This window comes from Sorex araneus, chromosome 2 (genome assembly GCF_027595985.1).
Source record: "Sorex araneus isolate mSorAra2 chromosome 2, mSorAra2.pri, whole genome shotgun sequence".
Taxonomy (NCBI): Eukaryota; Metazoa; Chordata; class Mammalia; order Eulipotyphla; family Soricidae; genus Sorex; species Sorex araneus.
Window position 1 is genome coordinate 122,301,168 of NC_073303.1, and position 121,896 is coordinate 122,423,063.

A 121,896-nucleotide genomic window follows, 5' to 3' on the forward strand; every position below is an offset into this window, starting at 1 on the left:
TGTTATGTATAGAGTTTCCAGTACAAAACAACAGCAAAATCTGCTCAAGGTTATTCACTACCAATGTTTACTCTGTTAGGTGCCTTGAGGCATTCTCAGCATAAAGGGTATTACATAAAATATTGTTTTCCATTCATATTGCTAATCTAATAGCTAGAATGCCTTCTGGTCTGGTTTAAGGAAAAAATAAATCACTCACCAGCATCATTCATGGGTTACAACAATGAGGAGGCAAACAGAAAATTAACCAAATATTAAGATTTTTCTATCGTAGATCAAAATCATTTGTATTGAATAATGTGTTGTAATGTTCCAATTATGCATGGTTGGTGCGTTTGTGAATTTTGTCTTCTGTGAAATATGGCAAATTGTTATATGCACAGAATAAGCAATGTAGAGTGAAGTATTTCAAAAGGAAGATCTCTGGGGAAACAGCCTGGGTTAATAAAGGTTGTCCGAATAAATAGACAGTAGTCCCAGGGGTTATCTGTCCCCAAAGTCTCTCACCTGTCCACTTCTGAGTGCTAAGTCTCTTCCTCTCCAGAGAGTACTAGTATCCTGACCTACATAGTGATCATCCTGCTGCCTGCCTTAAGATTTTCCATCTGTGCATGCCCCCCACAAATCCAAGAATTTTGCTTTGCTGCCCATAGAAAGGAATGCTATACCATTTATTCTTTTGTGTCTGGCCTCTCTCACTGAATGCAGGGCACGTGAGCTCATCCATGATGCCTATGGAGACATATTTGACTTTTCCCATTCATTTTCATAGTTGAAAAGGATTCTGGGTTTAGAGCCACATCATTTGTTGTGGACGGACATTCAGGTTTTCAGTGCCAACCTGTTTTCAGTCTGAGATATGAACTGTGAATCACTGTAGGTGTTTGGAGTGATAAATTTTTCAGTAAGTCAATAACAGTGAGAAATGTTTGTGCTGCGCATCCCAACTTCATACTTGTGGCAACGAGCACTGAAAAGCTCCTACAATAGGATAATCAGTTATTTGGGGTGAGGGGTGGTGGAGTGTTCTGGAGGCACACCTGGCAGTGCTCAGGGTTTACTCCTGGCTCTTTGCTCAGGAATCAGTCCTGATGATGCCTGAGTATCATTTGGGATGCCAGGGATTAAACCCAGGTCAGTCATGTGCAAAGCAAGTGCCCTACCTGCTGTACTATCTCTCCAGTCCCAGAGCATAATTTCTAATAATAGAGTAGACCAAAATCCTTCACAGTTCTTGGTCCAAGAAAGCTGGCAGTTCTGGTTATTCTGGGGCAAGGTATTTGCACACCACAGGGATACATGTCTTCAGCTTTTCATAGATTGTAGCAAAGTGGTATATTAATATAAACTTTTAGTAGTAATCAATAGCACTCATTGCTCTTTATTCAGGTCTCAGCTCTAATTTTATCTCCATGGTGCACTTTTTATCCTGAACATTCTACTTAAAGTAGCTATCCTAGTTAAAGACCTCCATCCCATCTGTCCCCTTACTATTTAGTCTAACACCCAAATGTTCTTTGAGGATTCCCTCTATATGAAATCATTTTATTTGTGCTCATATGGAATAAAACTTTTTTCATGGGGGGGCATCACACCCAACGATGTTCAGAGATTACTCCTGGCTCTGCACTCATAAATTACTCCTGGTGGTGCTCAGTGACCATATGGGATGCCAGAGATCCACCGTGGGTTGGCCACATGCAAGGCAAATGCCCAACCCATTGTACTATCTCTCTAGCCCCAGGAAAGGGAACTTTCTGTTGTCCAAGACTGGCATATTGCATCTGAAACACAACAGACTCGATAAATATTTATTGAGTAAGGAGTTAGGTATTTCCTACATGTAGAATAAACTCACAGTAATTCAGTATAAAAGGTTTATGAAATATAAACTTTGAATCTCCTCTTTGTCAGGAACAATATTTTTTGAATAGGAGGGCTTTCTAGATTCATGTCGAACGTTTAACATCTAGTGTTCAGCAATGCAATTATCCTTTTAAATTTTTCTGTAATAAGGCCATCACGACACTTGTTGAATAATTTTCCTGTCTCCCACATAGAGTAGGCACCATTTCATTTCCACTGTGAGAAAATAGGTGGCTATAAATAAAGACCTCTTGCTTTTTTTTTTTTAAGTATGATCCATGATAATCAATTGACATGCTTGCTGTAAATAATAATGCATGGTATCTCAGGGAAACTGGCATGTAATTGACTCTCTAATCTGAAGATATTATAGGTCTGTGATTGTTTTCATATTTATAGCAACCCTCAACCAACTTTATTATCTAGTTTTTAGCTGGCACTTGAAATAAAGGTGCATGAATCTTGATTATGCATCCAGTTTCTCTGTACTCAGGATGCAGTCATGTGTGACTCTTGGAATAAGCCCAGCTCTATCTCTACATTTCTAAGGGAAGATCATGGTGACAAACACTCAGGGATACAGCAAACTGTGAGAGTCTCATCATGTGTCCAGAGCCAACCACAAATGTTAGTTGAGGCAGCCTGTGATGTGTTTGGCAATTTTCAAATAGATTTCAAAAAAAAAAAAAGAAAAAGAAACCAAGACACACAGTAAGCTATCACCAAACATACTGGAAAAGTGGAAAAATCTGGTTGATGTTCTGAGTTCCTGACAGGTCATAGTACCACTTTTTATGGAGAACTGGTCACATACTCAGGCTATATTAACTGGAACCAGAAATGGGCACCTGATGGAAGGCTGGCAGTGGCCTGTGGAAAGACATGGAAACTCTGAAATGTGGCTCCTGGGCTTAGGGAAGTGTACCGTTCAAACCAGTTTCACTCTCTTAGCAAGTTTAAATGCAGAGCATGTATAGCACTAGAGGGAGATAGGAAACATATGATGGAAATAATGATAAAATGTACCATCCAAACAGTATAACTTGGGAGATATATGTCATGGTTTCATTTCTTCAGAGGCCCTACAGATATTTAAATTACTTACTAAGATAGAAACTAAAAACAATAAACTATGGACAGCACCTGATACAGAGATCTTCTAATCTAAGATTTAAAACCTTGTGTACCAATTTCTTCCTAGACAATGATAAATTCATCAATTTCCCCAAAGAGGTAGAGGAGATGGAAATCCAGAGGAAAATGTTAGGACGTATAAGCCAGGAGTCAGTGAAGATAGTCAGGTGGTTGCAGAATGAATAATCACAAATCAGGAGTTAGCAAGTAGGGAAGAAGAGAATGAAAGTTGTAAGTTGTACACTAAAGAAATTGTGACATCATCTATGGTATATAGAATAACAGAGTGGGAGACTAACACCCAAGAATTGTAGAAATAAGTACCAGGAGGTTGACTCCATGGCTTGGAGGCTGGCCTCACATTCTGGGGAAAGGGCAACTCAGGGAAGGGATCACCAACTTTAATGTAGTCGAAGGCCATGTGGGGGAAGGGAATTGCGGGCTGAATGAGGGTTAGAGACTGAGCACAGTGGCCACTCAACACCTTTATTGCAAAACACAACAGCTAATTAGAGAGAGAGAACAGAAGGGAATGACCTGCCACAGTGGCAGGGTGGGGTGGGGGGAGATGGGATTGGGGAGGGTGGGAGGGATGCTGGGTTTACTGGTGGTGGAGAATGGGCACTGGTGAAGGGATGGGTTCCCGAACTTTGTATGAAGGAAGCATAAGCACAAAAGTGTATACATCTGTAACTGTACCCTCACGGTGATTCACTAATTAAAAATAAATAAATTTAAATTAAAAAAAAAGAAATTGTGACCGAATCACACTGAATCACAACATTTCTTACAGTTTTTTCTAAGGCTGAGTGTGCACCTGTGGAGTTAATTAGCTTTCCTTTCATTGTACATTGGATGTCAATGACAACCACCAAGACATGATTTTAAAATCTATTGGCCTGTACTCCAAAGACTTTCTGATTTAATATATTGGGGACATTACCCAGGATTTTTCATTTTAAAAAGTTATCTGAGGCTTTACAAGTGAATCAGCCTTTAAGACACACAAAGGCAGATCAGAGAGATGCTACAGGGGGTAGGGGGCTTGCCTTGCAAAGTGCCAACCCTAGTTTGATACCTGGCATTGTGTGCAGTCCCCTAAATACTGTCAGTGGTCATTTTTGTGTACAGAGCCAGAAATCGTTTCTGAGCAATACAGTGTATGGTCAACCCTTCATCCCAATGACGCCTCCCCATACACATATGCATTCCAAAAAATAAATCATACTAAGAAACACTGAGGTTGTATAAATTCCTGAAACTGGGAAGAAAAATCTACCTAATCTACCTAATATTGGTATCTTGTAACTTTAGTTTTGCAAACATAGTCCAGAGTTAGATAATCCCAAATCCATTGCTATATACTATTTATGATTATTTTTGTTATCAAAATATTATCAATAGAAAATCTACATTTCAAGTACTTCAAGAATAAAGACCCTGCCCACCTTGACCTCTATGAATTGTGTGCCAAGTTTGTCTTCTGCTTGTCCTTCATAAAACTCTGCTCTGATCAAAATCATTGCTTCTCAAGAACAGATTAAATTCTTATTGTCTGAGCTCTCTGCCTTTATCCCTATTTAGGGAAATAGTGTGGGAGGAACCTATTGTTAGCTTAAAGTGCATAATGTTGGATAAACATAGTGTCAGATTCCACAAGACTGAGCTTGGGGTTGGAGGGGAAACTACAACTTCCTGCTAGAGATAGTCCAACAGACCTAGAACCAAGAACTAACCAACTTACTGTTCTCTTGTGAATACCAAATGCTTCTCCACCCTTAAAAGACTCAAAAGAGGGCAGGGAGAGCGTACAGCAATAAGGTCAAGCACTTTTCTTGCATGTGGCAGACCCAAGGTCAGTTCCAACACTCCATATGTTCCCTCGAGCCCACCAGAAGTGATCCTTAAGCACAGAGCCAGAAGTAAATCCTTAGTAATATTAGGTGTGACCCAGAAACAAACAAATAAACAAACAAAAAGGACTGGAAAGATAAAATTGGTGATCAATACAGAAGCTGAAGATAACAATCAAAATAATAGTCTCAGAACTAGAAGGATGGAACAGACAAACATAGAATATGGGTAAAAACAAAGCAATTTCGGTACAAATGGCAACAGAGATATGAGGAATTTGTTTATACTTATGGGCTGGACTGTTTATGGTGAATGGGAGTTTCTGTTCAACTTAAAGACACTTGTCCTAACAATTTGACAAATTCTCCAAGTTTCGTAGGACTGGCAGCTTGCCAACACTTTTTGTCCGGTTACTGCAACTATTTGTGGACAGAATATCTTTATGCCATCTAACTGGTAGGTCTCATCTACTTCTGGACTGATACCTCAGTCTCCCCTTCTGTCATAGGGGTATTATGATAGAGACTAATCTAGAAATAAGTTAGGTTAAGAAGAACCAATGCATGAAGTAAGGTACTCTTAGCTAACACTGAAAATTGCTACTAACCATCGCTGCCTTGTGGTTACTTATCATTGTTGCTATAATTAACTCTATCTTCATACAACTGATTATCTTGACGTATTTCCCCTTTGTGTGTGATCTTCTCCAGTTTCAGATGAGCCCTCCTGGCCAGCAATTTCCCTGTCTGATTCTGCTGTTTGACCCAAATACTAGACTGTTTGTGTCCCCCCAAGCCCCAAATTCATATGCCAAAGAGTAAATGACCAATGAGATACTATCAGTAGGTGATTGGGTCAAGAAGATGGAGCCCTAATGAATGAGCTAAGTTTCCTTACAATGGAGCCAGGAGTTGGCCCAGTATTCATAGAATGACTTCCTTACAGGCAGGAGGCTAAGAGTTCTAAAGTTCAGTCCCTGGCCCCATCTCACAGGCTGCGTGCGATCTGCAGGGTTATTACAAAGGCTTCATTCTCTGGTGCCTCAACAACTGTGTGTGTGTGTGTGTGTGTGTGTGTGTGTGTGCGCGCGCACACACACACACTACAAATAAACCAAATACATGCAACCCCCAGCCATCACAATAACAGGGGAAGGGAAGGGAGGAATTAAGAAATGAAATTAGATTTTTTAATGTGAGACTTTTAAATAAATAAAGACGTGAGAAAATTCTTTTCTTCTTCCACCAAATAACGATTTAACAAGATGCCTTTGAACCATAGGGGTTCCTGCCATAGCAATACAGGTACCATGAGGTAATGTTTCCAGCCTCCAGAGCTCTAGGAAATAAATTTTTATTATTTATAAGCTACCCAGTCCATGGCATTTTGGAAGGGCAATCTGAATAGTGTAGGAGAACCTACTGTCCATTACGTTCTAAGAGTATTACATTTAACCCCATGTAAGACCTTTATCCCCTGTTCCAAAAATACAAATTCATCTTCACATTTCATACATTCATGAAGACATACCTTAAGCCTTCTCTCTTCTATAAGGATTCTCTTTAATATCTGAAATACTATTATGCTGTTCTGAATAATTAATAAACCAATTCAACTCTGTTGCCTTATAAAATCTCTCTACAAATCTCTCAAATTGTTCTTTAGGTCATGCATTATTATTTATTTTACCATACATCTGTCTTGGGTACTCCATAAGCTAATACCCTTTTTGATTAAAACACCTCTGTCTTACTCATCTTTGTATACCTTGCAGCCAAGAACCAAGCTTTGCACAGTGCTCGATAAATACATATGACTTGATTTGAAGTGCTTAAGTTAGAATATCATGAAAGACTATGCAGTCCACACGCTGGGAAAGTCATTAAGATTTAAAAGAGGCCATTAAGGACTGATCCTATAACTGAGAGGACAGTAAAATTGCTTACTTTTAGGCAGATGTGCTAACTTTCTAGGCCACTAAGTTTTTATTTAAGCCATTCACTAAAAGTAAATTACTAAATGAAGCCAGGTCGCTCAAAAAGGTTAATACCTGTTATTTCCTCGTAAGAGCTATGTGATGCCTCCCTTCCCTGCACTGAGCAACCACAGTGAGCGTGTCTAAGGAGAGCTCTATTCACACAGAGTACCCATTTGGACTGAACTTTCATTGCCCAACAAGGCAGAGCTGTCGATCATCAGATCACAGGACATTGCCTTCCTAGCTACTGATATGCCTTGAAATTAACATCGCTTTTCCTTCTTCCAATTCCTGATTCTAAAGGGTTTTCTAGAAATGGGGGAGAGGGAGGAAATCCATCTTATTCACTGTTAGGTGAGGCTAGAACTACACACAGGAATAAGGAAAATGAATTCCAAAGTATGAAAACATCATACCTCTTTGTGGAGCTGCCGAGCTAATTGAGGAAGGGATGACGAGAGGAGTGTCATAGGAAACTCTTAAATGGTTATGATGTTGGAACAATGAGGATGCTTTGCAGTCCACAGGACAGCTCTGCTTGCTGGCATTTCAAGAAGATAAATGAGCAGGAAAGGGTGCTGCCAGCTTTGGAGGAGAAATGAGGGTAGCAGACATTTGAGTTATACCTAAGAAGTGACTGGGAGTTCTCCAGGGGAGACAAACAGAAAAGGCATTCCATAAACACATGAATTCACCAAGAAATATTCTGCCTGGGGAGGGGCAAAAATCTTAAAAGTGCAGGACAGAAAGGAAAGGGCCCTTAAAGATACATTATTCCCAACTCTGAAATTTATGACACACCAAAAAAAAAAAAAAGACAAAAGAACAATAAGGTGACATTTAGTCACAAAATGAACAACTGAGAATCATGTCTTGAACCCTTCTCTCTTTGATCTATGTTAAATCTAGAGCAGAGCCTGCCTTGATAGGTGGCATATCAAACTGTTTGATGCAAAAAGGAGTGAGAAGTGGATGTGTTTACCACTTGGGTCTTTTACCACTTGGGCTCATTCACTCATTATTTCACTTCACATATCAACTTTGGTGCCAGCTCATCCACTAATACATGTTCACTAGGCCTGCACTCAGAACCTAGACTGGCATAGATCAGGATCTCTCAGAAGTAACACATGCATACAAGTAAACATGCTGTTCGAATCCAGGGTAAGTGTTGTGGCAGGGGAATCAGTGCTATGGAAGCGCAAAGCACTTGGGAGAAAGTTCACTGCCAAGAGTAACATCCCTCTCTGCAGGTTACCCTGAAAGCTGAGAAAGTGCTATCAGGTGTTTCACAAGGAGTAAGCAAGGTCTTCCAGCGTGTGTAAAGGTCCAGAAGTGAAATACGTGAATAAATATCCAAAAGTATGTGTGCAATTATATGGGGAAGAATCAAAATGAATTTTGGTGGCATAATTCAGTATATTTGACCTATGAAGATGTTGACATTGATTTATAATGCTATACACCTAAAAGCTATATAATGTTATAAATCAGTGTTGCTTCAATAAATAAGAGTGTTGTGAGCATAAGACTAGAATAGTTTACAGCATTTTACAGTCCGTATGAAGTATGGAAATGTGGTTGGCTTCCTTCCTCCTCCTCACCATGCCTGAGTTGACTCCCTTTTGAGTTGCAAAGAGCACACCAGCTTCTTCCCCCTCTGGCACCACAAAAACCAGGAGCCCTTGGTGCAGTGAGTATTTTCTGTTGCAGACTGCATCTGCTCACCAATGAGGGACCCTATCACAGGTGGCCCTGTCACCAAAGTCAAAGAACTCCAGAGGAGGAATGTTCAGACTCACTGTGGCATCCCTTACACCTCATAAATATCTTTTAGACCTGTGTGGGGACACTATGATAAACTGGAAAATGTCTCCCAGGGATACCCAAGTTCTCATCCGTAAAACCAGTAACTGTTACTTTATGGCAGAAAGAGTTTTCCCACGTGAATCCATTAAGGATTTTGAGGTGCAGAGACCGTTCTCCAGATGAGCCCGAAGTGTAATCCCAATTGTCTGTGCAGGAGAGATGCAGAAGATTTAGACACAGACAAAAGAGAAGAAAGTCATGGAATCACAGAGGTGAAGACATGAACCAGGGGCCAGACAGGATGGAGTAATAGAAAACTTGGATGACCGCCCCGCTCGCCGCCGAGATGTGATCCTGGGGGCCGCACGTGTGCGGCCTCTCCGCAACTGCACGAGCATGACTCCAGAGGCCAGCTAAACTACTTTTGGTATGGGCAGCTCCTTGCAGAATGTCTCCAGACTGAGAACTAAGCCACGGCCCCATGCCTGCCCAGGAGGGGAAAGGATTTTCTCTCTCGCGCCTTTTCCTTGTCAGGAGTGAAGGGCGTGGCGACCGCCATATTATGAGGACCACAGATGAGAGTTACTAGCTTGCCATGATCCAATATCTGGAAGAAATCTCCTTGGACTTAGTTGCTAAAATACAGAAATCCAAAACCGATCTCATATCTCTTCACAACAGGTCTGACTCTAGTGGGGAACTCCTAACAATAATAGTGAGGTTTTTGTTGAAATATTGAATGTAACCAAGGTAAAGAGAAAGTAAAGTGAAATTTATCAGTTGGAGGGGCAGGATGGGAGGTATACTGGGTTTTTGGTTTTTTGTTGGTTTTTTTTTTGATGGTGGCATATGGGCACTGATGAAGGGATGGTTGTTTCAGAATTGTATAACTGAGACTTAAACCTGAAAGCATTGTAGTTTTCCACATGGTGATTCAATAAAATAAAAAAATTAAAAAAAAAATAAAACTTGGATGAGGGGGGCTGGAGCGATAGTACAGAGGGCAGGGTGTTTGCCTTGCATGTGGCCGACCTAGGTTCGATTCCCAGTGTCTCATATGGTCCTCTGAGCACCACCAGGAGTAATTCCTGAGTGTAAAGCCAGGAATAACCCCTGTGCATCACCGAGTATGACCCAAAACACCAAAAACAAAAATGAAAAAAAGAAAAGAAAAAGAAAACTTTGATGAAGAAGAACTGGCTTTCCCAGAGAGCTTCTACAGATTCTCTAGAGAATCCAGAGATTCCCCAAAGGTGTTTAGAGAATCTAGAGATTCTAGTCTTGCTCTCACCTTGATTTTTGACCCAGTGATAATGATTTTGAATGTTCAGCTTTCCAAACTATGAGAGAATGATTTTTTGTTATCACAAAGTTGCCAAGTTTGTAAGGAAATATTACAACAATCACATATAGTAATATAAGCACTAATAAACTCTTTTCCCACAAGGATTGTTGGGGGTGTTTTTTCTTTCAGCATTAATTTCCTGATAGAAATTAGGTATGAAATTGTGACTTAAAATAATGACTTATATTTTTAGATTTGATAAAGATTACAAAATTGATTTCTAAAAATAATGTATATAAATACCAATAATATAAATAGCTATCTATGTACCTATCCCTAAACACTTTCACTCATTTAAAGAGAAACTATTTGTGGGGCTCAGAGATAGCTCAGCAGGAAGGGCATCTGCCTTGCACTCAGGTTCAATCCTGACCCAGGTTTGATCTCTGGAACCACATATGGTCCCTCAGCCTTACAGGAGTGATCCCTGTGCACAGAGCAGGTATAAGTTCTCAGTACCATCATGGGTGGCCAAAACCAAAAATAAATATACAAAGAGAAACTATTTTGTATGCAAATATAGTCTTATAATCTTGTTTTGATTTACATTTCTTTTGTTGGTAATGAAGACAAAGATGTTGCTATATTTGTTCATCAGTTTTATTTCTTTTGTAAGTGCATGAATTTATTTTTTAGAGGGAGCTTTGTATATATCCTTCTCTTGATAAAGGTATTAAACTTTTGTTTCTCACATTTATTAAAAATACTTTATCTTATTCCATTGCTTGCCTATTTATTTAGGTTGGATTTAGGTTTTGCTTCTTTTTTGTTTTGAGAAAGTTGTTGATCTTTTCTGTAATGCTTTTTTAAATTTTGCCTCTAAACTTAGAAAGTCCTCCACCATCTAGAAGCCTTATAAAAAAATGTAATTCTATTTATTTTTTAGATTATCTGTGGATTGGCTTTATGTTTAATTCTCCTATCTTTCTGAAATGTATATGTGTATATGGAGCAGAATTTAAAACTAACTCTACCGCTTTTACACACCGCAAAACCACTAATGTTGCACTATTTAGAAATAATTAGTTTGTTTTCCACTGATATAGATTCTTCTGTATTCAGTTCTCATATATTTCTCATCCATAAAGTGTTTTGTTCTAATCTAGCTAGCCTATAGTTCATCAGTATCATATTCAAATCTATACTTCTTATTCCTATGATGATGGATAAGGAGTTGGGCGTGGGGGAGTCACACCCAAAGTGCTCTGTGCTGGGAAATAGGACAACATGTCGGGGTGGTGGGGCCAGAGGTGCACAGTGCTGGGGTTAGCACATGCAAGACATATGTTTTATCATTGAGTCACATTCCATGGTTCCCAAATACTGCATTTTGAAATTTGTTTTCAAACACAACAGGTCTCAACTTCATTCATATCACTTTTTTTTATAGTACCTCTTTACATTTTAAATTTTTAATGGTTTAAAAAAATTGTGTGTGTGTGTGTGTAGTGCTCAAAGGTTGCTCCCAATTGTGTGTTTGGTAATATCTCTTGGTGATGCTCATACTATCATATGGTTCTGATCATTGACCTGGGGCTGACTACATGCAAACAGGCACCTTAGCCCTTATACTATATGTAGGGCCTGGTATCTGTTTTTTACAAAACTGTACATATGACTAAGAGGGTGTTTCTCCCATGGTGATCTCAACGAACCAAATGTCTTGTAAAACTTGTTACGTTTTCAAAACTGCTGAGCTGCATTTGACTCATGAACCCAAAACCACAAATGTCATTCAACGAGGTCAATGGTGAATTTTAACTTGTGTGATAAAACCATTCATCATGTGTATTACTAATCACTGTGCTCCAACTTTCAACTTACGAGATTTCACTGATCTACCTGATTCCTTTCTCTTAGCTCTTGCCATAAAAGATTAAAGCCAATTCTCAGGGAATCACTTATTTAGGAGTGCAAGGTTATTCATTCTAAACACATTTGCATCTTCTGGAGCCATGTGCTGGGGATACAAAATTAATAAGACACAGATCCTGTCATTAAGAAGATTAGACATAGCATGAGAAGCAAAGGAATAAACAGTACTATGGAACCCAAGATAACTGCCGTTTTTCTTCAAGTGGAGTCAGCGAAAGTTTCTATCTTGAGAACAAGGCAGGGTAGAAACCACAGGAATCCCTCCTCCTAACCCAGTTTTATTCTCTTTGAAATAACTGGTACCTCTTATAACGAAAACACAATAGAATGAACATTACCATAGACAATGGGAGTGCAGCAAAGCTGCTATTTAAATGTAGCCCTAGAGAATATGGAAGGTATATTTTTTAATGCAGGGTGAAAAAATGGAAGGAATTTTAGGAAAATGGGACATGAGGATATTAAAGAATGCACAAGATTCTGGGGAACATAACTACTCCAACAGAGCAAAAGTATAGAACTTCAGTTAAATGCATATGTCAAAAAGATAAGACGTAATGTAGGAGGTTAGGTTTTGTGAAATAAGTCACAGAGAGATTCCAAAAGCTTTTAAATACCTTTGGTTGTTTTGCTATTGCCAAGGAGAGTCTTACTAGAGCTCTCAAGTAGGAGAAAAGGATGATTCATCTGCATGACATTGTTGGTTTTCACAATCACTACCTCTACCTCTACTAAAACTGCTCTTGACAAGGCCACAGACAGCTTCCATGTTGCAGACAGGGGATTTTAAAAGTGTTTTTTTTTAAAGGATGCATATTATCAGAGAAATGTTAATTAAAACAATATTGAGATACTACCTCTATTCTATGAGAATGGTCTATATCAGTAAGGCAGGAAACAAATTTTGACAGAGGAAGTGGTAAAAGGAACCCTCATTCTCTGCTGGTAAGGATGTAAACTGGTTAATCTATGGGAAACAGTGGGGAAAGTTCTCAAAAAATTAAGGGGCCAGAAAGATAGTCGCTTGCCTTGAATGTGGCAACCCCAGGTTTGGTTCCTAACACCATACATGGTCCCCAAGCCACTCCAGGAGTAATCTCTGAGCACAGAGCCAGGAGTAAACCCTGATACAGATTGGTGTAACAAAAACAAATTAAAAATAGAGCAACCCTATAATGTAACAGTTCTTAACGTAGGTATCTGTCCAAAGAACACAAAAACACGAATTCAAAAAGTTATAGGCACACAACTATGTTCATTGCAGCACTTTTAAAATAGCTGAGATCTTGGAATAGCCCAAGTGCCCTACAACAGATGAATGGCTAAAGAAGCTGTGTTCTCTATGCACAATGGAATCCTACTTGGCTATAAATAATATGAAATCTTGCTGTTTGCTACATCATGGAAACTCCAGGGGGTCATGCTGAGTGAACTAAGTCAGAAGGGGAAGGCAATGACTGGGTCTCACTCTTGTGTGGGATGTAAAAAAATGAAATCAAGGGAAGAGACAACATCCAATGAAAACAAAACTCTAGATTCTAACTATGAAGCCGGGGCAACAAAGGGAAGGAAACTAGGCCAAAGGGTCCTACATAATAGATGGAGGGATATTTATGATGCACACAAGATGCTGGCATTTTACCCCTAAAACATACAAGCATTTACATCCTTAGAAAACTAATGTTATCACAATAAAATAATTAGAATTAAGCCCCCCAAAACTTGTTTTTTTAGGATCAGGGATTTAAATCAGTGATAGAATACATATTTTGTGTGTTTTAGATCCTAGGTCCAGTGTTTGGAACCCCAAAATGAAAGAATGAGCTTCATTTAAATTTGAAGAGTCTCTTCTTTGAATAATGCTGTGGGTAGGAGGAAGGTTAATTGGAAAGCATTCAACCTTCGAACAGCAGTTGCTCTTAGAAGATAGCTGCACAATTAAAGTAAGACACTGTATGGGTTAGAAGGAAGGAATTGACCGTGAAAATGGATCCTAGAGTTATTTACAAGAACCAGAGAGCTAGCTCAGCGGGTTACCTTGCAAGCATCTGATTGTGAGTACAATTCCAAGGGCCAAAACATGCAGTCAGCCAGCCTGGCAGTTCGGCTGTCTGACATCCCCAGCACTGCAACTGATTTCCAGCCACACTGAAGCTGGGTGGTAGGATTACCACAACAAATGGGTGTGTCAAACTCTGCTACTAAAAAAATATGTGTGAGAAGCATGGCCTCATGAGTGCGTGTGTGAGTACTGCAACAACCCCTGGCAAGCACGACAACCAGAATGTGCATGTACACCATGATTAGAGTGTGACACCCTCTGCCACTCTGCAACCAAGTGTGCGAGCACCACAACTGAAGGAGCACAAGCAAGTATGTAAGTAACCTGTGTTCGAGCCCTGGTGAGCATCACAACTAAAATATGCAAGTACTACATCCAGGTGTGTGTGTGTGCGACCCCTAGTCATCACAACAAGGCTGGGAAGGGAAGCATAAAGCTATGTGACTGAAAATGAATTGGTTGATTAAATGACAGTGTAGTACAAAGAATTGCAACTTAAAAGAGGGAGAAGTCTTGATTTGGGAAAGGGGAAGAGTTTTAGGGAATCTAGTGTGGTGGACTTCAAAGTTTGGTCTATTAGATGAGGACAGTGACCAATGACAGGAATAAGTTACCAATTCCCAGTGTGGGCTACATTGAATCAGTTGATCCTGAGGTTCTAGGGAGGAATATGTGTCTATGTTTTAAGAATAAAGTAAGGGCTGCTGAGAAGAATACAGGTCTCTTCTAAATTCATCCAGACTGATTTTTCACTTTCTGTTTGTTTTCATGGAAATTAATGTACTAGCCTAGACGTTCAAAGGGGTGATCACATCCTTTGATTTCTTCCCATGGGTCAAGATTCCAAGCCAATTAATTCACTTGACAGTCAGATACACAAGTAAAATTCATGAAAAGATTGTGAATTTTGCGAGACTCCAGGTTGCAGTCAGAGAGGAAGAAGCTCAGTATTCTACCACCGTGGCATAGACTCCTGGGCATGTACCACCCGCCAAACCATGTAGCTACATACAGGGATAGCTCTGGGTGTACTCCTTGAGGAAACCAAGAAATTCTCAATGAAAATATGGATAGAGTTCACATAACTACCTGCCCCAGAGATCTCCCATTGTCACTACTCTATAGTATTTTTTTTTTAACTAACAAGATCAGCAATAGTCTTAGTGTTGCAAACCCAATTTTTTTTTTTAAAAAGATTTTTGTTAGGTTTTTTATTTGGGGTGGGGGTGGAGGGGATCATTCTTATCTTAAGCTTCCCCTTTCACCTTTCCATGGAGAAAAAAGAACTTCTCTTTTTTTTTTTCTTTTTGAGTCCCACTCAGCAATTACTCCTGGTGGGGCTGGAGCGATAGCACAGCGGGTAGGGCATTTGCCTTGCACGCGGCCGACCCGGGTTCGATTCCCAGCATCCCATATGGTCCCCTGAGCACCGCCAGGAGTAATTCCTGGGTGCAGAGCCAGTAATAACCCCTGTGCATCGCCGGGTATGACCCAAAAAGGAAAAAAAAAAAAAGGAATTACCCCTGGCAGTGCTCAAGGAACCATATGGGATGCCGAGGATCAAACCCGGGGTGGCTGTATGCAGGCAAACACCCTACCCACTGTACTTCGCTCCGGTCCAGAACTTAGATTCTTAATACATTCAATTTGCACTACTTTTGGCTGGTGTTTCTTTGTCCACTGTTGTTACTGTTGTTATTATTTTCTGTCACTATTGGCTTTCCCTCAATACTCAGTGTTTAAAAATTTCTTCAAAGCTAAATCTCAAAGCTTCTCTTTTATTCTTTGTCCACTTTGCCTCAAGTTATTCCTGTGACTTTAAATATTTTTTAATGACTCCCAAATGAAATCTAAAAGATTTAGACGACAGACATGTTAATTCAACTGCTTACTGAGTCTCCGTTTGGATGTCTTCTAGGCATCTCAGATTGAACAAACCCAAAACAGATTTTTTTTCCCCTCCCATCCCTTATTCCCAAAATTGTTCTCTTCCCAGTGTTCCTGATCATAGTAATAATACTCATTTACATGGCCATAAATGTCCAAAAGGATCAATACCAATCTTGAACCTTGTCTTATCCTTATCCACTTTCCTCCTGCAGGCGGTTCATCAGTTAGTTGTTTCAAATAGTTACTGTTTCTCCTTATCTCCACTGCCACTACCTTAGCCTAAGCCATTGTTGTCTCTCACTTGGATTAATCTAAGCTTCATCCAAGTAAGTATGTGTGTGAGCATGTGTGTGTGTGTATGTGTGTGTGTGTGTGCAAGACTTATAGCATCCAAACTCAGCAAGGCTTATAGCCACATTGCCTTTTAGTCATTCTATATTAGATTCTCTTGTTTAGAAACACTCTTTTCTTAGATTTTACTGTTGTTTCCTTAATTCTCCACATCTACATGAATAATAAGTGTTACCTGGGAGAGGCATTTCCAACCACATTATCTAAAGAAGCTGATCCACTCATTCACATCTCATCACTGATCAAGCTTTATTTATTTTATAGAACTTTATAACACAAATTAAAAATATTTTGTTTCTATTTTTTGATAATTATTCTCCCATCTACTGCTTGAAAATGTAAACTATGTCTAGAGAGAGAGTACAGAGGGAAGGTGTTTGCCTTTCACATGGCCAATCTTGGTTCTATTCCTTGTGCCATGTATGGTTCTCTGAGTACCACCAGGACTGGCTCTCTGAGCACAGAGCCAAGAGTAAACCCTGAAAACCACCAAACCACTACTGTTGGGGGGGTGGGAGGGAGAAACAACAACAACCACAAAAAACCCTGCTATGTAAATGTAAATCCCACAAGTTATATCTCATTGTTCAGTGCTATGTTCTAATGCTATGAGCACCAATCAGAAAGGTGGAGGAAGGAAGGAAGGAAGGAAGGAAGGAAGGAAGGAAGGAAGGAAGGAAGGAAGGAAGGAAGGAAGGAAGGAAGGAAGGAAGGAAGGAAAGAAAAAGTTACAGATAACCAGAAACTAAAGATTTCATTTCTAGAAATTTTCAGAGCAAATTACATAAAGAGTAGCTTCAGTTTTTGTAGCTCTTAAAGGCATAACAGAAGAACTTCTGTAAGCAGACATTTGGGATTTGCCTTATGACACCAACACTCACACAACTGAGAGAATTAAATCTGCTAATTAAGGCTGGCAATCAGGGTTTTTCAGCTCTTGTGGATTTAATAACCCTTAATTTGCAAATGCATGTGCCAGAAAGACTGCATCTTCAAAAAAAATCAAAAACATGAAAACATAACTAATAAACAAGCACCAGTGTTTGATTAAATATCAGAGGAAGAATAAAAACGGGAAGAAAATATGCCAACAATTCAGTTAGTCCTAGCAAAACAACCAGGAAAACGTGTATCTGAATGTTCTTCAGGATGCTTCAGAAGATGCCTGGGAGAACTGTAGTTGTACCAATCTCACCTTTCTCTCATGGCTCAAGTGAGGAAGAGCTTTTCTTGTTCTGCTGTGACCTCTCTTGCTGGATTTCTGATTCAATTTCTTGAATCAGTTCCCGTCTTCTCTTGGGAACTTCATGCCAAGGATACTTCCTCTTTCTCCCATATTTCAACATCTTGCTCTGTCCATGGACTTTTTTCAGAAGCCTAAACTATCTCAAGTTCCTCTCAAAGCAGACTCTCTGGTGTTTAACCCCCTCCAACTCTCTCCATGCCATCTTGCAAGGACCTCCAAAGAGCATGAGTCTTGATTCTCTTCTTGACTTCCATGAACTATAATCCCACTGTTGCTCTGTTTCCACCCTTGACACTGCTCTGACCAAACTCACTGGACTCCTTTGACTTAAAACTCTGTTCTCTGACCTCCCTGCATCACTCTTTCTGCTTGGAACAGCCCCTGTTTTAGTTAACAAGAAACCACTCTCAGAATGTCCTCCTGCTAATCTTGCCTCCTGTTTCTTGATTTACTTTTCAGATCTTCTTCCTTCCTGGTCCTCTGATGTTGGTTACTGTCAGGGAAGACTTCCCTATGTTCACATTCCCCTCTATGATACATGAATTAGGATTCATTCCTGGAGCTTCAGTGGACACTTGCCCAGTAATACTCAGATCCTGCAGTCCACAAGTATCTATATTTCTCCCTAGTTTGCTTTAAAACATCTTAAAATCATCTCTAACCTGTTCTCTATATTTCCTCCCCTTCTGAACTTTCCTTATCTTAGTAAATGACCCACCAGCCATCCTATCCTCGAAGCCAGAAATCCTAAAATAATTCTAGACTCCTCCTTGTTTTTTTGTTCTAATCCACAACTGAGTCCTCTTGAGTCTGTCTTTTCAGAATCACTTTTCCAAGCTGTCATTTTCTTTCCATTCTTATGGCCAATACCTTATCCATCATACATAATTTATTTTCTAAAACTTTCTCTGCCTATAAACTAACATTCTATGCTATGGTCAGATGGTTTTATTTTCAAATTGATACTTCCTTTTTCCTCTCTATGCCATAATTCTTTTTTTTTCTTTTTGGGTCACACCCAGCGATGCATAGGGGTCACTCCTGGCTGTCCTCAGGGGACCATATGGGATACTGGGAATCAAAGCCAGGTCAGCCGCATGCAAGGTAAATGCCCTACTCGCTGTGCTATCACTCCAGCTCGTCTATGCCATACTTCTTTATACTTTTTCTTTCTATGTTTATTTTTGTTTGGTTGGTTTTTTTGTTAACACCTGGTAGTGCTCAGGACTTGCTCCTCCCTCTGTGCTCAGGGACTCCCAAAGGGGCTTTGGAACCATGTGCAGTGCCAGAAATCAAATCAGGTCAATCCCATAGAAAGCAAATGCCTTACTCACTATCTTAACTCTCCTCTTTTTAATTCTTTAAATATAGTTAGAGTGATATGGTTATAATAGAGCTAAACTCTATGGTATGATTTATAAAATTTGCATATTTGATATGCCAAAAACAGTAACAACAAGTCTCACAATGGAGACATTACTAGTGCCCGCTTGAGCAAACCGATGAACAGCGGGATTACAGTGACACAGTGCTACAGTGCTACAATTCCACAATCCCACCATCTGCCACTGTCCCTATGCCATCTCTAGCCTAATCTTCATTCCCTCACCTCTTCACTCTGTTGCTTACTAATCAGTTTCATAACCCAAGGACAAGAACTTGTCATCATTTGATGCTGTCTATTTCCTCTCTATTCTACAGATGGGTGAGACCATCCAGTATGTTGCTCTCCCTCTAACTTAAACTTCACTTATCACGACACCTTCCAGTTTTATCCATTTTGCCACAAACTGCCAGATTTGATCTTTTCTTAAAACTGCATGTGCTTCAGTGGGTATATAGATCACAGTCTCTTTATTCCATCATCTGTTGTTGGAAATTTGGGTTTGTGCCTACTCACCCACATTGTCCAGCCTGGGGTATCTTAGTCCTTATTTGCTCACAGAGCATTTGCTTACTTTGCTGGCACATCCTTCTCCAAAAAGATTTCCTATGCCTCCCAACTCCATAAAGTTGATGACTCATCTTCAAATCCTATTGCATTCTATGCTGACATCTGTCATGCCACCCTAAACACATCATTGCTCCTAAAAATAATTCGACTTTATTCTAAGGTTCCCTAACTCTATTTTAGGTTTCTTGATGTGGGAACTGGAACTTACTCATCTTTCTGATTCCAGCACAAACACAGGCTGCAGCAGAGTTGTCAGCCTCATAAGCTTGCTGCAGGAGTGAAGAGCCTTTATGTTGTCAGAAGAATGAAAGCACGATCACAAAAGACCGTCCCTCTTGTCTAAAAATGGCTAGAATAGAGCACCTTCAGCAATTAACTATGTTCACACTTCTAACTATCAATTTTTTTGCATTAAAATGTATTTTATTTATTAATTTTAGCTTTCTTATATTCATTCACCGTGAATTACAAAGTTACAAAGATATTTAAGAATGAGTTTCAGGTGTGTATTGTTCTAACACCAATCCCTTCACCAGTGCCCTCTACCCTCCATCAATGTTCCCAGGTTCCCTCTCATCCACCAGCTTGCCTCTGTGTCATACACTTTTTCCCTCCCCAATTGTCCTAGTGTTCACTTCCCTAACTTATCTCCCACCACTGCCCTAGTGCCAAGCTTCCTACTGAAAACTAGTTTACCTATTCTTTGATTCTATCGCCATTGGGCATTAGAAATTCCCCTAAGAGTTTTCTTTATATTCCACATAAGAGCAAGATCATTCTGAGTCTTTTAATCTCCCTCTGGCTAATTTCACTCAACATAATACTCTCCAGATCCAACCACGTTGCAGAAAATTGCACCATTTTATCTTTTCTTAAGACTGTATAGTATTCCATTATGTATACATACCATAACTTCTTTATCCAGTCATCTTTTCATGGGTAGTTATTAGGTGCTTGTTTTGTATGCATTTGCTCCAGATTTGATTCCCCCCCAACCCCGACACCCACATCCAGCACCACTAGAAGTGATCTCTGAGTTCAGAGCTAGTAGTAAACCCTAAGCACTTCTGGGAGTTGGCCAAAAATGAAAGAAAAAGAGGAAGGGAGACAGAAGAAGGAAGGAAGGAAGGAAGGAAGGAAGGAAGGAAGGAAGGAAGGAAGGAAGGAAGGAAGGAAGGAAGGAAGGAAGGAAGGAAGGAAGGAAGGAAGGAAGGAAGGAAGGGAGGGAGGAAGGGAGGAAGGGAGGGAGGAAGGGAGGAAGAGAGGGAGGGAGGGAGGGTGGAAGGAAGGAAGGGAGGGAGGGAGGAAGGGAGGGAGGGAGGGAGGGAGGAAGGGAAGTTTAAAACAACAATCCTTACCAGCACACTATAGAAATGATAATGCTTGTTGAATAATATTTTTTGAGGCATATGGGAATGTGGTTTTTCATGATTGCCTGGAGAGAGTACATAAAATCTAGTAAGACCTTTCCATTAACTGGAGCCCCTCAGTGACCGGCCCAAATACTAGCAGTGCACCCTAACTGATCTTTGAGTGTTCTTCGGGCTACAGTTATAAACTCAGGGGGTTCTGAGCCCTCTTTAAGCATTGCAGACATGTGCAGAGAGCAAAGAGCAGAGCAGAGGGCTATTTCACATCATGCCTGTGATCTGAAGACATCCTTGGTCTGGAACCAAGCTCACAGTAGGTTCCATGGACAATATTATCCAACACCCCTGACCTTGCCTTACTTAACCATTATTTTCCTTCCAGAATCCAGTTTGAGTCCCTGAATCTGATGCATTTCTTGCTCCGAACTTTCATCTGCCCTGGCTTTAATTCCTGGAGGACTTGCAATACATCTTGTTTAACAGCAAAGACAGTAGCTGAGTGCAGAATTCACTGGTACTTGGGAGGAAGTCTAAGAATGGGCTATAAATGGGTCCCTGGTGACAAGGTAGGATATCAAGAGTCACCAGGCCCTCCTTGCAGATTTAGATGACCTGATCGTAAGAGCAATTTGCTGAGTAGGCATATAAAGGGTAGGAGGGGAAGTGAGCTGAAACCTACCCGATTCAGGGACGGGATATTTCAGAAACTAATCAAACCCACAAAACCAGAGTCATAACTGGTCCTCCACTATGAAATACCCTCAAAGCCTCTGTTTATTGGAGTAGATACCCCAAACCTTCAAAGGTGCTTGTTAGCAAAGGCAAGGTGTGCAAACTGGCATATAGGATGTTGTAACTGTTCACACTATTATTCTCTCACACTTAATTCCACACTCTTCCCTACCCCCATCCCTCACAACCCCCTGATTTCAACATTTTCCCAGATGAGGAAGTTAGGCCTCCTCTTCATTATGATCATCTTTCTGACTGGAATACTTCTGTCATAGTTGCCAGGAATGGAACCAGGATCTAACGCTTTGAGGCTCCATAGAACTGCATTCCTAGCTGCTGGCGGTTGTCTTAGAGAGGTTGATGACTTATTGTTGTGACTTTTTTCTGGGGAACTCCACCATACATCTTTCTCTGTGCAGAGAATAGAATTTGCTGCTATTTTCTTTCTTTTCTTAAGGTTAAATTTTATTATTTTTATTTTATTTAGCAAAGGAGGTGAGGACACATCTGGAGGTGCTCAGGGACTACTCCCGGCTCTGTGCTCTCAACAATGCTCAAAGAACCCAATGGCACCAGAGATGGAACCGGGGTTGGCCACAGGCAAGGCAAATTCCTTAATTCCTAGACTATTTATCTAGCCCCTTGCTGATTCTTAAACTTTCTCGAATATGTTCCAGTAGTATCACTGTGGTTTTAAAATTCAGTTCTTCTCTACTGACCATTTCTTTGGATGTCAAGCTTCTCTCCTCTCTTTGGATAAACCTTCTCACTGTCCTCAAAGGACCTCTTTTCCTCAATGGAGTTTCAATTCTTAGAATTCCAGTATTGACTCTCTACACTCTAAAAAGTTGGGATGTGATAACTTGCCAAAGCTTAATGACATTCAAAAATACTCTTTTTTCACCCCCTTAAACTGCCACATATGCATAATGGATCAATTCCAACACTTTTTCGACTAACATGTTGATGCTGTAGTAACTATCATTTATTATTTCTTATAAACAAAAACCCAGATCACATAAGAAATATTTTTAGCATATTCAAAATAATGAGATACACTTACTTATAGGAGAAATAATCTTACAAAAACTAAACAACCTATCAGAAGAGGCAAATAGGAAACAAAAGAGCCTTTAAAATTGAATATATTTAGACAAAAGATAGACATATCTTTCAAAGAAGTGTCAAAAAGCACAATAAGAAGAATCTTTGTTCAATTTTTTGGTCATACTTGTCACTTGTATTTCAAATAATTCCACATAGGGACTGAGATTTTGATTTTGATTCCTCTGTCCCTCTCGGAGGGCCTGGAAATCTACCGAGAGTATCCCACCTGCATGGCAGAATCTGGCAAGCTACCTTTGGTGTATACAAATGCCAAAAAAAGTAACAAGTCTCACGATGGAGACATTACTGGTGCCCACTCAAGCAAATTGATGAGCAATGGGATGACAGTGATACAGTGATACAGTGATATTTTATATACGTAATCACTCACTAAAATTCAATGTAAATTTAGTCAAATGGAATCTGTCAGAAGTATAACTGCAGCAATACTATTCAGACTAATATTTTGTTTTATAGTGTTTTTAGAATAGAGTTTTAAATTTGAAATCTGAACCCCACAGAGAATTAATTTATTGTTCTTTTTCCCTTCTCTCTCTCTCTCAAATTTTGTTGTTGTCAATTCCTATGATATAGGACTGAATGCATTCAGCCCCAGCCATGGCTCCTAGAATTAATATCCTTACACAGATAATGAGAAATGAGATCACAGTATGTCTTTACAATAATTCTTTTACTGTTAAAACGTATTGTTAGTAGTAAACAGACTTACCCCTAAAATGAAAAGAACTTGACAGACAGTAGGGTTCAGAAACACACTCTTCTAAGTCCTTAAATTTGGAGTTACAAACTTCTCAGAAAAATATTTCTGATCATTATATAATTTTGCATTTAAAATATAAAAGTAAAATCAAGAACCATCCAAACTGATTTGGCTTTTAACATGGTGAAAAGAAGGGGGGGGAGGGAAAAAAGATGTTGGCTTAAAAGGTTATACTTATTTCATAGATTAAAAAATATCTTTGCAGTTGCTAGTGACATTTATTTCCAAAGAGCAATCCAATTTCTGATTTCTGCATGCTTGGTTGGACTGTCTTTTATTACTGCTTCTCGATGCTCCACAGTTAGTCTTCATGGTGTGAAATGGTTCTGGTGTTCTTAATGTGTTTCCTCTGCAGTCCTAACTTATGCTCATCATTGAGTTGTACATAAAGTAAAAGCTTAGTGGTCTCCTGACATGTCCTTCAAGAGCCATTAAGAATTACATTGTTTAGAAAGTAATTTTTATACAGCTCTTGTTAAAGCCAAGATATTCGGGCCTGGAAGACCCAATATTGCCACTTACCAGTTTTGGTTTTTATTGTTATCAGTTTGTTTACTCAATTACATACAGTACTCTTAATGATAGCTTTCTGATTTATTCAACTTCCACCAATCAAATAAATGAGTTGATTTTAACACATTAGTTCATCTTCTCATTCTTCAAACCCACTCTCTCTTCCTCCTTCTATTCCTATCTTCCTATTCACACAATGACTCATTTATAACTCACACACACACACACACACACTCACTCACTCACTCACTCACTCACTCACTCACTCACTCACTCACTCACTCACTCACACATACTGTTTATATATACTCGGGCAACCATCAGCTTGAAGCGCACATTCAATCTTGTTTGGAACCAATCAGTTCAGATCCCTGCTCCCATTTATTTCAAAAAAGCATTTCTTCACTCAGTAGAAAGTTTCTTTCTCCCACTCACAGTCGCCATTCAGGAATCCCAACCGGCTAGAACATTGTGTCTTCCTGCTCTGATCTGCGCTTCCCCATCCTCTATCCCACTTCCTATTCTGTTGAAAAAAAAATAGGAGAAACTAGAAGAGAACCAAAATCCTCAAAGACCTAAGGCCGCATCGCCCTGCTCATCTGCTGTTGGCCCATGTTCTCTGCCCTCCTCCCAGTGAACGTCTGTCTGAGATCATCGACTCGCCACCCACACAACCACTGCACAGTTCTTCGCCAGTATCTTCTGCTCATTCCTCCTTCGCTCCAAAACAAGATAGACCCAAGCCAAGGAACCTCTTCCTCCTCATCTGTCCTCATTTTTCTTGGTGGTTTCCTTCAGCCTCTTGATTCACAACCGTAATGACAGGCCACTTCTTCCCACTGGTCGTTCCAGTCTGGTTTAAATGTCGCCTTCCCAATGGCGCGTACAGCCCTTCAAGGGAACCCTTCCTTCCCCTCCATCCAACTCTGAAAATGGTCTCTCTTCCTCCTTTATCCTTCTTTGTATCATGATATCATAAACCACATTTTCTTGTTTGTTTTATTGCGTTTCTTTTTCTGCTAAAATATTTTCCCTAGGAACAGGGATGAAAATGCTTTCTGTCTGCTGATTAAGTCCTGAGCCTTAATCATTTGACACATTTTAGGGGCTCAGCATGCCTGCTGGATAATGGTCTTCCCCCTCTCCCTGTTAACTGAGATTGTTGACTCTGTTTTCTTCCAAATTGGGTTTTCCAAAACCTGCTGCTAGACTTCAGCAGAAGTTGTAGCTTGTCCAGCCTGGAGGGAATTTAGTTTTGTTTTGTTTCTCACCCCCACAAAGTGTACTGGGAAGTTCTTGGGCTTATTTTAGTAAATACAACGTGATCCAACATGTCTTTATGAATTCACTCTGACAGAGTTTGAAATCACTATTCAAAGTCATTTCACTTTTCCAAACGTCGCTAGGAAACCAGTAAGTTACATTAAAAGAACCTTTCAGAAGAACCTTTCAGGTTGTACCAACTTTTAAGAAAAACTATCAGTATGAGTGGAGTAAGATTTTTTTTTAATTTCTGGTTTAATTAAATGCTTTGTGTGGCAGATAAACAATAAGTCTATCTGGATTTGATGCTATTTTTTATTTATCTATTTTTTATCCACACCCAGTCCATACACACACACACACACACACACAAATCACTTCCCTTCCCTCTATTGATGATGTTGCAATGACTGAGTGTCCCACACTACCACTTAATTGTGGTGCTTACTAGAGATCTCACTCCTTTTGTTGCCCTGCTTATACAGATGCTCTATAGGGGTGACCCTCCTAGTCACTGTGCTCATACATATTTTTAATTATGTTACTTGTAGGAGGTTGAACCCTTTAATTGCCATATTTACTCACGCCTGGCTTCAGTGTGGTCAGAAGCTGCCTGTGGCAACAGATATCACAGAAAACAGAACTGCTGTGTACAAAGGGTCCAGCTGCCAGACCCCTGATTGGTGGCCCAGGAATGGAAGTCATCATCTTATGCTTGCAGGGCAGGTGCTTTAGCCACTCAGTCATCTCCTAGCCTGCAGATGCTATTTTTAAAAAATAAATACTTGACAACAGTTAATCTATGGTGGCTGATGATGCTCATAAGGTGTCCTTCAGATTCACAAATTCACCTGACAATATTTACATAGATCCACTGGAATCAGGTTTGAAGAACTCCTAAAAGGAGATGTGGCAGAGATCCTGCAGATTCAAGAGGTACCATGATTCTAACCAGACAAGACTCATCAAGTTTTAGTATGGAAACCTGATGGACAATCCACTGAAAAATCTGTTGTTTGCTTGATAACACTTTTTTAAAAATTTTTTATTAGAGAATCACTGTGATGTACAGTTACAAACTTATGAACTTTTGTGTTTGTATTTCACTCATACAGTGATCGTTTACCCATCCCTCCACCAGTGCCCATTCACCTCCACCAATGATCCCAGTATCTCTCTTTGATAACACTTTTAAAAATGCAAATGCTACTGACCTAACCAGAGCAAGCTACCTGAGATTCTGAACATCTTTCAGCATTTGATTGATTCCTAGTATGAGAATAGCCCAGTTGTAGAACATGCCTGCAGGCAGAAAGTTCAGGAATGCTTTGGCATTGCAGTCCAAACTCTATTAGGTTACAGGACAAATACTCAGGCAGGATTATGTTGTATCTTGAGAAAAATTCCTTCTTCAAGGAAGCTTTAGTTTTTGCATTTAAGGTCTTAAACAGATTGGACAAGGTCCATTCAAAATATGAGAGAGTAAATATGTTATTCAAAGTCTGTAATCACTGTAACCCCATTGATCATCGATTTGCTCGAGCGGGCACCAGTAACATCTCCATTCATCCTAGCCTGAGATTTTAGAAGCCTCTCTTTACTCGTCCTTCCCAGCAGTGCCACAATGAAGGCTCTTTAAGGATCAGGGGAATAAGACCTATCATTGTTACTGTATTTGGCATATTGAATATACCACGGAAAGCTTGCCAGGCTCTGCTGTGTGGGCAGTATGCTCTCGGTACTTTGCCAGGTTCTCTGAGAGGGAGAACTAGGCTGTAAGAGGTCTAGTTCTAGTCTAGGAAGCTATAAGAGGCTTCCAGGAGTGTTGTTTCATAGTCTCTGGATCTTGGCCGTTGATAGGATTACACGGCGCCTGGGGCAGTTTGTGGGTGTGGCTGCCAAGCAACTGGAAAATGGGGGGTCTGGGTGGAGGAAGCCCAGTCCTGATCAGAGCAGGCTTGGAGATCTCAGGCCCGGGTCCCGCACTCCTGGGTTCCTCTGCTGATTACTTCATGTGTGAGGCTCATCCAAACATGTGGAGAAGGGCCTTGAGCCTGGCTGTGGCTGGGTTCTGGAGGTCTCGGACTGCTGGGGCTCTGCTCGGGGCAGGGAGGGAAACTCAACCCGCTCCCTCCAAGGGGCCCCCATGAAGACAGCCAGGCACAGCCAGGCAGAGTCTCTTGCATTTGTATTATAGGTTTTGAAAGATTGACTTTTCACCTAAGGTGACAGAAATATTCTATTATTTTGGCAATACTAGGGGTCTCCTAAGCAGTGCTCAGGAAGTGGTGGGGTGGTGTGAGGAAGAAGTAGTAGGCAGAGGGGAGTTGAAGAGGTGACACTGGAGATTCTTGGGCCAACCAGATCTGCAGTTCAATTCAAGGGCCAAGGATGTGGAGTTCCTCCTGGCTGGTGATAACTAAGAAATCCAGGCAGTGCTGGGGGCCACCACACCACCCCAGTGATATGGGGGATGGAGCCTAGCTAGGTGAGGGCAAGTTACACTTAATCCCAAATCACTGTACTCTCTCCAGTTGCCTGTTTTGCTGCTGCTGCTGCTGCTGCTGCTGCTGTTGGCCTTCCCTGTATAGAGACTGACGGTCTTCGGTTGAGGGTATACAAGTAGCTGTGCTCCCCTGCTAGAACCTCCAAATATAATATATGTATAATATATTCTATTGTTGTTCTTGCATTTTGTTTTTCTTTGCTTTTTGGTGGGGGGACTCACCAGCATTGCTAAGACCCCCCAGATTAAAATGTTCATCAAAGTATTTAGATTGTGTTGGACAAAAGGATTTGTCACTGTGACCTAATCAACTTGTTAACCTAAAAAAGTTGATCTACGATACTATGTTAACCTTTAGCTCAAAACTCCTTCACAAAGTAGGGCCTGTTAATGCTGAACTAAATATTAGTCCTCTATCAAAATAAATTGTTTCACTCATCAGAAATTTTGCTTGATATTCCAACTCCATTATTCCTCATTTTTCTCTTTCGGCTGGAAACAAGGGCAGTTCCAACTCAAACTTCTCTTATTAAATTCATGCACGAAAACAACTGGTATTTGTTAATGAGGAAGGAAAATTTTTTTCCTTCTCTTTCTCCATCCTTATGTTGTTAACATAAGTCATATTCAAGGATTACGAGGGTACAATGCCTAGACTAGGTTCATCAATTAAGTGTGGAAAAATAGCCTGGTAATGCATAAAGGTGTTCTAAATTATGTTGAGTCTGCAAAACCTGAGTGACTGCTTAGATTTTCCTGCAACTTCACATCCTCTTTTACTTGTAGTTAAAACTCCGCATTTCTAGATACCAAAGTTTCTCAGGAAAGAGAAAAAACCCTCTCCTTAAGAGGAATCTAGAGAGTATTCTATTTCAGTATTTTGAAGCATATATGTCCACTTTGTGTCATTAATTTTCTCCCTGGGCCTTCCTATACAAGATCTGTCTTGCTCTAGAGCTATAAGCACTATCTTGAACATCCAGTTGAAGTTCATTCTGATAGATGTTTAGCCTTGCTGGTGTCCCAAAGAGGTACATATTTCTGGAATGACAACCCTGTCTTGCCCTTGTTAGACTTCCCTTCTTTCCAGGAATGGGACACCTGCCTCTAGTCAAAGATGAATGGTCAACTATCAAGCTACCTTCTCAGGATGCATTCCCCTCTGGAACTTCCTAGTCCAGTGCAGGTCTCTGCATAACAGCTACTTGTCTTCTGTCTCTCTAGAAAACCCAGAAGCCTCAGCCTGTGCCTCTTAGGACATTTTGTTTCAGGATATGACTTTTCCTCTCTTGTTCCCTTTGTAACTCAAGCTGCTCCTGGGACATGGGACCGCCAGCCTGGAAGCCGGTCTTCACTCCCGCCCCCATCTCCAGCCCATTCTCGACCCCTATTTCACACAGAACCCACAGGATATTATCACTCTGATATAAATGGGCCTGGATGTTCTCACCTGTAAAATTAGGAGATTGGATTCCAGATGACCCTTTCAGCTCTGACAGTCTTATGATTCTATAAATGCTGCTTCTACTTAATGATCCTTGACCGCACCACCAAGAAAATAAAATCCCACCCACTGTTCCCAGCTCTACATTTCCATGCCTGGGCAATCTCTTTGAAGATCAATTTCCTACCATTGTTTGGGAGCGATGCCTCTGTTTCTTAGAAAGTACTTTTCCTTAACTACTACAGGTATTATCAGAGCTTCCAATTTATTCTTTTTTTTTTTGCTCCCAATTTATTCTAATCAGACCACTAAAGGATGTATTAAAGACAACCTCTCCTTCCCTTCCTCCTCCCCCCGCCCCCCATGTTTCTTACACAGCACACATGGGACTGGAACAAGAATTATTGCTAGCCGCCAGCTTCCAGCCCCTCACCTACTTATCTCTGAGCTTTTTCACCCAACAGGACCTTACTCGCCTCATAGACTGAGCCTTAGGCACTGAGGATATTTTGGACTTTGCCCACTTTCCTCTCCTTTATTTTTGGGAAAAGAGTACTTTTATAGTACGTGCATTATGAGGATACTTTGTTCATTGAGGCTTAGACAAAGTTGGAAGGTTATTTTATACCTAATTTGTAGGCAGTATCACCACATCTAGAAGGTCTGGAGAGATTAGATAGTACAGGGGTAAGGCAGTTGACCTGACCCAATCCCCAGCAGTACCTATGGTTCCCAATCCCCACCAGGGGTGATCCCTGAACAAAGAGCCAGGAGTAAGCTCTGAGCACAGCTGGGTATGGCCCAACCCCCCATCATGAGAACAAAACACTTTTTAAATGTTATACTGATCTCATGTTATTTTCCTTTGTGTGTTTGAATCTGTATGTCCCCTAGTCATTTGCCTTTAGAAACAACATTCATAACAATAAGACTTTTCACCCACTGAGCTATTATTTTTTCCAATCAAAGAATGTCCAAAGAGGCTGCTTAAGGAAATAAGGTGCCTCGAACCACATGCCTAAATGAATCTTAAAAAGTGATTAATGAGATGGTTTCTCTGTCCTAAACAATGAAATTAAATTAAAAGCATGCTCAAGGCCCTTGGCTATACAGAAGTCAGTCATGGATCCTGCTTTACAACATTCAACAGGAAACAGCTGATTTGGTGGACATGGCTCTTTGCCTCTGTAGAGCTGAATTTGTCTGTCCCAAACCACATTTGAAGTTATGCCAATAGCTCCAAGCAAAATCGTGACAGAGTAATTGGCATTAAACATGATAAAGGATATTTGTTCCTTGGCTATTGTGTTAGCAACTAAGCACAGTGAAAAACTATCAGCCAAAAATATAATTTCCAAGAAGAGCTTTGCCAGTCAACTCAATGTTGGTAACCCTTAACTCTGCTCCGGATTCAGCCTAGTTCTGAGAGGATTTCTAGGCTTTACTTCTCTGCTCTATCTGCTAGTTCAGGCAAGAAGTCTCTTAGGCCCAAGGATGTCTTAGTGATGGGGCTGGAGAGATAGTACAGTGGACGGGGCACTGGCCTTGCACACTGCCAACTGGGTTTGATCCTATATGGTCTCCTGAGCCTCACCAGGAGTGATCCTAGAGCACAGAGCCGGAGTAAGTCCTGAGCACCACTGAGTGTGGCCCAAAATTGAAAATGAGAAAACAAGTATGAGGCCATGAGTTTAATTCCAACACTACTCATCACACAGAGTACAATCTCAAAGGTTCCTGGTACTACGACAAAGTGGGCAGTCTCAGTCACACTCCACACAAGTCTGTGAACACTGGGTGCCAATATGCACGCCTCCATGAGTTGAGATTAAGTGTGACATCCCTGGCAAGCAATACAACCAAAAGCATGTGCGAGCACCACAGTTAAATGTGCATCCTCTGGTGAGCATCAAAGCTAAAATGCGTATAATGTTCCCCACTCCCTTCTCACTCCATCATCAGAACAACAGCAAACAACTAAGAGAAAGAAGGGGAGATTAAAAAAAACAGACAGGGTGAGATGCCAGCTTAAAGAGTCTGCATTGGATATGGCTCTACATCTCTCTCCTTAGCCACTGACATCTCTCCCTGAAACAAAAGGTTTCTCACTGTCGGCCTGAGAGAATCCCTGTTTGCCTTCCAGATGGATTGTCTTGTGTAGTTATCTGCTGAGAATCACTTCTGGTGGGAAAAAAGGGGGTGGGGGTGGGAAAGCATAAATATGTTAGGAGTCTGAAGTCAAAGGAAAAGGAAGAAAATGCAAGTAAGGCTTGGCAGGGAAAAGGGAAATGATGAGAGAGAGAGAAAGAGAGACAGAGAGAGAGAGGTGGGGGGGTAAGGTGGCAAAGATAAGCATATGTTCTTGACAGCGTGTTCAAAGTCCAAGCTAAACTGAGAAATTCTTCACTTCAAAATCAAAACACAGATAATGCTGTAACCTCACAGGCTGGTGGGGAGCGCAGTCAACGTTTGATAAAATAAGAATATAGAGATCACCACCGACGCATTGGCTTTGATCTAACTTAAAGGTCAAGCAGACATTGCAAAAGTGCTCACATAAATCCATTACGCTGTCTTGTAGCCAATTCTATTAGTTCCTCTTTGCCTTTTGGCCTTGGATTCTTTGGACTCGCTTTGGCACTGGTACCTTTGACCTCCTGTCTCTTCTTCAGATTCTCTCACTTGGTTTCTGCAGTTCTAGGCTTCTCTGCTTTTCCTCCTCCATGATGGCCATTTCTGTTCATTCTCTTACTGTAGATTCCTCTGCCCCAGCTATTCCCTGAAATATGGCTGCTTGGAAAATTCATCCTCTGCACAGGTAGTCTCAGCCGTGCTGACAGTAGTCTATCAAGAACCATTTTCCTCCTCCAGGATAAATGGGGTATTCAACTGCTTGCTGGGCTTCTACCATAAAAGTAGCTCAAAGTTGTAGTCTTCATTTCTCTGCCCCCTTTCCCCTGTTCCTTCCCACTGACACAGCCCCTATCTCTACCATCTAATTGTTCAAACTAGAAATCTGGGGGTCATAGATTCTCACCTTCTGAACAACAGTGGATTGTGTAAATAGTTTCGTTCCTACCACTACAAGCACTGTCACCCACCTCATTCCTCTCTCCTGTCATATTCACCTACCTGGTCTCCCCATTTCCTCCCTCTGATGTTTCAGGCTCACCCTGACAGCCCTGAGAGAACAGGCTCCCCAGTATCCCCAAGTTCCCTTAAGGGAACACTTCCTGTGTCTTAGGGAATAAAAACTATGCCCTTTGCATGTTGCTTATTAAAAATTGCATTGTTTATAATGTAATTTAGAATCATATGTTTATTTCTCTTCTACCTCTAATACACCACACACACATACACATAAACACACACATACACACATACTTTCAAATTCTCCTATTATGTGATGCCCTTTTACCTGGAATGTGTTTTCATCACCCCTTGCCTGCATCACTTTTCATCCACCTCCTACTTAAGCTTAATTTCCTAAGTCTTCTTCCTTTGCTACTTATCTCATTCTACCCTCAGGTTCTGGCATATCTTATGTGTAAATACTTCTAAGAACAGTTGCTGTGTTTGTTCAGTGAACAGTCCTACACCAGGGGAAAACACCACCTAGTAGGTTCTCAATAACTATTTGTGGAATGGGGGCCAAGGAAATAGTACTTTGGAGTAAGGTGCTTGCTTTGCATGTGTCTGACCCTGGTTTGGTTCCCTGAGCATCACCAAGATTGATCCCTGAGCACAGAGCCAGTAGTAAGTCCTAAGTACCACTGTCTGTTCTACCCACAAAACAAAACCAATAATATAAATGAAAAAAACACCTAAAGACCAGATACAATGAAAGATTCTTAAATTCACCACAGTGAATTATTATTAAAATAAATTCTTATCAAAGTGAACTATTATTGAAACCCCAAGATTATTTTACATAACTTTTAAAAAATAGATATTACCTTGCTGAGCAATCCAGATCATCTTAATAGCAGGTAATAAACTGAGAATTTACATTGGAATTTTGAATATTGAAAAATGCTTTCTATACCTACATCTTAATATGGGAGTGACCAGTGACCCAGCAATTTATAATAATTGAATGGCTCTCCAGTTCCTTCTCCAGAAATCAGCCCATTCAAATTCTCATCTCTGCTCTCTGACCCCGACTTTGCTCCAGGCATTGCATTCACCACCTTTCAGAATGATATTGAGAAGCCACTTAACTGCAGAGATGAAAAAAACAGAGTCTCTTTGCCTACCTGAAGCAAGATCTTGGTGCACAATATTCTGATGAAGAATTTTCAGGAAAGCCTTCTTTACTGTGGGTTTCTGCTGAGTTAGAAAATTAAGGGTTTCACCTCCTATAGTCATTGCCATGTCAACTTATTTGTCCTGACCACAGATCCTGAAGTCAGCTTGACAAACTCTTTCTTTTTAAATGTAGGAGCTCTGCTATTTATTCAGCCATTGATTAAGCTGATTGAATTGGGCATGAACTCCACATTACTTTTAAAAATTTTTTTAAATTTTATAAGTTAGTTCACAATGTTTGATTACATTCAATATTCAAACATCAATCCCACCACCATTAGACCTTCCCACCACCAAATTCTGCATGTTTCCATCCCAAGCCTCAATTCCTGTCCCCAAACACAACCGAAATAGTATATTTCATATTGTCTGTTATGAAGAACTGCTGAACATGCTTACAAAAAAGTGTTCATATAGGAAACAGTGTAAAAATTGTTCTATTTTGGCAGGAGCCATTAAGACATCCTATAGGATAACACTAACATGTTGTAAAAGTTTGGGTGATGTGAGCTTTGGTATATAATCTGAAAATATGTACATATGAATATATATACATATATATATTTCCCTCTATGATTTGTTGCCTACCATCTGAACCCCATCAAATGTGGTGGGTGTGGTAATTATGGAGAATAGGTAGGGAGTGTTTTATGATGTGTCATGTGGCTGCAAAAGCAGCCATGTGGTCCAGGAAAATGTTTATTCATATGTGAGGCTCAGCCCAAGCGCATGGGGAGCGGCCTTGAGCATGGCGGTGGTTGGGTTGTGGGGGTTTTGGCTGCCAGGGCTGGGTCCCTTGTGGCGGGGAGGGCTCTCACCTGGCCCTCTCTAGGGTGCCCTGTGTGAAACCGCCTGGCACGGAGGCCGGTGGCATGGTTATGGGGGCCTCATGTTATGCTCGCTTTCGGGAGAAGCAGCCATGTGATCTGGATGGTGGCCGATGACGAGATTATCTGGCGCCAGCGGAGGTGGCTTTTGGGCATGACCCCTGGGTGACAGGAGATTGGGGAAAGCGGGCAGAGGATCTCCGTTCCTGGTCCCGTTGAGCCCAGAGTCCAAGGTCACAACGTTCCGCATTACCTGGATTCCATAGGACTTCACTCGTGTGAAACTTGGCCTGAGCATGTGGGGACCGTCCTTGAGCATGACATCAGTTGAGTTGTGGAGATTTTTGGCTGCTGGAGCTGGGTCCCTTGGGGCAGGGAGGGCTCTCACCTGTCCCCCTCTGGGGCACCCCGTGTGAAACAGCCTGGCATGGAATCCAGTGGCATGATTATGTGGCTTCATGTTGTGCTCCCTTTCAGGAGAAACAGCCTTGTGATCTGGATGGAGGCCGATCTCCACATTACCTTTTTTTTTTAATTCTATTCTGAATGTTAATTTTATTTTATTATTTTGTTATTTTCCCTTTTTTTTGATTCATTGTGAGATACAGTTACAAAGCTTTCATGTTTGAGCTTCAGTCATACAATCATCAAACACCCATCCCTTTACCGATGCACATTTTTCACCACCAAAATCCCCAGTATTGCCGCGCCCCCTCCCCCCCCGCCCCCTTCCAACCCTTCCCCTGCCTGTGTTAAGCTTATATAGATGAGCCAGAGGTGGTTTGTGGGTAGGGCTCCCACATACCTAATTTTTGGCCGGTTAATTTCTTGGTAAACTTGGTGCCAAGTTGTTGGGTTCTGGTCAAAGGCACAGTGGCAGTTTGGGGGTATCAGGAAGCCTGAAGGCACCATCAGGCTGCTGATGCACTCCCCCCACAGGTACAGGTTGGCCTGATGGTGGCACCATATCCCCCGTTGATATACTCTTAAACAAGGACTTAAACAATTTTCAAATAAGTTGATTTTCTTTATCTATTTATTTTAATATTGTAGCTTCGTTAACTAGGGATAATTCTAGAACTATGTCTACAGTTATAGCTTTCTTCTATGTTGAATAAAAAGTTTTTTAAAGAAAGAAAATTAAGGGCTTGGCCCTTCAACAGACAATAAAGTAAGCACTGCCCAACTTAGAGATCACATATGGTCAGTTGAGGCCAGACAAAGTCCAATCAGCCTATAGTATAGTGGAACCATGAAACAGGGGTGATAAAATCATAGATGGCTTCCACATAAAAATCATTGTGTTTTTTTTTTAAATCTCATTATCAAATCTGGAATATCAGCATGCAGAGTAATATGGGCCTCTTCCTGCAGTGAGGTTTTGTCAACATTTTCTAGAAGACCACACATTCAAGGTCTGCTCCATTTATGCCTGGATATCTTTGTGGACAGAGCATACGGCTCTTCTCCCTTCGTTTACCCACCTGCTTATGTAAGACAGAAGAATTTGAACAGGCTGGTCCTATCCTTCAGGCTAGCAAAGGCATAGGGTCACAGAGGAGATTGCTGAATTCAAAAGACTGCTTCTATCTTGTGAAATGAGTCCAAGTCTCAATTCCTGACACACTTTATTTGGATTCCGAGAAGGTCCACTACAAGAAGAACTCTTCTGATGGGCTAGATGAACTACCTGAAAAGGAGGGGGAACCCCCCCCCAGACTTGTTTGGGATCATCTGCTGAGGAGGAAGAGAGAGAGGGTGACAGAGTCGGTGATTATGGCCTTTTATCTGCTCTGTCTGTAGACAGTGATGAAACAGGGCCAAGCATCATGGGGATCCTTATGCTCACATATTCTGGTCCCTGAAGCATCCAAGGTTCACACTGTTGGGATCTGACCCAGAGAGCACAGCTGCTCTCTGGGGCACTGCCCTTTGCCTTGGTCAGCATCCTCTTGCAAGGACTTACCTGCCATGTGCCTGGGCTCATGCAGATTAAGGCACAATATTTATTAGGGCTCTTAAGGCTACTGAAAATATGGGAAACAACAGCGAACAGGAGCGAAGAATGCTGGTACCTAGAATCAACCAACAGAGTGTTCTCAAGGGCACAACTTCTTTTTCAGAGACTTCATTCATTTGATTGAGTAGAAGAATAAAATTTTTACATTGAAATGCATTCCCACACTGTTTCTTTCATGTCCCCTGCTGGGCCAGAGAGGCACCGGACAGCAGGAACTGAAAGGATTAGACTGTTCTTTTCCATCACAGCTGGTACATACTCAAAATGCAAACCCGCCTGGGTATTTCCAAGGAGAATATTCTTTTCATGATGAGGCTGGAGTAATCTATTCTTCGGTGGAAATGACCTCTGTTTTCATGGCCTGATGGCTGAGTCGTTTCATTGGACTTGATGTATTCTCTGGATCAGAAAAATCTGTCATAGATCTTTTCTAAAGATTAGGGCAATAAGCAACCTAAGGTTCTCTGATCTTCAAAGGAAGCGATAAATAATGACTACAAGGTCACTGGGAGAAAATGTCGCACAAGCAGCAAAAAGTCAGACTTATGCTTCATCTGAGACTTGATGTTTTCCAGAATTCAAGGAAAGAAAATCTTCAAATATGACTTAAAATAAATCCACAAGAAGCTTAAGTCTAACTTTAACAGAGCTCAGGGTAGTATAGGCTACTTTGAAGAAACAAAAGGAAGACAAAAAATAATTATATATATTTTTCCTCTAATCATATGTTGTATTAAAGTATTTGGGGGGGGCAGTGATATAGTACAGTGGGTAAGGCGCTTGCCTAGCATGTGCCTGACCCAGGTTCAATCCCTGGTATCTCAAATGGACTGCTGACTCCACCAGGAGTGATCCCTGAACCTGAGTCAGGAGTAATCCCTAGCACCACTGGGTATGGCCCCCCAAACAAAAAGAACCAAAAAGAACTGGGTCATTTGAGTTGGGTCATTTATGGATTTAGTAGCAGGATATTATTTCTAGAGAATGTATTAAATGCCTGGCATTGACTTAAGTACTTTACATAAAATATGGGAGAATGATGACAAGAAGAATTCTCTGGAATCAGATTCTCTGAATTTAAATGCTAATCTTTGATTATGCATGTGATCCTGAGAAAATTACTGAATCTCTCTATTCCATTGAAAAATTAGAAAAGTATTGATACATAGGCTTATTTGAGAACTGAATGTGTATCATACTCTACATGCTTTGTATTATACTGACAATTATTATCTCAGGGTGTGCAGAGTCCAATAAGTTTCCTCAATTGCTCCCCACTTTTTAAGTAGGAAGATGAGGCACCAGAATCTAGGCTACTTGACTAAAGTTAACCATCTTGGTTAAACTCAACTCAGCTTAAGAACTGGTCTTAAGATCAATTCTTTTAACTACAATACACCATATTACCAAAAGCACTAGGAAAACCTGAAATTCTTTTTGTATTTGAGGAAGAAGGGAAGCAAGTAAGTACTTTACACCTGGACTTAGCAGTGTATCCCTATAAATAGTCATGGGGTTACCACCCATTGCCAAATTGTATTTTTTATAAGCATGTCCAGTCCAGTTTTCATCCTAGGAGGAATTCAAAAGTTACATGGGCAGGAGAGATAAGACAGTTCAAAAGTCTAGAGGGCATGCCTTTTTTCCCTTTGTTATTGTATCCAAATAAGTATTTCAATACATATTTATTGAGTACTGCTATAAAGTAGGTTTCCTCTCCCCAACTTTAATTTAGGTGCTGTTAATAACAGCACTAGTATGACAGCATCCCCCACTGAGTCTCATGGTCTCCTACCACCACTCACCCCAAACCCTGGACAAACTCTGTTTTTCTCTATTCAATTGTTATTAGTTTGCGTCATCTATTTATGATATCAACACTCATGGTTTGGATGTATAGTTACCACACCTCAACACCATCAAAGTGCCCAAGACCCACCACCAAAGACTTTATATTACATCCAGTTTGCCTCGTCATTCCCTTCCATTCTCTCCCATACACCCAATCTCTTTCTTGGAATTCTCAATTCTGTAATTCAGGGCCAAGGGTTTGCCATCATTTGATTGCTTCCATTCCCTTGTCTTATTTCTCTATATGGCACAGATGTGTGAGACCATCTCGTGGTTCTCCTTCTCTCTGACTTACTTTGCTTAATATTATGCTCTCCAGTTCCATCCAAGTTTCAGGAACTGCAGGAGTTTCACCTTTTCTTCTGTATAGCTATATACTATTCCATTGTGTGCTTCTTTAGTCACTTTTCTGTTGTTAGACATTTGGGTTGATTCCACCCCATGGATAATATACTAAGTGGAGTGCATGGTTTACATACATTACCCTGCATTTCATTCCCTGAACCACAGCCCTCCTGTAAATTGTTGAGATAAACCCCCACCTTTAACTCCTACCACTAGCAATGAACTGAGAGTTGCCTCTGAGCACTGTTGAATGTGGGCCCCAAACCCAAATCAAATCAAATCAAGCCAAAATCAGTGATGTTCATTTTGAAAGCTAGTGGCTAAACCACAAAAAAAATGCTTAAATGATCTCTTCCCCCATTTTTATTTTATTAAAACACGAGTTACAAAGTTATTCTTAGTTGGGTTTTTGACATTCAATTTTCCATCAATGATCCTGCCAGCAGTGTAAACTTTCCTCCACCAGTGTTCCTGGGCTCCCTCTCCTAGCCCCTCCACCCTAGCCCCAGGCTGCCATCCTGGCAGGCATCTTTTAAGTTTGGTTATTAAAGTTTGTGTCTCATAATTTTAATGTTGTTGAACCTGGTTTGGATATTTAGCTCTACCATTTCTTAACCCATCCATGTACCCTTGACCCCTGCCCCGTTGCTTCTCATCTCTCTTTTCCCCTTCACCTTCTATTTCTTTCCTTCTCCCTCTATACTGGGAACAATGCTGATGTAGGCATCCCCCTTTAAATCAATGCATTTCCTCATTCAGTTACTCTAAATACCACATATAAGTGATATCATGCTGTGTTTGTCCTGACTTACTCCATCTAACATGCTATCCTCAGTTTTATCCATATTGCAGCAAATTGCATGATTTCATCATTCCTTACAGTTGCATGTCTCTTTATGAATACCAATGTATTTGGCCTTATTATATAGTTCCCATTCCTCCTTCATTTCCCGATAACAACTATTTCATTTACCTACAAGAATAGATATTATTGGCACTATATTGGCAGAGCCTGGCAAGCTACCTGTGACGTATTTGATATGCCAAAAACAGTAACAATAAGGTGCTCTTCATGTTCCTGGAGCAAGCAGATGCAATTGGGCTACACTGGCACGTGACATGGACAAATGACGACATTACTGGTGCCCACTAGAGCAAATCAAGAAACAACAGGATGACAGTGATACAGTGATAAGTTTATACCTGTTTTACTGGGGTTTTTTTTGTCATCAAGATGCTAAGTTTGTGAGGATTAAAAAGAATCTATGTGGTTTGGACTACTTGATTTAGAGCAAGGCTTATGCCTTTGACTGGTTGGTACAATGCTGAGTGTGCTGTCAAAACAAAGAACATAATAAATAAAGACCATGTTAAATGCACTGGGAACTGCTATAGAAGCTGCTTTGATGGATGGATCTCATTTGCTACCCTATATTATTCAACTCCAACAGAAATTACGATTTACTTGTAAAGATTTCTCATTTATTTAACTTCGGTCTTTAAAAAATTTTTCTTTCCTTATAATTTATTTGTATGTGTTTATCAAATTTGTTTTTCTTCTTTAAACATAATATTCCTTTGAGGGGGAGTTAAAAGATTTAGCTTTGCCTGGCAGCAGGCCAAGGAGAAAAAAAAATCATCAATTTCCTTTCCAATAAAAGATGATGCTTAGAGTGCTAGACTGAAATTCCCAGTCTAAATTCGCAGTGTTGATGAGATTCTCAAATGCTACTGAGTGAAGCAGTGTCTGGGAGGGAAAGAATTTACACAAGTGACAAGAGTAAAAATTCAACTGTTATATGTGGCAATAACCAAATAAGGAGCAAAGAGAAGCTTCAAGTCAAAACAAAAGAATTAAGGACCTGTCACCATCAAATGGAAGGATGTGACCCTTTTAAGAACACGTCAAGGGGAAAAATCGAGTCTAGATATTTCTTCACTCCTGCATATGAGGAGTTTGAGAACCATTTGGAAAAAGTAGTAACTCAAAGAGTTGCTTCATTCCATTAAAAAAAAAAATTTTTTTTTTTAAAGGTTAGCTCAGCCCTTCAGGAATCTGCTGAGGATAACGGAACTTCTACCTATAAAAAGTACAATGAGCAAAAAATATTTATACAATCTCAGGGGCCTTGAAAGATTTCTTGAAGTTCATGTATGGGTCTAGGGAGGTGCCTGGAGAATCCTAGGAGCTTCTGGGACATCTTTAAAGCAGTGTTTCTTATTTTTTCTTTTTTTTTAATTTATATATAGGAGCATTTCTTAACCAGGATATTTCAAGGGGAGCACAGGGGGAAATCATGCAAATGGAGGGGTGTGAGATGGTGTTGGACACTAAATGCTTGAAACAATCTTTTAATGAATAACTTTGTAAATCATGGTGTTTTTTTTTAAATAAAAACCATCCTTGATTTTTTATTAAAATATAAACAAATGCTAAAAATTACACACAAAAAAATAAATCCTAAAAAATTACTTATGCCAACAAAACACCTGATAATCATTGCTTTATAAGATATGGGTCAGAACAGGGGCAAAGTCTCAAATCCAAGATAGAAATCTCAGGAGAAGTAGTAGCTTTTAGAAAAGGTAGAAAAGCCATTTTCTATGGCTTTTGTAGACTTTGAAGCACTTCCTTTTACGAGTCGGCTAGCAGGGTGGCTAGACTGGGTAAGAAAAAGGCCGCCATTGAATCTCTCTGCGGTTAGATTTTGTAGAATTAAAAACGTTTCCTTGTGAAACATAAATATTCTCAGTTGATTTATCCTTGTTTAGCTCAGCTGCGGATCCTTAGAATTAATACTGATTAGAGTCTTCCCAAGGAGAAACAAATGACTTAGTTTTAAAGGTGTTTAGCTATGGGCTGGGGGTGATAGCACAGCGGGTAGGGCGTTTACCTTGCATGCGGCTGACCTGGGTTTAATTCCCAGCATCCCATATGGTCCCCTGAGCACCACCGGGGGTGATTCCTGAGTGCAGAGCCAGGAATAACCCCTGTGCATAGCCAGGGTGACCCAAAAAGAAAAATAAATAAATAAAAATAAAGGTATTCAGCTAGATGTCTGGGATCAGCAGCCCTCCGGGTTTTCTCTGAGGCTTTGTGGAGGCCCACAAGGCCTTCCGTTTGCTAATGATATGTCTGTGGGGTCTGAATTTCCTCCAGATACTTCCACCAAAACAACATGGTGCAACAGATTAGGTGCAGCATAGATAAGAGAAAACAGCTGTCTTCGATGAAGTTAGCGTTAAGAGTATTTTGCAAAAATGGAAACAAAGCCAGGCTTCCTTCTGAAAAAATTTTTGAGGTTCATTTGTAATCTATTTCCTAAACATTTTAGGGAATATATAGATATGTATACATATGTATATACACACATACATATATAAAATTCTAGCTTTATTTTAGAATGCAAATATCAGTGCATATGATGCATATTACACTGCTAGGTCATTCCTGGTGCTGTTTAGGGGGACCAAGAAGTGTCAGGGAGGAGTGGGTACCTGCAATGTGGCAGTGACCTCCTGGTATACACAAGTGGATGGGAGCAGGGCAGGGCACCTGGGTTGAAACCCATATGAGGGTGCCAAGGTGGCTTTCGGGGTCACTTGACACTTATTTGGAGAGGGCCACACCCCACCCAACAGTGCTCAGGGTTAACTCTCTGTGCACGCAGGAGGTCACTCCTCCTGGTGGGGTTCAGTGGGACCATATGGGGTGTCAAGGATGGAACTAGGGTCAGCCTTGACTTGTCTACTAATTCTTCCACTACCTATGTCCCTGCCCTCTCTTCCCTCCTGAACTGTCTTTTTAAAGTGGCCACAAGGCCAAACAGTTTGAAAACCTGATAATTTCGAGAAGGCAGCAGAGAGAGGTGTGAATGCATCAGTTAAGAAGCTAAACGTGGATGGATGGTCAGTCAGGTGGGGGCAGGGGAGGTGGAGAGAGGAATGGAAAAGGTCTGGTTTCTCCATTTTCCTGGTCCAAACATAAGCACTCTAGGTGAGACTTGTCGAAAGGGATCTCATGAAAAATGCCGTTCCTGAAAATTAGGAACGGCATTTGCGCTTTCTTTAAAAAAGTGAAAAACACTGAAGCTGCACCTTTTCCTTGGACGAAAGTAGAAAATATTTGTGAAACCCCAGTTTTGTTTGGTTTGATCATAGGTTACAAGATGTGTTAATAGGTTTTTTTTTTAACGATCCATTATATTTTAACAAAGTATTTTTAAAATCATTTCCTGGTGAAGAAAAAAAAATGCTAAAGGGGACAAACCTGTAGGCACTTAAAAAAAAAAAACCTACACAAACATTCAAAAAAAGTCCTGGGGAGGTAGCCCAAAGGTGTGGGCGCAGACCCCCCACCTCCCACCTGCCAGGGAAGGAAGGGTCTCCAGCATTATGAGTGGTGTTCTCCCTCCCCCTCCCCCGCCCTCAAATATCTTAAAGTTACACGTTTACCTGTGTGAAGCACTGAGTTTTGATACAGAGAATGGTGTGGTACAGAAGACAGTATTGAATTTAGAATAAGAAAAAAAGAAAAAGGAAACAATCCTTTTACTTGCTTTCAGACATCTTCCCTTTTTGAGCTTCATTTTCTTATCCATCAGTTCAGGATTCGGACTCTTTTACCCATAAAACGTGGGTAAAAATATTTATCCCGGGGGCCTGTTGCGAGATTACTGAGAGATAAGCCCCCAGCGTCCGGATTGCAGAGCGCAAGGGGGTTTTCACAGGAGCGTCTGGAGCGTGGTGGGAAGGCCCAGGGCAAAGTGGAGAGACGGGACGTGTAGACGACCCTTTGGCACACTCGCCGAGGGTCTGCAGTGTCAGCTTCACTTCAAACGGTAATTGAGGTAATTCAAAAGTAATACTTTAGATCAGGGGGCGGGGGGTGAGGTACCGGGAAGGGGGGCGTCACACGGGTTCGGGGACGCGGTTTAGGGGATCTAAAGTGTCAAGCGGGGCTGAACAGCTAAGGCAGCGGGTAGGGTGCTTGCCTTGCACACGGCCGACCCGGATTCCACCCCCGGCACCCCTGAACCCCGCCAGCAGTGATCTCCTGAGCGCACAGCGAGGCGTAAGCCCGGAGCACCACCGGGTGGAGTGTGGCCCTCCCCAGATAAGTGCCGAGGGACCCGCAGCCCACCTTGGCACCCCCACGTTGGTGCCAGTCCAGCCGCCCTGCCTTGCTCCCATCCCACCCGTGCCAGGCGGTCACGTCGCCTTGAGTCGCTGCCACGCCGCAGGAGAGCTCCGCAGGAGAGCTCGGCTCGGGCCCCACTCCTCCAGGTCTCCCGAACGGGGTCAGCGTCCCCGCTTCCCATCCCCGCTAGACGGGCACAACGCCGCTAGACCCGGGACGCGTACCCGGCCCCCGAGGCCCCGAGGGGCAGCAGGAGGGATCCCAAAGTTCGCCGCTGACGCCCCCCTTACTTAAACCCACTGGGTCGGCAGCACCCCGCCGAAACTCAGCTTGGCGTCAGACCTCGCCACCCCATCCCGGACTTTCCCCGGCTCCCCGCGGGGGTCCGCCGGGAGGACCCGGCGTCGCCGCGGTTCCAGCTCCGCAAGCTCGGGGGAAAGCCGGCGACCGGCGCCGCTCGCGCACTCGCGCATCGATTGGCCAGGCCTTGCTGCCCGGGCGCCCGGCGCGCGCCAGCGGCCCCGGCTGCCCAGGGCCCGGCGGAGCGCGGGGCGGGAACCCTGGCAGGCGGGCCAGGGGATTGCCGAGCGCACGGATGGGCGCGGGGGCTGGCGCGCGCCGGGGCTCGCAGGCTTCGGGGGGCGGCGCCGGCCAGCCAGTGCGGCGCGAGGCGGGAGTTGCGCCTCCTGCGTCGCCCCCGGGGCTAGCGCCGACCCGGCCCCTGCGCCCCGCGGCGGGGCTACCCGGCCCCGCGCCCCGCGCCCCTCCCGGGTGGTAGCGGGCGCGCGGCGGAGGGAGCGCGCGCTGGCGGCGGCGGCCCGTCCCCTCCCCCTCCCGCCGCCGCGCACAGCTCGGGGAGCAGCCGGGGGCTCGGTGGCGGCGGCGGCGGCGTCTGGCCCCGGCTCCTCCTCCTCCTCGTCCTCCTCCTCCTCCTCGTCCTCCTCCTCCTCGCCCTCCACCTCCACCATCTCCTCCTCCATCGCCTCCTCGCTCCCTCCGTCCGCGATGGTTATGGCCCGTCGCTGGAGCACAAAAGCGTCTCGGCCGTGGAGGTCTGCGTGGGTCTTGCTGTTCCTCGCCGGAGTGTACGGTAAGTGGCCGTGTGGTCCCCGCGCCCGGTGATCCAACAAAGCTGCTTTCCCCCCGACCCCTCTTCCCCTGGCCCCTCTCGCCCCCCCTAGACCCGGGGTTCCCGGGGAGAACCGAGGAGAGACCTCTCGGCCGCTGGCGGGACAAAGACCCGGCGAGGGGTGGCTGCAGCGGAGTGAGGTGGGGGGGTGCCCCCTGGCGAAGATGCCGGCATCCCCCGACAGAGCCTCCGGGCTTGCAGAGGGGGCTGGGCCCAGCCTGGGGGGCGTCTGGTGTAGGGAGAAGACCAGGGGGTGGTCCGCAGACTTCCCTCCCCGCTCCGGGATGCTCCCCTCCCCAGCCATCGGCCTCTTGGGGACTCGGAGCCCCTTGCACGAGCCGCACACACAAAGACAGGAGCCTGAGAAAGACGGGGTTCAGCCTCCTCACCCAAACCCCGGGTCCCCAACTCCCCCGGGGGTCAGGAAGTTCTCTCCCCCCAGGGATGGCCGCGGCACCGGGACCCCCAGGGTCCCCCTAACCCGGAGCAAGCAGCCCGCCGTCTCCTCCCACCCCGGCCGCCGGGGGGCCGAGCTCGGCGGATCCCGGGCGTGCAGGGTCCTGCCCTTCGCGGGAGCAGCGGGAGGGAGAAGGCCAGAACTGAGTTTCCAGCCCCACCTCCGTCTCCCGGACTCCCTCGCGGGGCGCACAGGTCCGCCAGACTCGCAGCGCATTTGTCATTTCACCCGTCCTTGTGCCCGTCCCTGTTGCTAGATCGCCACCACCCTTCCCAAGCCCACCCCTGGTCGGGGCGCGTGGTCCACCGAGATTCGGTCCGGTTCGCAGAAGGCTGCAGAAGGTTTGGCGGGGGCGGCGGGAATTCTTCTGCACAGCACGTTCTTCTCCCAACCCCGCCGTTCACGGGTCCAATGAAACGCCGGGGAGAGGGGGGTCTGTCTATGCACACAGTGGCCCTGCGCTTTGGAGGGGGCGGTGACCATCGGAAGTTGCCCTTCTTCTTCTGTACCTTTGCCGGCCACACTCACTGCATTCGTCGTGGTGGCGGACAGGAGTTGGGTCACCGTGTAATTAATTCTCCAGCATGTGGCTGTGGAATTGAATGTGACTGTAACTTTGAAAGCGGGAGATAAAGGACACTCGGGGAAGAATTCAGGTGCCCAGTGGACATTTCCCTGATAGCCGAGGAATAGCCCCTGCCCGGTGGGATTTCCAGCGCGTTGCCCTCTGACCTGGTTGGTGACTAGGGGAGAGGTTTGTGCAACTGTCCTCATACTGTTTGGCAGTGGCGGCTGGTGTGTCCCCAGAAACCCCTGTGTGTGGCTTCTTGAGTGTTAGTTGCTTCAAGTGGCGTGGTCCCTGCTCCCACGGTGACTCATGAGAGAGGGTGAGCCCCCCAGATCAGATTATGTTGTTTCTTCTTCCTTGATGATGGATACAGACTTTCCAGGGGGACTGTAGGACTCAGGTGGCTTCAGTCCTGAGTCATCAGGAGTTTCCAGTAACTCTGCAGTAACCAGACTTGAATTTTAGGGCCATCTGGTCAGACTGGTGATACAGATGGAGTCTTTTTCTCTTTCATGAGGGCTTCTGTCATTGCCCTTTGAATGGAAAGTCTCTTCACCTTTAGGGATGACAGGCTGTGAACCCTGTCATTTGCTGTCTTTGACCCTTGTACACAAAACAACTTCTCCTTCCGGTAGCTATTTTGAAAGAGTTGTATGGGGGTGGGGGGAATTTGTGTTGATCTAGGAATTGTTGGGAGGCAAACAACGACACCTGCAGAGTAAAACCAGGTGATAGGTGCAGGGAGTGATGGAGGCCAGGGGTGATGCCCGGAGCCCCAGGAAAGTGTGAAGAACAAGGAGACAGTGAGCCCCAGGGAACCTGAACCGGGAGGTGCAGAGATGAAAGGAACCTTCCCCTGTCACTGCGGAAATATCTCTTGTGCTCTGCCCTTCCCCTTCTCTTCTGTCTTGCCACCACAAATGATTTTACGTGGAGAAAAAAGCCCTAACTAGGGTGAGGTCTGCTAAACTTGACTGTGCATTAGTTGTGGTGAGCTGTGCTGGTGTCCTGAGTAAGACCCAATCTCCTGTGCCTCTCAGAACAGCTGCTGGCTGTAATTTATGAAATTGTCCCTTCTGCCTCAGAAAGCTTTTTTTTTTTTTTTAAGTGACTTTAAACATAATTGGAAAGCTCTGTTAAACAACTGAGTGTCCAGAGTAAGTCACATAAACCATATGGAGAAAGCCAGGCTGATCGGCTAATGTTTAGGTAATTCCAAGCCAACTTTTCCTTCTTGTCTATTAACTGTACCATGAGTGCCAGCTCCTAAACCTCATCTATGCAGGTGTCTTTTGTTTTTTTAACCTGCATTTATTTTGGCTTGTCCTCTTGATGTGGCCATTTTCATGCACTGAGTGGCTAGTGAATGTGGCCAGCTCGGTGGCAGAGCATGGCTGTCTCAGTGCCAAGTTACCTTTCTGAATGAGAACACGGCATTGTGATACAGAATAAGTCTGTTTTCTGAAAGGAGTTGCTCAAAGACCAATACTCTGTCTGAAACGGCAGCATCTAAACTGCATCAGATGTTCCAGAGAGTTCAGAGAAAGTTAAAGGTTCAGCCGCCTCTGCCTTTGGGGATTGGACGGGATAAGAACATGAGTGGGGGCACTTGCGCGCTTGACTGGCACGTCTGGGTTTTACAAATGCAAAGGTTTCTCAAACTACCTCCTCACCAGCAGATGTTATTAGTCATGCACTCTGAAGCCACAGTTGACTCATTGGAGTAGTCGCATTGCTTTATTCTTTTCCACATCTGGTTGTCCTCCAGATGAGTGTTTTTTCTGTTTACTCAGATCCACCCTCAGAAATACATTATATGTTGCTCCCCTTGTACACAGCAAAGCTTGTGAAATAATACTTGCCCTTATGCTGTTGTCTTCCTGTTCTATTTGTCTTCGCTCCCTTCACCTTTCCTCTCTTGCTGGTCTGGACTCATTCATTTGAAACCCACTAATAGATTGCAGTCCTAAGTTTAAAAACTCTTGCTCTAGATGCAGCCTTAAAATATAATGTAGAACGATTGTATTTGTGTCTCGTTTTACAGTAGCCTTGAAGAGTGGCAGATAGGTTTTTGATTACTTGTTTGCCGAGCCCTTGGTAGCTGTAGGACCTCTTCCTGGCTTAAACTGGTGATAAGATTCAGCTTTAAACTCCTTTCCAGTTCTAAGTCAGAAGTCAGCTGTGTCGGGTGCTGTTGTAGGAGTCATAGCAGTGAGAAAAACTCTTTTTGTTCTTGCATCTCATATTTGATGGGTGACTCTTTCCCTGTGAATCTTAAGGAACATTCAGCAGCATTTCATGTAAATTTCCAGTTTAAGGAGAGAGTAGAAATAACAATTTTAGAAAGCTAGTAAATGGAACTAAATTAGATGGAACTTAGGGATGGGGGAATCTAAACTAGATTTTAATTTTAAAATAGTCAAGCTTGATTACATAAACTATGTCGAATAAAACTGAATTAATTGCTTAACATAGATCCTTTCATGGGTTTAGAATCTAAATTATAGCTATATCCCATAGAGATTCCATCAAATTCTAGATTTTTTGTTTGTCTGTCTGTTTTCAATCAGGCAGAAAGAATTAAATTTCCAAGGGGTAGCTAGCTGTGTTCCAGGAAGAGCATGAGGAGATTTGAATGGTGTATGGTAAATGATTAGGAAGATTCCTAGAAAGTAAAATCTCTGAAGAAAGCATAAAAGTGATGTCAGACTGAACACTGAGCAGCAGTTAGAGAAAATGTTTGGAAAGAAAAGACTCTTAGTGGTTAGAAAATTTAAAGCTTATCAAGAAAGCAAGGCAACTGGGAGATTTTCGGTCTTCCTGCTCTGTGGGATGTGTTTTACCTCTCCATGCATTTTATCAATACTTTTCAGTAGCAAGAATCAAAGGTTCAACAGAAGCAAGTATTTTAATCTAGGTGAGGTTTATGTAGATGTACGCAAACATAACCTTACTATATTTCAGAATTTTAATTATCCTGTTCTTATTGAGAATCTTTATAAGTGGCATCTGTTCCACACTCAGGAGTTGAGTCAATGAGCTTTGATTGCTAAAGTTAACTTTCTCTCTAATTTCTGCTTTTTCTTCATAGCCTCTCCTCGTTTTAGAAGGAAAGTAATAGATGTGCGTAAATGATATACTCTCGTTTTCTACGATACAGGATTAGAGCTCGCAAATGCAAACTTCTAGGCTGTTTGGATATATGCCATCAATATATATGCCAACTATTTATGTATACATATTTAGTTGCAGTACTTAATTAGCTTAGGAAATTCTCACTATCTGAGCTATAGGAAGAGATGAAGGAAGCTAATGTTAAATTCAGTTCAGATATGGTACTTGATCTTTGTTCTTTGCCAGTTAATCTTCATTAGGTCTTGTTTAGCCATCCTACAAGTCATTCCTTTCTTATGGAAGAGAAAATTAAAGCTCAGTTGTGACTTATCTGAGATCAAACTGCTAGCAAGTAGTGGGATAAGGATTGCGGCCTTATCCTGTCTGCTCACTCGTTCATTCCTTTAACAAGTATTGATCAAGCGCGGGCGTCTGGCATTGTGTGAGCCTCAGATGATTCATATCATCTCTGCCCTTGTGGAGCTTACAGTCCAGTGAAGAAGCTGCCGTGCGTGCTCTAACAAACGAAGGCAATGTGTGTGTGTGTGGGGGGGGGAGGGCAGGAGGACAGTGGGCCAGGCCCCTCCTGGCATGGGGCTGAGCCGGCTTCAGCTCCCACCACCCAGCACCCCATCTGGTCTCCCGTACTCCTCTGGGAATGATCCCGGAGCTCACTCAGAGCCAGGCTTGTGTGTTCCCCCTCCTGCCCCCCTGGAAAAAAAAAGAATCAAAGAGCTGAGAGTAAATAAATAAAGATAATTGGCTGCTTATTGGGAGGTTTCTTTGTCTAGGATGGCTCAGCTTCTGCACTTGAGAGCCTGGGGGGAGGGGGAGTTGGCAACAACCCAGGGAGACTCCCAGGCAGGGCCAGAACCACACGTAGCCCAGAGGGCTGGAGCGCGTGCTCTGCCTGCAGTAGGCCCAGGTTCAGTCCCCGGAACCGCTACCTCCAGGCTCAAAGTCTCCCCCACACTTTCTTGGGGATGTGGCCTCAGATACCTAAGTAAGGAAAGAGTCCATGCGGAATGCTGCCGGGAAGGGAAGGGAAGGGAAGGGAAGCCGCAGGCTCCTGGAGCTAAGGACAAGGGGCGCTTCCTGCAAGGCTTTGGGACCAGGACCAAGAGTTGAGGCTGTAGTTTCACATGGCCACGGGGAGCATTTGAAGTGGCATGGTGTGGTCCCGTTGCAGAAGTATGCCAGCTTAGAGACGGAGGGCAAGTTAAGAGGCTCTGGTGGTAGCCCAGATAAGAAACTCTGGGGCTCGAACAGTGACATTAGAGGAACTGGAAGCAGATGGATGCTGTCGGGAAAGGGGGCTGGGGGGAGGGGGGAGCATCCTCTCTCCAAACAGGACCAAGGTGAAGGATGTTGGTGCACACGTACTGAGGTGTGTAGGCTTTAGGGAGAGAGAGGGAAATCTCTTGACTGGAGATCAGCAGGTGAGCGTGAGGAAGAGGGATTAGCAGCGATTTCTCTGCCTCGTTCAGCAGGACAGATTGGACCAGAGATCTTGAACCGAGAGTCATGGCTGCCAGTCTGTGCCTTGGTGCTCGCTCTCCTGAGTGGGGCCCGGGTGCTCGGCCCCACGTGTGGAAAGGCTGACAGACTCGGGCATAGATGAGCTTCTGAAGCTTTTCCACTTGCAGCCTCTTTTTGCCTGAGAAGTTTTTATGCAACCACAGGTATATAGGTATATAAAATAGGCGTACAGATAAAACATGAACTGATAATAAACAATGAAAAATGTTATTTTAAAGTAGGATTTTTATTTTTAAAAGTTATAAGACTCCATGTGAGATCACAACCACAGTTAATGACCTTTGGGAAGTCCCAGTTGAGCCCTTAGGAAGTTCTGTTACTTAATCTGGACAAGAAAAAGCTAAGACAGTCAATGCAGCGAAACAGGGTGCCGTGGGGACTGGTTCCACAGCACATCAAAGAGGGGGTGAGGATTGAATTATAAGGGAAGAGGATTAGGAGGGGTTCTAAGGAGAAATCCGCTCTAAGGCCTCACTCTTTTGTTCATTAAAGTACAGAAATATGGGGCTGGAGCCAGAGTTCTGTGTGTAGGGTGCTTGCCTTGCATGTGACCGACTTAGGTTAGATTTCCCAGTACCTTCATGAGCACAGAGCCAGGAGTCAGTCCTGAGCACTGCTGGGTGTGGCCCCCAAACCAAAATGAATTTTAAAAGTACAGAAGTAACTTTCAGTTAAGAGGCTTTCAGTTAAGAAGCAAAGGGTGGGACAAAAGTTAGATTTTTGTGTTTGGGCTGTACCTGGCAGTGCTCAAGGAGTTTCTCTTGGTTGTATGCTCAGGAAGTACTCCTAGCAGTACTTGGGGACCATCTGGGATGCTGGGGTTGAATCCAGGTTGGCTGTGTGCAAGGCAAATGACCTACCTGCTGTGAGATGGGTCCAGCCCCAAATCAATTAAAGTTCACTTTATGTCATAGAAGAGTCAGAACTATATTTGTAGGGAATTCCAGGACATTTTATTATTATTATTTTTATTATTATTTTGCTTTTGTGGTCACATCCGGCGATGCACAGGGGTCACTCCTGGCTCTGCACTCAGGAATTACCCCTGGCGGTCCTCAGGGGACCATATGAGATGCTGGGAATCGAACCTGGGTCAGTCATGTGCAAGGCAAACGCCCTATCACTCCAGCCCCAATTTCAGGACATTGTAGAAAAACAAAGTGATTGTTTTTACCCTTTGCGCCCCTAGATAGAGCAGGGGGATATAACTTTAGATGAAACTTGAAAATTAGTGAAGCTTTTTGAGTGTTTGGTGACTCAGCACCCCTCCGCAGTCAGTTTGGTGAGGGGATGAAATTTGTTTCACACTCACGTACTTGCCATCAAATGAGAGGAACTTGATTCCCGACCTTTAATTCACTCACATTTCAGTTTTCAGAGAAATGGGAAGTGGTGCTAATCTTTTAATAGTGAGATTAAATGGAGCACTGTAGAATGTTTAGTAGTTGGAATTTACCTTTCATCTATGAAAAGGGGAATGTGCCTTTTATCATCTGACTGTTAAGACAATAAAACCAGCCTTTGGATTTTAAGTTAGTTACATGGAAAAAAAACATGAATTTTTGCCTCTGGTAAATGTTGAAATAGAATTCAGTGTCTTGAATTTATTGTTACCTGTTCTAGTGCCACTGAAACGTGTGAAAGTTAACGTGTTGCAGACCCCTTCATCACCCAGGGCTCAGCTCCTAAAGAAAGCACAATGAGGTCCTTGATGTGGGTAGGAGACTCAGCTGCAGTTGGGGTTCCACTGCGGAGTTGGGGTTCCACTGCAGAAGTGGGGTTCCACTGCTCAGGTTTTCACTATAGAATTGGAGTTCCATTGTAGAGTTGGGGTTCCACTGCGAAACTAGGATTTCACTGCTGAGTCGGGGTGGGATTCTTTTGCAGAGTTGGGGTTCCACTGTGGAGTTGGGGCTCCACTGCATAGTTAGGTTTCTGCTCAGGCTTCAGGGCTGTCTGCTGCTCTTTTTATGCACAGGCTGATTGTATTTTGTCTCTGTTGCTGTCCCCGTCCCCAGCGCATAGCTCTTGTCCAGCCTCAGTAATCCTCTCCCCCATCACAGCGGCTCTCTGGAAGTTCAGGAGTGACTGCATCACTTTCTCCCGAAGCCCATCAGCAGTCCCCTGTCAGAATGCAGGCTCACTCAGGCCCGTCAGGATACAGCTGGGAATGTTTGTGTTTTTATCTTTCTTAGCAGGGTTGTCTCATTCATCACCAACACCTCACTTGCCACACCCCGTCTTCCTGCCATAGGGATCACTCTCTCCACCACTTTCTTGTTGAGATTGATTTCTGCCTCCTCCTGCTTTTCTTTACATCAGAAGCCCCCAGATGAATTTATTCTATAGATCCTTTTTCAGAAGAAAACTTAGTTTCTCATTGTCCCACCCCCAGCAGTCTACCCCTCTTTAAACAGAGCACCCACAATCATACCTCAATCTTGGCCTCCCCCTCCCCACCTTCTCTAGTACCCCTCTCCCCAGGGGGCACCATCACCCACTTTGGGAAGTGCCAGTGTTGCTGCCTCCCAATTCTTCCCTGGCTCCACTCAGCTGCTCCCCCCGCCCCTGCCACCAGTAGTGACACCCACTCAATGCAGAACGTGAGCCTGTGAGCCTGGATTTTCAGTTCTCTAGTAGCCACATTAAAAAGGAAGAAGAAACTGTTGAGAGATTGGCGTTATCTCCGATCATTTTGACCTGCCCTCACCTTGGGTCTTCTGGGGTGCAGCGGCAGCACAGAGGGAGAGTCGGTCTGCACTTGGCCCGTCCCGCTAAGACTGACCACGTCTCCGAGGCTCACCAGCTGTGCGGGTTGACACAGGAGAGGGCCTCTGCATGCTGAGTGTAAACTCACTCCGTGATCTGGCGGCTCCACTCCGGTTGGACACACTCACCCGACTGTGCAGGGGAAGATGAGTGAAAGACCATTGCAGACACCCTCACTTGTTCAACCCATATTGTCCATCAGCAGCTGACTAGACAGCAAACTGAGGCCCGGGAGCAGGGCTGTAGAAGAGCAGGCGGTGGGCAGGGGTGGGCTCTGGACACTGAGGGGACCCCTGTGGGAGGGTGGTGCCCTGTGTTCTTAAAGTAATGCTAGAAGCTACATTGAGACATTGTTAAAACGATTCACTTGTACTGATCGAAGCCCCCAAAGTGAGGAGGCCGGGAAGCCCCCAAAGTGAGGAGACCAGCTTTGCCTGACAGTTTTGCAGGGGCCGTTGCGTTTAACCCCCAGACAGCTGGTTTCTCGCCTCTGCCTTGGCAGTCGCTCTGTCTGGGCATGTTCTGGCTGAAGCATAGGAGAAAACCGTCTCCGTGTAATAAGTAACTGTAAAGGGAGAATATTGGGGCAGGGGACACACCCAGCAGGCTCAGGGGCTACTCCTGGCTCTGTGCTTGGGAGTAGTCCCAGGTGGTGCTCCGGGAATCATACGGGGTAATGGGGATTGAATAAGCGACTATGGCATGAGCACTTAGGCAAGAGCACCTCACCTCCTTGACTGTTTATTTCTCTGGCCCAAGGGAGAAGTTCTTCAGTAACCCTTTCAGAAAAATGGGAATTTTTTTCTTTGGCCCCAGCAGAACTTTCCAACTTGCTTGCAGCCTCTGTAAGAACCCCGCGTGTTCTGTTCGACTCTGAAAGGGTTTCGGGATTCTTGGCGGGACTTTAACTTACTGACCACGTTTTGAGGATCGCTTATTCATGGCAGTGAAAAAGAATGAACGGCACCCAAATCAGAACAAACTTAATTGCTCCAGATAGCATGGGTGACTCTCACTGCTCGTCAAAAGAAGTCAAACACTAGATTACAGGTACTAGCTGGTGGCAATCTAAGGACTCTGGAGGCAGGAGAATGGCTCCTGTTTGGGGTAGGTGACTAAGATGTAGCTGCTGGTGGCTGGTGTCTTGCCCTAAGTGATGGTTTATACAGGGTTTTGTGTGTGTGTGTGTGTGTGTGTGTGTGTGTGTGTGTGTGTGTGTGTGTGTGTGTGTGTGTGAGCGTTTGGAACGATAAACTCTCAGCTTGCTTGTCTTTCGAATGTCTAGTTTAATGAATAATTATTAAGTAATGCATTTATTTAAAAGATTGAACAGGGTATGCGAGATAGTTCGGCAGGGAAGGTGCCTTTATGGCCACCAGAGTTTGGTCCCCAGCATATCCCTGAGCACGGGGCCAGGAGCAAGCCCTCAGCTTAGCTGGGCGAGGCCCCTCCAGAATGCAAACAGAAAGTCCTGACTATCTCCATAAAAGGTTTCTGACCATGTAGCTTCCTCTAGTGTTTTATTTTGTGATTTTGTTTTGTTGTGTGTGTTATTTTTTATTTGTGTGTGTGTCTTATCCTGTAGCACAACTTTAAAACTTGGACTTTTTTGTTACTGTTGTGTTTGAGTCACACCAGCAATACTCAGGGGTTACTCCTAGCTTTGCACTCAGGAATCACTCCTAGCAGGCTCGGAGGATCAAATGGGATGCTGGGGATCGATCCCAGGTTGGCTTCGTGCAAGGCAAGCACCCCACACACACACTTGTACTTTGAAATGCTTCAAACCCCTGGAAAAGTAGAGACTTGGTGCAAATTAAGTGCCTATAACCAACGTCCAGTGGCAGCAAATGCTCATGATTGTAACCCAACTTGTTTTATCTAGATTTTCATCCATTTCCTAAGTGCAAAAGGTTTGAACATAGTGGACCAAAGAGATCGTACAGAGGATAGGGCGCTTGCCTTGCAGGGGGGCTGTCCCTGATTTACTCCCAGGCTCCCCATGTGCTCCCCTAAGCCCCACCAAGAGTGATGCCTGAGCTGGGTGTGGTCCAGAAACAAACAACCAACAAGGCCTAAAGCCTGGCCCAGCCATTAAATATGCTAATATTCAGAATTTATCTCTGTGATGTGAGGACTAAAAGTGGGTCCAGAAGGTGAGCTCAGAGCTGTGTGTTTGCACCCACCCTCCCACCCCCGCCTTGACCACATTGCCCCTGCATGCCAGGGCACTCCTGACAGTGCCACTGCCTGATCTTCCCAGCCATGGAGAAAATATGACAATTAAAAATATACTTGATCCCAAGTGTGATAATATAAAAGTACACTATCACTTTAATTTTTTAAAAAATTATTATTTTTGGTTTGTGCTCATGGTGCTCAATGATTACTCCTGGTGCTGCACTCAGGGATCACTTCTGCAGGGGCTAAGGGACCAAGGGGATGCCAGGGATAGAACCTGGACTTGCTAGCTGCAAGGCAGGCACCCTGCCCCCTGTACTATTGCTCCAACCTCCCATCACCCCTCTAAATTGAGCAGTTATAGGGCTGGGTAGTGGCTTAGAGGGCCAGAGTGCATCCAGTGCACACTGGAGGCCCCATTCAAGCTCTAGCACTGCTTGGTGGGGCCTCCGAAGAAATAATATCACTGTATCACACTGTATCACTGTCATCCCATTGATTATCGATTTGCTCAGGCGGGCGCCAGTTACGTCTCCATTCGTCCTAGCCCTGAGATTTTAGCAGCCTCTTTTTACACGTTCTCCCCAGCGGTGCTGTATTGGAGGCTCTTTCAGAGTAAGGGGAATGGGACCCATCATTGTTACTGTATTTGGCATATCAAATACACCATGGAGAGCTTGCCAGGCTCTGCGTTGCAGGCAGGATGCTCATGGTACCTTGTCAGATTCTCCAAGAGGGAGATTGGGATAGGATACACGGTGCCGGAGGCAGTTTGTGGGTGTGGCTGTCAATTTACTGGAAAATTGGAGGATCTGGGTGGAGGAGGTCCAGTTCTGATCCGAGCAAGCTTGTAGATCTCAGCCCTGGGTCCCTCACACCTGGGTTCCTCTGCTGGTTCCTTCATGCGTGACGCTCATCTGAACATGTGGACACAGACCTTGAGCATGACTGACCGGGTTCCTGAGGTCTTCAGCTGTCAGGGCTCTGCTTGAGGAGGAGAGGGAAACTCAGCCTGCCCCCCTCCAACGGGCCCCCGTGAAGGCAAAAAATTAATTAAAAACTAATAAATAAAATATCAGTAATTTCTAGTTATCATGCAGTGTAATATCATGTAATCGAATGTAATTCTAATTATCACTCATATACATACTGTCTTGAAACTGAATCAGAATCCAAATAAGGTTCAGACTCTTGCGATTGTTGGTATGCTGTCTTTATTGGTTCCCCGTCACCTTTTACTTTTTGTTTTTTAAAGTGATGTGTGCTGTAGATTTTTTTGTTTATTCTTAGGCTAATTGGAGCAATTCTTTAAAATTTTATGTTAAGTTTTTGAGACTAGTTAATTTTGTCACTTAAAAAAAAAATATTTGAGGGCTAGAGTGATAGTACAGCAGGTAGGGTGCTGGCCTTGCATGTGGCCGGCCCAGGTTCCATCCTCAACATCCTAAATGGTCCCCCAAGCGCCTCCAGGAGTGATCCCTGAGCACAATCAGGATTGAGCCCTGAGCATTGTCTGGGTGGGCCACCAAACCAAACTAAACCAGACAAGAAAACCAAAAAATTCTGAGATGGCCATAAGGTATTTTCAAAAAGCCAGAAATCTTTTTCCCCTTTGGTTTTGGTGCTCAGGGCTTACTCCTGGCTCTCCTGGCTCTGTGACATACAGACACTAGATGTATAAATAGGATAGTGTGCTTGTTTTGCAGTACGAGGGGCTGAATCCAGGACCTCGTGGGAGATACGTGCTCCGTTGTCGAACCCCATCCATCCCAGGACTCCCTCTGTTTAATTATCTTGTCAGTGTTAATGGCAAAGCAAACATTTCTTTTAATGAGTTTTTTAAATTGATGAAATTTAGTTCATTCTTTATTTTTTTTAATTTATGAATTGTTTTGATATTAATTTTGGTAGCGTCAACTAACCCCAGATCTCAAAGGCTTTCTCCTGTTTTCCATACATATTAGAATTTCATGTTACATATTTAGATCAAAGATTCATTTTGAGTTTCCTTCCCCCCCTGTTCTCGGGCCCCCCCCCTTGTTTTCGGTCTCATTTGGCTGTGCTCCTGGCTCTGCACGTAGGGATCACTCCTGGCAGATCCCCATATGGAGTGTAGGTGATCAAACCTTGGTCAGCCACATGCAAAGCAGGCGCCCTACCCACTGTACTGTCTCTCTGGTCCTGCAGTTCCTCTTTCAATAAGAGGTAAATTGTGAAGGACTCCAGTTCTAATGCCGCTATCTGCTGCTGACTATAAGCACTTTCTCCGTTGAGCTGTTCCTGGACTGGGTGGGGGTCTCCCACTAGGTGTTTCAGTTCTCAGAGCCACTCCTGGCAGTACTCAGCCTACCAGGACAAGGTGTTCAGTGCTTGGGCCCAGTGCTAGCAGGAACACCCCCAGTGATGCTGAGGGTGCCTGACATGCCAGGGTTTCAACTCAGGGGCAAGGCATGCACCACTGACCCCTGGTCTGTCTCTCTGACCCCCTTGTTGGACCTTTGTCAAAGATTAAATGGCCATATTTGCATGGGTCTGTTTCTGGACTTTGATCAGTTGCATTGATCTGTGTATCTTAATCTTGCCATTCACCACGCTGTCTTGATTATTGTAGGTTTTATAGTAAATTATAGAATCAGATAGTATGAGTCATTCAGCTTTATTCTTCTCAAAAATAGTCTCAATGATTCTAATTTCTTTATACTTCCATTGTTAGTCAGCATAATTTTAATCTGTAAAATATCCTGTTGTGGTTTTGATGGTTGGTATTTTGTTAAACTTATTAATCACTGTGGGAGGACACAACGTCTTCACTATTGCGATTTCTAACCCATGAATGTGGGATCTCTCTGTATTATAGGTTGTGGATTTCTTACTTTAGAGACTTATGCTTTCTGGGGCCAGAGTGACAGTACAGTGGGGAGGGTGTGTGCCTCGCATGCGGCCAACCTGCATTCAATACCCAGCATCCCATATGGTCCCCCAAGCACCACCAGGACTCCTAAGTATAGAGCCAGGAGTAACCCCTGAGCATCACTGGGTATAACCCAAAAAGCCAAAAAAGAAAAACATTTGTTTGCTGTATACTTTATTAGATAGAATGTTTTTTGCTCATCTCTATGATGTGTGATTAACATTTGTGTCTTGAGTTTGTATTCTATAAATTCATTTGTTCTTGAAGTATATAGTAAGTACCTCTGTGATTTTCTTTTAATGTTGTTATCCAAAAATATAGAGAATTTTTATTTTGGTTTTCTGAACTAATTAATGCCTTTCTCTCTTCCTTACCTAATTACATTGGCAGACTGACTGTAGATGTGGTAGGTGTGGTAATAGCTCTTCCTTTATTTCTTTCACAGTGGAAAGTACTCCATTTCCACCTTTAAATGCATCAACTTATGGGAGTTTTATAGATTTCTCTTTGCAAGTTGAGAGAATTCCTCTCTTTTCCTATTACAATATGACTTGTATCAGAAGTAGATATTGTGTTTTGAAAATTTTTTTCCCAGAATTTTGTTGGTGTTTGTGTTTTTAGAATGTTAGTATAGTGAGCTACTTTATATGTGTGTGTATTTAGCCATTTTTTCCCTCAAGATAAACCACTTTGTTCAGTGTCTTATGACTAAACTAATGCTAAACTTTTATGTGTCAACCTTTTTATGTGCATAATTCAGTTTGTTTCCTTTCTTTGGGGCCACACCCAGCAGTGTTCTAGTGTTCCTCCTAGCTCTGCACTCAGGGATAACTCACTGGCAGTGCTTGGGGGAGCACATGGCGTGCCAGGAATTGAACCTGAGTTGGCCATGTTCAAGGCAAGCACCTTCCTGACTGTACTATTACTCTGGCCCCATAATTCAGTTGTTTTTAATATATCCACAGTGTTAGCCGTCACTACTCTTCAATGTTTTATTCTACCCACTTTTCTTTACCCCCGACTTTGGCAGCCAGTGATTAAGTTGCTATCACTGTGAGTATGCCTCTTGTGTGCACTTCTGTATAGACAGATTCACACAATAGACAAATTTAGGTGTCTTATTTCTTTTACCCACAGTCAATGTTTGAGTGGGGCATTCATCATTCTTTTTCGTGGCCAACTTGTACTTCATTGTGTTTGTTCTTTTACCAGCCAACACACAGTAGGGTTTCTAGTTTTTGTGACTGATGCTGTGGCAGGTATATGCATCGTAGTAGCTCTGTGTTTTCCATTCTCAGGTTTTTGCATCGTAGTAGCTCTATGTTTTCCATTCCCTTGAATGGAAGCTTAGAGTTGCTGGGTCATACTGTAACTGTTTACCTTTCTGGGGGAAAAAAAAGATTTGGCCTAAACTAAACTCTTGGCCTCCTGACTGCCTGGTGTGACACGTGCCACCAGCTGCGTGAGAGGGCTGCAGCTTTTCCACACCCTCGCTGTACTTGGTTGTCATCTCTGCAATCTTCCCCATGGCCCCAGGTGTCTGGGAAGTGGTATCTCCGTGTAGATTTTGGATTACGTTCCCTTCACGGGGAAGGATGTTAAAGTTCTCCTGTGTAATTGCCTCGTGTGTTCTTTGGGGACTTGTTCTTTTAGAGTCCTTCACCATTTCCTCATTTATAGGATTTGCCTTGTTGAGTTGGCCAAGTCCTGTGTAAGACTCGTAGATTTTTAACTGTGGGTCAGACACTTCTCAGACGTTTCTCCCATTGCCCATTTTGACTTTTCCTTTTCTTGCTAGTTTCTTTTGAGGGGCAGCTGCTTTATTTAGAGGCAGTATCTTGGAAATCATTTCCTGATTCAAGGACACAGATTTACTCCTACTTCCCTCCCAGAGAGTTTTCTGGTTTCAGCTCCAGAGTTTGTGCTTCTGATCCACTTGAGTTAGTTGCCAGGTTGTGAAGTAGGGGGTCAGGTTTCACGCTTGGCTTATGGAAACCAGGGGTCTCCCCACAGTTTGATCTGAAGATTGTTCTTTCCTCCTTGAGCTGTCTTGACACTCTTCTGGAATCCAAGAAAGTCTGCAGACCCAGACAGGTAACCAGAAGGGCTTATTTTGGTCCCCTTACCAGCATCGCTGCCTTCATCGCGAACGCTTTATAGTAGTTTGGAACCAGGAAAAATGAATCTTCATTTGTCATTCTGTATCAAGACTGTTTTTCTATTTTATTCCTCAGATTTCCATATGAATTGTAGGAGTAGTTTGTCAGTTGCTGTGGGGAAAGAGGCAACTACAAATTTCATGGAGCTTGCATTGAGTCAGTAGATCCATTTGGAGAGTATTTCTTATCAATTTCAGTTCTGACACAGGAGCTGGTTTCCTGATTATATAAGCCTTTAAATTTGTTCAACAGTGTTTTTGTAGTTGTATAGTACAGCTTTTGTTAAATTTATGTGTGTATATTTTGTGCTATTGCAAAGGTACTTGTTTCCTTAATTTGATTTTTAGATTGTTCCTTGCTACAGCACTGGAATACAATATTTCTTTCATCTCGCATGCTTGCCGAGCTTGTTTATTAGCTCTAAGTGTTCTTTCAGTGTGTTTATGTGTGGGTTTCTTAAAATTCTTGAAAATCCTAAGGTCAGCTCTGAACAGAATATTTCAACTGTTCATTGAAGATACAGATGTTCTTTATTGATTTCTTTCTTCTCGGTGGCGCAGGCTGCCAAATGGTTGTGGGCCCCTACCAGCAAGCCCACTGGACTGGTGCCTGGGGCTCACCTAGGTTTCCTTGAGATGCTTGCAGCCGGCACAACAAATACTATACCCTTTGCTGGGCTAGGCGAGGCTCTTGGGACTGTGTAGGGTTGAGCCCAGGTTAGGTGCCTGCTAGGCTTGAACCCTTATCACTGTTTTCTCCCACCCACCCCACTGTAAATTTTTTTCTTGCCCTCATTTCCCTAGATTGTTTGTTGTTGTTGTCTGTTTTGTTTGTTTTTTGCTCCTACCTGGCTAGGTTCAGGACTTCCTCCTAGCTCTGTGCTCAGGGATCACTCCTGACAGGGCTTGAGAGAACCTATGTGGTGCCGGGGATTGAACCTGGGTTGGCTGCATGCAAGGCAAGTGCTCTACCCACCGCACTATCTCTCTGGCCCTCATTGCCCTAAGTTGAACCATTGGTACAGCATTGACCAGAAGAGGTAAGAGTGAACATCTCTATTTTTATTTATAACCACCTTTAAAGCCAGCGTATTACTTGTGCTCTGAGGGTTGAAACCGAAGTGGGAAAGATGCTGCAAGAGAATTTATTACATATAGATTGTGTCTATTTTGTGTATATTTGAAGTTTTACCTCATAGAGTTAAAGTGTTCAGGGACTTAAGAGATAGTATCGTGTGTGGGTAAGACGCTTGCTTTACAAATGGCTGACCGGGGTTTGATCCCCAGCAATATAATTTTTCTCCCAACCCTTCCAGGAGTGATCCCCATCACAGAGCCAAAAGTAAGCCTGAGCACCACCAGGTGTGGCCCCAGTTTTTGTTTTTTTTTTTAGAAATATTTTTGTTTAAGACATAAATTAAGTGCTCAGATGCTTCCCCAAAATATTACATTAAAATTTGTGATGGGAGAGAGAGTGCAGGGTGGAGGAGCTCTGCTGAGGAGAACCTACACCTCTGGGTGTGAGAGCCACATTGATTGTCCCCTCCTCTGAAAGTCTGTCCAGTAGAAACCAGGGCCAGGAGCACTAGCCCCTGGTGGGAAGCTTGCCACAAGAGAGAGAGAGAGAGGGAGGGAGAGAGAGAGAGAGAGAGAGAGAGAGGAAGGGAGAGAGAGAGAGAGAGAGAGAGAGAGAGAGAGAGAGAGAGAGAGAGAGAGAGAGAGAGAGTGAGTGAGTAGATAGGGGTTCGGTTAGGACAGAGAAGGACCCTAGCCCATGGTGGAAAACTTGCAGAGAGAGAGTGTGTGTGTGTGTGTGTGTGTGTGTGTGTGTGTGTGTGTGTGTGTGTGTGTAGATAGGGGGTGCGGTTAGGACAGAGAAGGACCTCCATGACAATGATAGTTGGAAATGATCACTCTGGATCAGAACTGGGTGCCAAAAGGAGGTAAAGTGATATGCATGATACCCTTTCAGTAAGGAAAAATGGGGGGGAGGAGAAAAGGGCCTGCCATAGAGGCAGGGGGGTGGGGAGAGGGAAACTGGGGATATTGGCAGCATGAAACGTGCACTTGTGCAGGGATGGATGTTGGAACATTGTATGACTGAAGCCTAGTCATGAACAACTTTGTAACTGGGTATCTCCTGGTGATTCAAAAAATATACTAATAAAAAATAAAGATAGTGTGTCATCAGGAGCACCTTTTAAAAATCTAGCTACTGTGCATAGCTTATTCAGGAGCAACATACTTCTAAATAGTAGTGATAGAGCACAGTGTTTGACTGGCAAGCTAGTTAAAAGGTGTTGGGAAACCAGAGGGATTGGTTGTAAAATCCATCACTGTGTGTCAGGCAAGGTTCTCATCTCCATGTGGGGTGTAAATGTGCTCTTGTGTACTCACTCCTGTGCACACACACACAGACACACACAAACACACTCATTTTGTCTACAGTCTAAATGTCCTCACTATTTTCATTTTATAGTAAGGAACCCAGAGGGTATAAAGTGAAGTATCTTGGCCAAATTCTGCAGCATCCTTGCTCCTCTCTGTTGCACTCAAGGACTTCCTGGCTTTACTTGAGAGACCTTCCTAAACTGAGTGTCGTTTATATGCATGCTGATTAATTTCTGATACATTTGCTCTTTTTAATTCATTGCTGGGACTCATCTGCTCGTGGCAGTGATAGATGAGCCACAGATACCAGATCATTCGTGATTCTGAATTCATTTTGGTTTGCAATTAATTGGGAATTCTAAATGGCAAGATGCTGGGTTATTGGATTTTATGCTACCTACCCTCAGGATTGGTTGTGAGGCTATTAAATAACTTATGCAAATACTTTCTACATAAGAAGTTAATTTTCTTTCTTTCCGAGTGGATGAACAAAAGATAATTTATAGGAAGAGTAACTGGACAGCTAATAAAATTAAAAACAAAAATTGACTTCACAAAGAAGTAGAAATAAATACCATACAATTACTTAGTAAATATATATATTTTTCAAAAAATCAAACCTTTGGAATTTTTAATAAATACAAGAAAATCAAAATATGTTTAGCAGTGCCGTGAAATGAGCATTTGTAGCAACTAGTAGAAATAGTAGTAACCAGTACCAGAGTGATAGTACAGTGGGGAGGGTACTTCCTTGCATACGACCTGGGCCTTATCCCTGGCATCTCACATAATCCCTGAGCATCCGCAGGAATGATCCCGGAGTGCAGAGCCAGGAGTAAGTTCTGAGCACCACTGGGTGTGGCCCCCAAACAAAGCAAAACAGATAGTGGTAACCTTCGGCCAATGGGCTTGTGAATATTCCTGGTTATGTTACCTGTCTTGGACATTTTTACTTATAGCTTTCTTCATAAACTATTTCCCTACTGTGAAAAATTAGATTATTATGATTTTGTTAACATTTTTCAGTACTGTGACTGATACTGCTTTATTATTTAACCTTGATTTTAAGTCGGTTTCCTTCTGGTTAAATGGTGACCCACTGAAAAAAAATGAAAAAAAAATTTTAAAAAGAAAAAATAACATGGCCTACTGAATCCAAAGGTTGGATTCTTTCCAAAACTCAAGAAAAAGAATATCTATTTTTTTTGGTTGTGCCGAATATCAAACCTAGGCCTCTCACATACAAGACATACGTGCTACTACCCAGTTATAACCCCAGTACTTGATATAGCTGATTTTTATGGAGTGCTCACCATATGCCAGTTATTATTTTAAATCATACATATGCAAATGTGTAAATGCATTTACTTTTTATATCTATGAGATAAGCCCTATTTTACTTCCATTTAAGGGAAACTAAGCCTAGGGGAAATAAGTTCATTAGGCCACACAGAGGCATGGCTTGTTTTACAGGAAGAAAACCCTACTTTCAGTTTCTGCCTGTGGGTTTTTAGGTTATAGATCTTTCTCTGTATTGGTAGAGTGCAGCCAAGAGCAGAAGTAGCGCCCTCATCGGAGGGAACGGTGTTAGAACTGTGTTAAGGTGCCGTTCTTCACTGAAAGGATTTAACGGATGAACGATAGCGTGATCCTAGTCTGGAACGGAAAATAACTGCACTCATTGTGGGACATAGAAAAAAAAATAAAAGTATGAGACTAATATCCAAGGCCAGAAAAAACAGGAACCAGGAGAGCTGGTCAGTGGTTGGATGCTTGCCACAAGTGTGCGGGTGACAAAAGGCAGTTAGAATAGAGAAGGAACCAGTATGACGATAATAGTTGGAAACGGTCACTCTGGACAGGAACTGAGTGCTCAGAGAAGGTAAAGGGATACACACGAAAACTTTCCAGTATCTGTATTGTAAACCATAATGCCCAAAAGAGCGAGCAAGTGAGTGAGAGAGGACAGAGAGGTGCAGGAGGAAACCAGGGACATTGGTGGTGGGAAAGAACGGGTGTTGGAACATTATATAACTGAAACCCAGTCATGAGCAATCTTGTAATTGTATATCTTATTGTGATTCAATTAAAAAAAATTAAAAAAGAAAAGGAATAAGCTATGGACCCAGGTCTTTCCATTGTATCATAAAGCAAGCAAACTCTGTGACTAGTGATCTATACTGAAGTTCTTCTTAACTTTATAACAGGGGCCCAAGAGATAACTCAGGTAGCTGGAGCACCTGCTCTGCAGGCAGGACACCTGGGCTCAGCCCCAGCACCGCATGACCCCCTGGCAGAACTCCAGTACCCCCAAGCGGGGAGTCGCCGTAGCTCCTGAGTACTGTGATTCCCCTCACCACACCCTCCTAAAAAGAAAACAAGCTTCAATATGGAGGGGATCCCACTGACTACACGTGAGTTAAGTATTGCACAGGAAGCCTGGGGGCAGTGGAAGCCAGCACATATAGAAGTCCGCCTTGGTTTCTATGACAGATGTGGGGGAGGCAGCAGAAACGCCGCCACCACCTCGAGCTACCAAGCAGAGGGACCGAACAGGGCTCCAACCTCATCCTCCTGGGAAAAGACATTCACCCTCCCCTTTGCTGAAGTGCAAGGGTAAGCAGAGAGCATTTGGGGGGCACCGGGGAGTGTCTTGGAAAATTTCTGTTATCAGGCAGCCAGAGAACATCCAGTGAACTTTTGCCTCACGCCACAATGAAATCATTTATTCACACCATCATCAGGGGTGGAGGAAGGCAGCCCTGGGCGGTCGTGACAGTGTAGGGGGCTCAGGGTGCCTCTGCCTGGACCTGTTGGCGAAAGCCGGGCGCACTGATAGGGTGTGCCCTGCCCTGAGCATGCTGGAGCCCGTGGTGCCCACACTGGCACACTCCAGCCCAGAGGCCTGCGTCCAAAGGAGCTCGCCTGGCAGCGCTGGGCAAACAGTCCTTTGAGTCAGATCCAGCCGCCTGCGTGTTCTTTGTTTGGTTCCCATGTTTTATTGCAACCCCCGTGGCTTTGGTGCATAAAGTTTTGTTGCTTATTTATTTATTTATATTGTATCACTGTGAAATACAGTTACAAAGCTTTCGTGGTCAGGCTTCAGTCCAGTCATACAATGTTCCAATACCCATCCCTCCACCCCTGTGCATTTCCCACTACCAATATCCCCTGTATCCCTCCCGCCACCACTCCACCTCCGGCTGCCTGCTCTCCCTCTCCCTCTCTTCCCACCCCCTCCTTTGGGGCATTATGGTTTGCAATACAGATACTGAGAGGCCATTATGTTTAGTCCTTTACTCACTCTGAGCACACATCTCCCATCCAGAGCGATCTCTTCCAACCATCATTGCCATTAATGGTCCCTTCTCTCTCCCAACTTAGCCCACCAAACTGGAAATTTTCTCCAGATGCCCCGCTGCCCCGCCCCCGAGAGAGAGAGAGAGAGAGAGAGAGAGAGAGAGAGAGAGAGAGAGAGAGAGAGAACGCTTGTGGGGCCCTTCCAGAGCAACAGACCTGGCTTCTGTGACTAGTCCCTAGCATGGACCGTGAGAAAGTGACCCTCTGGGTTAAAGAAGACTCCAGCACATGACCCAGAGGCAATCCCCAGGAGTTTGTCTAGTTGTGCTCCCCACTAGAGGAAAGCATTTGCTTATGAGGCCCACCAGGAAAATCTTGATTTGTGCCTGCCTCTGTTCAGTGATAGCAAGCATTCATTTTATTAAGATGAATAACTAATATGGCTAGGTCAGATGGTCTGTCTGTATTTTTAGGAGCTGCTTACTGTTCGATAAAAGTCATGTGATAAAGTATATATGCACATGTACATATATCCATAATTCACACTGGGCAAACAGGTTTTTCAGCTGTTAACCCAGACATGCCATACAGTGTGTGGTTCCATCAAAATGGTTTGTTCAAATCTCTTTGCTTCGTTATTGTCAAGTGTCTGAAATTGTCAAGTCACAGATTCCAGATCCTTGGTTCCAATGACAGGACACATGTGACAGTTCTTTAATAGAAACTATAATGTACATCTCTAGATTTGGATGTAGAGATGAAGGACATTTACAAAAATAATAAGTTGAAAATTAAGCTGTGAGCAGCATTAAAAATATATAGTGCTTATATGCATACATATATGTAGACCCACCTGTATACACGTGTGCGCGCACACACACACATACACACACACACTTTACCATATACAGCTTTTACTGGGTGGTGGGTTTGGGTCACAGCCAGCAGTGCTCAGGAGTGACCTGGCTGTGCTTGGGGACCGTATGTGGTGCTGGGGAGATTTTAACGAGATGGGCCACAGGTGAGGCAAACAATTTAGCTCCTGTACTGTGTCTCCAGTCCTGTGGCTTAGGTGAGAAATGGCAAAGGCAGGACTCCCATACTTCCTATTGTATTTCTACCGTCAGGCCCTGGTTACTACCTAGTATTGTCATCTGTATTGCTCTGAACAAACTCTGACCTGTTTTGTTGGTTTCTGTATGTGCAAATGGGGTTGGGGTGGACGGGGTGGGAGGCTTGGGGCCACACCTGGTGGTGGAGCCCGTGGTGCCCACACTGGCACACTCCAGCCCAGAGGCCTCCCAGCAGGTGAGGACCCTTAGTGGGGGACCTTACCCTCTGTCCTGTCTCACCAGCCCTGACCTGTCTTTTTGAGGTCCCTCATCTCTTGATGGAGCCCTTGGTTTTCCCCTTGTTCACCCTGTCTGGACTCACAGGAAGCATCACTTACAGACAAATCCTTGTCTTCAGTCTTGGTCTCAGAAGAACATGATGTTCCCTGTATAATCCTACCCCTTAGCTTATGTGGGATTTAATCCTATGGACTTAAAGGTGGAGCCTCAATTTCCTGGGCCTTACAGTGGGATTATCAATTGCTCCTGGGATTGTTTAAGGATTAAAGGTATATTATATATTACTGCAAAGTGTTTCATAAGTGATGAGATTATTGTTCAATATATGTGACTCATTTAGAGGCAAGATATTTACAGGGATTAAGGCATTTGCCCTGCAAAAGTTTGACCTGGGGTTTGATCCCTGGCACTGCATATGGTACCTGAGCACTGCCAGAAGTGACCCCTGAGTACAGAGCCAGGAGCAAGCCCTAGCACCACTAGATATGGCCCAGACCTCCCCACACCACCCTAGCTCACAATATGAACCATTTACACTTAGTGAGGCTCAGTGAAGGAAGGAGGTGAGGCCTTTGTAATAGGCCAGAACTATTAACATTTACATCCGAATTTTCAGGCATGTCATCTTGAACAAGTTCTTCCTATTTCTAAATTTTAGTCTTTTTATTTGTAAAGGAAATAGTACAGACCTGAAATACTTTTTCCTCATGAGTCTGTAAACTAAAATTTGTGAAAGTACAGAGCGTAGCCACAAATGCATACTTGAGACTCAGTTTCTTTTTCTCTTTTTTTAAAATTTCACTTGGGTAAACATACCTAGATAAGAGGGATAGATATGTTTACATTGGATAATTTTTTTAAGTTTTGTGAACGGGATAATCCTAAATTTTATATACTTCTCACTTCTTGAAAATAATGCCAAGTTTGGTAGATGCTAGCAGTAGCATATAGTTTTAAGATTCCGTGAAAGATGGGATGGCAGAACTAGTATAAGTGCAGGGCATTTGCCTTGCAAACAGCAGACCTGGGTTTGATTGCTGTCACCCCGTTTTGCCCCCCAAACTTACCAGGAATGAATCCCTGAGCACAGAGTCAGGAGGACGCCCTGAGCACTACCAGGTGTGGTCCCCAAACCAACCAAGAGAGATGCTGTGAGAGAACTGGTCATTTACGGTTTGAGCGTCAGTGGAAAGCTAGCCACTCTGTTGGTTAAAAAAGAGTTTTCAGGTGCAAGAGCTGTACCTGTCACCAACCCAAGAGCTGTTTAAGAGCAAAAATGGTAAAACCTTCTGCCCCACATCCTCTCCTTGCCCTCAAGAATTTGTGAAAGTAAATGCAGAGCAGAATCCCGAACAGTGAAGACTAAAGCTATTCTGAAGCTTGGAATAGACGTTCGCCAAGTGTTTTCCATCTTGGAGTACACTGATAAGAAATAGCTCTCCAAAGCCCTGTAATCCCGGGGAGCAGTTAGATCTAAAATGTCTTTCCCCTGGTGACTTTCCATTTCCATTCACTAAGGAAGAGTGCCTCTTGCTCTCTTCATTCTCGTCTGTCCTAGTTCTTCCTTCCTCCTGTCCGCCGAGCAAACTGACGTGAAACCAAATTGCTGATGATGCAGAGGGTGTTTCGAGTTCAGTTTCAAAATGAACCATTTCGGCTCACGAAATCAGCCAACAGTTAATGAAATTCCACTCTGGATCAGGAAGGGGGGATAGTTTGGGGGGGATAGGAAGGCAGGGCAAGAGAGAGTGAAAGAGAAAGAAAAAGGAGAGAGAGGAAAGGGAGGGAGGCCAGGAAGGTATAGAAATCAGAGGGCTGGTGGCTGTGCTTTCCACGCCAGAGGTCCATGCCTGGCACCACGTGCTCCACCACACAGAGTTCTTGTAGAAAAAGAGAAGGGGAGACTCTCTTTCCACTAAAAATACTCAGCGTTCGGGGCCGGACTGTTAGTACATGGGGTAGGGCGCTTGCCTTGCACACAACCGACCCAGGTTCCATCCCCACATCCCATAGGGACCCTGAAGCCCACCTGGAATAAGTCCTGAGCACAGCCAGGGTATGCCCACCGCACCTGCCCCTCCAAAACAAGCACTCAAGTTTTGGTATGGAAAATGGCCAGTTAAGTTAATAACCCAAGCTAGGGTGATAAAGACTGAGGTAGTGATATGTTCCTTACTCAGTACTAATCCAGTGCACTCAGTACTGATCTTGTGTACCTGGTACTGATCTATTGTACTCAATACAGATTCAGTGCACTCAGTATTGATCTGATAAACTTGGTACTGATCCGGTGCACTCAGTACTGATCCTGTGCATTCAGTACTGATCCAGTGAATTCAGTACTGAGCAGATGCACTCGGTATTGATCCGATGTACTTGGTACTAATCTGATGCACTGAGGACACCCAGGAGTCTCCTGACTCACCTGAGGTGAGTGGTCTGTTTCCTGCGTGCAGTTTAGGGGCTCAGGTGCGGGACTGGTGGGAGGCCTGTTCTGTCATGTTCAGATATTGCCGTTCCCCACCCCCCCTACACCATTGCTGAAACCAGAACACACATGTATGAGGCTTAGCCAATAGCAGGGAGTAAAAGGGAAAGTCACGAACTGAAGAAGCGCTGATGATGGTGAGCCTTCTTTGTATGTAGCCTGTAAAGTTGAGCTGAAAATTTGTATCAGATGTGCTTTGAGGTCTTCCTGCTGGGAAGATACATAAAGTGCTGGCGTGCATGCTTGGCAGGGGGGAGGCTTATGTCGGATCCCTGGCACCCACATGGTCCCCCGAACAGTGTCCCAGGCCCCTCAGCCTCCCACCCTCACCCCCACCCACCCATGTGTTCCCCAAACAACAAAATGGAAATGTCCCCTAGCACGTGGAGCAGAGGACTCCAGCAGACCACAGACAGGAACCCCCCCCCCCCCCCCGGACCGTTTGTACATGTAAGAGCTGTTTCTCAAACATCAACCGCATTTATCAGCTGGGCTGTGCACAGCTGCTTCTGTCCTCATGGGGCTTATGTTTAGTTTAAGGCAGTAAGAGTGGAGGGAAGTGTTGGCGACATGAAGTCAGGAAAGGCAGCAAGCTTAGGAAGAGTTGGGTACACACGTGGCAGAGAGAGGACGAAATGGGGAGAAGAGCTTCTACACGTCAAGGTAGGAAACCAGGGGACTTTGGGGCCTCACAAGCTAACAGGTCCACAGGAGGAGCAGGCCGGTGGCACAGGTAAAGGGCATCTTGCTGGCCAGTGAATTTAAAGTACTGCATAATGGTAGAGTAAGACTTGAGTTTCTGTTCCACAGGAAGTCAGAGAGCATCTCCTAGGGCGGGAGAGTTAGTCCAGGGGTAGAGGCGCTTGCCCCGCATGCCGCCAACCCTGATTTGAATTGCCATGGAGGATTCAAGCACCACCACTCCTGAGCACAGAGCCGGAAGTAGTTGCTGAACACCCCTGAGTGTGGCCACAACTTCACCCTAACCCCAAAGTTAATTAATTAAAAATCTGCAAGCAGCACTTCATGGGATGAATAGCACTGTAACACTGTTGTCCCGTTGTTCATCGATTTGCTCGAGCGGGCACCAGTAATGTCTCCGTTGTGAGACTTGTTACTATTTTTGCCATATCGAATATGCCATGGGGAGCTTGCCAGGCTCTGCCGTGCAGGCGGGATACTCTCGATAGCTTGCCGGGCTCTCCAAGAGGGACAGAGGAATTGAACTTGGGTCGGCCACATGCAAGGCAATCCAGGTTAGTTATAGAGAAGCATTGGGAATGCCTTAGACTAGTCTCTCTCAACTGTTTCCAACTGTGACCCCTCCTTCCAATCTTCTTTCCTTCCCATGACCCCCTGTTTTATCAGTTGAGCCCCCATGATATTTCAGTGCCCCTCCCCCCCATATATGTGATTTCTCACCAGCCACCCCCTTGGACGGTCTGGAAGCCCATAGGGGGCACATACTGCCCCCTATTGAGAAACTCTGGCTTAGCTCAGCCCCAGCTAAGCTTCCGTGGGCTCTGAACACATGTCTGCCCACATCCAGGTTGCACACTGACCACTGTGCAGCCTTGGTGGGTTTCCAAGTCTGTGAGTCCCCATGTGTCTGCATGTCAAGCGAGCTTAAGTTTGTATGCTCCTGGAGGGCGGCAAAGATTAGGGATGGGCGTAAAAGGTGCAGGGTGAATGCTGGAGACAGAGAAAGGGTCAAGTGAACATTTGCTCCCAGGAACTGGGTTCTGATTAAGGTTAGAGGTGTGGAAGGTTATCAGCACAGAGGACCTGGACCTGTCAACACACACCTGGAAAAAGGGAAGTGTTGATGGGCAGGGCGAGGCGCATGTGCTGGAAGACCCCATTGCTTTGGCACGGAGACTATGAACTGAGCGTGTTGGCTGCGGAAGTTGTTGGGGGCTCATGAAGGACAATGGAGGTTTGAGGGATTGAAACAGAACTAAGTCTTTGCTGAAGGAAGTCTCCAGGGTGGGAGATGAGTGGATACCATGAAAACACAGGGTTAGCATGAGGAAAACGTGAAATCTACAAGTGCTGGTGACTAAGGAAATTGGGGCTCTCTTAAAAAGTTGTTAAAAGTATTATACTTTAAAATTTTTAGAAGGGAGTGGCTAGAGAGATAGTAGATGGTTAAGTAAGTTGCTTGCCTTGCAGACCTGGGTTCGATCCCTGGCACTATGTATGGTTCCCCTGTCCTCCTAGCACTACCAGGAGTGATCCCCGAGCACAGAGCCTAGAGTAAGCCCCGAGCATCGCTGGATGTTACCCTTTCCCACTGGACCTGACCCTTCCCCACTTAAAAAAAAATGTTTAGAGGTATATTGATTTGGGGAGGGGGGACCCAGCGGTGCCCGAGTGCGATTCCTCACAGGGTGCCAGAGGGCCAGGGACCCATGCGGTGCCAGGGCTCAAGCCCTGGGCATGCCCACATGTAATCCCGGTTTCTGATTTTTAAATTCCATTTCCTTTGTATTTCTACCTTGAAATGTGTAGCATTGTAGCACTGTGGTCCCGTTGTTAATTGATTTGCTTGAGCGGGCACCAGTAACGTCTCCATTGTGAGGCTTGTTGTTACTGTTTTTGGCATATCGAATACGCCACGGGCAGCTTGCCATGCTCTGCCATAGGGCAGAATACTCTGAGTAGCTTGCCTGGCTCTCCGAGAGAAGCGGAGGAATCAAACCCAGGTCGGCCGAGTGCAAGGCAAATGCCCTACCTGCTGTGCTATGCTAATTTGTATTATTCAAAAATCATTTCTCTTTGATGTTGCCACAAAAGCCAGTGCTGTTGGTGGTTTGTGGAAACCTCAGGATGCTGTGTGTGATTCGGCAGGAGCGGGAAAGTGGCAGTCACACATACGGCTGTGAATGTTTCTCCTAAATAGAGAAGCAGAGGCACGTCCCCAGGGTCCCTCTGATCCCTCAGCCCACCCGCTGGGTAGGCATAGAACAAATGTATTTCATATTGCTTGCTCGAACAAAACTCAAAGAAATGGCAGATGGAATTATCAGAAGATAAATCAACAAATGTCATATAAATGCTGGTGTGTGTATGTATGCTTATGTAAAAGCATGCATATTAACTGTAAACATGATCTTATAACTAAATTTAGATCTTGATGTTATTGTGAAACGTTGAACTTAATGTACATATATTTCCAAAAAAAACATGCAATCAGCTTAATTCCATGTATTGAGTAATTATAAGCCTATGTTAGTTTTATTAGCATGCTGATGGAGAATTAGGTCTCATTCTCCCCCCCCCCCCCCCCCGCCATTATGAGCTGTGAATGGAAGAGATAGGGTGTAGGATATCGATTTGGGGCCAGAGAGAGAGCAGTGGGTAGGGCACTTGTTGTGCATGCAGCTCACCTGGGCTGGATGTCTGACACCCTATATAGCCCCCCTACCCCCTACCAGGAATGATCCCTGAGCACTGCTGGCTGTGGCCCCCAAACAAGCAAAAAAGCAAAATTATTTCCTTTGTTTTAGAGATGAAGTTTAAGACACGGAAATTAGGTAACCTGACCAGAGCAGGGGAGGTGGTAGGTCATGGCGTTAGATCTTGGCGGTCTAATGCAGTATCTGTTACTGCGTTGGGGGTGGGGAGATTTGTATGTCACACTTACCTCATACTACAGGTCTGACAGGGTCGGAGAGAGTTCACCGGGTTTGATCACCAATGCCCCATGTTGTCCCCTGAGCACAGACCCAGGAGTAAGCCTAGAGCACAGCCAGGCGTGGCCAGATAGCAATAATAATGCCAGTAGTCTCCTGAGGGTCATTTCATGTGCTTCCAAAAGCTGTGATTTGTGTGTTGCATCTAATGTAGGAGAGATAAGTCATGTCTTATGCAGAGGAATTGCTGACTGAGGCCTAGATGACCTTGTTCACATGTTGATTCTGAGTCTGTGACCTGGGGCAGCTGGAGCCGGAACTTCGGTGGTTTGCTGACGGCACCTCCTCTGCTGGGCTGCTTGTGCTTAGCTGCCATGTAGACTGTTACCCGAACCAGGGCAAAGGCTTGGTTATCCGAACTGGGGCAAAGACTTGGTTATCCGAACCGGGTCAAAGGCTTGCTTATGCTAATCGGGTCAAAGGCTTGGCTGTTGGAACCAGGTCAAAGGCTTGCTTATGCGAACTGGGGCAGAAGATTAGATGGTTGTACAAACTGGGGCAAAGCTGATGAGTTGTGCTACTGAATTCAATTTTTTTTTTGGGGGGGGGGCGGGGATGGGGCTGGAGGCCACATCCAGTGGCACTCAGGGCTTAGTCCTGGAAGGGCTCAGGGAACCATTGCCATGCTCTCCTCCTCTTCCTCCTCCTCCCCCTCCTCCTCCCCTCCTCCTCCTTCACCTCACATCCTCCTCGTCCTCCTCACCCTCCTCCTCCTCTTCTTCCCTTCTTTCTTTTCTTTCTTTATTCTCCTCTCCCCCCCTCCCCTCCATCTCCCTTCTCCCCTCTCTCACCTCCCCTTCCCCTCCTTCTTGCCCTCCACTGGCATCAAAGTTTGATAGGCAGGCATTGTTAGAAATATTGCTGACATGCATTTCTCTTTTTAGTCGTCTTATTTTTAATTTATTGACTCACAGCTGAATCCACTCCTTACAGTTTGTTCGTGCCACCACCATCAGGTGGGTTCCTGAAAGAGATTCAGGAAGTTTCACTGCAATGTCTGCAGAGTGGGACGTTTCTGGGGAAATGAATTAGGGCTATGGGCAAGAATGCCGAGTCCTTACATTGATACTTGTCACCGAGTCACTCATGCGCTCTGTGGTGTCTCCACACAGTCCTTCTCAATGGAGGTAGCTAAGGACACTTCATTTTGCCGGCCCAGAAGCGCTCCCCTAAGCTTGGACAGTTCAGAAGCTCACCAAGTGGAGTGTGTCCTGCAGGGCTTCGAGTGTGTGGTGTGGAGGTGGTGTTGGGGCTGGGGGTGCCCGGGAGTGCTGTGGTCCTGGACAAGCGGTGGGTGCAGATGAGACACTGGAATAAGCGCCGTTTTTTTTTTTTCTCCCCTCTTTCTATCAACCATCCCGAAAACTGCCTTTCCCTAGAGCTGCTTCAGCCTGGCCTCCTGCCTGCCCACTTCTGCCCCCAGAAACTGCTTCCTCTGTTAGCTGCCTTTCCGAGCTAGGGGTAAAGGCAGACAGAGCTTTGGAGATAAAGACGTACAGTTCACAGGGGACTGGAGTGATAGCACAGCAGGTAGGGCATTTGCCTTGCACGCAGCCGACCCGGGTTCGATTCTCACCAGCATCCCATATGGTCCCCTGAGCACCGCCAGGAGTAATTCCTGAGTGCAGGGTCAGGAGTAACCCCTGTGCATCACTGGGTGTGAGCCAAAAAGGAAAAAAAAAATAAAAAGACGAACGTTCACAAAGAAGAGTAGACAGGGCGGAGATAGATGAAGCTGATTTACAGTTAAATTTTGAAAAATACATAATAAATACCTGGTGGCCCAAAAGGACACCTCCGAAAAAGCCATCACACCCCTGTGTTCATTGCAGCAGTCTGGGAACCACCCAAGTGCCCGGGAGCAGATGCGTGGATAAGGAAGCTAGGGTGCATCTATCCAGTGGAATACTATGCAGTTGTTAGGGAAAATGAAGTCAGGAAATTTGAATGGATATATGGATGGACATGGGGAGTATCATGTCGAGTGAAGTGAGTCAGAGGAAGAGGGACAGATAGAGAATGAGTGCACTCATTTGTGGGATAGTTTAAAAAAAAAAGCATCATTATGTGAATAATACCCAGAGACAGTAGAAACCAGGGCCAGGAGGACTGGTCCATGGTAGGTGCCTTGCCACCAAGTGAGGGGGGATATGCAGTTAGGACAGAGAAGGGACCACAGTGACAATGATAGTTGGACATGATTGCTCTGGACAAGAACTGAGTGCTGAAAGAAGGTAAAGGGATATATATGATACCTTTTCAGTCAGTGTTGTAAACCACAGTGCCTAAGAGGAAAATGAGAGAGAGAGAAAGAGAGATTGAGAAGAAAACCGTCTGCCATAAAGGCAGATTTCAGGGACAGAGCAAGGGGGTTGGGCAGAAGGAAAACTGGGGGACATTGGTGGCAGGAAATGTGCACTGGTGGGGGGGAGGGGGGATGGGATTGGGAGGTGGGAGGGATACTGGGTTCACTGGTGGTGGAGAATGGACACTGGTAGAGGGAGGGGTGCTCGAACATTGAGGGAAACACAAGTATGAAAATGCGTAAATCTGTTACTGTACCCTCATGGTGACTCAGAAATTAAAAAATTAAAAAAAATTTTTTTTAAAAAGTGCACTGGTGAAGGGACGCTTGTTGGAACTTTATATGACTGAAACCCAATTGTGAACAACTTTGTAAGTGTATATGTCACGGTGACTTAATTAAAAGAAAAAATTACTAATATAAATGCCAGAAGAGACACTTCAGGTTCATTGGAGGGAGTAACTGAGGACCTTGTCCATGGGATCTTGAAAATAAGGCTTTGCCTTTGAGGACCCCAGGCTACCTTAAGCGCCTCACCAGAATACTGGCCTGAAAAAGGGAGATGCATGTGTGGTAGAAAGGCCACGTGTTTGCTTATGCTTTATTCTTGGAGAGTTTAAAGGACGTGGGCACATATATTGAAAATTATTTCAAAACATGTTCATCCCAGGTTTTTTTTTAAATGTGTTTGTATCTCAGAACTTTAAAAGATCAGATGTTTTCTGTACAAAGTGTGTGTGTGGCGGGCGGGGGCGGGGGAGATGCTCCACATATTGGCTGCATGGCCTCTGTGTCTCACTGAAAGTGTGAGATGAAAGGACCCTTGTCCACTGGAACACTTACCTGTACCCAAAGCTTCCGATTTCCATTTGGGCTGGTTTTTGCCTCTTTGGCATCTGTCATCAATATTTACAGGGTGGGAAATAAATGTAGCTGTATAAATAATTGTATTTTAAATTATGCTTTCAGGTTTTCATAGGTGACAATTGGTAACTTATTGCCTTTGTTTTTTTTTGGGGGGGGGGCGGGTGTCGGTGCTTTGGGGGCCATACCTGGTGGTGCTCAGGACTCACTCCTGGCACTAGAGACACTTTGTGGTGATGGGGATGAAACCGCATCAGCCATGTGAAAGGCGAGCACTGTTCCCACTTTGCTTTCTATCCAGCCCTCATTATAAGTTTTTTTTTTTTTAATGCTTTTCTTTAGAAAAGAACTTGGTGGTAGAAGGTATAGAAAATAGGGACTTGGGCTAGAATGTGGCTTAGCAGTAGAGCACTTAACTTTGAGTTAAGTACATGAGGCCCTGGGTTTGATCCCCAGCACAGAAAAGGGGTAGGAGGAGTAGCGGGAATAAATTTGGGTCTTCAAAAGAAGGATGTAATTCAGTCCCTATGCATAAGACTAATAAAGCTTCTCCTGAGAAAAAGTTGAAAGAGTTAGAAGACTTTTAGAAGTTAGAAACAAGGTCAGTGTTTTAAAAGTACAGAATCCTGCCTTTTAAGTAAAAGTCCTGGTTGTTAATTAGCTTGATAGAAAATCTCTTCCAGTGTCAGTCAGCTCTCTGTACTGGATCTTCATATATTCGGTGACATTGGTGTGAGTTTCAAAACATTGTGTTTTTCCTATTACGGCTGTGATTTCGGGCTTCATGGCACTGTTCTGAAGATTACTATCAAAGGGTTTTGTTTTGTTTCTGTATATTGCAAGTTGTTGCTCTATGTTGATTTTCTTTTAAAGGAAGAATCTAATTTTTTTATAAATTTTATCATGTAAATTAGTTTATTCATTATGTTTAATTTTAGGAAACGGTGCTCTTGCAGAACATTCAGAAAATGTGCATATTTCAGGAGTGACAACTGGTAAGTCCTTTTTTTGTAATGTTTAAATTTCATGCATGGCTTATATGGTAAATATTGAAAGCCACCTGGTATCTTATAAAGTGATATTTGGCTATAAAAAATATTACTGCATTTTGCAGCATGTAATAAGAAATGAAATAACTGTAACATGGAGAAATTCTCTTGAGATAAAATTGATACTTGCATGCCCATGGATTGATTATACTTCTCCAACTGGACTGCCTAATTTTTCATCAAACATCAAGCCAAGAGAAGAAGTTGAACTAGTGTTTTCTGTCCATGCATATATACAAAAGGAAATGTATTAAAAACAACCAGCTTTCATGCTATTCCTAGCATCCGTGCCATAGAAATGACTTTTTTCCTGTGGGTAGAAGGGACATGTTAAGATGATTGTTGGTTGACTAGAAAAAGCTTGGGTGGCTCATCAAGTTGCCAAATTATCCTGGGTACATGATGTCTGGGCTGTGCCTTCTCAGAATGGGGGCGGGCAGATTCCCTCCCTGAGAGATCGGCCAGCAGCCCCTGTCCACACCCTATGTCCTCTGGCATATAAGTGGCTCAGCTACACAGCTCCTGGAGCACATGGCCACGTCACCTCCGAATTTCATGGCACTGACCGCCCAATAAGGAGCACAGCAGATTTGATGGGAAACTTGAGTAGAAGCCCACCAAGCTCGATGAGCAAAAACAGTGAACACGAAAGGCTCAGCTAGCACCAACCAGCTCAGTAAATCAGTACATTCTCAGAGAATGGCTTTAGTAACACCGTTGTGAGATATAACAATTATCATAAATTGACTTTTTCTGATCTCTTTTCTGATAATTCCATTTTGTTCTAACAAGTTAAATGAAGTAGATTTGTTTGTGCTTGCTAATTGAGTGTATGTGTGTGGGGGTGTTGGGGAACTGGGAACATTGGTAGAGAGAAGGTCACACTGGTATTGGAACAACCTGAAACAACCTTCTTTTGAATAACTTTGTAAATCAAGGTGTTTAAAAATAAATAAATAACTTAGACAGAATGAGAGACTTTAGCCAGTGTTTCTGGTCCCGTACTTGTGTGGAGATGCAGTGAGCGCTGGGACTCCTTGCATGTTCTACTAATTAATTTAGTTTCATCATAGAGGCAGTGGGAGGAAGGACTCAGTGAAGGGTTTTGGAGGAACAGAGGGACACCGGCATGTTTCCTTGTGGTGGACCCCTGCAGGAAACTGAGGGTACAGTGAAATTATTTGAACCCAGAGACGGAAGAGGTGACGAGGCTCAGACTGGTCTGCAGGGAGGAAGGATAGAGAGGAAGAGGACGGGAGGACAGGGAGACTTGCTTATTCGACTTGGAGGCTCAGGGGCTGTTTCAGTGGAAGAAGAGGAACAACCAGTGCATGGCAGAACACTTGAATCAGTTTTTGTGGCGGTTTCGGCGACTTTTTTCTTCCTTTGATAGACATTTTGTTAAGTCTTATGTTTTCAGTAAATATTGCATTGATTGACAAGTGAGTACACTGCAGGAAAAAAGCAGAACATTGAAACCAGCAAAAGGAATAGAGGAATTAAAAATCAGCCATTGTCTCATCAACCTGGATATTACCAATATGGTAACACGCTAGTATCTATAATTACCCTAATTTCCTTCCTTCCTTCCTTCCTTCCTTCCTTCCTTCCTTCCTTCCTTCCTTCCTTCCTTCCTTCCTTCCTTCCTTCCTTCCTTCCTTTCTCTCTCTCTTTCTTTTCTTTCTTGTTTTTGAACTTTTTGGGTTTAGGGGCCATGCCCAACAGTGCTCAGGGGACCACATATAATGTTGGAGATTGGATCAGGATTGGTTGTATAACCTGTTATTGTGTCTCTGGCCCTACTATTGAAAATAATAATTATAATTATAGTCACTGTCACTGTCATCCCGTTCCTCATCGATTTGTTCGAGCGGGCACCAGTAATGTCTCTCATTGTGAGACTTATTTTTGCTGTTTTTGGCATATCCAATACACCACGGGTAGCTTGCCAGGCTCTGCCATGCGGGCTTGATACTCTAGGTAGCTTGCCGGGCTCTCCGAGAGGGGTGGAGAAATCGAACACGGGTCGGCCGCATGAAAGGCGAACACCCTACTGCTGTGCTATTACTCCAGCCCAATAATAATAATAACAATAATAATAATAATAATTTGACGGTGATGTTAAAAGAAATTCCTTGATCTTTCTATAGGACATGAGGCACAATTTTTATTTTTAAAAAACAACTAAAAACCATACATATACCCATGAAATTCAGAAACCCACTGAGGCAAGTGCCTTTTATTGATTCACAAAAAGCTTTTATAACTTTAAAATTAACTTACACATTAAAGGTTTTATTCACAGGTGAATTCCAGAGCTTTGTATCCATGCCAGTCAGGCTACGAACTTATTTCTTCTTGTCATCCCCGATTTGGTTATCTCCTCTAATGAAGCAAAACGATGTTTTCTCTTTTGTCTTTTTTTTTTTTTAATTCAGAAAGTTAATAGACTTAAGAGACCCGTGGAGGATGATTAGGCGCCAGCCACAGACATGAACAAGCCTGTTGCCTGGAAGGGAGAAGGAGAGGTTCATGCCCCTCGCTTCATTCTTTCCCACTTGGTTCCCGTTTTCATTCTCTTTCAAGGCGAGTTCTTTGAAAAGACGACCTTCGTTTTTCTCCCCTTTCCTTTCTGTTTTGAAGAGCTAGAGAGAATTAGGTGACTTTACTGGTTGTTAACTATAAAGTAAGAAAAGTGTTCACAGGCATTTTAATTGGCATGACCAAATGGTTATTATCTCGTGGGTGATTCTCATCTTCGCTAGTCCGAGGTCCGCTTTAAGTTCTCAGGAATACCAAGGGCCGGATCAGTCACTCCAGCTGCCTGAGCCCAAGTGCTGTCGGCTGAGGGGCTTAAATCCCGGATGGCGGTTTCATTCTCAGTTCTGAATGGAGGCCAAACATCTGCCGTCACCGGGCTGGCAGGCTGGGTTCCTGGTGAGACTCTCCTCCTGGCTCGCAGGTGGCATCTCCTGGCCATGCCTCCCAAGGGCCTCTCCTATGCACCCAGAGAGAGAGGAGGGCTCCCTGGCGTCTCCGCCTCTGCAGATATGGACCTGTCATTCTCTGGGATTCTGCCTCGCCCTTATGTGCGACCCAGTTTAATAACCTCAGTTTCCGCTTTTGAGGCCAGCAGTTCCCAGCACCGTCACCTTCAGAGTCAGGCCTGCGCCCCCGAGCTTGACGGGCAGCTGTGCTCCTGCGGCTGTTCATACTCGGTGATTGGAAATTTAAAGAGCGAAACTGCTTAAAGACTTATTACTTTCCTTGGCAAATAACAATGACTTTCACATGTCTGCATCAATGACAATTTTATTTAAAAAAATGTGTTCTCCCGAACAAAAACATCAATAAAAAGAAAGGCGCTTTAAATTAATTCGGGGGTGGGGGTGCCAGAGATTGGGTTAAAAGAGGATAGCTGAATTCTCATATGTGTCTGTCTTTTGTAATAAGTTGCTTTGTTTGATGTATGTGAAGACAGTCAAGCCTTACATGGATACATAATTGGAAAGAGAATATTTAATAGCCTTTTAGAATAATCATGAGTATTTTTCCTCAGTACGACACGGCATTCGGCTTGTTGAGTTTCTTACGGATTAGTTGCAAATGGAGTCTGAAACCCAATCGGCGAACTTTTGTTCTCTGTTACATAAAAACTCACTGGTTGCCCTTTGAGAGGAGTTTTTTAACCATGCATCATTTTGTAATGTGTGTTATTTGCCAAATAATGGCTTGCTGAGTTACATGAACTTATGTGAAATATGAGAATTGAAATATGGACAGAGTCAGTATTTTCTTAAGTTCTGGATTTTGCTTCAACTAAAAGTGGATTCTGCTTGTTTTGTTTGCTGGTTTGCTTAAAATGCGTCTACTTGGCTGCTCATGGAACACTGAACTTCTAATAGATTCCTATTTGAAAAGAAACTCTGCACCTATCAGTGTGGAGATGTGTTTTTATATGTTAATAGTTTCCCTTAGTCTTGGGTTTCCCTGTCTGTGTTTCAGACCTGTACGTAGGCATGTATGGTGGTTGCTAGGGCTTCTCTAACAAAGCACCAAGGGCCAGCTGACTGAAGAGCAAATTTGTTCTCCCACGGTCCTGGGGGCTGTTCAATCTATGAGGAAGGTCCTGGAAGGGTGGATCTCATGGGAGGCCTCCCTCCGGCTTACGGAAGCCAGTCTTCCCACCGCCAAATCCCGGCATCTTCCCACTGTGTGTGCCTCTGTTCTGCTCTCTCTTAGTCTCTTTTTTGTTTTGGGGCCTCATCCAGTGGTACTTGGGGCTTACTCCTGGCTTTGCACTCATGGGTCATTGCTGGCGGGCTCAGGGGACCCTGTGGGAAGCCAGAGACCAAACCCAGGCCAGCTGTGTGCAAGGCCAGCACCCTGCCCGCTGTGGTTTCTCCGGCCTCTAATCTCTCTCTCTCTAAGGACACTAGTCATATTGAATTAGTGCCTACCCTATGACCTCATTTATTTTTCCATTCTATTCTTCTTGAGGTACTGGAATTTGCAATTCTGTTCATTATACTTTTCATGCATAAAATGATGATCAGATGTGACAAGTCCTACTTTTGTGGTTTACCGTAATGGGTATACTACTTTTTGAATTTTTAGTTATTATGGTACTGTGATTTATAAGATTATTAATGATGGCTTCCCTGTACTTAATTCCAGCAAGGATCCCCAATCGTCTCCCTCTCAACCCTCTTCTCCCACTTAGAAATCAGTTTTCTGAATCAGTTCTCTCGCTGTGTTGCCATTAGCTCTTTGTTGCTGCTTTGCTTTGCAGTCTCTTAGTTCCACATATGAGGGAGATCATTCTGTATCTGTCCTTTCCCTTCAAGCTGACTCCAATAGCATGAGATCTTCTACGTCCTTCCCTTTGCGGCAACCTGCATAATTTTGTTTGCAGAGTTCTGTTTTATATACATTCCGCAACTTTTTGATCCATTCATCTATAGTCAGGCATTTTGGGTTGCTTCCATATCTTGACTGTTGTCCTCAGTGAGATTATGAACGTAGCCGTGCTTATATCCTTTTGAAATAATGTTTTTGTGTTTGGGGGGTAGATGCCAAGAAGTGATCCTTTGGTAGTTCTATTTCTGTTTCTGAGATAAATCTCTGTATTGTTTTCCGTAAAGACCGAGGCAGATGGCGTTCCCAAAAGCAGCGGGTGAGGGCTCGTTTCTCAGCACTGACTTTCCAGACTCTTTGATCTGTGCCATTCTCTCTGGCATGAGATGATATTTCAGTGTGGTTTTGATTTGCCTTTTCCTACTCCTGAACGGCAATGAGCACTTTCCCAGATAGCTGTTGGCCGTCTGTGTGTCTTCTTTGGGAACGGACAACCTCAGTTTAATTTCCTCTTGAAAGACCCTTGTCCTCAGGAGTAGGGCTTTCACAGAGGAGTTTTAGGGCCAATACAACTCGCCCCATAATAGGTGCTATAATTAACTGCATTTATGCTGCAATTAAATGCAGACTCTTAGAGGTCAAAGAAACTTCATTAATAGCTTACTATTTTTTTCCTGCAAGTTGGTCTTATAAAATTTTTATTCTCAGGGGCCAGAGCCATAGTCCAGCAGGGAGGGTATTTGCCTTGCACACAGCTGATCCGGGTTTCATATCCAGCATCCCATATGGTCCCCTGAGCACCACTGGGAATAATTCTTGAGTGCAGAGCCAGGAGTAATCCCTGAGTATTGCTAGATGTGACCCAAAAATTTAAAAAAAAAAAAAAAAAACCACAACTTTATTCTCTGGGAAGGTAAGAATAAGAAATATATTACAGTTAAGCCATTAAAAAAAAAGAGAATGTCTCTAAAAGTGCTTTAGATCCGCAGATTCATCACAGGCCGCCTTGGGTCAGTGTGGAGCTAGAGTGTAGGCCTTCTCGGAATTATTTGCATCCCCAGGAGAAATGAGAATGCCTTGGGTGCCGGTCTTTGTGGAGAACTGCGCTGCCAAATGAGGGGCTTGCTGCCTCTCAAGACCCTCACCCGTGAACACAGGGAGGTGTCTGGCTGCGGGGGTCCCCGTTTCTGCCCCTGTTCTTTCTCACCTGCACGCCCTTTCCTGGGCCCAGTCATTCTTTGCCTTTGGGAGTCTTCGCTGACAACTTTGAAAGTTGGTTTTTTTTTTTTTTTTGGGGGGGGGGGGTCACACCCGGCAATGCACAGGGATCACTCCTGGCTCTGCACTCAGGAATTATTCCTGGCGGTGCTCAGGGGACCATATGGGATGCTGGGACTCAAACCCTGGTCGGCCGTGTTCAAGGCAAATGCCCTACCCGCTGTGCTATCGCTCCAGCCCCCAACTTTGGAAGTTCTTAACTGGTCTGCCAGTGAGTGTTACAGACCGTTCTGTGTCTCCGTGAGTGAATTTGGGGAGGGTGCACTGTTTTCAGTAGTGCTGCCCACACCCACCAGACAAAGCTAGAACCGTCCCCCACACTTCACGACTCATCATCTCTCTGGAAAGAGTTTCAGATTTGCTGAGGTGAACTCAGGCCAAGAAGGTGCAGGTGGCTGGCCAGAGGATTAACCATACGTAGATGGTTCTGGTCTCAATAGACATGTGCAAAGTGGAAGTAGTGCCCTGGTCTTACTGTGGAAAATCCCGGGCTGAATGTGAATGTGTTAGGCTGGACAAGGAGTTCATAAAAGGCTTCCTTCAGTCTCTGCTGAGTGGCAAATTGACTTCATAATAACTGTTCTTGTTTTATTTATTATTAATAACATTAAGTACTTAGACTTCTCAGTACCAGTGTTGTGGAAGTTTCTCATTTTAATTGCTGGTATATTTTGGTCCTTAAATTTGACATAATCTGTTTCTATTTTTAATAATCTTCATTTACATCTTCTTCCTCCTCACATCTTTGCCAAGAAAAATAAAGCTTTTGTCCTTTAGCTGGTTATTGTGCTACGTGTATCAACAGAAGAAAAACGTAAATCATCCAAAAATGTATGCCTAGTATGTCTAATGGGAAAAATATCTATCTAGTGTATCCACTATATCTAATGGGAATTTTTTTTTTAATTTTTGTGTCACACCCGGCGATGCACAGGGGTCACTCCTGGCTCTGCACTCAGGAATCACCCCTGGCGGTGCTCAGGGGACCATATGGGATGCGGGGAATCGAACCTGGGTCGGCCGCGTGCAAGGCAAATGCCCTACCCACTGTGCTATCGCTCCAGCCCTGGGAAATATTTTTTATATACTTCTTTTGTTTACAATTTCATGGTCTACAATTTTAGATCTGCTTTAAAATGCAAAATAGAGGTGCTGGAGAAATAGTACAGCAGCTGAGGTGCTTGCCTTGCCTGCGGCCCACCTGGGTTCAATCCCCAGAACCATATATGGTCCCCCGAGCCCACCAGAAGTATTATTTGATTCGTGTATGATCTCTGTAGGATCTCTGAACACAGAGCCAGAAGTAGGCCCTGAGCACCACCAAGTTTGACACAAAAAACATACATATATGTATATATACACATATATACATGCACATACATATATGTGTATAGATATATAAACACATATATAATGGAAACAGGAGAAAAGATAAATAGCATTTTAATAAGCCTAACAATATATGAAAATCATCATGAAAATTCAAAACCTATCAAGCATATTGGAAAGAGTAGGTAGCCTACTCATATTCATTTTTTTTTGAAAGTCTAAATTAAATCTCAAGTTCTTTATAAATTTCTAATTTTTTAAAATTGTTCTAGAACTGCTAGTCTGCTGCATAGAATGAAACATATTTAGGTCAAAATGATTTATAACAGGATTTATTTCACACCTTAAATGCAATCCATTAGTTATGTAAACATACCTGCTTTAAACTGAATTTTACTCTGATATGTATTTACTTAGTTTTTAATTAGGTTCTGAATATTTGATACTTCTTTTCATTTTTTTGTTGTTTGGGATTTAGCATTGGTTTACTATATTACAGGGTTTCCATAATTAGTTTATAGTTTTGTTTCTTTGCCAGTTTATTTGCTTTAATAGTTAACATCCCATATATGAGTGAAATTGGTAAGTTTCATCTCCTCACTTATTTCACTTAGTATGATCATCTTAATTTTTACACATTTTTGTCCCAAAGAGCTTGTTCTCACCTTTTTGAAATGCAGATTATATATATATACACATATATATATGTATGCACATTATATTATAACACACACACACACACACACACACACACACACACACACACACCACCCCCCACGGCTTTCTTACCCAGGCATCTGTGTTCAGTTTGCTCTCATTGTTAGCTGTTGTCGTTAATGCTGCTAGGAACATAAAGGACAGAGAGTAGTTCTCGGGGCTGAGGAGTTAGCTGGAAGGGCCAGGGCATAGGATTTGTGTGCTCGTAGGCCCCCACTGCTGGCTGATCCTCCAAGCACTGCCAGGAGTGACTGTCCAGCACCAGGTTGGAGTTGCACTGCTGGATGTAGCACAAAGTACACAAGAGAAAAATTAATAGTTCTAGAAATTGTTTGATTATACCCTCTTTACTCTTAATCATTTCCAAATTATGTTTTTTTACTTGTTTTCACAAGCAGTGTTTTCACAAATTGTATTATACAAGTTTCATTAAACATTTTTAATAATGGGAAACAGTTTAGAAAAGTTAAGACAACATGAAAGCCTGTAACTCATGGTGATTCAATAAAATTTAAAAAAACTTTAAAAAAGCTAAGAAAAATCACTCATTAATTCTGCATTCTTAGTATGATTAACAAAATTTTTCCTGTATATACCTTTAAAAAATTATAAATATTAGAATTATAGCTAGTTGCCTGGCCTTTCTGTTTAACATGTTAAAGAGTATTTTTTTATGATTATAACTGTAATGGCTATAAGATTCTCATCCAGTGGCTTTGTTGTAATGTTCTTAGTTACGTCTGGGAATTGTTTGCAGAGTTCTCTCTAACATGGATCACGTGGCAAAGCACATTCTAATATAGTATAGCCCTTTTCATTTCTAGGACTTTTTTAATGTAGATTTCTACAATAGAATCACAGCCTTCAGAAGTTGTAAATAATTTAATAACTCTAGAAACCTTTGACAAATTGCTCTCCAAAAGGATTTCAAGGATTTACATTGTCATCTGCACTGTATGAAAGCAGTAACCTTGGATATATTTTTCCTATTCAACTTCCCCCATCTCGTTTCTTTGGTTTGCTTTCCGTTTGTTTTGAAGGCTACATCCAGCAGTGGGGGGGAGGGGGGCTTGCTCCCACTCTGTGCTCAGAGGTCACTTCCAGCCATGTTGAGGGGAAACTTCAGTGCCAGGCATGGAGCCCCACATGCAAAACATGTGCTCAGCCCTTTGAGTTCTCTCTGCAGCCTGATTGGCTTTTCCTTAAAGCCCCAGCCTTTAATTTTTCCTACACTGTTTGCAAATGGAACTATTTACTTCTTTCTGGTTTTGTGACCTCAAATTGTGACATTGCAGAGAGAGAGAGAGAGAGAGAGAGAGAGAGAGAGAGAGATTATTTTTTTAATAGTCAAACACACACACACACACACACACACACACACACACACACCGAAATTTCAAAAGGAATGCCTTATTTGTGATAGGAACAGACATGCTGGGAAAATAGGTTTGCTGTTTTCTCAAGTAGAAAGTTCTTACAAATGAGGAGGAACACATTATCCCCATTTCACCAATGATGCAGTTTCTAAACGGTCCCTCCATGAAACATGCATAGCTGAAAGCTCTTTGGGGAATTTGCTTGGTCTTGAGTCTCCTTTACATCTGACCTGGAATCATGTCAGGCAAAACTGATATTTCTGAGAGCTGTGACTTTCAGAAATCTACTTTCAGCTTTACCTACTTTGGAAGGTTTTTTTTTTCCCTAATTCTTATGTATATTGATGGAATTCTCAGGCTATATATAGTGGACCAAGTTGGATTTTCAAAATACTATTCTTTCTTTCTTGTCAGAACTGTTATGATTTTTTTTTCTAATTCTTATGTATATTGACGGAATTCTCAGGCTATATATAGTGGACCAAGTTGGATTTTCAAAATACTATTCTTTCTTTCTTGTCAGAACTTTTATTCCTTAAAATCATTATCCTTTTTTGCTTCCATATTTCCTATTTCTTTTTTTTCATGTTTTTTATAAAGTTCACAATAATTTATTACATTCAGTATTTCAACACAGAAATTCCTGGCTGCGCGCTCCAGGAATTCTAAAAATTTAAATAGGGTGCTAGAGCTGGAGTTAAATTTTTAACTGGATGGTGATTTGGGGGTCCAGAATCATCTCTGCAGCAATCTTCCGAAATTTATTTGTGAGTCTCTGGTTCTTGGCTGTTAAAGAGCTTATTTAGTGCCCAGAGCGGTTCTTGGGCGTGACTTCGAGGCTCCCAGAAGCACAGGGAGAGGGGAGGAGGGTGCCCATTCCTGACTCTTGGAAGCCTGGGGACTTCAGTCACAGTCAAAAAACCCGCATACTTGGGCTTTTCAGCAGATTCATTCTCATGCCTAAGGGGCTCGTCCTGAATGCACGTGGCAGTGATTGGGGTCTGGAGTTTACAGCTGCTGGGGCTCTGTTGGGACAGGCGGAGGGACTCACCCGCCCCCCTACGAGGTTCCCCAGGTGAAGTCAGCCTGGCACAGAGTGAGGAAGGCATCTCTGCAGAGTGTTGCTCTCTTCCAGATTTGCCTTCCTAATTCTCCTTATAGAACTCGGGCCTAGAGCTTTGCTGGTCCTCTGAATCTTTTAAAACTAGCAATTTTGCCTTTGCCCAGGTAATTAGGATATATTCTTTTTACAAATATTCACATTGCAATTTGCTTTAGTACGCAATATTTGGCAATAGCGTGGCATTGTAATATGTTAGATTTTTTTAATTGATTAATATATTTTGGGTTTTGGGGCCACAACCTGGTGATGCTCAAGATTTACTCCTGGCTCTGCAGTCAGGAATGACTTCTGGCAGTGCGGGGGTACCGTAAGGGTTGCTGGTGATCAAACTCGAGTTGACTGCATGCAAGGCAAGTGCCCTACTCACCATACTACCACCCTGGCCCCTGGTAGCTTTTGTTTTTAACATTTTAGACTTAACATGTTGACAGCAGTGCTTACCATTGGTGGCTCACACTTGGATGTGACAGCCCAGAGTGTAGAACTAGAGTCAGTGTGTTCAAGTCCTGTGACCAAGTTTAAACTAAATACTTGTTACTGGTATACATGAGGTTGTAGGTATAAGTAAGCAACTCGAGTTAGCTTTTGTTGTTGTCATCTTTGGGCCTCCCCCGGCAGTGCTCAGAGCTTAGTCACTCCTGACCAGTTCAGGAGACCATATGGGATGCCAGGAATCAAACCTGGGTCAGCTCTGTGCAAGGCAAGTGTCTTAATTGCCGTACTATCACTCTGGTCCTAGAGTTAGTTTTTAAATCAGTGTATCACTGTATCACTGTCATTCCGTTGTTCATCGATTTATTCAAGCGGGCACCAGTAATGTCTTTATTACACTGAGCCCTGAGATTTTAGCAGCCTCTCCTTACTCGTCTTTCCCAACAATTGGAGGCTCTTTCAGGGTCAGGGGAATGAGACCTATTGTTGCTGTTTTTGGCATATCGAATACGCCACGGGTAGCTTGCCAGGCTCTGCCGTATAGGCAGGATACTCTCGGTAGCTTGCTGGGCTCTCCAAGAGGTATGTATATATCTTTTACTGTATTTGGGATATGAATATGCCATGGGGAGCTTGCAAGGCTCTCCTGTGCAGGCAATAGACTCTTGGTAGCTTGTCAGGTTCTCCAAGAGGTTAGAACAAGGCTATTAGATGTCGCAAAGCGGCCGCGCGCTTCCGGAAGCTTGGTTTTATAGTCTCTGGATGTTGGTCATTGGTGGTATTACAGTGCCGGGCACAGTTTGTGGGTGTGGCTGCCAAGCTACTGGAAAATGGGGGGTCTGGATGGAAAAGGCCCAGTCCCAATCCGAGCAGGCTTGGAGATCTCAGCCCCAGGTCCCGCACACCAGGGTTCCTCTGCTGGTCCCTTCATGCATGAGGCTTGTCCGAACGTGTGGAGAGTGGCCTTGAGCATGGCTGTGGCTGAATTCTGAAGGTCTTATAAAAAAAATGGCATTAATAAAACAGCAAGTCCAAGAGGATTTTGTGCCTGTCCTGTATGATTTAAGTATTATTTTTAATTACTCAGTTGGATATGTGGAGCTCTTAGTAAATTTACTTAGAGGAATTTTGCCAGCTCTTTTGATCAGTTTGATGCAGAGTGTCTGTGTGTTTGCTGCTCTGTGTACCAGGATCAAACCCAGAGCCTCATGCATATGAGGCGCATGCTTGACCACTGAGCCACATCCCGGCCCCAACAGCATGTCTTTTCTCTCTTTCACATGAAGAAATGAAAGACTGCTTTTAGACTTCAGGTAATAATGAATCCATTAGGGTTTGTAGGATTTCAGCATATGAAAGTAGAACTTCACATAAATCCAAGAAAGCCTTCCTTCAAGTGGAGAAGGTAAGTGAAGAGTTTAAGACAGAGTCCATTAAACACACACACACATACACACACACGCACACACACACACATTTATGATGCTATTCATTTTTCAGACTATTGCCAGCCTTCACAGAGTTTATGAGACCTTTAGAGGATTTCCTGTAAGCGTTAGAAAAGGAAGTGATGGTATCATATAATTTTATATACTATTCTTTTATGCACAATACTACATGCTACTGTATAATACAATACATTTTGTGTGTAAAATACTTCTATTTTTATTGGAAAATCAGGACCCTTCCTATAGCACACACAGAACTGACTAGAATGTAGCAGAACTGTGGTGGGGTGTAGGTGAGGTGATGTGACATTCTGGCTCTAATGTCTCAGAAGCACTTGGGGCTGAGATGACAGAACTGGAGTGTGTGGGGCCTGGAAGGCTGGAGGCCGGCCCCCCATTCTCTTCTGCACTCTGAAAATGAACCTTTTCAAGCATGCTCGCCCGGAGGGTTCCTTGTCATGTAGCAGAGGTGTGAGTTTGAATGGGACACTCAGTGCCTCGGTTCCGGGCTGCAGTTTGGTGCCAGATCCACTCGTCGCCTGAGAGAAGTCAGGGCTGGTCTGATCTCCAGCAGCAGTCACAGACACTGTGTCCAGAGCACAGCAGGTGGCGCTTCTTTCCTGCTCCCTTCCGCACATCCTAAGTATTCATGGTGGTTTCTAGCTTCCCCCCTGGCAGCAGACACTCGGACTGGATCATGCTCAAGAAGAATCTCCCAAAGACTGTCAAAGCTAATGGACATGACTGAGATCTGAGTTTCCCCAGATGGTGATACCACCCCCAGCCCTGCACTGGGCCTATGGGGCGCAGGGTGTTGGGGGACAGTAGCTTTGGGTGCAGAGCGCAGGGCGCTGAGTGATTTCTCTCTCCTGATAGGCGGATGGTAGGTCAGCCAGGTTTGGGAGCCTCTGGCCCAGACAGCCGAGAGTCCCAGGCCAACACTCACCAATTCTGTCCCCAGCAAGAATCACCGCACGTGTCAAACTGTCATTGTTGGCCCCATTCAGGAGCTGGAGGAGGGATCTTGTTTAAAATTTTAGACTTCTCTAGTGCTTGAAATTGGAAAATGCCAGTACCATATCAATAGTTTTCATGCCCTCACATGAAGAAATTGCCCTTGTATGACCTTTAAGGAAAAGGTATAAAAGGTTGAATCTTACCCATCCATCTTATTCTCTGCTGGTAAAATTCAAGATTACTCTGACTACTTAGAAATTTCAATCAGGCCGGTTATTTAGTTCCATCGAGGCTGCTCTGCCTCTACTGTGACCTTAAAAAAATAGAAAGGCTGTGTTACTGGTCCCCACCCCTTCTCAAGTCTTAGCTTTTCTTTCTTAGATCTTTCCCCATATTTTTGCTCCTTTTATCTGTTTAATTATTTTGCTATCATATAGCCCTTGATTGCTGTTTGTCTGTTCTGGGCATTGGTGTCCTTCAAGAAAGTATGAAATTTGCTAAATTAGAACTAATGACTGTGTGAAATAGAGTGGTCCTTAAAACTTATCATTTAGTTATAACAGTATATCTCGTGTTGATTCAATTGAAAAAATTTATTTTTAAGAAACCAGCATTTAGGACCAAATGCTATCCGGTGAGATTGATCTCCAGTCTCCATACTCAACCTCCACCATTCAACCGGCCACGTCCACCACGCCTGGACCCCTGCTCCCCTCTGCCCTGCCGATGAGATTAGTCTCCCTCCTCCGCACCTGACCCCCACCTTTCAGTGCCCCCCAACCCGTGTTTCCTCACCCAGCTCACACTGCTCACAGGTGTGCGTCCTATCCCTGGGCACAGATGGGCGGGAAGTGAGGGAGCAGTTCCCAGCCCAGTTATTCAGAGTTCCAGTGGGGCTGACTGCAAAGATTCAACCTCAGTACAGGAGCAAACACTGCGGTCCCCCTGGGGAAGACGCATAAAAGCCCACCAGGGCCACTGAGCAACAGTGATGACCCAGAAGGCTCGGCCAACACCAGCCAGCTCATCAAGCCCCAGACGGTGACTTCGATGACATCGCAGTGTGGATATTTAGTGAGCTCGAGGGAACTATGGCTCAGGTTGTCAGCGAAGCACAAGCAAGTGCTAGTGCTAAAGTGAGAAAACTAGCGGTTGGAGAGAGCGTACCGGGGGTAGGATGCTCCCCAGCATCCCATATGGATCTCACCTGAGTGCAGAGCCAGGAGGAACCCTGGAGCATTGCTGGCTGTGCAGAGAGAGGGGGGGGGAGAAGGGGAGGGAGAGAGAGAGGAGAGAGGGAGATACAAACAGAAATGAAGAGTATGGTAGGTGATACGGGGGAAAAAACAAAAATCACCTCAGCAGAAGCTCTGAGCAGCAGAAGAATCAGAGCTAAGGAAAGAGTGAACCTCTCCAGGATGAGATGGAGGAGACTGCTCAAGAGCAACAGAAGGGGGCAAATGTCTGGAAAGAAACAAACAGCATGCTAGAGAACTGGGGGATGAGTTCAGGAGGAGCAATAGAAGAATCATCCAAGTCCGTCAAATATAGGAAGGCAAATCTGATGAAGAAAGAAGAGTTAAAGAAATCAGGGGCCAGAGCGATAGTGCAGCAGGTAGGGCACCTGCCTTGCACACAGCTGACCCCAGGTTCCATCCCCAGCATCCCATATAGTCCCCTGAGCCCACCAAGGAGTCATTCCTGAATGCCGCTAACAAATAGTTGTTTTCATAGAAGAAAACAACATAGAGAAAAAACATTTCTCTGACTTCTTGCAAAAGTTGTAATGGCATTTGAAATGAATCTTAAGGTAATGCCGAAAGTCTGCCTGTCTGTCTCTCCCCTCCCCTCCCCCTTAAGACATTGCTGCGCTCAGGTACTAGGGGTATTTGGGCCACCCGGGCCACAACGGGTGAAAGGGAAAAGGAAACTCAGTACCTGACTCCCTAGCCCCGCATCACTCAGCCCTTGCCTGATGCAGGGAAGGTGTAGGACCAGGAGTTGCCACGGAGGCTGCTCGCACGCGGGGACCTGACTGCGGGTTCTGACCTTCCTGTGGTCGATGCCGGGGCCTCCTTGGCCCACAGACTGCGCCTGCAGCCTGTTTGCTCCTCCACCCCAGGGGTCTCTTCCTTCCGAGCCAGTGGAGGAGTCGGCCTGCCCCTGCCCTTGTCTCCAGCCTTCTCTGATCCCCCCACTCCTCCTCTTTCCTTTGAAACGCCCCTGCAGCCCTGCCCACTGCCCTCACACCCCCTACCCACCTCGGCTACCCTGTAATTCATCTAATGGACATGTTCTTGCTGGTAAAGACAGGCCTCAGAAAATTGTTCAGAAAGTCTGGTTTAATTCCAGAGAAACTTAAGGTTAATTCTGCCTGCTACTCCTATATAGGTTGGGGTGGTTTGGGTATTTTTGTTTTGTTTTGTTTTGTTTTGTTTTTTCTTTTAATTTTTATTTTTTTATTTTTTGCAAAAGGAAAAAAAATACCCTTTAGAATTCTTAAAACTTCTTTCTCTGTTATCCTAAGTTGGATTCTTTTTCATGTTAATTCGGGAGTAAGAGATTTTTTTTTTCTTTTTCCAAAAGAGACCTCTCTTTTCACCCTCACCTCATCCTCCTGTTCTGAGTATTATGAGGGGTGAGGGGGGCATACCAGTAATGCTCAGGGGTTACTCCTGGCTCTGCGCTCAGGAATTACACTGATGAAGTGCTCAGGGGACCATATGGGATGCCGGGGATTGAACTCGGGTCGGCCATGTGCAAGGCAAACGCTCTCCCTTCTGTACCATCGCTCCAGCCCTGCTGTGGGTATTTAGGGTTATCCCTGGTGGGCAGCAGATGGCTCCATGCCCAATTTGGCTGAACCCCCCTGTTTGGCTCCCAGCCCAGTTCCAACCCTTCATAATTCTGTTTTTGTGACCTTAAAGAGATGACTAGAGTTCCCTGTGCCTCTGTTTTCTTTTCCCTTCATCTGTTAAGTGGGGATAATGATGCTAAGAATTAAGTGTGAAGACGTCAGGAGAGGATCTGATGAGAGCTGGGACCTGTGGCGGCGGGAACGTGGGGATCCTCGGCCTCTGGCTCTGCAGAGCTGCTCAAGGGCCTTGCATGGAAGCTCCATAAACTCAGGCTGGGAGCAGGGACCTGTCTTTGCCATGGTGGCCCTGCTGTCTCCATTTATCCTTGGACCTCACACACTCCTCACTGTGTGCTCTGATCTGCACAGCAGAGTTGGTTGGCTTTTTGTCTGGGAGGTTTTGTTTGGGGTATTTCCATGTATGCATTCCCCGGTTCTCTGCTCGCAGGTAACAAGCGTATTTACTCTCTGCCCCATTAGCTAGCTCTCACTTTCCCATTGTGGAGATGGGACTTCTCTTTAGGAGGATAATTACATTTCCCTTGAAATCAAGCTCCTCTACATATGTTTGCAGTCTTTGACATTGCTTTTGCTTGGGCTGGAGCCATAGCACAGCGGGGAGGGTGTTTGCCTTGCACACAGCCAACTCCAGGCTCAATCCCTGGTATTCCATGTGGTCCCCCGAGCAATACCAGGAGTAATTCCTGAGTATGGAGCTAGGAGTAACCCCTGAGCATCTCCGGATGTGACCCAAAAGCAAAAAATAACAACAACAAGAAATTGCTTTTGCTTTTTTCAGCTATACTGGGAGATTGAGATTTGCTGAGCCAAAGGACTGAGGGCCAGTACATTGGCTGGCTGTGAAGGCTGCCCTCTGCTGGTGGTCCCTGCGGCGTGCAGGTGGCCTTCACAGACTTTCATGGGTACAGGACCCCCTCCAGGTTCTGCTTTGTTGCCGCTCTGCCTCCCCAGCTTCCCTCACTTTCGGTGACAGCACCTTCACTTCACCAAGTATTTGGCTCTAATCTTTCTTTCAGACCTGCCCACCTGCGCTTGAGTGGTGTCCAAATCTGTAGTTGCTGAGTTCTCACTATGAGTATGTCCCACGAAAGAATTCTCCTATTGCAATGGCCAAGGGACCCCATCCTGTTGTGTGCTTACCCATTGCACTTGTTTAGGTGGGTCTTTGTTGATGCTTCATAATCCCAAGTACCTGTAAGATGAAGAGCTTAAAATTGCCTTAGGCAAGGCTGTTAGTCCAGCGGGGAGGGTGCTTGCCATGTGTGCCGCCCACCTGGGTTCAATCTTCAGCATCCCATATGGTCCCCTGAGCACCACCAGGAGTGGTTCATGAGCACAGAGCCAGGAGTAAGCCCTGAGCAGTGCTGGGTATGGCCCAGAAACCAAAAAAGAAAAGCATTTCCATGTGCAGGGTTGGAGAGATAAGGCAGGGGTTAAGGCACCTGGCTGATTGTCATTTCGATCCCCAGAGCACCGAAGAGGGTGGCCCCCCAAATAAAATTTTCTTTGTACATTAAATGATTTAGGACTAGATTGTTTTGTAGGCCCTGGTAACTGCTGGTGGTGTTTCTTGGATTCAGTTAATAATCATGTCTCGTTATTACAAGACTGTAATCAGTTCCCATGCTCTTTGGTGCTTTTCACATGTGGCATGTGTACTTAGGTAGCAAGACTAGCTGATTTTTACTTGCATTTCATTTTTGTGATTTATTGATGCGAAAGGCACTGAGATTTTGTGTCACTTTTAGTCTCGGCCGCTTTTAGTCATCCAGCATCAAACCTTGTCAGTTTTTAAAAGTAACCCAGTTACTCACCTGTGAAACAGGGGAATTGTACTTTACTTTTCCTTTCACAAGGAGTTCAGTTCTGATCATAAATTTCCTTGCCTGCCTCCCATCTTCAGACTTTAAGACCGTTGAATTGAAGGGTAGACTTTTGGACATTACTTTGAAATTATCCTCACCTCTCCCTCGTGGCCGCTAGAACAGAGGCTGTGGGAACATTCCTACTCGTTAAATGATGGCTTTAAAGATAGCAGGTGTGGTGTGCTCATCTGTTGGGGGCAGTAGTTCTTTGGTCTTCTCTGGGAATATGGAAGCTGTATCCGAATAAACATGAAGTCTTGAGTATTTGTCAATCTGTTTTCCCCTGTGTCTAAAGTACATAGTGTGTTCTTTCTATTTTAAACCCAGAAAGTAAAACCAGAGTCTTACTAAGACTTCCATGTGAAAATCTCCATCGTTCTCTCTTTCTTCATTGACAATATACACAGTTTTAAAGCTACGTGTATGTATGAGATCCCAGTGCTTTCCCCTCCCCCTGCCCCCGCTTTTCTGCACCTGCAAACCAGTGTTGAAACCCACTGATTTCGCTCTCTGAATGTAGCGTCACTGCTCACATTGTAAAATGCCACTTTCTTTTTGCTTTCATCCGTATCCTGTACATTAGATTGATTGTAAATGAATAGGCTTTGGGGGCTAACCAGGTCGCCTAACCATGAGAGTTCCTAGGAAAAAACTGTTCAAGTTGAAAGATTTTTGGTGCTGTTTTTTTTTTTGTTTTGTTTTTTCGGGTTTTTTTTTTTTTAAATAAGGTTGTTTAAGATGATTTGTTACATTCAATATTTCAGCATGTTGAAAGTTTGAGTGAACATTTAAGATGTCTTTAATTTAGAGTTTTCAAATTTTAGAGTTCTCAGAAATTTATCAAAAGTAGAAATATTTGTCATCATCCCAAATACGTGAAGGCTTGTTTATATATAAGAACTACTGACTTATAAATTAATGTGTTCTTACGGTTGTTTATCTTCTAAAAGCAGTTGATTCTGGTTCTTAAGAGATTTATTGATAGAGGCAAATGAAAAAAGACTCTGGTCATTTTTGTTTGTTTGGGGACCACATCTGGTGATATTAGGAGTAACTCCTGGCTCTGTACTCAGGAATCATTCATGGTGGTGCTCAGGCATACCCTGTGGGGTGCTGGGGATCGAACCCAGGTTGGCCGCAGGCAAGGCAAGCAAGAGTCCCGCCTGCTGTACTATCACTGCAGCCCCAACTCTGGTTGTTTCTGTCATAAAGACATGTCTTGGCACTCCGCAAAGCCAAGCAGTAGTCGTGCCTTGGGAAAAGCGCTGTCTGCATGTGTCACTGGTCCCTCTGACTTTGTGAGGAGTCCAGCCCTCTCAGGGGACCGGGCAGAATGTCTCCACGGCAAGCTGTCCCACATGTGCAGCCAGGATCTGTGTGTCCTATGGTTCATGCTTCGACCTTGAAGACGTTTGCTTCTCATGGACACCCACTTACCCGACAAGAAACAGGCCTTGCACATGGCCAACCCAGGTTTGATCCCTGTTATCTATCCCCTGTGGTCCCCCAAGTAATTCCTGTAATTCCTGAGCACAGAACCAGGAGTAAGCCCTGAGCACTACCGGGTGTGGCCCCCCAAAACAAAAAAGACGAGGTGCCAGACTCAGTGGTACCGCAAATACACAAAATTAAATCAGAATATATATATTCCTAACCAATTGAGGGAGGAACATGTTGCTGTTGTTTTGTTTTTAAAGCACTTACTGAATTTGAAATGTTAAATACTGACTTTTAAAATAATCATTCTTGTTTATGAGTGATGTGTCTTATCCTTGGGCAGTTGTATGAAAATAAAATATTCACAGCAGTAATTTAAGTACCATTCCAGAATATTACTTGTCAAGTTTTTGGTATAAGAGCACCACCTATGGGTTTTTCAGATATTTGGCTAAATTAGAAAGAAAAGGGAAACCACCTTATCAAATCCTTTCTGATTATTTCCCTATTACTGGTATATCCATTTAATTTGGAAGCATTCTTTGTCACACTTTATCTCTGCCTGTTTTTCAGATGTATCACCCTGCTATTGAATCCACTAATATGATCACTTCTGTGCCTATAAAGTATTAGAATTCCAAATTAAATATACTTGAGCTGAAAATTCTGTTATTTTTCAGGTTGATATTAGTACTGTCAGTAGTAGTAGTAGTAGTAGTAGTAGTAGAGTAGTAGTAGTAGTAGAGTAGTAGTAGTAGTAGTAGTAGTAGTAGTAGTAGTAGTAGTAGTAGTAGTAGTAGTAGTACTGATAGTACTACTACTACTGTGGCAGGGAGTCTCTGCCCGCATGCCTGGCTGTCTTCCCCGGGGCCCCTGGGAGGGGATGGGCTCCAGCTTCCCTCCCCACCCCAAGCAGAGCTCCCAGCGTCCAAAGACCACCGGAACCTAGCTACAGCCATGCTCGAGGCCCCTCTCCACACATTTGGACAGGCCTCATGCATGAAGGTACCAGCAGAGGAACCCAGGTGTGTGTAATCCCGTCAACGGTCAATATCCAGAGACTTAAAAGCAAGCTCCCAGAAGCGCGGCCACACGATATCTTGTAGCCTACTTCTCCTTCTGGGAGAAACTGGCAAGCTTTTGAGAGTTTCCTGCCCACAAGGGACAGCCTTGCAAGCTTCCCATGGTGTATCCATATGCTAAAGCCAGTAACAAGCTGGATCTCATTCCCCTGACCCGGAAAGAGCCTCCAGTGCGACATCGACATCCTTGGGAGGGCCGAGTCGAGAGAGACATCTAAGATCTCAGGGAAAGGATGAATGGAGAGGTTACTGAGTCCGCTTGAGAAATCAATGATTAAAGGGATTTCGTGATCGTGATATTAGTTCTGTAATAATATCACTTTAGGGGTGGTTTTGGGCTATACCCTGCTATGCTCAGGGATCACGCCTGGTTGGCTTCGGGTACTATGGGCTGCTGGGGATCTGATTTGGGTCTTGAAGAGAACACACTTACCCACTGTACTGTCGCTCCAGCCCCCATAAAAGCCTATTTATTTGTACATTGGTATTTCAATAAAAGTGAGCGACAGTAGTCTCAGCCCCCTTGAATAACCTCTTGTGCCCGACCTGCACCCCCCCCACACACACACACACGCACACCTACTAGTTAGCAGTTGGCTACCTGGTCTCATACTATGGCCCCCCATTTATATGGTTTGTTACCTTAAAATATCTTGGGGACGCAGGACCAGTGAGTGGTTGAAATCTACCACAAGTGGGTGGGGGATAGAGAGTAGGTAAGATAGAGAAGAGACCAGTATGGTAATAAGAGTTAGAAATGATCACTCTGGACATGAATTGAGTGTTGAAAGTAAGTAAAGGAATATACACGATAACCGTTATTTTCAGTATCTGAATTGCAAACCACAATCCCCCAAAGGGTGGGGGGGAAGGGGGGAGGGAGAGAGGGAGGGAGAGAGAGAGAGAGCGCAAGCACCTGCCATAGAGGCAGACTTGGGAGGTGGTGGGAGGGAAACGGGGACACTGGTGTTGGGAGGTGCACAGTGGTGGAGAGATGGCTGAAACCCAGTCATGAACAGCTTTGTCATGGTCTAACTTGCGGTGATTCAATTAAAAAAGGAAAAAGATGCATCTTGGGGGCTCCCGGTTAGGAACTGTTGGTTTACATTCTAAGAAGGTTAGTTATTGCATTTTCCTGTTTGTTTGCATCTTTGTGAACTTATTTATTAATTCACCAGTCTGCGGGGTCCACGTTGCTGTGGCAGGAGATAATGAAGGAGGAACCAGGCGCTTCCTAAATGTCTGAGGGTATATTTTCATTAATTATCCTGATAATAACTCCGAGCAAAGTTGGAAGCAAAGCTCTAGCCCTTCATTGTTAATAAGTTCTAAAAATAGACTCACATTTCACATGAATTTAGGCTTCTTTCGCTAAAGTATTGCTCATTAACTTTTTTTTAATAAGTTACAAGGGAAATTTTACTCTATGAAAAAATCTCACACATGAGAAGAAAGGCAAAATGGGGGCGTGTCCTGGGCAAGTGAGGCCTTGGAGGATCTCCTGCCCCTCTGCTTGGATTCCTTCAGCAGGAACGGGCCAGAAGCCAGCCCGCTGGGTGAGGGACTTAGTCCCAGGGTACAGCCATCTGAGGCAGCGGGACTCTGTACAAAGAAACAAACTGAAAATCTTGGTCACATGTTGTCTACAAGAATTCTATAGAAATAAGGCTGGTTGGCTCAGTGGTAGAGGACTTGCATGTATGCGGCACTGAGTTTGAGCCCTGTGTGCTCGCTTGCTCTCTCCGCCTCTCTCCCTCTCCCTCTCTCTTACTCTCTGTCACTCTCTCTCCCTCTCTCTCCCTCTCTTCCCCTCTGTCTCCTTCTCTCTCTCCCTCCTTATCCCCTCTGTCTCTCCCTCTCTCTGTCTGTCTGTCTCTCTCTCTCTCTCCCTCCCCCTTTCTCCCTCTCTGTCTCTGTCTCCCTCTCTCCCCCTCTTCCTTCCTCTCTCTCCCTCTCTATCTCCTTTCCTTCCTCGCTCTCCCTGTCTCTTTCTCTCTCTGTTTCTCCCCCTCTCTCCCTGTGTCCCTGTGTCCCTCCCTCTCTCTGTTTCTCTGTTTCCTCTCTCTCTCTCTCACAAACACACACGCGCGCGTGCGCGCACACACACACACACACCACCACTACCACCACCACCACCACCACCCACCCCACCCCCACCCCCCATGTTAGAAGGATCAACTCTAAGTTAGCCACATAAAACAGTTTGCTGTATTTTGAGTCTTACGGGTAAAAAATTATGGCGTGTACTTTCCTGTGGCCTTCATCTACCTTGAGCAGACTGCATTGCTATTTTTAAGGGTCTTTGTCGTTCCACCCCCCACAATCATTACTGAAATAGGGGCCCTTGCCTGCCTAGAGATTTGGTTCCTTAATTTTTAAACTAAGAGCAGGACACAAAACGTATGGAAGCTGTAGTCACACAGGTTCTGCCCTGTTGCTGACTCATTCATTCACTCCTTTGGCAGAGTCTTGTTGCCAGCTGGAAATGGCCCTTTGTGAAGGGTAAAACATGGGAGCGTCACCCCCTCTCTTCTGGAACACAGCACTGGATGTGTTCTCTACTCCTGCATTTTTCGTTGTTGTGTTTTGCATTTAGTAGCATGCAGTGCTCCCAGCACAGTGCTCTTGGGGCCGTGCTCTGCAGCACTCAGGGTCCATGGGGGTGTTGGAGATCCAGCCCGGGGCTCCCACAGCAAGAGCCTGTACTCCAGCTCCGTGAATGACCTCCCGGCAGCCTCTGAGCCGAGGCCCTGTTTTCTGGTTCCATTCTGAAAGTTGTTCCCCCATTTCTTCCTTTGTCTGTGTCCCTCCGGTAGCTACTCTCCAGCCCCCACCTCTGATTTGTTGCTTTTGATCTGCTGTGACTCAGATCATCTCCTTTGGGGGGAAGTTGTATGGAATAAAAGGGTATGCGATTTCAAGACTTAAACTTCTGTCACTTTATTTCCCCTTCCGACTCTTTTTTAAATTGGGGGAGATTGCAACTGCCAGATCATCAGCTGAGTTCTGGATAGGCAAGAAGTTAACGGGATTCCTGTGAGAGTTGGAGACAATGCAAAACAATCCAGGGAAGTTGTTACTCGTCTAAATTTATTCCGTCTTCCTTCTGTGACACTCAGACATCCAGCCATATCATGTTCCCAGCCATTAATGGATGAGGTGACAGAACTGCTCACAGTGATTTTGGTGTTTTTATCCAGTTATTCATGACTTTTTAAACCACCCAGCATGGAGTTCTTGTGTTTCGGTGCTTCCAAAAAACATTCAGATGTTCCCAAGATATGTATTTAATCAGGAAAAAAGATACTTTGGCTAAAAGAGGAAGAAAATAAAATGTCTCATAAGAGTCTTGCAAGCATCTTAAGATGGATAGGCCCGTATGTTTGGGTATGATTTGACATCTCAAGTCTTGTGGGCTTTTTTTTTTTTTAAGTAAACAATGATTTCCTGAATGCTTTGTTTGAAAGTGTGATAATTGGCTAAGCTTGCCTTGGCTCTCTTCCAGCTTGTGGAGAGACTCCAGAACAAATCCGAACACCCAGTGGGGTCATCACCAGCCCGGGCTGGCCCTCCGAATATCCTGTCCGAGTCAACTGCAGCTGGTTCATCCGGGCAAATCCGGGGGACATCATCACTATCAGGTAACTGCGACCCCAGCAGTCCTGCTGCACCATATCGTGTTGCAGGACTCGGATCCCGTTTCCAGATTGCACTCAGCTGACAGCCATGTGGAAAAGAGGCAGTTGGGGACACATGTGCTGAGTGCCTGTCACAGGGACCCTGTCGCAGGCAGCCTTCCATCCTGCTACCCTGTGCCCTGCTTCAGACTCAGCCACCCATACCCTGCCAGGCCACTTTTTAACAAAAAGCACCTATTTTCGAAGAGCTGCTTAGCATCCAATCCCGTCATCTTTGGCCCCCGAACCGAGTAACCAAGACTCGCTTATTCCTGTAGAGATCTGTCTAGCACGGGACAGGGGTGCCCTCAGGTTCCCCGGCCTCCCCAAGAGACCACCTGGTTCCAGACCGCATCTCTAATCCGTGCATGCATACACCTCAACCAGATCAAAGCTGGCAGGGGATTAAAAATTTTGTTTTGTTTGGGGGCCACACCCTGCAGTGCTCAGAGGGCTTACTCCAGGCTCCGCACTCATAAGAATTAACTCCTGCCAGAGTCAGGGGAACCACATGGGATGCCAGGGATTGAGCCTGGGTCCTCCGCGTGGAAGGCAAGCTCCCTTAAGTGCTATGCTACTGCTCCAGCCTCCAGCTTAAAATCCTGTGTCTTGTGAAAACTCTTGTTTTCCTAACAGGAACGAAAGAACATTTGTTAAGAATATAAAGGTAGCTGTTCCTAGGGGAAATAACCTTAGGTTTATGATTCTAAAAATAAAGACTATCTCTACACGTTAAAGAGTTTTAAGATTTATTTTAGACATTTAAGATGACAGAGGAAAGCTGGGAATCAGATATTAAGGAGGAAATATTCAGTGAAGCCAGGTACTTCTTGCTGAAGGAAAATCCTGCCAGGGCGATGAGGAAAACAGCATATTTGCATGCCAGGAGGGTGGGAGGGACCAGACGCAGAGCGTGGCTGAGCGGTTGGTCGGTCGGGGCGAATGCTGCTGCCTTCAGAGCTAGCACCCACCAGCTCGGCCTTCCCGCATGCTCGGATCTGTAATATTTTTATAGGTAAGAAGCATATAATTTGCATTGGCAAGAGACTTGGCAAATCATAGACCCCATCATTTTCCTTTTTCTTTTCTTTTATTTTTTAAAAAAATGTAGCCGACTTTGGAATCTTTCCACCCTCCTCTTTTCTTTTTTTTGAAAAAATATCCATTAGTGACTGAGAGCATCGGTCATTCTAGTTTTCTAGTTTGTTTTTTTGGTTTTTTTTTTAAACCACAGCTGTGTTCTAGCCTCTTTACTTACAGAATCTACCACATAGGGACCTGGTGGCTTGGGGGGAGAGTGATTGGTTCCTTCTGGCCCAGGTGACTGTTTCCAGGGCCCCAAGGCCATGAACTCCGAGAGGAATGGGACCCCTCTGACAAGTGGGTGGCCGGCTACCAGACTTCTCCTCTCCTCTCTTCTCCCTCCCCTCCCTTCCCCTTCCTTCCCTACCCCTCTCCTCTCCTCTTCTCTTTTTGTGGTTTTGGGGCCACGTTTGGCGATGCCCAGGGGTTCCTCCTGGCTCTGTACTCAGAAATCACTCCTGGAGGTTCTCAGGGGTCTATGGGATGCCGGGGATCAAACCCAGGGTGGCCACGTGCAAGGCAAGTGCCCTCCCCACTACACTATTGTTCCAGTCCTATAAATTTTATTAGTTTTGTTGGTTGTTTTTTGGCTTTTCGGTCACACCCAGCAAATGCTCAGGGCTTATTCATAGCTCTGCACTCAGAGATTGCTCCTGGTGGAGCTCAGAGGACCATAAGGGATGCCGGGGATCAAACCCGGGTCGGGTTGGTCATGTGCAAGGCAAATACTTTACCCGTTGTACTGTCGCTCCAGCCCCCCAGAGGCCTCTTTTCTGTTGTCTGTGATATGAGTAAGTATAAATGTAATTACAAAATAATATTTTGAATAGGGATTCTGAGTTCGAAACTCAGTGGCCCCCAACAACACAGAAATGTGGACATTTTGGAAATTTCCCTTTTCTGATCCCAAATCAAACCTTCAGTACACAGATATAAAACTTGGAGATTCTTGCTAGCCCAAAAAGTGACATGGAATATGGCCAGCTGGTCTGTTCTGTCGCATCTGATCTTTGAGGACTCATGAACTAGATAGTCTCAAACAGAGAACAATGTTAAAATACAGACCAAAACGAAGGGTGGGGGGCTGGAGAGATAGTACAGTGGGTGGGGCCTTTGTATTACACTTGGTGGAACTGGGATCAGTCACCGGCAACACCTCCCCCCACTCCCGGGTACCGCAGGGTGCGACCCTGTGGCTCCCCTCCATCACTGGGAGTATCCCGACCCTCACCCCAAAATAAAATTAGACATTAAAGTCCACATAAAACAGAGAAGGAAAAATTACAGCCTGTGCATAGCCAGTATTTAAAGCTTTCCTTGTAAAACTGGTCAAAGATGTTGGTATAAAGGCATTTCTAGGGCTGGGGACGTGACTCGGGGACAGAGCACGTGCTACTTACCCGGGTGAGATGCTGGGATGGATTCCCAGCACTAAGAGGAAGTGGCATTTTTATCCCCTGGGAGTCTGTCAGAATCAGTAAAGGCCACTCTGTTTATCCAGGGGGTGGAGGTTTGCGTTCTCATTCCCCATTTGAAGCCAAGCACCAAGCCAGAATATTTTGCTGAGGAAAGAAGACTGGAAAAAAAAAAAAAACCAAGACCTCCCACTGACTGCTGCTTGAACTCTTGTGGGATGGCAGACTGGGCAGGGTGTATCCCAAGTCAGAGGAATTCAGTGGAGCTGCCTGTGGCTGCCGGCAGGCTGGGTACCAACCTGAATCCAGCTCTGAAGAGATCTCCAGGTGAAGCAAGCCCCGGAGCAGATGCCTGGGAAGATAGCGGGGAGAGGGTTTAAGACAGAAAGAGGCAAACCTTCTGCACAGTAAGCCTGCCACCGACATTTCTGCAATATGTAAAAACATCATGCCAACCAACCCAGTTTTGGTTGGCATGAACACAGATTTAACCCAGACACTATAATACTGGGAGATGGAACATTCTGGACATTCTTTGCTTTTTTCCTTTCTTTTTTTTTTTTGGTTTTTGGTTTTTGGTTTTTGGGTCATAACCAGTGGTGCTCAGAGCTTACTCCCTGCTCTTCCCTTGGGGATCTCTCCTGGTGGTGCTTGGGGGACCATATAGGGTGCCCAGCGGTCAAACCCGGGTTGGCTGTATGCAAGGTAAGTGCCCTGTTTGCTGAACTATTTCTCCAGCTCTGTAGCCTTTTTTTAAAAAAAATGTTTCATGAATACTTGGGTTCTTTAAGGAAACCTGCATATGCTAGGTCCTAGCCTAGTATAATGTTTTTACATTGATAAATGAATATATATATATATATTTATAGATTTGCAGAGTTTTAGTTATATAGAAATAGAGCCATCAGCTATGTAAAATTTTCACAATTTAACAACATATGCTTATTTAGTAATATTTTACTGAGCAAGTGATAGTTGTGACAACTGTGATTTTTAAAGTGGTTTTGAGTATTGGCAGCTGTTTAAAAGGCCCCAGAGGCCCGGAGTAAGCTATGGTTCATAGCTCTAAATCAAGGTAATGCTAAATTTCAAGTAGAGATCAATAAGAATAAAGTGTGTGTTTTTCCAAACTCAAGAGTTTGAAGAATAGAAGAATAAGTACTTTTTCTTGCACTTCATTAGAACAAATGTGGTCAGCATTTGAATTGATTAACTATGAAAAGTAATTACTATTGAAAAAAATCAAATCACGAATCTTAAACATCCATTAGAGGAAAGGAGATTTTAGGAAGATAGAAATACAAAGGAAGACAAGAAAGGGGGAAAATGAAAGTTTGCACCCAGAGAAAGTCATCTGATCTTTAAAAGTCTGGTCGGAGTATGGATTGGTTAATTGCTATGATCCCTATAAAAGTCTCTAAGAAAAAAACAAAGTCTGTGGATAGAAAAGATTTGGGGAATACCGATTAATAGAAAGCTACTGAAGGATAATCAGCTTCAGATATAATTGAACTGAAAGCACAGAATACCATGCCAGGCAAATGGCTCAGTGGGCTGGAGTTGCCCACCAGAGAGGCAGAGAAAGGGTTAAGGTGCTTGCTTGACACGCTGTGGACCCAGTTTGATAGGCTGCATGTTGATTCCCTATGAGCACTGCTGGGTGTGTCCCAAAGACCACCATGCCCCTCCTCAATGCAGAGAAAGTATATCTAATACATTGACTTAAAAGGTGTTAAAATGGCAAATAAATGATCTCATGATATTTTACTTCGAAACTGGGAAAAAAAATAGAAAAAATAAGGGCTGGAGAGCTAGTACAGTAAGTTAGGTCCTTGCTTTGCACACAGCTAACCAAGGTTCGATCCCAGCACTGCATGGGGTTCCCTGAGCACCACCAAGAGAGCTTTGAGCACAGAGCCAGACAGAGCCCAAAAGAAAGAGGAGCGGGGAGGGAGAAAGGGAGATGGAAGGAGGGAGGACATCAGTAAAACAAAGTGGCTTTCTGAAACTGGGGCAATTAGACAAAGAACCTGCAGCTGCTATAAGCTTGTTTCCTAATGAAAACATCTCCTATGATCACAAATACTGAGAGATTTTAAAAATCGGAAGGCACTCCAGCCCCGCCCATCAGCTTGACAGGCACATAACAGGTCCAGTGGTTGCCGCTTGGGTCTCGTGTTTTCAATTCCATTGAATCTGCTTTGGGTCTATATCTGTACCCCTCACTCATATCACTGGGATAACTGATGCCTGTTCACCCATTACTTCTCGTTCTCTTCTCCCTCCCTACTTGATTTCTTTCCCTCTGTCTCCTCGCTGAGCACTGGGGTTAAGGGTGGATTAAGCACCCCCCCCCCTTTTACTACAATACATTTCCTCATCCTGTATTCTTTATCCCATAGATAGGTGAGGTCACCCTGTATTTGTCTTTCTTCTTCTGGCTTCCCTCAACATGATATCTTCTAGTTCCAACCAGGTTGCAGCAGATCTCTTGATTTCACTGTTCCTTGCAGCAGCATAGTATCCCTCTGTGTATATCTATCATGTCTTCATAATCCAGTCATCTGCCAATGGACACCTAGCTAAGATTCCATACCTTAGCTGTTGTACTGAGTATAGCAAGACGGTTGTGTTGGGGAGGGAATCTGGGAACACTGGCGGAGGAAAGCTGACACTGATAAAAGGGATTGGTGTTGACTTATTGTATGCCTAAAACTCAACTATCATTAACTTTGTAAATCACGGCTCTTTAATAAAGAAAAAAAGTAATTAAAAAAATCAGAAGGCAGTATTTCTGAGACTTTAAGGTGTTAAAAAAAATTCATGCAATTAGCTTATGAATCGTTTTCTAGAGAATGGGTATTACCAATATTGTCTCAAGGAAAACTATTAAGTCAATAACCATTAAAGAAACCAAAATCAAGATTCAAAGTGAGATTTAAGACCCAAATAGTTTTATGGACAGACTTTCCCCAATGACTAGGTCAAGTTTTCTTACCCTGATAAAGGGCATCTTGATCAAAGCAATTTTAATCAAACTTAGCAGCACAGCTAATTTTAGCACGAGGGACCAAGGTAAGAATGTTTGCTTTCACTAATTGTACTAGATCTCCCAGTCAATGCAGCAGAATATCAAAAAGAAGCTCTTAAGACCAAAAAAATGGAAGGAAGAAGTACAGCTCTCAGTATTTTCCCTGGTTACATATAAAATCCAAGCAAGTTTAAATACTATAGACAAGAACTTTTTTTTTTAATTCTATGAAAGTACTGTTTACATCATTGTAATAACCACACTTTATTATCCAAATACAGTGATTGTAAGAAAATGTAAATGGTTAAAACTGCCTCAGTAAGAGTTTAGGAAAGCTTTATTAACACCTCCCCCTAAAATGAGAAAAATTTAAATTGCACCCCAAAACTATACTACCGAGCAGTGTTTCCGGAGGAGGGGGAGGTGCATAGACACTCCCCCTGTGATTTTCCAAGGAAGCTGCAGTGACAGTTGCATAATTGGGGGTCCCTTAGCATGAGACCAGGGGCAAGCTGGTAGCACTGTGGTTTCCGGAGAACCGCCAGGAGTAACCCCTGAGCATCACTGGGTGTGACCCAAAAAGCCAAAAAAAAAAAAAAAGAAGCAGCAGCAGCAGCTAAGTCCTGGCCAAGGCTCCTGGCTCCATATATCTTATATGCTTTAGTGAATTGCAAGTTTCACCTCACCCCTGCTCAGACCGGAGTTCGGAAGACCGAGTGGTCGGGTGCACGCACCGCTCACACACAGACACGTGCCACAGGCCCGCGCTGCTGCGCTGTGACCACTGTCAGGAGCCAAGGCTTTGACAGGGCAGCCCTCGGGAGAGGAGACAGAACTAGCCAGGAATTGGGACACAGAGAGGAAGCACAGGGGGCAGAAGCACTTGCTTTGCAGGAGCCAACCCTGGTTCTGTCACCAGCATGCAGTTCCCTATGCCTTATTTTTGGTTTGGGGCCTTCACCCAGTGGTGCTCAGGGCTTCCTCCTGGCTCTGTGCTTAGGGGTCACTCCTAGTGGGGCTTGGAAGATCATACTGGGTGCCAGGGATTGGACCCAGGTCAGCCACTCTGCTTGCTGTGCTACCACTCCAGTCCCAGGAGAAACGTTTTGCCAATGTCTATTCAGTGTAAAGGGGGATTTTCTTTTTTTCTTTTTGAAAAAAAAAAAAAAAAAAGGGTGGGGGCTCCGGAGCCATACCCGCTGTGCTCGGCGTCTGTTGCTGGTTCTGTGCTGCTGGTTGCTCTGGGCCGTGTTCAGGGGACCATTTGGTGCCAGGATTGAACCAGGACTCCTTCATACTTTGTGCACTCTCTCCGGTCGGGAATTATGTCTTTGATCCTAACAGTTTTGTTTGTAGAAAATTTGTCCTAGAGAACTACTTGCGTGTGTGTGTGTGTGTGTGTGTGTGTGTGTGTGTGTGTGTGTGTGTGTGTGTGTGTGTGTAGAGAATGGCGCCTACGTAATTCTTTGAAGTTTCATTCATCAAGTGGGAAAACTGAACAAAGTCTATTTGCTCTTTTCTTTGGGGGCAACACCCAGCAATGCTCAGGGGTTACTCCTGGCTCTGCCCTCAGGAATTACTCCTGATAGTGCTCAGGGAACCATATCTCCATTCTGTCTAGTTGCGTTTTTATAGTTATTTAGAATATTGAAAGGTAAAATGTCCTGGTGAAATAATACTTGCATCATTCTCTTCATTATCACTTAGTTTTAATAAAAGGCCAAGGGAAGGAGATAAAGTAAGATCTATTTTGGTGAGATGTGCTATCGAAAAATGAAATTTTTGGTTTCTCTTAACTAGTAGTACTGTAGCACTGTCATCCCGTTGTTCATCGATTTGCTCGAGCGGGCACCAATAACATCTCTATTGTGAGACTTGTTGTTACTGTTTTTGGCATATCAAATACACTATGGGTAGCTTGCCAGGCTCTGCTCTTAACTAGTATATGCTTTTATTTAACTTCTTTGTCATTTTCCCATATCTCTAGTCTATGAACGACAAAATAAAATGGGCTATAAAGTAAGTTATTTTAAAAAGGCATTTTCAGGGCCAGAGTGATAGTACAGTGGGGAGGGCACAGCTTGCATGCAGCTGACCCAGGTTCAGTCCCCAGCATCTAATACCGAGTACTGCCGGGAGTTATTCCTGAGGGTAGAGCCAGGAGTAAGCCCTAAGCATCGACAGGTGTTGTTCAAAACTAAACAAAAATAAATAAAAGGGCATTTTCTAACTGACTTTTCACTGAAAATATGTTTATTAAAATATTCTTTTTACTTTACTAAGATTTATGCTGTTTGCTCTCCAGAAAATGTAAACTCTAGACTTCATTAAGCAAGTCGATGAACCAGTCTCTGTAATGTGTACTTCGGCTCATCAGACTGTGGAGCAACGATTCGAGCTCAGATTTTGCAAGGTTTAGGGTGTTCTGAATTGGAAACTGGCTTTCCTAACCACACAGATACGGAGAAAGGAGACAGGGGAGAAATGGCCACTTGACAACATGTTTTTCAGCATTATCTGGGGGTCTGATATCACTGATCAGAAAGTATTGCAGAATCTGGGGAAAAGCGAGCAAAGTGTTGAGATCATAGAAGTGCTGATAATGCCAGCGATTGGGTTTCATGCCTAGAAAACCCAGTAGCTAAAATTCACATATGGAGGCTTGAAACAAAGGCCTTGGTTACTGTGTAGTGTTACGGCCGTGCTCCCGGAATCACCCTTCTCACTGGTGGTTCCTGGCTTTGTGTTGCAGCTTTCAGGATTTTGACATTCAGGGCTCCAGAAGATGCAGTTTGGACTGGCTGACGATAGAAACGTACAAGAACATTGAGAGTTACAGAGCCTGTGGGTCCACCATCCCGCCGCCATACATTTCCTCCCAAGACCACGTCTGGATCCGGTTCCACTCTGACGACACGGTCTCAAAGAAGGGCTTCAGGCTGGCGTACTTCTCAGGTGGGTGTTGACAGAAGACAGCCAGCGAGCAGGGCTGGAGAAGGGAGGACAGTGAGCAGGGGCTTGCCTCCTCGCCACCACACATGGCCCCCTTGAGCCCGGCACGGGGCCATCTCTGAGCATGGTCAGGGTGTGGCCGTACAATAAAAATGAAGTCATGAGCCAACTTCTCCCGTACGAAGTGCTCAGCCCGTGTTAATTAACCTTTTTCCAATGGTGGCATGGCAATGAAATTAAACCGAAGTAGTGAACCAACTTCTCCGCATCAAGTGCTCAGGACTAGGCTTCTGGACCAGCATTAATTAACCTGTGTCCAGTGGCAGCATGGCAATAAAAGTAAACAGAAGTAATGAGCCAGTTATCCCGTATGAAGCGCTCCAGTGCCAGGCTTCTGAACCAGCACTAACTAACCTTTGTCCAGTGGCAGCCTTCCCCTGACCTTGTGGCCTTCCTCTTCCTCTCTCTCTCATCCTGTCCATCAGGCCCTATTCTCGTGCCATTGCTCTCCCCCTCCCCCCTATTTACATGCACCTTCAACCCCCGTGCAACATCCTGGGCGCCCACGAAGGAGATGCCCCCGTCATGGGGACTGGCTTCTCCTAGCAGCTGGGATTGGGCATTTAGAAGTTCAGGATTCTCGATTCCTGAATTGACTCTTGGGGTATTTGTGCAGTAAGATGACTAACTTTATAAACTCAGGTCACTTTTCTTCTTTAATCTGTTAAGTGCATTTATTTTAAAAGTAAGTTTTGGGGCCCAAGAGAGAGTACTGCAGGAAGGGTGCCTGCCTTGCACGTAGCAGACTTGGGTTTGATTGCCAGTGTCCTCTGGGCACAGAGCCAGGAATAATCTTTAAGCCCCTCTGAGTGTGACCTATATATTAAAAATTTTTTTTAATAACTTTCTCTTGTGGCTCAGTGGTAGAGGGAATCCCTTACATGCTCAAAACCCTGGCACCACAAAGAAACACATAAAACTTTCTCTTTCCTGAGAGCTTATGCACACCCTGATATTCATTTCAGAATATGTTTCTGTGGATCCGAGTCGCCTTCTCAGCCCTCTTCTTCCCGCACTGAGACTGGGCAAGACACAGGCTCGCTCTGACAGGAATGGCCAGCGGCATTCAAGTCCTGCCTGCCCTTTTGCAGGAAATCATTTCACATCATCGAAGATGCCAGTTTTCTTGGGCCAGCATGCTTCTTCCCTCCTCCCCCCGCCCTTCCCACCCCTGCCCCAAGTCATCTTCGTAATGGTTATTTAGTTTCTAAGCACATTTTCTGTCTAGTTTTCATTAAATAAGTTAATGGAGCAGTAAGAGTTGGTCCAGTCTTGTGAGTTTCAGTACAGTGGGAATCTGATATTTGGGGCGTCCCCCAACACACACATCTCATCATTGTTATGTAACCTGGGATCATTAGAATTCTGGAAGTGTATCAGTTTTTGCCCTCTCCTCCCTACTTCCGTCTGTCTGTCTGACTGTAGGCCAGCAGTGCCCGAGGACTCTTCCTTGCTCTGTGCTGGGGGAGCTAAGGGCTGCCAGGGATGGAGCCTGGGCTGCCGCCTGCTGGGTGCATGCCCCGCCCTCTGAGCCTCCTCCCTCTGGTGAAGACACATTCGTCCAACATACTGCAGTCCTACTAAGACTGTTGAAATTAAAGAACTGAATTGTTAGAATCGCGTGAAACATTATAAACAGTATAAAGTCAGTCTTAGCAAAAATTTGAGTCTAGCTAGGGTACTTCAAAAATATGATACATCCCAGAAACAACTAGAAAGTAATGAAAAACATTAGGAAAGGTGACTTGTGGATGAAATTTTCTTCATTTCAAAACTGTCTTTTATAAGAAAAGTGCCAGACACATAGGCAGTTTCGGAGGGTGGGAGGGAAGCTGGGGACATTGGTGGTGGGTAATGTCCACTGGTGAAGGGACGGGTGTTGGAGCATTGTATGACTGAAACCCAGTCATAAGCAACCTTGTATCTGTACCTTACAGTTATTTGATTCAAAAGAATTTGTTAAAGAGAAATTGTCTTTACAAGGCTAATACAACGAGGTTATTTAACTTTAGACAGTACTTCCTGGAGCCTGTGTCTTGCCGTTCCTTTTACTAAATGTTCAGCAGTAAAATAGCTCTGCAGAGAAAACAGATTCAGGCTCTTCTCTGTAGATCAAAATGCCAAGATTTATAAGGAACAAATAGTAAGCACTTAACAGATTGACTCAAGCTTGTTATGATCCAGTAGTAACTTGCTGTCAGAATCTAATTGATTTGTCCAGACAGTCCCCATCTCTTGGATGTGCTCAGTGTTTATCATGCAAACTTCACCAGCTGTTGGCATTCATTTTCCAAGGGGGCACGGCGGTAACTTATTTGCTGGCGTGTGTGTGTGTGTGTGTGCGCGCGCACGTGTACACACTTTGGGCCACAACCATAGGTGCCCAGGGTTGCTCTGGGTGCACTCAGGAATTATGGGAGGCCCGGGTTGGAACCTGGGTCGGCCTCCTACAGGGCCAGAGCCCTCCCCACTGCACACTCTCTCTTTCTCTGGGGGTCCCCCCAACCCACCACGGTTGTGTAACATTTTGCTGTGTCTTTCCCACCACCCGGCAGGGAAAGCCGAGGAGCCCAATTGTGCATGTGACCAGTTCCGCTGCGGCAATGGCAAGTGCATCCCCGAGGCCTGGAAGTGCAACAGCATGGACGAGTGCGGGGACAGCTCGGACGAGGAGGTCTGCGCCCAGGCCCCCGCCGCCGAGCCGCCCACCGCCGCCGCCTTCCAGCCCTGCGCCTACAACCAGTTCCAGTGCCTGTCGCGCTTCACCAAGGTCTACACCTGCCTCCCCGAGGCCCTCAAGTGCGATGGCAACATCGACTGCCTGGACCTGGGCGACGAGATCGACTGCGATGTGCCCACGTGCGGCCAGTGGCTCAAGTACTTCTACGGCACCTTCAGCTCCCCCAACTACCCGGACTTCTACCCGCCGGGCAGCAACTGCACTTGGCTCATCGACACAGGCGACCACCGCAAGGTCATCCTGCGCTTCACCGACTTCAAGCTGGACGGCACGGGTTACGGCGACTACGTGAAGGTCTACGACGGTCTGGAGGAGAATCCGCACCGCCTGCTGCGCGCGCTGACGGCCTTTGACGCCCACGCGCCCCTCACTGTGGTGTCCTCCTCCGGCCAGGTCCGCGTGCACTTCTGCGCCGACAAGGTGAACGCGGCGCGGGGCTTCAATGCTACCTACCAGGTGGACGGCTTCTGCCTGCCCTGGGAGATACCCTGCGGCGGCAACTGGGGCTGCTACACGGAGCAGCAGCGCTGCGACGGCTACTGGCACTGCCCCAATGGGCGAGACGAGGTCAACTGCACCGTGTGCCAGAAGGAGGAGTTCCCCTGCTCTCGCAATGGCGTCTGCTACCCGCGCTCGGACCGCTGCAACTACCAGAACCACTGTCCCAATGGCTCCGACGAGAAGAACTGTTTCTTCTGCCAGCCGGGCAACTTCCACTGCAAGAACAACCGCTGCGTCTTCGAGAGCTGGGTGTGCGACTCGCAGGACGACTGCGGTGACGGCAGCGACGAGGAGAACTGCCCCGTCATCGTGCCCACCCGCGTCATCACCGCCGCTGTCATCGGCAGCCTCATCTGCGGCCTGCTGCTGGTCATCGCGCTGGGCTGCACCTGCAAGCTCTACTCCCTGAGGATGTTCGAGCGAAGGTCAGTGTGCCCAGGCAGCTGACAGCGCAGCGGGGAGGGCACTTGCCCTGGATGTGGCCTGCCCAGGTTCAATCCCTGGCGTCCCATAGCACTGCCAGGAGTTAATTCCTGAGTGCAGAGTCAGGAGTAACCCCTGAGCATCGCTGGGTGTGACCCAAAAAGCCAAAAAAGAGGAAAAAAGATTGCAGTGGAGGGCCTAAGGCTCAAGAGGTTAGCTAGATCAAAGAACCAAATACTGGTCGAAAAAAGGAGAATTAAGTCTGTGCTTCATAAGCTACAGGGAAAATGACCCTGTCATCTCTATTACCCTGTATTGCTCCCAGCCCGATTGGTTTTGCCTGTAAATTATGAGTTACTTACACAAACCAACCCTGGGATATTACCAGTAGGAAATTGAGGCTCCAGATGGTGAACACAGAGAGAAGGAATGTAGGGATAGTAGTGGGAAGGTCTGAGTCTCTGGTGGTGGATGGTGGATTATGGTGACAAGTATGAAGCCAGGATATGGAAATCGTTACAATCCACTTTAGTGTAATCACTGTATCACTGTCATCCTGTTGCTCATCGATTTGCTCGAGCAGACACCAGTAACATCTCCATTGTGAAACTTGTTACTGTTTTTGGCATATCGAATACACCATGGGGAGCTTGCCAGGCTTAAAGTGCAGGCGAGATACTCTTGGTAGCTTGCTGGGCTCTCCAAGAGGGACAGAGGAATCGAACCCAGGTCGGCCGCATGCAAGGCAAACACCCTACTTGCTGTGCTATCCAGTCTAGCCCCCTTTAGTGCAATGGCAATTTTTTGTTTTTTGTTTTTTTTTTAATTAAGAAAATACTGAGGTCGGAGAGATAGTACAACAGGTAAGGCACTTGCCTTGCATGCAGCCGACCTGGGTTCTATCCCCAGCATTTCATATGGTTTCCCACAAACACCACAAGGAGTGATTCTTGCTTGAAAAGCCAGGAGTAAGCCCTAAGCACTGCCCGGCTTCATCCAAAAAACAAAAATAAAAAGAACAAAAATTGGAGGTGAGAGAAGCCAACCTGTGTTTAGCAGGCCCCATTTTCATCATAATCTTTCTTAAAGATTTTGCAGGCTATGACACAGTGAATACCTTTTGTTTTGTTGTCTGTTTGGTTTTAAATATTGAGTCCCCAAATCTAGCAATTGGCGAACCTATTCAAAGTACTGTGCAAGTTCAGCACCGAGTAAGGTATATAGACTCACGAGTGAGTTGAGAGTCAGGAGGAAGAGATTGTGAGTGGACTTGGAGGACAAAAATAAAAAGGCTGTGCAAGCTCCTAAGTCAAGTGGTAGAAAAATCAAAAAATAACTATGGGGGATAGCGGTGGCAGAAGGCCCAGATAGAGATGAGTGGGCTGAGCACGTGCTTGCAAGTGGGAATATTGGGGTCCATCCTGAAACCCCCTGAGCACAGGACAGCCCTTAAGCCCTGCCTGGTGTTGTCCTCCAAAAACAGCCATGGCAACAAAAAGTCATTGTCCTGGTCCCCAGGCTGCTGATGGCTCCCCTGCATCCTCAGCACCTAGAAGTTGGGGGGACCAGGAGGGGATGAGCTTTTAAAAAGGATCACTTGAAATGTCAGATTGCCTGAATTATTTATTAGGAAATATTGGGGGGATTTTTACTTTAAACTCAACCTTTTTATTCTCCCATTTCCCTCAAAGATCATTTGAAACGCAGTTGTCAAGAGTGGAAGCAGAATTGTTAAGAAGAGAAGCCCCTCCTTCCTACGGACAGTTGATTGCTCAGGGCTTAATTCCACCAGTTGAAGATTTTCCTGTTTGTTCACCTAATCAGGTACATTTGGGATTTTTTTCTTTTTTCTTTTTTCTTTTTTTTTTTAATTTCAGGACCTTGGGAAATGAAATTGATGCTTCTGTGTAGGGTAAAGCAAGGACCCTTGGCTTGACTCTCAGGAATTCTCTAGGTGGACAAAGTACAGTTATAATGATTTCATCTTATTTTAGTGTTATAGATGTGAAAGTATATTTCTCACTCTTCTAACTTGGTTACGTGGATTTTTAGGCACGTTACTATATAGGATAATTTAGCGCCTTCAAATTTAAAAGTAAAGTTTGATAGACTATTTTCTACTAAAACTGAACAATTAGAAGACTTATGATTGAAAACTAAAGTCACTGTGCTAGGAATAAATTAATCCTTGTGATATTCACCACTTCTAAGTCAGAGTAATTGAATGAACATTCCCACTGGACTTTAGCAGGATTTTACAGTATTTACAAATTCATACCACCTGTTGAGGGCCAGAGAGATAGTATAGCAGGTAGGGCACTTGCTTTGCATACTGCTGACCCAAGTTCAATCCCCAGCACCCCGTATGGTCCCCTGAGCATCACTAGGAGTGATTCCTGAGTGCTGAGCCAGAAGTGACCCCTGAGCACTGCCAGGTGTCCCTGTCCCTCTCCCAAAAAGAATACCGCTTTCTTTAAATAGTGACTCATTCATCTTTATTAATGTTCTTAAGTTCTTAAAATTTTTGTGATTTTTTTTTTAATTCTGTTAATGCTTAAGATTATGCTGGGATGCATGAGGGCATAGAGAATCACACATTTCATATGGAAATTCAGGGAGTCAAGAGTGACAGTACAAAAGGCGGGGTCTTTGCCTTACAGGAGGCAGAACGGATTTGATCCCCAGCATCCCATATTATCTCCTGAGCACCGATAGGAGTGCAGTGCTGGGAATAATCCCTGAGCTTCACCAGATGTAGAAAAAAATAAAATGGAAACTCAGGACACGAGATACAGAACAGAGGTCAAAGCATTTGCCTTCAAGCATCAAATATGGTGTCCATTGTCATTGTCTCCTGGGAATGATCCCTGTGACCTGCGGGCTGTGACCTACCCCTCCCCCAATAAGTGGGGACCCTATCTGTGGAAGAGTTCATTAGAGACCTGAACCACTTGTTTGTTTTTTCCTGATTTATAGTTGGCTTTTCTCTCACTGGGGTAGCACATCTGTGTGTGCTGAGATCCAAATTTCTTTAGACATTCTGTAGACTGTGACATGTTCCTTTGGTCATAGCTTTTTGGCTCTCTGTGGAAATCATAAATTCAACACCACTTGCAGTGAAAGACGGAGACTGCGCTACCACACCCTCCTGATTCCGTGCCTCGCTTCTTCTGTGAGGGGAAAGGTGGAGCCAAGCTATCAAAATTTGAAAGGGAGTATATCAGCTCACCATTGGAAATAATGTGTTTCAGATGGTGTATATAAATCATGTAGCTTAAAATACCAGAAGCTACATTCTGATTCTGTATACTCCTTTTTTGTGACCACTAGGTGGCAATAAAGCTTTTTAAAACTGTAGCTGTTTGAATATTATCCATAAACTCACTCATCTAGAAAACCGGGTAGATTTTCCTTTCAGCTGGGCAATAAATAAAAATCACCAATTTTCAGAGAACAAAGATATGATTGTTTGTATGTAATACTGAATATAAGTCTTTAATTTTTTATTTCCCAACTAAATATTTAAAGACTGAGAAAGGAATTTACATCTTATATACCTGGTATAGTGCCTTATACAAATTAATTTTGGCTCTCTTATTCCCTTTGCTGCATTACAACTCATGTATTTATTTGTGACATATAAATGAAACCTCACTAGCTATTTATTTAACAGATCCTTAATAACCAGTTTGGAAATAGAGTTTTCACATGATCTGGAAGTTTCGGTTATGTATGTTAGGGTTAACTTGTTCTGTGTTTTAAAAGAGAGTTACGATCTAAGCTCTTGCCTTAGATGTGGCTAACCCAGTTCAATCCCCAGCCCAGAGCTCGCTGCACCCTGATCATTGCTGGATGTAGCCCCCCTCCACCCCTCCGCCCCGAAAATCAGTTATGAATCAAATAAAGAAGTACAGATGAAGGGCCTAGCTTTCATACCCCTCATGTAGTGAATTACGGTGGGTCTTTCTACCTTACTAAAGGAGAGGCCAATAATTTATTAGTCTCTTTGGAACACTCTTAGAATCTGCTTTCTACCCCCGCGTTTTGAAGTCAAAGCACTGTTATCTGCAGTCAGTGCCCCCTTACAGCTGCATATAGGTGAGGCTGGAGAAAATCTCAGTCACCAGTGGTTGGAGTTTTGAGGTTTGAGAGCAGCAGGGACCTATAAGGGGTGCTAGAATTGGACTGTGCCTCGGGGTCCCCGACACTGAGTGATGGAGCTGGGCACGCAGCTTCTCCCTAGACCGAGGGCTGCCCCCTCTCCCAGCACCCCAGTTCCCAGCCCTGAGGTTTCCTTTTTTTTGTTTGTTTCTGCAGGCATCGGTTCTAGAAAACCTGCGGCTGGCGGTCCGCACCCAGCTGGGCTTCACGTCCATCCGGCTCCCCATGGGCGGCCGCTCTAGCAACATCTGGAACCGCATCTTCAACTTCGCGCGCTCCCGCCACTCGGGCTCCCTGGCCCTGGTGTCCGCCGACGGGGACGAGGTGGCCGCAGGTCCGGGCTCCAGCCGGGACGCGGACAGAGGCCACGCGCACCGCAGCCTGTTCTCCGTGGAGTCGGACGACACCGACACGGAGACCGAGCGGAGAGATGCGGCCGGGGCAGCCGGCGGGGTGGCGGCGCCACTGCCCCAGAAAGTGGCCCCGACGGCGGCCGTGGAAGCCACCGTGGCGGCCAGCGGCCCGGCAGTGTCCTCGGCGTCCACCACGGTGGCGACGACGGCATCCAGCGCCCGCGTGGGGGGCCCCGAGAGCGGCCGGGAGGCGGCCCCGACGGCCCCCACGACCACAACTACGACGGTGGCCACGGCCGAGCCCCGGAGCAGCGTGAGCCCGGCGCGGCAGCAGCTCAGCAGCGCACTCAGCCGCGTGACTCAGGGGCTGCGCTGGGTGCGCTGCACGCTCGGGCGCGCGGGGGGCGCGGGGGCGGCCAGCACGGCGGCCGCGGCGGCCACAGGCCAGGGCCGCAGCCCCTTGAGACAGCTGGGCCCCGGGGCGCACGGCAGGGAGGACGACGACGACGTGGAGCTACTCATCCCCGTCGCCGACGGCGCGCCGGACTCGGACGCCCACGACTGCGCGCGGCCGCTCCTGGACCTGGCCCCGGAGCCCGCGCCCGCCGCCCCCCGGCCCGGCCCCGCTGCCCCCTCGGCCGGTGCCCCCCAGCACCCCGGGCCTTGCGAGCACTGCGGCATGGTGCACACGGCGCGGATCCCGGACTCGTGCCTCCTGCACGGCGCCCCCAAGGGCGAGACAAGCGATGACGAGGCGTTGTTACTGTGCTAGTGGGAGATGCAGGGGGCTGCCGGGCACCCCGACCCCGCCTCCACCCCCGCCCATGTCGGAGCAATACCCAGTCATTGTTTTTCTAACTTGGCTATAAGACTCTTCTTTCTTTCTCTCTTTTTTTCTTTTTCTTTTCTTTCTTTTATTTTTTTGCATCAAAAATAAAAAGGGATGAAAAATAAATTTAAAAAATTAAAGATGCAGGGTGCGTTCTCAGCCTGCACCGCTACTTTCGCCGGAGTTGCAGCCGCTTGCAGAGTTTCCCACCGGAGCGGCTGGCAATGCATCTTGTTCTCCTCTGGGTTGATGATGTTTCTTCCACGTGCTTCTCGTTTTCATCCTGCTTACTGTCGTCCGCGGTGACGCCTTGGCTGCTGACATTCTCACCTTCACCTCCGTGTTCCCTTTATGCGCCGTCCAAAGGTCGGTTTGTACGAAATGCCATCTTTTTAGCTGAATCCTTTTGAATCCTTTTATTACCGATTGTTTTTGGGTTTTTTTTTTTTTTGGTGTTTTTTTTTTCCCAGCACATTTCATTTCATATGCTAGCCATTAAGGTCAGTGTGCAAAAGAAGCCCGTATCCTTGTGTTTTTATTTGTATAACATTTGTTCCTACTATTAATTGGATTTTTGTCAGAATGAGGTTATCAAAGGGAAAAAGGATCTTTGTCCAAAAACTTTTCTCCTCCATTTAACATTCAGTGATGTGAAATTTAGATAGTTAAATTAATGGCAAAAAAAGAAACAACCCCAAAACCACAAAAGTTTTATAGATTTTCTAATGTTGACTTTATTACTCCAGTATGGTACAAACCAAATGGTAAGATCCCAAATCCTTTCCTTTTTCATCTCTATTTAGGGACAGAATTAAGTGGATGAAGATACTCTACTATGCATTAAATATTGAACTTTATAAAATATGTACAAAAATTGTACAAGATAAGTCCTAACTGGTAATGTCTTTCCCTGGCACAGGGTTATGCTTGTATTGGACCCTAGGGATTTGCACTAAAATCATATCAAGGTCTCAGATGAATTTGGTGCACAAGCACTATCACTTTAAATGCTATTATTTGTTCTCACAATGACTATATATTTCCATAGCTTTCTGGGGGTTAGGGGGCATTTTTATTACAACTTGAATTTGCTTTGCTGGTTTCATATTTATTTGTTGTATTTAAAGACTGCATTATTGAAAGAAAGTGATTTTTTTCAATATATTTTGTTCCGGGGGGAAATGAGTCCTGCTACCTGTTGAAGAAAAGCAGATTAAGAAAAATAATAACATTGCAGTGGCCCCCTTTTATAAGTAGAGTGAGTTGCAAAGCTCTGCACATTTTTTTTATTGTCAGTTCCTGTTTATTTATTCCTTAGCTGTCTGTTTCAGTAGCTTAATTGATTGAGTATGGAGAAATGTATTTGTGTGTGATTATTACTATTTATTAAATTTTAAATCTTTTGCTGAATGTCATTTTAAAGCATGTTTGAGGTCTTGTGTATTTGTCCTGTTATGCCGTCAGGAAGAACTGACTGAAATGTTTTAATATGTATCAAAAATTAAAATGAATTTTTTTTTTGTATTGCCTTGAGGTACTTTCTAAAATCAAGGTCTCTCTGATTTTGTTTCATTTTGGTGACCACACAATTTTGGGACATGAAATATGCCAAGATACACAGGAGAAAAATTAAATGGGGATTTTCTGCCTTGGTACCTACTTTGTAGTAAAGTGGTAGCTTACACCACTACTTAGAGATAAGAACCCAATAGGACCTGAATATTATTTTGACTAAGGAAACTGTCTCTTAATTGGTGTATCTTTGGGGGTGGGGGGAAGATGGGGGCACACCTGCAGTGCCCCGGGGGTTACTCCTGGCTCTGCACTTCAGGAATTACTCCTGTCAGGCTCCTGGGGGCCATATCAGGGTGGTGGGGGGGTGAGGCAGGAATGAAACCCAGGTTGGCCACAGCAAGGCAAATGCCCTATTGTCTGGCCCTTCTAAAGCAGCTCAGCTTTCTTTTTTTGCTTTTTGGGTCACACCTGGCAATGCACAGGGGTTACTCCTGGCTTTGCACTCAGGAATTACCCCTGGTCATGCTCAGGGGACC

General features: G+C 44.4%; 1 protein-coding gene across 1 annotated transcript; it reads left to right on the forward strand.

The window, feature by feature from the left end:
• Positions 1 to 44,303: 44,303 nt before the first annotated feature.
• On the forward strand, positions 44,304 to 121,369 carry LRP12 (LDL receptor related protein 12). Its single transcript, XM_055127662.1, has 7 exons — positions 44,304 to 44,661; positions 77,731 to 77,787; positions 102,126 to 102,261; positions 110,579 to 110,781; positions 113,394 to 114,504; positions 116,194 to 116,326; positions 118,820 to 121,369. The coding sequence occupies exons 1-7, from the start codon at positions 44,577 to 44,579 to the stop codon at positions 119,786 to 119,788; spliced, it is 2,694 nt and encodes an 897-aa protein (XP_054983637.1). The 5' UTR covers positions 44,304 to 44,576; the 3' UTR covers positions 119,789 to 121,369.
• Positions 121,370 to 121,896: the final 527 nt, after the last annotated feature.

What these genes read in the sequence shown, in the direction of transcription:
- LRP12 (XM_055127662.1), top strand. Translation starts at nt 44,577, where the DNA reads ATGGTTATGGCCCGTCGCTGGAGCACAAAAGCGTCTCGGCCGTGGAGG. An exon ending in CTGAGGATGTTCGAGCGAAG is followed by an intron (nt 114,505 to 116,193) that starts GTCAGTGTGCCC and finishes TTTCCCTCAAAG; the next exon opens with ATCATTTGAAACGCAGTTGT. An exon ending in CTGTTTGTTCACCTAATCAG is followed by an intron (nt 116,327 to 118,819) that starts GTACATTTGGGA and finishes TTGTTTCTGCAG; the next exon opens with GCATCGGTTCTAGAAAACCT.